This window comes from Rana temporaria, chromosome 2 (genome assembly GCF_905171775.1).
Source record: "Rana temporaria chromosome 2, aRanTem1.1, whole genome shotgun sequence".
NCBI lineage: Eukaryota > Metazoa > Chordata > Amphibia > Anura > Ranidae > Rana > Rana temporaria.
The window spans coordinates 220,486,335-220,630,513 of NC_053490.1; the positions used below are offsets into that span (position 1 = coordinate 220,486,335).

The 144,179-nt window shown below is 44.0% G+C and overlaps 2 protein-coding genes across 7 annotated transcripts in view; both read left to right on the forward strand.

Moving 5' to 3' along the window:
• Positions 1-2,777: 2,777 nt before the first annotated feature.
• On the forward strand, positions 2,778-115,023 carry LIMS1 (LIM zinc finger domain containing 1). Of its 6 annotated transcripts, none has more exons than XM_040336467.1 (11): positions 2,778-2,976; positions 93,679-93,838; positions 100,587-100,653; positions 102,122-102,242; positions 105,056-105,205; positions 105,754-105,904; positions 107,529-107,621; positions 107,845-107,893; positions 108,729-108,804; positions 112,421-112,584; positions 113,411-113,499. In XM_040336467.1, exons 1-10 carry the CDS (start codon positions 2,948-2,950, stop codon positions 112,554-112,556), a joined length of 1,032 nt encoding a protein of 343 aa, XP_040192401.1. In that variant the 5' UTR covers positions 2,778-2,947; the 3' UTR covers positions 112,557-112,584; positions 113,411-113,499. The 6 variants fall into 6 exon arrangements, with proteins under 6 accessions (XP_040192401.1, XP_040192402.1, XP_040192399.1 ...); XM_040336468.1 differs by lacking the exon at positions 2,778-2,976 and adding an exon at positions 47,997-48,182; XM_040336465.1 differs by lacking the exon at positions 2,778-2,976 and adding an exon at positions 74,128-74,427.
• A 22,169-nt stretch (positions 115,024-137,192) lies between these two features.
• Positions 137,193-144,179, forward strand: part of LOC120926499 (E3 SUMO-protein ligase RanBP2-like) — a 153,456-nt gene continuing 146,469 nt past the window's right edge. Inside the window, exons 1-2 of the mRNA XM_040336469.1 lie at positions 137,193-137,386; positions 143,846-143,913. Coding sequence (XP_040192403.1) covers positions 137,315-137,386; positions 143,846-143,913 — 140 coding nt within the window. The 5' untranslated portion in view covers positions 137,193-137,314. The remainder of the gene's footprint in view (positions 137,387-143,845; positions 143,914-144,179) is intronic.

A 144,179-nucleotide genomic window follows, 5' to 3' on the forward strand; every position in this document is an offset into this window, starting at 1 on the left:
CCGCCTTGCGCCGGAGGCCGCGGGCGTAGTTTTCATCGCAAGTGCTTTGTGAATGCACCCATCAGATTTAGCCCCCCAATAGTAGACGGTCTCTACCGCTGCAGACTGTACCATCATTACTATTACTATTACTATACTATTGTTGTTACTGTGTCATTTATGCACCTGGGATCACCAGTTACTATACCTGGACCTGCAATGTATTTTCTCTGTGTTGTCTTGTATTTCTGTTCTTTTTTTTTTTGAAGAAAAACTATAAAATTTATATATAAAAAAAAAAAAAGGTGTTTAGGTTTGACCCCATATTATATGGTTTTAGTCAGTGGCGGTGGCGGTGCGTCCATAAAGGCCGCCCCCTCTCTCCTGCACCTGTCTATCATCACTATAGATAGATCCATGCATTGCATGAATCTATCTATGGTTGCCGCTGCTGCCTCCTATTCAGTTGTCTGGCCCTTTGTCGGGCACTGGGCATCTGAATTACAGCAGCGTTTTTTTTTTTTAAGCTCTTGGTTAGAGCCGTGGGCAATTGATGGGGCACACTGGTGGCAATTGATGGGCACACTGGTGGCAATTGATGGAGTACACTGGTGGCAATTGATGGGGCACACTGGCAGCAATTGATGGGCTTACTGGCAACAATTGATGGTTACAGTAGCTGCGTTTGATGGCACAGTGGCGGCAATTGATGGGTACAGTGGCTGCATTTGATGGGCACAGTGGCTGCGCTTGATCGGCACAGTGGCTGCAATTGAAGTTTTTTTTTCAGTCTATTTGCACCCCCCCCCAAAATCTAAAGGAAAGTTGTACAAGAAAATTGTATAATGTATGACCAACCTTATCCACTAGTTCTAGCCCCTGTGTGGGCGATCTAGGTGCCTTTGACCAGAGCCGGTACAAGGGGGGGCGGAAGGGGCGGATGCCCTGGGTGGTATAATTTATTGGGGGTGGGGGGTGCAGTGAAGTATCCTTCTAAAACAGCAGTTAGTAAATGGCAGCCCGTGGTCCACGTGCAGACCGAGCGATGCTTTTGCCCGGACCGCCAGCCCACCAGTGTAGTAGCAGTCACTGGCTTACTGGGACTGCGGGTTTCCCAGCAACCAGTGACGTTGCGTTTGTGCGCCCCGCCTCCTGACTGTGGCTCTCACTCCAAGTCTTCTTTCACAAGAGCGCCTGGCCGGCTGAGACGTCACGTGCATGCTCCGCCCTGCCCCCTGCTACTCGCGGCTTCCAGTTTTCTGTCACAAGAGTGCCCGGCCCGGTGTGACATCATATGTGCGCTCCGTCCCATCCCCCTGCTACTCGCGGTTTACCGGCTCCCTGCTCCTGGTTTCTGTCCTGACTCTCACTTGCGAGATATATCTTGCAGCTTTCCACCCCACTGCAGTTTGTGCAGACTACTCCTGAGCTCAAGGTATGTGGGGTACATGTTTCCTAAGCTGCACACTGATGGGCATAATTTGTTAAGGGGCACTCTGATGGCCATATTTTGTTAAGGGGCACACTGATGGGCATAATTTGTTGTGCCCACCAGAGTGCCCCTTAACATAAAATGTGCCCATCAGAGTGTACCTTAACATAAAATGTGCCCATCAGCATGCTACTTATTTGCTCTGATGGGCATATTTTATTTTAAGAGCAACATTAATGAGCACATTTTATGCTAAGGGACACACAGGTGTAGATTCAGGTAGGGTCGCGCAATGATACGGCGGCGCAGCGTATCGTATTTACGCTACGCCGCCGTAACTTCGAGGAGCAAGTGCAGTATTCACAAAGCACTTGCTCCGTAAGTTGCGGCGGCGTAGCGTAAATGGGGCCGGCGTAAGCGCGCGTAATTCAAATGTGGAAGGGGGGCGTGTTTTATGTAAATATATGATGACCTGACGTGATTGACGTTTTGTACGGACGGCGCCTCCTTAACATTGGCTGCGCCTCCTAATAGCAGGAACAACCTTACGCCGAAAAAGCCTAACGTAAACGACGTAAATAAATTGCGCCGGGCGTACGTACGTTTGTGAATCGGCGTATCTAGGTAATTAGCATATTCTACGCCGACAACAACGGAAGCGCCCCTAGCGGCCAACGTTATATTGCACTCAATTCTACGCCGCCGCAATCAAGTTACGTCGGTGGAGGAAGCCTATTTTGTAAGCGTATCTGCCTTTGAGAATCGGCGTAACGATACGCGGGCGCGGATTTCAAATTACGCCGGCCTATCTGGAGATACGCCGCCGTAAAAGGTACGTGAATCTACCCCACGGATTGATTCTTTTATAAAAACGGGGAGGGGAGCAGTTGGCAATCTTCGCCCTGGGCACCAAATGGCCTTGTCCCAGCACTGCCTTTGACATTGTATGTGTAACACTATTTCTGCAATAAAAACGTATTGAACCAGAAAGGTTTAGCACTGGAAAACACTTTTTTAGAAAGATTTCTAAAACTGTGCAGAGCAGCCCAAAATGAGGGACAAATGAGAAAAGAGGGACTTTGTTCCAAATCATGGACAGTCCCTCGGAATCAGGGGCAACCTCTTCCCTTCCCTCCAGCTGGTCTCCTAGGGGGCCCCAGCATATAGCGGGTTACACATGAGCTCACAGCACGGAAATGTGCTAGTAATGACATCACTCCTGAAGGCAAGGAATAAGCTGAGTGACAGCCTAGTGGGCGTGGATCTCCAGATTCCCGGATGTAAGGGACTGGCTTAGAGCAACCTGGGGCGTTCTCTACATCCTTCCTCCTCCTGTCACTATGGCAACCCCTCCTCCGCCGGTGATTGGCAGACTATGGTGGGCGGAGATGAGTCAGTGGCGGGCGTGGGACAGTGTGGAGTAGGAGGAGTTTTGCGCGCTCCCGGGGTTCAGCCCATCCCGCTCTCCCAGGCTTTCTGTCTGTGAAGTGCCGCTGAGGAGATTCACCCCATCCCGGAGCCCCCCGAGCGGCCCTAATGTTGGGAGTCGTGGGAATGACGAACAGGTAAGAGTGGCCGGCCTTCTCCGGTCACACGGAGGGACTAGGGCGGCGGTGTGCTCCGTGTAGACTTTGTGCCGTGTACTGTATGAGTGGCTTCCCGGGGGTGGAGGGGGACTCGGTGTGAGTCACATGTGTACACCCAGCAAGGACTGTGAATGGGGTGATTCATGAGGGGCCATGCCATGGAATGTGTCTGTGTGGGGCTCTGGGAGCTAGGACATCTGTCACATAGCCTTGTACTGTGTGTGGGACTGGGAACTGCCCTTCTCCTCATAGATCTGCCAATACAGCCCTTCTATCTGGCCTATCAATGCAACTTTCTATTCCCCTCGGTGCATACCATTCACCCTGTTCTTCTTTTATGTATAAAGTTATGGGCTGCATACCATCTGTGTAAAGCGTAGTCGCCGGAGGAATAAGTAGCCCCTTCCTGCCCAGCCCTGGCGCCCCTTTACCAGGGTCTCTAGGAGCATTGCCCAATCACATGACCGTTATTAGGCCGGGGTCACACTGGTGTGCTGCGGTTTCTGTGCATTTTTTTTTTATCTGCGGTCCCATTTTTTTATGCCCCGTTTTCTGACAGCGCACCAAAGAATCGCATACAATTTGCACAGGAATGTGGTGCGATTCTTGTTAAAATCACATGTGATTCTTCAGCAGTGTGGTTTGAGCCATTATTCTGTATGTGACAAAATTCCTTTTTTTTTTTGCTGCACCATAATCAGATCACATGGGTGTATACACCCATGTGATCTGATTTTGCAAATCGCACTGCGCTTTGTAAACTGATTTTTGGGGCGTGGTTAACCTAACGTGCAGAATACGCAGCTCACCAGTGTGAACCGGTGTTCTGTCGAAATGGTGCATCTTGCCAGATATTCGGATAATGCCTCAGACGATCTGCACGGGATGTAATGTCACTCTAGTTGATGTGTTGATCAGCTGGCGTGATGTCAACACTGCGCATGCGCAGATCGTCAGAGGCTTTATCCAACAATCTGCAGAGGGAGAATCAAATTGTCTCCCCCCTCTTCTCTGCCCCCCCCTCTTCTCTGTCCCCCCCCTCTTCTCTGTCCCCCCCCCTCTTCTCTGTCCCCCCCCCTCTTCTCTGTCCCCCCATATTCTCTGTCCTCCCCATCTTCTCTGTCCTCCCCCCCCCCCCCCATCTTCTCTGTCCTCCCTCCCACCCCCTCTTCTCTGTCCTCCCCCCCCCCCCCTCTTCTCTGTCCTCCCCCCCCCCCCCTCTTCTCTGTCCTCCCCCCCCCTCTTCTCTGTCCTCCCCTCCCTCCTCTCTGTCCTCCCCTCCCTCCCTCCTCTCTGTCCTCCCCCCCCCCTCTTCTCTGTCCCCCCCCCCTCTTCTCTGTCCTCCCCCCTCTGTGAGACTTAAACAATGTCATAGGCGGAAGTCTAATGTTGCAGGGCGGGTTTGGGGGCAGATTTTGGCGTGTTGCAAGTCTTGCGCATGTGCAGAGATGGCAAGGCAGAATCTGACAATCGGATTCTCCCTCTGCGATTTTCCCGATCATCAGATAACGCCTCGACGATTTGCGAATGCGCAGTGTTGACGTCACACCAGCTGATTAACATATCCCCTGGAGTGATGTACGCAGATTGTCGTAGGCGTTATCCAATAAGCTGAACTATTCGAAAGAACACCAGCCATTTTGATTGTAAACAATCATCTTGTAAATATCGAAATTACAGGTAAAACATTTGTGTCTACATTTTAAAAAAAAAAAAAATTCTAATTACTTTTTTTTTTTTTTTTTATCACATTCTCTCTGGTCTCACTTGGGGGAGGAGAAGCAGCAGCACACGGAGCTTTCCAGAGAATGGCTGTGCAGGAGGGGCATGTCAGGACAAGTGTGATTATTGGAGGAGAGCAGGTTGCCTTCTCAGTACAGCTAGAAAATTGAACACAATGTACTCTCCTGCTTAGTGTGGTCAGTTTTTAAAGCAGTAGTAGACGCTGTCACCGCTGAAGGCGGGCGGGAGCTGCCGTTCACAGCATGGGAGTTTACTCTTACTTTAATAGTTAAGCAGAGGGACTGACAGGAACAGAAAGATTCACATAAAGGAAGCCATTAAAAAAGAACAGGATACTTTTCTCATACAAGGTACAACAGGCACATATCAGGAATATGAAGTGTTGGGGTAACAAACACTTTAAGGGCCATTCAGATTGGCTGAGAAATGAGTCCATGCACACAGCTGTGTGGTTAGATTTGTACCCTGTACAGGTCAATGTCAGGCTCTGTTGCTGTTCGCATGTAACCATTCAAACTAGTGCTAACATGCAAATGGGGCTTCTGATCCAGTTTGGATCCCAGTCCGGCTTTTCTGTTTGAGCACAGATAATCATCCAGTTTGTATGCGTCCATAGCACTCAGAATGCTGCTACATCCAGGTGCAGTGCTTAGCTGTATCTGAACACTACAGTCTAGCCCAGGGATCCTCAAACTACGGCCCTCCAGCTGTTGTAGAACTACACATCCCGTGAGGCATTGTAACACACTGACATTCACAGACATGAATAGGCATGAAGGGAATTGTAGTTCCTGAACAACTGGATGGCCGTAGTTTGAAGTCCCATGGTCCAGCCGATCGTCCAAATGGGCCCTTCGCTTTTCTTCATAGACTTTCATTGTTCTATGTTTGCTGTGGCCACCAGCTTCACTTTGTTCCATTTTTCTTAAAACCCATATAACAGTTTAACCACTTAAGGACCGCCTCCTGCACATATACGTCGGAAGAATGGCACGGCTGGGCACAAGCACGTACAGGTACGTCTTCTTTAAGTGCCCAGCCATGGGTCACACCTACAGCCACACCCCCTACAGTTAGAAACACAGATGAGGTCATACATAACCCCATTAGCGCCCCCTTCTGGTTAACTCCCAAACTGCAATTGTCATTTTCACAATAATCAAATGAATTTTAAATGCATTTTTTGCTGTGAAAATGACAATGGCCCCAAAAATGTGTCAAAATTGTCCAAAGTGTCCGCCATAATGTCGCAGTCACGAAAAAAATCGCTGATCGTCGCCATTAGTAGTAAAAAAAAAAAATTAATAAAAATGCAAAAAACTATCCCCTATTTTGTTTACAGCCATGTCAGAGCTAGTACAAAAAAAGTAAACTGCTTTGGCCGCTGCACAGAGCTGAGTACCTATGTGATTGAGCCTTAAATCTGCTAAATGTATTCCAGGTGCATCAAAATAAACAGGTCTGTAAAGTCTTATCCTGCGTACACACCATCATTTTTCGGGATGAAAAAAAAAACGTGGTTTTAAAAAAAAAATGTAATTTAAAATTATTGTGTGTGTGTGTGTGTGTGTGTGCTTCACATACTTTTTCGGCTTCTGAAAAACGACAATTTTTTTTTTTTGAACATGCTGCATTTTTTAACAATGTTTTAAACTATGTCGTTTTTTGGGTTGTAAAAAATGATCGTGTGTGGGCTAAAACAACGTTAAAAACCCGCGCATGCTCAGAAGCAAGTTATGAGACGGGAGCGCTCGTTTTGGTAAAACTACCGTTCATAATGGAGTAAGCACATTCATCACGCTGTAACAGACAGAAAAGCGTGAATCGTCTTTTACTAACACGGAATTGGCTAAAGCAGCCCCAAGGGTGGCGTCATCTGCATGGAACTTCCCCTTTTTAGTGCCGTCGTACGTGTTGTACGTCACCACACTTTGCTAGAGCATTTTAAAAAAAAATGATGAAGTTGGAAAAACTTTTTTTTTTTTTTTTCTACATGCCGAAAAATGATCGTGTGTTTGCAGCATTATCGTTTGTTTTGCAAACAGCTATAGACTAAGTAGAACAGCCTTTATCCTGCCACATGCTGCTATATATGAGGAGGCGCTGATCTCTTTGCAGAGGTCCAAATGCCTCCTGCTGTTTTGTAGCCATAGCTTTTCATTGAGGCTGGGTTCACACTATACTACAGAACTTTCATCCTACTTTGCTCTGCGACATTGATCCTACATTGGTCCTACATCCATCCAACTTTCATGAACAGGATACTACTTTGATTCGACTTTGTGATAGTCTGACTTGTTCTTTGACCAATCAAAACAATCCCAGAGTGAGATAAATTCCTTTTACTGCTGCTGTAATCACAATGTTGGATGTCAAAAGTCGGATGGTAAGAACAAGGCTTCTACTTTGATCCGACTTCAATGATATTCAATGGGCTGAAGTAGGATCAATGTAGGACCAAAGTAGTACAGGGAGCATTTTCAAAGTCAGACCGACTTGTGTCGGCTGTCATAGGGAAACATTGATTTTCATGCGACATGAGCTCCCAATGTCGGAGCGTATGTCGGACAAGTGTGAACCCAGCCTTAGTGGGATGTATGAACTTTGCTGATTGCAAGGCCTGACTCAGCAGGGAGCCTTTTGGATGTTTGTCCACTCCTCCACAGAGAGCAAAGGTCCAGCTTTGTAGCATACTTGCAATGGGGACATGCCTTGCTTCTCAGGATGTGGCTACTTTAAGGCCCCTTTCACATGTGTGGACCGTATGTCCGCATTTTCATCCATCCGTTGCGGATGAAAACGGGACATACATTGGTCCCTATGTGATTGCGGGTGTCAGCGGATGAGCATCCGCTGACACCCGTAATCGCCCGCCTCCGCAATGATCCGATTTTTCTTCCGTCAATCGGATCGGGTGAACACGGACACACGGTCAGTGTTCATCCGATTCCCCCCCATAGGGGAGAGCGGAGAAAAGACAGGGCAGTCCCTGCACAGTGTGCGGGGACCGCCCTGTCAGCCGACGGCTCAGTGGGGATTTTACGGAGGATCCCCGCTGAGCTGACGGACACACGGAGGCGGCTCATTACTGATCCGCCCCGTGTAAAAGGGCCCTAACACTGTCTTGACACACCTGGAATTTATTTAGTACAGCCCCCAATTAAAAAAACAAAAAAGGTGGAAACGCTGTGTAAAATCGACATAAAAACAGAAATAAATGATTTGCAAATCTCTTAAACCCATATGGTGTAGCATCCCCTCTTCTTTAAACACTGTAAACATCTGGGACCTAAGGAGACTAGTTTCTGGAGTTTTGGGGGAGGAATGTTGCCTGATGTAGGACTCTAAACTGCTTAACATTCCTGGGTCTTCTTTGCTGTATTTTTCTTTTCAAGATGCACCAAATATTTTCTGTTGGTGAAAGGTCTGGGCTGCAGGCAGGCACGTTAAGCACCTGGACACTTATACTTTGTTGTCTGGATGGGAGCATATGCTGATCCAAAACCTGGATATATCCGTCGGCACTGATGGTGAGTTTGCAGATGTGCAAGATGCCCAATGCATAGTCACTAATGCACCTCTATACTATCGGAAATGCAGGTTTTGAACTGAACACCGATAAGCCGAAAGGTCCTTCTCCTTTTAGTCCAGGGGGGAAGTGGTACCCATGGTTCTTAAAGAATGTAGCATTTAGATTTTTCTGACCACAGAACAGTTTTCCACTTTGCAACAGACCATTTTGGTCCAGAGAAGACAGCGATGTTTCTGGATCATGATCAGATATGGTTTCTTCTTTGCTTGATAGAACTTTACCTTGCATTTTTGGATGGCATGGCAAACTGCATTCACAGACATATTTTTGGAAGTATTCCTGAGCCCTGAGCCCATGCAGTGATGTCAATCACAAAATCATGTCTGTTTTTAACGCAGTGCCATCTGTGAGGTCAAAGATCACAGGCATCCAATATTGCGTTTTGACCTTGTTCCTTGCACAGGTTTCTCCATGTTCTCTGAATCATTTAATAATATTATGTACTGTATATGATGATATTTTTTTAAAATTTTACAATGAGGGGAAAAAAGTATTTGATCCCCTGCTGATTTTGTACATTTGTCCACTGACATAGAAATGATCAGTCTATAATTTTAATGGTAGGTTAATTTTAACAGTGAGAGACAAAATAATCCAGAAAACGCATTTCAAAAAAGTTTTATACATTTTGATTTGCATTTTAATGAGTGAAATAATTATTTGATCCCCTATCAATCAGAAAGATTTCTGGCTCCCAAGTGTCTTCTATACAGGTAACGAGCTGAGATTAGGAGCACTCCCTTTAGGCCCTCATTCACATTGGAGCGATTTGACAGGTCAAATCGCATGGCAAATCGCAGCCTATTGCCGGCAATGGAACCATTCTACTTGGTTCCACACTGTTTTGCAAAAGTAGTTTCTGCACTGCTTTTGCAGATTTCGGGTGCAACTTCAATATTCAATATCAAATTTTAAGTTGGGCTTTAAATCTGCCCAGATGTGCTTTTCTTTTTTTTTTTTATATTATTATAGATGAAGTCAGTTTTGATGTAAATTCCCTGTAATAAAAAAAAGTAATATTGTCTGATGGGCATAAGACTTTCCAGATGGAAAAATATATAAATCTACCCAGTTTAGTCTGACTGAATTTTGTCCATACAAGGTATAGGCAAATGTCCCAAACAGGAAGATTCAATGAATGTGTGGAATGTCTGATTCCTTTTCTTTGTTGTGCAATGTGTGTCCTATCACCCACAGGAATTGAGAAGAGTAATTGCAGTACCATATGGCTGATATGGCAAATGTCTTCAAACAGCAGGGTTGTGCTGTGTTATATACTAACCTCTTCAGTGACCTCTGAGTAGTCTGACCAACTGGTGTTCTTGGGAAGTGCAGTAGGATGCCTGCAAAAATGACTATTTAGTATACTTCCGGACTGTAAGGTCTCATTCACACGGTGCATACATAATCATACAGCCATGCACATTGTGTTTACCCGTGTGGGAATAATACAGAGGTGTTTATGCATCTCTGTGCTGGCAATCTCATTGCTGTCAGTTTCATAATTGTCAATTCTGTACGCCCCCTGTGAACGAGGCATAAAACCTTTTAATTAGTTTCTATAACTACTTGGTGTATTTTGTGTGCATTTTATTAAATTTCTAGTGTGGCTTTAGGCAGATTGTTCAAGCGGTTGCAAACTCTTGGAGAAGGGGGGGTCCTTTTTCATGGCAAGATCATAATGTGCTAGTATGCCACACTATGAAAGACTTGCATTGAAACAAAGCCCTCCAGTGGCACGCTGTCACCGCTGACGGGGCTTCCTCTACATCTTGTCTTCATTTCAGGTTTGCGGGCTGTGGCCACTTAAATGGCCGAGCCGCAATGACATCACTTCCATGGAAGTGTGTTGAAGTGTATGCAGTTTCCTCAGCGCACATGTGCCGGTGATATCACCGGATGCTGCTTGCTAGAATATCTCCTAATCGATACACATTTACGAGATATTTATTTTAGCTTACCTGTATTTGAAAGTTTACTACCACTTTAATTCTGTCTCTCTTTAAAGAGGAACTGCAGCCTGCTCACATAATTTGTAATAAAAACACGTTTGCCATTCTGAAGCTTCCCTCCAACTACTTTGCATATTTTATATATACTGTGATTCTGTAGTTGCCAAATATGCTGCAGAAATCTCCCTCCACTGAGTCTGGCTGCAGCCATTTTAACTGTGGGCGGCTGAAGCTGATGCCTGTTCACTTCCTGGATTTACACAGCAGCGTACTTTCAGCTCTGCAGCTCTCATTGGCCCTCATGACTCCCCCCCCATTCCTTCCTGGCAAACGCTAAATTGAAATTTGCATGATGAGACAATAAACAGGAAGTTAACTGTATAAGGTATTTACTGGCAGAAAAAAAAAAAAGTTTTACTATCCAAAGTTAAAACAACAAGATGGAAAAAATGACTGAAGTTTCCCTTTTAAACTATATGTGCAGCCAAAATATTTCTTAGTTTTTAATTTTTTTCTAGAAGGGGGGAAGTTAGAACCCCTGATTGGTTTTTACTGCTTTCTATGAGATTTTCAGGACAGGAAGTGAGGGACAATGTTTGCCCCGGATAGAAAGATGGGGGAAATTTCCAGCTGCAACATAGAGAGCAATAAGAATGTTAATGCAAGTGTGTTTAGTAGAGTAGGGGAAGGAACTGGGCCCCTGTCAGATGTCCCATATTTTCCCTCACCAAAGCAGGCAATACACTATACATTCTGCTAGTAAATCTAAAGGAGATTGTACAAACTATGTAGTGTAAGAGCCTATGCGATTGGATATAAGTTGTGTTGGTGTGTCCTCCTATTACATAAATTTGGTAAATGTTAATGAGATTGTTCATTCAAATTGTTGCCTGTATGGCATCCCCAATGATGAATCTTTCTAACACAGACTGTAGTAAGAATCCCAAGCCTTGTTTTGGTGCACCAGTCAATTCTAGTGATCTGAGAACCCCTGATTAAGATTTAGGTGAGCATTCACACCCATTGCAGACTCCTTGCTTTCTCTGACGTTGCAATCTTGATGTAAAAATAAAATCAGCAATATGAAGTTTGGATTTCCACCCTACCTCCAAATTTTGAGGCTGAATTGGCATTTTAGTGCATTCCTGAATGCATGATACGTAAAGTTGTGTTTTTAGAAAGCTCAGTTTACGTATTACTCTTTGTTTTGGATCCCGGAGTTCAGCTTTAGGCTCCATGCACACTGAAGCTATAAAAAAAACGCCAGTAGCTTTGCAGGGAGCCTTTCAGCGTTTTTTAGCGTTTTTGCAATAGCTTTAATCAGCGTTTTTCAGTGTAGCTTTTTATTCAGTTTTTTTTTCCAATTGATAAAAAAACCGCTAAACGCTGCCGCCGGCGTTTTTCAGCGTTTTGCTTTTTTAGCGGTTTTTTTCCACCGAAAAACAGCACTTTGAACGCAAATTTCGGACGTTCAGAAAAAAACAAACTCCAAAGAACGCCCAGGTGTGCATGGGTACATAGACTAACATAGAGTTCAGTTTATGGGCTTTAAAATAAAAAAAAAAAGCCAAAACGCCAATAAACTGCAGTTTATCAACTTCGCGACCAGGCACATAAAGAGGACGTACAGGTACGTGCTTGTGCCCAGCCGTGCCATTCTGCCGATGTATATGTGCAGGAGGAGGCCCTTAAGTGGTTAAATGAGAATTTTTTTTCCTTTAGTGACACTTTAATATGTGATTATTTCCAAGAGTACTATTAGTTGCCTAGAGACAAACGTTTGCTCTGATTGAAGCCAGGACCAACCTGTCTGATAAGGAAAGTGCCTGAGTCCTATTCGTTTCCTGGTGTGTCAATTTTCACTTGAGTCAATGAGCCAAGTCAAGAATTTTCAACACTGAGGCAAAGTGGCAAAGGAAAATGTGTAAAAGGAAAAACCTATATTTTTTGTGACCAAATTAAATATAGAAAATATGTTCTGTATCCCATAACATTCCTTTTTTAAGTGGGAGTAAACCAAAACGTTTTTTACCTATAGGTATGCCTTACTATAGGTACAGTAAATCTCTTCCAAACGTGCACCGTTTAGGAGATTTGTACTTGTGAAGTCACATACTGTGCCGTTCCTTCAGACCCCTGTGCCGAGAACAAAGTAAATTGCGTCTCATTCAATCAAAGCACCAGAGCTCGCCAATCCAGAAGAAATACCGGATGAAGATAGGAAGCCCTGTTGGCAGTGACAATACGCTGCTGGAGGAAATTGTTTTAAGCTAAGTTTGTGATGCATACTAGCACATTATAACTTTGCCCTCCAGGTTTGAAAAAAAATATGGTTTACTACCTTTTTAAAGCGTATTATAATTACAAGAACAACATTGGTAAATATTGTAGCTTACCTTTTAGACAGGTGGTGGCTGCATTAGGGTTCTTATTTCACCGGATGATCCTGCCTTTGGGTGACAGCACTCACTGACTGTACTGTATCTATGGAGGAGCAGCTAACGGGCAGTACAGACAAAACTCTTCAATTGTATATTTAAAAGACCAAGAGGGAGTACCGTATATACTCGAGTTTAAGCAGAGGCACCTAATTTTACAAAAAAAAAACAACCTGCGGAAACGTATTGACTCGGGTATAAGCCTAGGGTGGTAAATGCAGAAGCTACTGTAAGTGGAAACGAGGGTCAGCTGTGTCCGTCTGCAGCCTCACTGCACCTAGCTGTGTCCATCTGATCTCCCGTGTACCTCCATGCTGCTGCAGTCGTCGGCGGCCATCCACTGTAACAAAGCCCTTCCTCATCCGTGGTAGACGGAACACTAAACACTGATTCCAGCATTGTATAGGGGGCGGTGGCGATAGGGAGGGGACGAGCAGACAAGTCAGGACACTCTCTACTTTGCAGATAAAGGAGCTGTGTGTTAGTGGGCATCCTGACACTCCTGCTCGCCCCCTCCCCCCTCAAGAGGCTTTCTTCACAGGAAGAAAGCCTTGCATTACTGTGTGGAGATACAGACAGAAGAACAGGAAGTGAGCATTTCTCATAAGAAATTGGGACATTTAAAAGCAAAATGGAAGGATGAGGCAAGTGAAGGAGGACTGCACTAAGGTAAAGGAAGCTATTTAGGGGAAATTCTCTTTTTTTTTTTTTTCTTTACAACCCCTTTAATCTAGGCTTACCTGTTGTTCTAAGTGGTTTGTAAGGGTTTATAACCACTTTAAGACTGCATGAACAGCAGGATTCGCGTATAAGCCGATGAGGGGCTTTTTCAGCATCAAAAAAATGTGCTGAAAAACTCTGCTTATACTCGAGTATATACAGTAAATTGTCATATTCCTAAATCTGCTCAGGTTCTGAAAGTGGAACTACACTGTATCTGAGCATAACAAACCAAAAAACTATTTTAATTCATTTTTAATGTTTTGAAACAAAATGCCCCATCCATCTGTCTCCATGCTTTATTTTGCATAGAAACACTTTGAAAAATCTCTGCTAACCTTTCTGCCCATGGCCATCTTGAGTAAGAGCAAATGATTCATGTAGCATTTACTTTTTGGAATTCATCTGCCCTTGGTTCATGCATGCAGGCAGTAGGGTGTGCTTAGCTGAGAGCCTCTCCTAAAGGCACTTGGGATGTATGATGACATTTGCCTAGGCCTGGAATTCGGGAAGTAACTGAAGATAGAGATATATATATATATATATATATATATATATATATATATATATATATATATATATATATATATATATATATATATATATATATATATATATATATATATATATATATATATATATATATATATAAAAATAGTGTCTTTCTTCATTGGTCACTGCTTTTTCTTTTATGTTTTCTGACTCTGGTATTTTATTTTTCGGTCTGGAAAACTCTGATCATAAGATTATGATTCTTTATATTAAACTCGCATCTAGTGGCCAAGTAATTGTGCTAGAGCAAGCTGTTCTGAGATTGCTTTCCAGACAGCTCATTAAGTAACATATTATGGTATTTACAGCAGATGTGTTGTAGGGAGTGTTTTGCTGACTTTGTTCCAATGTTGTAATTAGTTGGCTTGTGTTTCTCTTAGTGCATTTATATTTTCAACAGTGTAGTAGCCTCGCTCAAATCAAGGGTCTACAAACTGTTCAGTACAAGGGCCACATTGTATATTTTACAAAAACTGGTGGGCTGAACAAAATTTTTTTTCTAAACGTATAATGTTTAAATAATTTCACTTAAGCATAATATAATTAAAGGTTTAACCACTTGAGCCCCGGACCATTTGGCTGGCCAAAGACCAGGCCACTTTTGTGCGATTTGGCACCCAAACAAAATTGACGGCCCCTTTTTTTTTTTTTTTTTTCCACAGAGAGCTTTCTTTTGGTGGTATTTGATCACCTCTGCATTTTTTGCGCTATAAACAAAAATAGAGCGTATATTTTGAAAAAATTCAATATTTTTTACTTTTTGCTATAATAACCCCCAAAATAATATAAAAAAAAGTTTTTCCCTCAGTTTAGGCCAATACGTATTCTACATATTTTTGGTAAAAAAAAAAACTGCAATAAGCGTTTATTGTTTGGTTTGTTATAGCGTCTACAAAATAGGGGATAGATTTATGGCATTTTTATTAGTAATGGTGGCCATCTGCATGGGTTTATTAATAATTTATTTTTTATAAAAAATATGTTTTATTTTTTATCATGACTGCGACATTATGACGGACACTTTTGACACTATTTTAAGACTATTGTCATTTATACAGCGATCAGTACTATAAAAATGCAGTGATTACTGTGTAAATTACACTGGCAGGGAAGGGTTTAAACACTAGGGGGACGATTAGGGGTTAAGTGCGTCCTAGGGAGTGATTCTAACTGTAGGGGGGGATTGTCTCACTAGAACATGAGAGATCACTGCTCAGTAGTAGGGCTGGGGAAAAAATTCATTTGAATCGCGTTGCAAGGGCAAATTGATTCAGATTTTGACCAAATCTATTTTTTTAGATAGGACGGGCGCTCCGCGGACTAGGCCGAAGCCGCGGCCTCACCTTAAATATCCTGCTCGCAACGATCCTGGGAAAAGGCAGCAAGGCCGGATGCCGCTCGTGGCCTTTTCCCAGGATCGCTGCGAGCAGGATATTTTAGGCGAGGCTTCGGCCTAGTCCGCGGCCTTTTCCCAGGATCGCCGCGGCCTCGTCTAGGACCAGCGTGGTGTCCATCCAAAAAAACTTGATTTAAATTGTGAATCGAGGTGTGTGTGTGTGTGTGTGTGTGTGTGTGTGTTTTTTTTTTTTAGGGGGGGGGGGGGGGCAAAATCACCCAGCTCTACTCAGTAGATCCCTGTCATGTTGCTAGGCAGAACAGGGGAATGCCTTTGTTTACATAGGCATCGCTCTGTGACACGATCGCGGGTCTCCTGCGGGAACGCTCACTGAGCACACGGCGGCGTGCGCACACTATGACGCGATTTAAAGGGGGCGTACAGATACGCCCATTTGCCCAGCCGTGCCATTGTGCCAACGTATATCTTCATTAATTAGTTGGTAAGGGATTAAAGGCAGACACCATGTACAGAATAAAAATCATTTATTACACATGAAATTTGATCACACAAACATGTAATGATCAGTTAAAAACATAGCAAGCGTTCTATCATAAATACTGTCCGATTATTGAAATATCTCCGATATCCGACACGTTTCTGGTTCAAGCCCTTCATTAGGGGTATTGGATAGAAGTATATGTAATCATAAATTTATCTAATAAAGTAGAAGCCAAAAAAGAAATATCATAGCAATATGATATGGCAGCCATAAAAGGGGGAAAAAAAGACAAAGTTGAAAATGGGAATCCAACCAAAAGGTAAGTTGGCGAGACACTGCCGAAGATGCATCGTCTATTGCTATGATATTTTTTTTTTTTTTTTTGTTTCTACTTTTCTTTCTTAGACAAATTTATGATTGCAGCCGATCGTGTACCTGTGTGTGTGAAACTGACATAGAAGGGAGAGAAGCTGTCAAAATTGAGCATTGATGTCAGGGTGGGCGGGACCTAGCAGCTATCAAACACCAGCCAATGATTGGGCTTCTTATGAAAGGGGGCGGGGCCACATACACATATCAGCCCGCCCAGATCCCATCCCATTGGCTGGTATTTGATTGCTGTGTCCCACCCAGCCGGGTCCCGCCCACCACCGACATCAATGCTCAATTTTGACAGCTCTTCTCTCTCCTCTCTGTTACATGTCAGTTTCACACACTCAGCGGCTCTGGCAAGCATCAAGCTCCACGCTGAGTGTGGAAAAGAGAGAAGGAACACTTGTGGGTGCGGTCGGTGTTAGATCATCGGCCTAATTTGGAGAATAAGTTTTGATTTATCAAAAATGGCCAAATATCGGTCGGTCTCTAGTTTTGTGAGACAGAATATCTGCATCTCCTCAGGTTCTCCTCATTCCATTCACAGAAGTGTGGGGCTCACAGGGGGGGGGGGGGCTGAGCAGAGTGAAATGCTAGTGCACGTGCCAGCCACTCCTATATAGCCACAAAGGCAATGATTTATGGAACTTGTAGTTTACTGAGCTATTAAGAAACTGCAATCCCAGAGGGCATTGCCAGTAGGAAGCATAAGAGAAGATTTCAGTGCATTTTTTTTAACCACTTAAGGACCGAGCCTCTTTCTGAGACTTGTTTCTTTTTTATTTCTTTGCTAGAAAATGACTTGGAACCCCCAAACCTAGAAAAAAAATTCAAACGCCTTAGAGAATAAAATGGCGGTCGTTACAATACTTTTTCACACTGTATTTGCGCAGCGGTCTTACAAGCACACTTTTGGGAAAATAAGACAGTAAAGTTACACCGAGTAAATTGATACCCAACATGTCATGTTTCAACATTGCGCCGCTCGTGTTATGGTGACAAACTTTTACCCTTAAAAATCTCCATAGGCGACGTATAAAAAAAAAAAAAATTCTACAGGTTGCATGTTTTGCATTACAGAGGAGGTCTAGGGCTAGAATTATTGCTCTCACTCTACCGATCGCGGTGATACCTCACCTGTGTGGTTTGAACACTGCTTTCATATGCATTCACTTCTGCACGCAAGCTTGGCGGGACGGGGCGCGTGTTTTTTTTTTCTTCTTATTTTACCATTTTATTTTTACACTGTTCTTTAAAAAAAAAAAGACGTTGTCACTGTTATTCCTATTACAAGAAATGTAAACATCCCTTGTAATAGAAAAAAAAAGCATGACAGGTCCTCTTAAATATGGGATCAAAAATCTCATATTTACACTAAAATGTCATTTTAAAAAAATTGCCCTTTTAAGAGCTATGGGCAGAAGTGACGTTTTGTTGTCGCTTCCGCCCTGCAATGGTATGGAAGCGGGTGGGGGCCATCTTCCCACTCAATCATCTCCATACCACACATGGAAGAGGACACAATTGCCGCTGCTGATGGCTCCGGTAAGTGGCGGAGGGCACAGAGTGGTGGGAGGGGAGCCCTCTCCCGATGCCAATAAAAGTGATCTCACTGCGAATCCGCCACGGAGACCACTATTATCGGAAACCGGACCACCCACTGAAGAAGAGGAAACTTGGGTTATGGTAGCTAGCTGCTGCCATAACAAAGCTATCCCTCTTCTAACAGCCGATGTATATCGGCGTGCTGCAGTCCGGAAGTGGTTAAAATGACTCACAAAAATGGGATATGCAGAACTCGGGGTGAGTAATTTTTACAAAAAAATATGCATACTAAGATTGTCATCAATGTTGGGCATGATTTATGTAGAAATTCAACTTCTTTTTTTTTTTTTGTGTGTGCTGAAGGTGAACTTGCGCTTTAAAACATTGCACTGCCCACCATCGTATTGATTTTTATTTCCTGACAAGATGACCATTAGTCAGCATCTTGAACCCTTTTTTTCCAACTTTTATTCCCATACAGAGTGAACAGAGTCTGCTGCACAATGCTGGCTGTAATCTGTATCTCTTTATTCTCTTCCTCCTGATGTTTGTTTTTACCATAGTTGTTTGCCCTACTCGGGGAAAATAATCTGGGAGAGGAGACGGGGTGTATAAGGGAGGCTGCATCTCTTTTTTTAGGGTGCCTGCATCAAGTGGCTCTGTTCTGTTCTCCTGCAGGGAGTCTGTGCTTTTCTGGTGCCCAATATTCTCTCTGCTATTAGAGAAGGGTGTGCAGGCATTGCTCCTGAAAGAGGCTAGGGCTGAACGCACCATTGTCAATCTATCATTTTGCTTGATACTCTAGGAAAGCCATGGAGGTAGGCTGTGACCCAGTGGTTAAGAACCCCAGAAGACCAGCTTTTTGCGTTGGAGCATCTGGTGATGGTTAATCTTTATCTGGTGTTGTATTTATACCTGCTGATGTGGCAGAGAGGAATTCAGATACACCAGCATTTATCATTGCATCATCTTAGACCAGAAATGGGTACTGCCATTTTCTCCTTGTTTCAGATGCAGAAATGCCTGACATACACAAAATGCTACATGTGGATGCAATGGTCTGGAAAGGATATATAGCAAATTCCTGTTCTGTCAGTCCTGTATATCAATATGAATGTTAGGACTTGTTCACACCATAGTGCATGTGCTAGCAAGCACATAACCACAATGTCGCAATTTTATTTTATTTATTTTTCATTCAATCAGTTTTATTTATAGAAAGCTTCTCACAAGGGACAAACACGGAATGACACAAACGGATCCATGATGACCAACATAGTGCAGGAGGCCCACAGCTGAGAATTGTTTTTGGGTACAAGTGCTGGGCATCTTGGGTAAGAGAAACTGTCAGTGAAGCCTTCTGGCTTCACAGCTGGTTTCCTACTGCGCTGTGCTTTGTGAATGGTCCCGCAGTCTTTCTGGGACCTGTGTCACCCAGAAGCCTAGTGGACATCCTGTAGTTTCTGGAATAAAAATCCATTCTTTTTCCTTAAGTGAATAAGGTGGTGAAGTACATTAATATGAATTATTAATACTTACCAGCCTCTGTTTTTTGGAACTGCAGGATATTTATTCTGCTGGTAGACATGGCACTTAGACTTGTGGTGCCACCCAGAATTGTTGTGTATAATGTATTCAAAATGCAATTGTGTTCAAAAGTTTAACATAAGGCTTTGACCTATGTTGCAGCTCTTGGCTTAATATAGGTCCAATTAATATATATAAAGATTCTATGTCAGACTGCAGCATTTACCCAAATTACGATGGACTGCTGACTACAGATGAAACTTGCCAACAAAAGCAAGGGTTACCAGCTGAATATCTTTGGCTGCCATGCTGGCATTGTGACTCATCCCCTCAGACAAGTTACACATGTCCACATCACATAACCAGAATAGATGAAATGTGAAAAGAAAGATTACAAGTTTTTTAGTTCTTGCTTTTGCCTAAATGCCACTAAAGTATTTTCCTCTTGGCAGGGTGTGATCCATTTCTAATGCCATGCAAGTGGGAGCCGAAAGAAGTGCATCCAGTGCTAATTACAAATATTATAATACGCCAATAAAAGTAACTTGGGGATGGTTTGATTAAATTGTGTATGGTTACATTGCTACTCTTTTTGCAAACGTTTATTGAAGATTTATTTTGTCACTGAACTTTTGGGTTTCAAGAGAGACTGGAAATTGGCAACAAGTTTTCCATGATTTTCTATGGGTCTAGTATTAAAGCTGAACTTCAGGTTGACAGGTAAATGCACAGTAGAACCGCACAATTAATCGTTTAACCACTTTAAAGTGGAGGTTCACCCAAAAACTTAATTTTTAACATTAGATTGAGGCTCATTTTGTCAACGGAATCGGGTTTTTTTTTTTTTTTAAATCGAAGCAGTACTTACCGTTTTAGATATAGATCTTCTCCGCCGCTTCCGGGTATGGGCTGCGGGACTGGGCGTTCCTATTTGATTGACAGGCTTCCGACGGTCGCATACATCGCGTCACGATTTTCCGAAAGTAGCTGAACGTCGGTGCGCAACGTATAGAGCCGCACTGACTTTCGGCTACTCGTGACGCAATGTATGCGACCGTCAGAAGCCTGTCAATCGAATAGGAACGCCCAGTCCCGAAGACCATACCCGGAAGCGGCGGAGAAGATCGCTCTCTAAAACGGTAAGTACAGCTTAGATTTTAAAAAAAACACCCGATTCCCCTTGACAAAATGAGCATCAATCTAATGTTAAAAATTGTTTTTCGGGTGAACTTCTGCTTTAAGGAGTAGGCCTATTTGTGTGTGTGTGTGTGTGTGTGTGTTTATCATTGCTTACAAAGAGTGCAGGATGATACCGGGGGTTGCAATCCATCTTTAAGAATACTTGATTGCTTTACTTTCCTATTGTGGGGGCGCTGTGTGGTGGTGGTGGGGTTTTTATTTTTTTTAATAATCTTTAGCTTTTTTCCTACTTGCACAGATCCAAGACTATTGAAATTGGCATCTTGGTGCATCTACTTTTCGAAGGCTTTAGATTTCTAAACCTGTCCAACACCACAGTGCTCGAAGCGTGGGTGTGTTTGTACAGCAGTGACAGCTTTACACTTCAACATTTTATGTATCGTCTTGGGATGAATGTATTTGAAGAATGTGTTTACTTTTTGTAATTCATGAGATATTGACATAAGATAGCTACTTTGTATTTTGCCACTCTAGAAGTAAACTAGAAGTGTTAAATTTGCTGTGACTAGGTCATCGCATACAAATTTTCAGGGCCAGCTTCCGGGATGTACCCTCTTCTTCAAGGTCCAAGCAGTACTTATTTATTACTGCTTGGACCTTGAAGAAGAGGGTACACCATGAAAGCTTGATCTAAGAATTTGGATGTCAGTACTAATAAAGTATCGCGAACCGTACTTGAAGAGGATGTCCGTCCGCCCCTTTAAAAAATTAAGTCCGCAGCTATACGTACTGTAGCTGCTGACTTTTAACATTAGGACACTTGCCTGTCCTGGAGTCCAACGATGTGGGCACCGCAGGCGATCTTCGGATCAGCCGGTTGGGTGCTGCTGCGGCAGTTGCTACTAAGGGAACCAGGCAGTGTAACCTTTCGGCTTCATGGCCAGGCCCCCACTGCCCATGCTTACTGTGCTCTTTCATTGGGCAGCAGAAGAAGAGGAGGAGGAGGGGGACCGAGCTGCTGATGGAGGTGGGGGCAGGATACCTCTCAGACAGGTATCCGCCCCCCCCAAATTTGGCAAATGTGGCACCGGAGGGGGGTAAGCGGAAGTTCCATTATTAATTGTTCTTGTTGCACTATTACGGCTACAGTCGGCTTAAGCTTTAAATAAGTGAAATGTTTTGCCATTAGTGTGTGTGTGTGTGTGTGTGTGTGTGTGTCATGCTGGCTGCAGCATTGCGCTCACAGATGCATCATTAGAAAACAATGCATCTCTACTGCTAACATTTTCCTTGGGCCACAACTTGCCTTTTTCAACCTGAAGAGGTCTGCACCTCAAGACCACTGACATTCAACACATAGAGCATTTCCTAAAGCATCGCACCGTGATTGTTTTTCACAATGCCTGAAGAGTGATGACCATAGTGGAAGGCTAGATCCTTCTTTGTCCAAAAATGCTTTTTCCTTTGATCTTTATCCCATGCTGCACCACTTGGCAGATTGTTGAACACCGCCCATGATGGTGGCACTTGGTCTATGCATGAACTTCTCAACTAGCTGGGGAGTATTGCCAACAAAATCATTTCAAACAGCAGGGCTCAGATGGGGACCGAGAGTCAGCACTAAGGGTTAATCGAGCTCTGCTTCGTGGACAGGAAACGTCCAGACAGAATGAAAGTTCAAAGTAATGACCTCATCAGTGTGTTGCTGCTTCTTGACTGTCAGCAGGCGGATGTATACTTTGACCAAGTTTGTGCTGCTAAATTCAGTTGCAAACTTACTTTAGAAGACGTAATTGATATACTTTCCCGCTGTTTACTAGAGTTTACTTCTATATCTTCTATATAGCTGTTTATGCAGATCATTTGTGTGTGCTTATATGCACATTCTGTAAGCTGCTTTTGTGATGTAGAGAATTGTCCTGTTTAAAAATGTTAGAGTATCCAGTTTTGGGTGCCATATTTTATAGATTATTTTCCAGAGTTTGCACACCGAAGCGAACGCATACGCAAGTCTTGCCAGCATATGTAAATGACGTCCAAACTACACATGTTGGGTATCGCCGCAAAAAAGTTTTTAAGAATCGTGATCTTTACTTTAAGAAAAAAAAAAGAATTGTGCAGCTCTTCACATCTATGCTTTTTTTTTTTTTTTTTTTTTTTTTTTTTTTTTTTCAGCTGCTGTATTTTTGGAAGGAGTCTGGGATTTTTTTGCATTTAAAAAAAAAAAAAGTTTTTTTGGTTCAGTAGAGTTTGAAGTCGTTGTAAACCCTTACAGACCACTTTTAACTACAGGTAAGCCTATAATAAGGCTTACCTGTAGGTACCATGAATATCTGCTAAACTTGCACCGTTTAGGAGATATTCACTGTATCTGCATTTGCATAAGCACACTGAAGAAATGGCTCGTTCATGCCGTTTCTTCAGGTGCTGTGCCATTACTGACGGGAGTGACATCATTGCAGCTCTGGCCAATCACAGCGTCAGAAGCCCAGGAACCCGGAAATAACTGGAGAGACATGTTGCGGGTCAAAGCGGTGTATGGGGACCGCTGCACCAGCTTCAATCTAAGGTAAGTATTTCATAATGAGCTAGTAGTGTTTTTATTTTATTTTTTTTTAAATGTGTTTACAACCACTTCATTGGAGATGCTGCAGAAAAGCATGTATTGTGTTTTGGACATGTTTTTGATGTGCTTTGCCTTTTTTTTTTATCTGTCCAACAACAAATTGGGCAAAAAAAAAGCGCAAAAAAACACAATGCATCAAAGTAGATGCGATTCCAGTGCAATTTTTGGCTCCATAAAATAAGCAGACCTTATGAAAAGTTGCATCCAAGTTGCACTACAAAATTGCACTGAAAATGGGATCACAGTCGGATTGCAGCAGTGTGAACCTAGCCTAAACCCTGTGTGATGCATAAAAACCTACACCGGTATGGCCGTACACATGATGACCACATAGGATGGAAAAAAACGGCATTCGGAGCCATTGTCCGATAATCTATTCGTTAGTAAACAGTTTTCGAGAGCCAATCAGGGCAGTTCATGCAAATATATGCAAAGGGTCGAGCACAATTTTTTTATTTTTTCTTGCAAGAGTGAACAATTTTTGTGTGATTAGTATGGTATTTGTATGATGAAAATCGTGTGACCAAGATCATTCATGCTCTGAAACAAAAGAATGCATTACAATACATAATGTCACTTCCAATTATTCTGTCTTACTAGAATTGTCATAATTTTTTATTTTTTCGATATATAAAGCTAGCATTCAAAAAGGAAAGGGGGGGGGGGGGCGACCATTATTTGTTTGAGATTCTCATGATGCAAAGCACATGCTGTGGGGGGAATTTTTTTTTTTTTAAACCCCTCCAGATTTTGAAAGTTTGCCCACTTTCAAAAAAAATAATTTTTATCGTGGATGTATTTTAAATGATGGAGACAGAACATCAACTGATAAGGCGACAACTGTTGGAGTGATTATTCGCAAATAGAAGAAATACAAAATATCAATTGATCCCAACACGCCACCATGGATTGAAATCCTGCAGTGCCCGCAAGGTCCCCCTTAAGAAGACACATGTACAGGCTGTCTGAAGTTTGCCAATAAACAGGATTGGGACAAAGTGCTGTGATCAGATGAGAGCAAAATTGAGCTCTTTTGGTATTAACTTGACTCGCTGTGTTTGGAGGAAGAGAAATGCTGACTATGACCCCAAGTACACCATCCCTACATTTAAGCAGGTGGAGGCAGAAACATTATGCTTTGGGGCCGTTTCTCTGCGAAAGGTACAGACCGATTTTGCTGCATTGAGGGGCCAATGGACGGGGCTATGTATTGTAAAATCTTGGATGAAAACCACCTTCCCTCTGCCAGAACACTAAAGATGGGTCTTCCAGCATGACAATGACCCAAAACATACCGCCAAGGCAACAAAGGAGTGGCTCATGGAGTTGCCTAGCTATAATCCTTTAGATTTTCTATAATCCTACAAAAAAAAAATTATGAAGGGAGCTAAAACTTCTAGTTGCCAAGACCGCCAACACACCTTAAAGTAGGGGTGCACCAAATGGAAAGTTTGAAAATGCAGGATGCACTTTTCCGAAAGCCGAAAATGACAGTTTAAAAAAAAAAAAAAATTATATTTTTTATATAGAATTTTATTACAATCCACTTTTAAAGGCGAAATCCAGCCTGAGCTTTTTAGACTAGGCTTCTCCTCTGGGTCACTGGATTGCAATTAGTTTTGCACTCCTGTCATACGTTTTTCAGTGGCGAGCAGTCTGAAGTCCGCTCTTCGCTGATGTCACTGCCATCAGTCAAGGCAGCGCATCATCCCGACTTCCCAAGTCTGGATCTGCCAGCAGCCTTGATTCATGGCAGTCTCGACGAGCTGCTAAGATGGCGGCTCCCTGCCCCTCCACGGCTCAGCACTCCAATGAGCATGGAGAAGTGGAGCAGAAGCGATGCTGACAGTCAGCATCGCTCTGCTCGGGGAGGAGTGAGAACCGAGCCATCAGCAATGTTCGGTGGCTCGGTTCTCAGTGCAAAGATGCTGGGGGACAGCTGCAGCATCGGTCTGATGCTGCATCCACCGAGGTAATTTAAAGGGGTTGTAAAGACAAAAATATTTTCCTCTTAAATTAAAGTCTGACAGTAACTGATAAAGTAAAAAGTAATGTTTTGCATTATAACTAGTTTGATACCTGTTGAAATTGAGCTGTTTTATTCACCTCCGTCACTCCTGAATCATTATTCTCACTGACTTCCTGGTTTGCGGTGCACATTCATTCTTGCTACATCACGGCCTAATGGGAACTACAGTTCCCATTAGGCTTAGCCTCTATGCCTGTGAGGGATAAGAGAGCATCTTCACGCAGGGCTGTAGTCATAGGGAGGGGGTGAGCACATTCTGCTTTCCACCATGCAAAACAGCTCAGATGCTGGTGGAAAGCAAGAAGAGGAGAGACAGGAAATGGCATTTTCAAACCTGGATTACTGTATTTTGGAGGTCAAAAGGAAAAACGAGGTAAGTGATATTTAAATGCTCTTGCTTACAGCAATCATTTGATCTAATAAAAAACAAACTTTTAGTGTTCCTTTAAGACTAGCAAAAAATAAATAAAAACCCATACTTCTCTTTTAATATCCTTAGATTAATATGCATTTATTGTAGGCCATTATTGGCACCTTTTTTAGTGCAAGAAAAGCTCAAGAAAAATGCAGTCTAACCATCTTGTGTCTCATGTCTGCAATCTCTTAAACACATTGCTAATGGTATTGGCAAAATCTCTATTTTGGTGCACCTCTCCAGACCTGGTACATGAGATGGTCAGAAACTGCAGACCTAGTACATGAGATGCAGCCTTGCCAGTGCCTGATATCACGCTGTCACAGAGCTGGATCTAAATCGCCGTACAGCCGATGTAGTATGTCCCGCCTCCTATGACACACTGCACAATGATTCCCAGCATTGGATTGGTGTGCCATCTATCACCAGAGGCGGTACATCGTTACAGTGGCTGCACAGCGATTCAGATCCAGCTCTGTGACACAGCGCAGGATCTTGCTACCAGGCACTGGCGAGGCTGCTTCTCATGACACTCGTGAGGAGAGGAGGGACTCTGACGGGCACACCAGGGTGACGCGTGTGCGGCACATGGCAGGGCAGCCCCACCTCTTTTTCAGCTCCATTATCGGTACTAAATAATTTTCCCCACTGCATTTGTACTAAGCAGCTTACTCCCATTTCGATGTATCTGGACATTGATGGTGCTCTTTTCCTTACTGCCCTTTTTTAGGAATTGAAGTATACCTGTAGCAAAATGTCATGCCTAAAAGCCTATATTGTGTCTGACTGATATGGCGTCTTTCCCAGAAAAGTTAATATCTACTCATTCCGATTAGAGAGTACAATTGTTTATAGTTTACATTTCCTGTGAGTTGTTTATAGCCTTTCCTAGCCTACTACTAACAAATAGATCTTTTGTGCAGTCTTCACTGAGCATATTAATTTACTTTGCAGTACATTCTTAGTTTGGGCATATTGTTTGGATCTATAGCAGCTTTTAATTACATAGTTTGGTTTGCCCTTAAGGAGCAATGTATGTTTATAGACAACGGATCGCAATAGTAAAGGAGGTATTGTTTTAACTGGCACAGTGGCAGCCAGTAATATATGTATCTAACTATACCGTAGGCAAGATGTGTAAGCAAGCACACAATATCACTGAAAACTTAATTAAATGATACTGTATTGGTGAATTTGCTCTGAAAAAAACATTAAAAAGTAAAACTGCAGGGATGGCACGTTGGTTTCAGAGGGATGTATTGCCATCTATTGGATCGTTTTGTACATTACACCTATCCCAAGCTTTGAACATCTCACGAAGCACTGTTCAATCCATCATCCACAACTGCAAACCTGCCACGACATGGCCGTCCACCCAAACTGACAGGCCGGGCAAGGAGAGCATTCATCAGATGCAGCCAAGAGGCCCATGGTAACTCTGGTCACGCACTCCACAAATCTGGCCTTTTATGAATGAGTGGCAAGAAGAAAGCCATAAGAAGTCCCATTTGCGAGAAGCCATGTGGGGGACACAGAAAACACGTGGTAGAAGGCGCTCTTGTCGGATGAGACTAAAATTGAACTTTTTGGCCTAAAAGCAAAACGCTATGTGTGGGGGGAAAACGAACATTACACATCAACCTGAACACACCATCCCCATTGTGAAACATGGCAGCATCATGTGGTGGGGATGCTTTTCTTCAGCAAGGACAGGGAAGCTGGTCAGAGTTGCTGGAAAGATGGATGGAGCCAAATATAGAGCAATCTTAATAGAAAACCTGTTTAGTCAGCAAAAGACTTGAGACTGGGGTGGAGGTTCAATTTCAGCAGGACAACAACCCTAAACATACAGCCAGAGCTACAATGGAATGGTATAGATCAAAGCATATTCATGTGTTAGAATGGCCCAGTCAAAGTCCAGACCTAAATCCAATTGAGAATCTGTAGCAAGACTTGAATTGCTGTTTTTTCGGAACCTCTCCATCCAATCTGACAGAGCTTGAGCTATTTTGCAAAGAAGAATGGGCAAAAATGTCACTAGATATGCAAAGCTGGTAGAGACATATCCATGATCAGTCTATAATTTTAATGGAAGGTTTATTTTAACAGTGAGAGACAGAATAACAAAAAATCCAGAAAAACGCATTAAAAGTTCTACATTGATTTGCATTTTAATAAGCGAAATAAGTATTTCTTTATCGTTACATCACGGGACACAGAGCGGCATTCATTACTATATGGGTTATATGGAGTACCTTCAGGTGTAGACACTGGCAATCTTCAAACAGGAAATGCCCCTCCCTATATAACCCCCTCCCATAGGAGGAGTACCTCAGTTTTTACGCCAGTGTCTTAGGTGTTAGTCATGGTTTAGCTTGCCTCCGCATCCTTGGGATTAGGTGAGCTACCGGTTCTGTCCAAAAAAGCCTGCGCGCTAAAGTGGTCAGTAACCGGACCCCAAACCCTTGGGGTATAGCCCATAATGCTTTCTTTTTAAGAGAGCTGGACCCTGGGCCCAGAACTTAGAAACCTTTGGGGCGCCTAATGTTTTCTGTTTGCCAGGGTGCTGTATGGGCCCAGGACAGTGGATCCTTCATGGAAGAAGAAGGTTCCCAGGGCCTGAAGGTCTAGACATCCCCACGGAGATGGGGGAAGATTGGACCTCTTGCTTGGCAAAGTCCTGCGGCATGGAGCAGGTAAGTAAGGGGAAAAACCTGCGGGGCTTGGCTCTTAGCAAGTTTTTTCTGGGAGGTCACAGGGGACATGCCTAAGGTTATGCATTGCATCTGGCAAACCAGTCACATATCATGAAGATAGGATGGCTCTATATGTTATATTTCCCCATAAAAAGTGACCTCCCTGGTAGTGTTGGAAAAGCTGTGAGTGGGGCCTTTTATGTACAAGTGTATGTGTGTGTCAGAGAGCTATGCTTACCTGCAAGCCTCCAGGCGATGCTCTATCCAGTCCTCTCCCTCATGCCTGCAAGGCAGGCAAAACGCTGACCTCCTCGTGTGTTCACAGGCCTGCGGCTGCAGGAACAGAGAGGCCCTTCCTCCCAACCCCCCCCCCCGTCGCGGGCGCGCGCGCGGTGCGCGTGCACGTGTTATAGACGCATTTGGCGCCGTTTTAGCTGGGGGGGAAGGGCGGGTCAGTGGTTTAAAGGAAGGGGCGGCCCTTCCTTAGATGCCACAGCTCATTCATTTCTCTGGCTTAAGGGAGGAAGGACTGGAGGGAAGCACGGGGCGCTGAGGACACACAGTGGCCAGAAAGAATACTACAGTCTTCAGAAGATTGTGGTTTAGCCTAGGAATAGGCTGGTTTTCTTTTCCATCTCATAGTCTTTTCTTTGGCAATACTACTCAGGGGGATAGAATGTTTTTTCTTGCCTAGATTGAAAAAAAAAAAAAAAAAAGTGTCATCTAGGGTAGAGGAAACATTTTTTATTCCCCAAACAGGTGTTTGGGCATTTAACTATTATAAGTCCCAGGTACCAATAAGTAGCAGGGGTACCTCGGTATTGTACCATGGCATCAAGATCAGAGGGTACAAAAGGTGGGGATTCCCCCGCAGAGTCTGAGGTCTCGGATAGAGCTATGCCGCTGCTTTCCCCACAGGGAGCCGTTGGGCCATCGGGGTCTGGGGCTAGAGCTGACGCGAGTCAACCCAACCCTAAGGTGGTCACGGAGGAGGTGTTACTCGCCTCTTTAAATGAGATGCGGAGAAGCATGGGAGAAATGATAGCCGCAGCCATGCGGGGTAGTAAGCGGAATAGATCTCCGTCACCCGTGCGCGGACCCTCGGAAGAGGAGGTCCTTTCCTCTGGGGAATTGGACGACCTCTTGGACAGAGACCAAGTAGGTTCAGGGATCGAAGATCCGGATACAGAGGAGTCTGGGGCAGTCTCCCTGAGGGAGAGCTGGTGGATTCAGGGCTTGACGGACTTGGTCCATAAGGCATTCAACCTGCCTGTACCAGATCTCCAGGTATCGACGGTTTCAGCTTTGGGCTCACTGAGGGCGCCTCAAAGCAGGGCTGTGTTTCCGATCCATCCTCTCTTAGAGGGAGTCTTGTTCCAAGAGTGGAACAAACCAGACAAGGTTTTCTTTCCACCTAAGAAATTTTCTGTCTTATATCCTATGGAAGAAAAGTTTTCCAAGAGATGGGCTTCTCCTGCAGTAGACGCAGCCATCTCATGTGTTAACAAATCGTTAACATGTCCTGTAGAAAACGTACAGGTTTTCAAAGATCCAGTTGATAGACGCTTGGAAGCCCTACTTAAGAACTCCTTCACTTCTGCAGGGGCAGTAGTACAGCCAGCCGTGGCTGCGATTGGAGTCGCTCAAGCTTTATCGGATCAATTTAAACAAATGCTTGAACTTATTCCTGCCGAGCAGGCAGAAGAATTTTCGGATGTCCCTAAAGCCATATGTTTTACGGTAGACGCAATCAAGGATTCTATCCAACAAGCGTCACGTTTATCATTATCCCTTATCCATATGAGAAGACTCTTATGGTTAAAAAGCTGGGAGGCTGAGCCCCCATGCAAGAAGCTCCTGGCAGGGTTTCCCTTCCATGGAGGACGGCTCTTCGGAGAGGACTTAGATAAATACATTCAGACCATTTCAAACGGCAAGAGTACTCTCTTGCCAACTAAGAAGAGGGTTCAGGGGCCTGCGTTTAAACGACAGTCCTCCCCTGGGCAGGGGCCCTCTAATGCCAAGCAGTATCGACGGCCTCCTGCAAGAACAAACTTCGGCTTCAACAGCAGATCAAGAGGACAGGCTGTTAGGGGCAAGAGGCAGTGGTTTCGCAAGCCGGCAAAACCAGCCCCCAAGTCTACCTCATGAAGGGGCGCCCCCACCCACGAAGGTGGGGGGAAGGCTGCGACTCTTTTCGGAGATTTGGGAAGCCAGCATTCCCGACGAGTGGGTACGGTCTTCCGTGGCCACAGGCTACAAGCTAGAATTCCTAAGGTTTCCTCCTCCTCATTTCCAGGAGTCGAGGATTCCAAACGATCTGGAGAAAGGAGCCGCATTAAAGTCGGCTCTAGATCATCTACTTTCCCAGGAAGTGATAGTAGAGGTACCAGTCCTGGAACAGGGGCTGGGTTTCTACTCCAACCTATTCATCATCCCAAAGCCCAATGGAGATGTCAGGCCAATTTTGGACCTAAAGATGGTAAATGCATACTTAAAAGTCCGCTCATTTCGGATGGAATCCGTGCGGTCAGCAGCTGCCACACTCCAAAAGGACGACTTCATGGCGTCCATAGACATAAAGGATGCCTACCTTCATGTTCCAATTTATCAGCCACATCAAAGATATCTACGCTTTATGGTGGCTTCGCGTCATTTCCAATTCGTGACGCTTCCCTTCGGGTTGGCTACGGCCCCCCGGGTGTTCACGAAGGTTCTAGCTCCAATCCTAGCCAAGCTAAGGATCCAAGGGGTCACGATCCTAGCATACCTGGACGACCTCCTAGTCATAGACCACTCGTCTCCCGGCTTGGAACGAGCAGTGGCCCTCACGGTCCAATACCTCGAGAGGTTCGGCTGGGTCCTAAATCGAGAGAAGTCAGCATTCCAGCCCACAAGGCAGTTGGAATATCTCGGCATGAGATTAGACACAGAACAACAAGGGGTGTTCCTACCTCTGAGGAAGGTCAAAGCCATCAAGGAATTAATCCTACTGGTTCTAAGCAAGAAAGAACCGACTATTCGCCTATGTATGAGATTACTAGGCAAGATGGTGGCTACTTTCGAGGCGGTGCCATACGCCCAGAGCCACACTCGCATCCTGCAGGCAGCCATCCTGTCAGCATGGAGCAGAAGGCCACAGGCCTTGGATATCCCGTTGCCTCTCTCATCAAGAGTCCGACAAAGTCTGTGTTGGTGGTTAGACCCTCAGAATCTACTGAAGGGGAGGTCTTTCAGCCCAGTGGCTTGGAAGATAGTGACCACAGACGCCAGCCTGACGGGCTGGGGAGCGATTGTGGATGGTTCCACTCGCCAAGGTATTTGGACAAAGCCAGAGAAGCTTTTACCCATCAACATCTTGGAGCTCAGAGCTGTTCGACTAGCCCTCAGGGCTTGGACGTCGAAATTGCAGGGGCTCCCGGTGAGAATTCAATCAGACAATGCCACGGCAGTGGCATACATAAATCACCAAGGGGGGACCAGGAGTCAGGCCACTCAGAGAGAAGTGAGCTTGATTCTCCTATGGGCAGAGGCTCATGTGCCCTGCATATCGGCAATATTCATTCCCGGAGTGGACAACTTTCAGGCGGACTTCTTAAGCCGCCAGACTCTATGGCCGGGGGAATGGTCTCTGCATCCACAAGTCTTTCAAGCACTCTGCCAAAGATGGGGAGTGCCGGACGTGGATATCATGGCATCGAGACTCAACAAGAAACTAGACAGGTTCATGTCCCGCTCAAGGGGTCCGATGGCCTGCGGAACCGATGCGTTGGTTTGCCCTTGGCATCAGTTCAAACTTCTTTATGCGTTTCCCCCGCTCCAGTTACTACCCCGCCTGCTGCGCAGGATCCGGGTGGAGCACATACCAGTCATCCTGGTAGCTCCAGCATGGCCCAGAAGGGCATGGTACTCACTAATCTTAAGGATGGTAGTGGGAGACCCTTGGACTCTTCCTCTACGGCCAGACCTGCTATCGCAAGGTCCGATCCTCCACCCTGCCTTACGGCATCTAAATTTGACGGCCTGGAAGCTGAATCCCTGATTCTCAGGGGTAGAGGTCTGTCTCAGAAAGTAATCTCTACCCTAATCAGAGCCAGGAAACCGGTCTCTAGGGTGATTTATTACAGGGTCTGGAAGGCCTATGTAGGCTGGTGTGAGTCCAAGCGATGGCTTTCTCGCAAATTTACCATCGATAGAGTATTAAGTTTTCTCCAGCTAGGAGTGGATAAAGGATTGGCATTAAGCACAATCAAAGGACAGATTTCTGCTCTGTCAGTGTGGTTTCAGCGGCCGCTGGCCACCCACTCGCTGGTTAAAACCTTCCTTCAAGGGGTCTTACGTATTAGACCTCCAGTTAAATCCCCGCTTTGTCCGTGGGATTTAAATCTTGTTCTGTCAAGTTTACAGAAACAACCGTTTGAGCCGTTGGCTGATATTCCTTTGGTTCTACTGACAAGGAAGTTAGTATTTTTGGTTGCCATAGTTTCCGCAAGAAGAGTTTCGGAGCTGGCAGCCTTATCCTGTAAGGAACCATATCTTGTTTTTCATAAGGACAGGGTCGTTCTCCGCCCTCATCCTTCCTTCCTTCCGAAGGTCATATCCAGTTTTCATTTGAACCAGGATTTGGTATTACCATCCTTCTTCCCTAAACCTACTTCCAGAAAGGAAGGGTTGCTGCATACCTTGGATATTGTCAGGGCCATGAAGGCCTATCTTAAAGCTACAGAGAAGATCCGGAAAACAGATGTGCTGTTTATTCTGCCGGATGGGCCCAAGAAGGGGCAGGCAGCTGCAAAGTCCACCATTTCTAGGTGGATTAAGCAATTGATCACTCAGGCCTACGGCTTGAAAGGGTTGCCTCCTCCAGTATCATTAAAGGCTCATTCTACTAGAGCCATGGGCGCCTCCTGGGCAGCACACCACCAGATCTCTATGGCTCAAGTTTGCAAGGCGGCAACCTGGTCTTCTGTCCACACATTTACAAAATTCTACAAGTTGGACGTAAGAAGGAATACTGATACTGCCTTCGGGCAGGCAGTGCTGCAGGCTGCAGTTTGAGACCCTCGGATTCCGGGGGCTCCTCTTTTTTTGAGTTAAATTTAAAATTTAAGATTATTTTTCTCAAATAAGTTGGATTTATTATGATTTGAGTATATCTCTAAATTAAATCCTTTTGTCTTGGAGATGTTCTCCCTCCCCTCATTGTAAGCATTGCTTTGGGACATCCCATATAGTAATGAATGCCGCTCTGTGTCCCGTGATGTAACGATAAAGAAAAAGAGATTTTTAATACAGCTTACCTGTAAAATCTTTTTCTTGGAGTACATCACGGGACACAGAGCTCCCACCCCTCTTTTGAGGACCATTTTGGGAGGCATACTGCTTGCTACAAAACTGAGGTACTCCTCCTATGGGAGGGGGTTATATAGGGAGGGGCATTTCCTGTTTGAAGATTGCCAGTGTCTACACCTGAAGGTACTCCATATAACCCATATAGTAATGAATGCCGCTCTGTGTCCCGTGATGTACTCCAAGAAAAAGATTTTACAGGTAAGCTGTATTAAAAATCTCTTTTTGACCCCCTTCACAACACATTCTTTAGTACTTGGTGGCAAAGCCCTTGTTGGCAATTGCAAAGGTCAGACGTTTCTTGTAGTTGGCCACCAGGTTTGCACACATCTCAGGAGGTATTTGGTTCCACTCCTCTTTGCAGATCCTCTCCAAGTCATTAAGGTTTCGAGGCTGACGTTTGGTAACTTAAAATTTCAGCTCCCTCCACATATTTTTTATGGGATTAAAGGGTCACTAAAGGAAAAACATTTTTTGCTGAAATGACTGTTTACAGGGTATAGAGACTTAAAAGTTAACTGATCCCTTTTAAAAATGATTAAAAATTGAATTTAATCTATCATATAATGTGCCTCTACTTTCACTTTTGGTTTTAAAGGTACATACATGAAGTTCCGGGTGAGAGGTGAGTCGGGAAGACTCACAGAACAAAAACCAATCCAGGGCAGTGTTTTGTTTTTAAAATGAATCTGATTGGTTCTGAGGAGTTTTAGACACACAGTAATGACAGCTTAGACCACCGTGAGAAAGCTCCTAGTACGATGGTTATAAGGAAACAGGCAACCAGGAAGTGTGGAGATCACAGCAGAATTACAGCTACTTCAAAGCAAAAACGAACAATGAGGACATGAAACCAGTACTGCAGTAAGGTAAAGGAAGCTATTTAGCTAAAAAAAAAAATTTCCTTTAGTGACCCTTTAAGGTTTGGAGACTGGCTAGGCCACTATAGGACCTTAATGTGATTCTTTTGGAGACACTCCTTTGTTGCCTTGGCCATGTGTTTTGGGTCATTGTCATGCTAGAATACAAGGTAAGGGAAAAAATGGAGTGCTAGAACAGCAACTAATGCAATCTGAAAACTGTTCCAAAAGTCCAGAGGTGCCCTAAAGCAAAGTTCACATGCTGTTGGGACCAGACCTGAGTTAAAGGTTCTGGTCAGTGTCGGTGTAGGCAGCCAGCTGTAAAGAGCAGAAGTGACTCTATATGCATGGGTAAAGAGAGCGGTGCCACTCTGAGTGCAGTCAATGCCTGACGAAGGAGCACGCATGCTCCGAACACGAGCTCGACCACGCATCTCGTCCATCATTGCTGACGCGCTTGCCGTGTGACTGTCTTCAGCCTCGGGAACCACCAGAACCTGCTGACCAACACCACTGCCCAGCTGGACCACAGGAGCCTAAGCCTTTTACCCATGCTATGCTTTGTCTTTCTCCACTCAAATGTGAGTTGAAATGACGCTTATAAAACTTGGATTTTAATTAACTTGCTCCACTCAGAGTGGTACCACTCGCACTCATGCTGGAATATCCATCCATGACCTATTATCCCTTTAAGAGAGTGATCCTAATCTCAGCTCATTACTTGGATAGAAGACCCCTGAGAGACAAATCTTGCTGATAGTGGATCAAATGCCTAATTCACTTTAAAATGCAAATCAATTGTAGAACTTCTTTTTTTTTTTTTTTTTTTTTTACCACTTAACGGCCGTTGCATGTACATTTACGTCCACAGAATGGCACGTACAGGCAGATGGGCGTACCCATACGTCCCTGCCTAGTACATGCGGTGGTCGGAAATCGTCTGGGAGCAATCCGGGACGAGGGTGCGGCTATTCGTTTCTAGCCACCCCCTCGCGATCGCTCCCCGGAGCTGAAGAACGGGGAGAGCCGTATGTAAACACGGCTTCCCCGTGCTTCACTTTGTGTCATCCCTTTTCTCTTATCACCTTCCAGGACGGCACCCGAGAGATGATGGCTCCTCCATGCAGGAAACACAATCACATGACAGTTTAAAAAGCCCCACCCTTCCCCTTGCTCCCCAGTATTGATTGTGTTTCTCCGAACACAGCGACACGTTTATATTTTTTTAAGAAAACCTAGAGACCGGGGAGGGTCGAAAGGTACCCCTGTGAGACAGGTTTTAGGGAGGCCGGGGAGGGCTGAACTAACCTGTAGACTTTGGTCCAAACTCACAGGTCGCCCCCTATACACACCAGTGCTCTGAGCTGCGGGGAGGTGAGCCATCACTGAGTGCTGTTGAAACCACCGCCATCCGAAAGTGCTGTTCCCGGGTCTTCAAAATTCAAATGCTGCGTTCCAGGCCTCATTCTGGGAACAGGAACCGCATCACAGGAAGTGGGCGGTTCCCGGCGGCGTAACCCGGAAGTTCCTGTCGGCAACGTGGGACAGCGCTGGGCAGGTCGGCTTGTGGACAACTCGTGCAGGAGTACCGACAGCCAGGACCGAGTCACCCTCCTCATGGAAGAGGACGGAAAGACAGATGCGACCGCTGGCAGATCCAGGTCGGGGGTCGGTAAGTACGAATCCCCCTGGAAAGGGAGGAGGGAAGCAGTGAAGATTTCCCAAACTTTTAGGGAACGACCAGTGCAGGATCTGGCCCTTCTTCTCGTCTGCTTTCTCTCCTCCCCAGTACAGCCAGCAGTCTTGGGGGGAAAAAAGACAGAGTAATGTGTGTGTATACCTCATGTCTTTCAGAATCCCCCAGCGGAGCCCAGGAGGCCTCAGCTCAGTCTCCTGCCACTACAGGGCATAGTTCCTCTAAGAAATGTGGGAATTGTAGAGAGAAGCTCCCCAAATCTTACTCTAAACCTTTCTGCTACAAGTGTATTAATACCTTAGCAGGGAAAGAGGCTGCTGCAATGATGAAGAACTTTCTTGCATCCATGCAAACAGAAATGTTAGCAACAGTAAAAGCTTTCCGGGAGGCAGCTGGTCAGACAGCTCAGACCACGACAGAGGATCTTACCCCCAGGGAAGGCACTTCCTCTCAAGAAAACCCCTTTTCTAGGGGCCCAAGTGCCTTCTTCACATCACCGCAAATTCCCCCTCTGGGTGAGATAGAGGGTGAAGAAAGTGAGGTAGCAAGCTTACCCAGGTCTCGGCACAGCTCAGGAGAGGTAGACAGGGACTCCATTAGTCAGTCTCAGGAAGACGTACGTCTTAGGAGACACCTCTTTGCCGTGGAAGATCTGGAGGGTCTCCTCCAGGCAATTTACGCCACAGAGGAGATCCCAGAGACCCCTAAACCAGCATCAGCACAGGATAAGGTCTATAGGGGTTTGGGCGACACCCAGTCTAAGGTGTTTCCCCTACACCAGTCCCTTAAGGAATTAGTCCTACAGGAGTGGAGAGATCCCGAAAGGAGGATAATCAAACAAAAAACCTGGAAAAGAAGGTTTCCCTTCTCCCAGGAGGACGAGGAGGTCTTTTTTAAACTCCCCAGACTTGATGCGGCTCTGTCGCAAGTCACTAAACTGTCTGATCTCTCCTTTGAGGATGCTGGTAACATCAAGGATTTGATGGACCGTAGAGCAGAATCTCTCCTTAGAAAAGCTTGGGAGGCCAACTCAGCAGCACGGAGTCCAGCTCTAGCAGCAGCATGCGTAGCTAGGAACACCGACATATGGGTGGAAACGCTCACCGAGCACCTGGCTCAGAACGCTGACACAGAAGAAGTGGTTGATTCACTTTCAGTGATAAGGAAAGCGATTGCTTACCTAGCAGATGCAGCAATAGAATCTGCACGAGCGTCAGCTAAAACGGCAGCCCTCATTAACTCAGCCAGGAGGGCAGTTTGGATTAAAGCCTGGGAGGGAGATGCAACATCCAAAGGTAAATTATGTGGCATCCCCTTTCAGGGTTCCCTGTTGTTTGGCAAAGACCTAGATGATGTCCTGGCCAGGTCATCAGAAAAAGGCAAAAAATTTCCGGTCAAACCCAAAAAAAGTTTTCAAAAAAACTTTTCGAGGCCCCCAGGGGCAGGGTAAACAAAAAGCCAAAAAGGAACCTTACAGGCGCTGGAACTTTGGTAAGGGGAATAAGAGGAACAACCTGCTTTTCCCTCCTCCAAAAGCCGGCAACAAACAATCCAAGTGACGCCGAGATCAAAGTGGGGGGTCGACTGTCCCAATTCCTTCCCCAATGGGAGAGAATTTCGAACAGTCCTTACATTCGCCTAATAATTCAAAAGGGCTATCGTCTAGAATTCCTGACGACACCCCCCTCTACGGTCACACTTACACATCTTCCCAGGGATGCCCTGAAGAGGTCTGCCCTCTTACAGGGCATAAGGGAGTTAGCAGAACAACTAGTGATAGTGCCGGTACCAAAGGATCAGCAATACCGGGGATTTTATTCCCATGTATTCGTAGTCCGCAAACCTTCTGGAAAATACCGTTTAATAGTGAATCTGAGAAACCTGAACAAGTTTCTGGAATACAAAAAATTCACTATGGAAAGTATCTATTCGGTAAGGAAGAACCTCATGAAGGAAGCCTTCATGGTGACCCTAGACCTCAAAGATGCCTACCTTCACGTGCCAATTCATGTGGATCACCAGGCATACCTGAGGTTTGCGGTCGTAGTGGAAGGAGAAATCCTCCACTGGCAGTTCAGGGCACTACCATTTGGGCTAACTTCCAGCCCAAGGATATTTACGAAGATCCTAGCGGAAGCAACAGCATTCCTACACCTACAGGGCATATCCCTTATACCCTATCTGGACGACTTACTGATATCAGGAAAGTCTGCCATTCAGGTCTCATTGGACGCCAACAGGGTAATAGCAGACCTGGAGAGTCTAGGGTGGATAGTCAACAAAGAAAAATCCTCCCTCAAACCAGAGCAGGTCAAGACCTTCCTGGGATATATAGTGGACACTCGGCAGCAGAAGCTCTTCTTACCCGAAGACAAGGTGTTTAAAGCTAGCCTCAGCGGCAGGGGCCCTAAAAAAGAACCCCAGACTCTCCAGAAGAAATGTTCTGAGAGTCTTAGGCCTTATGTCAGCCAGCATTCCAGCAGTGGTCTGGGCCCAGCTTCATGCCAGGACACTGCATTTCTTCTTCCTGTCCTCATGGGACAGAAAGAGGGAGTCCCTAGACCAGGACATTCTGCTCACCCCCCAGGTCCTGACCTCCCTGGAGTGGTGGACGTTTCACCAAAACCTGAAGGAAGGGCGACCATGGGCACAGTGGAATCCAGTGAAGGTTACCACCGATGCCAGTTCCTGGGGGTGGGGCGCCCACCTGGAAAAGAAAAAAGCTCAGGGGCAATAAGACAGCTCACTAGCTCACAGGTCATCCAACTACAGGGAACTCAGAGCAGTGGGGGAAGCCCTAATAGCCTTCCAGGAAGACATCAGGGGCAAAGAAGTCCAAGTAAGCTCCGACAATTCCACAGTGGTAGCGTACCTAGGTCACCAGGGAGGGACCAGATCCAGTCCCCTACTAGAACTATCCAAGGAGATCTTGGAATGGGCAGAAGGAAGAGTAGTCTCTATTTCAGCCATACACATAAAGGGGACGAACAATACAGAAGCAGACTTCCTCAGCCGTTACCAGTTGAGGCAGGAAGAATGGGAACTGAACCCAGAGGTCTTTCAAACTCTGGTCCAGATCTTCGGAAATCCAGAGATAGACCTATTTGCCAACCGACAAAACAGGAAGGTGGGAAGGTATTTCTCGATTTCCAGGGAACCACAGTCGGAGGGTCTGGACGCACTATCCCAAACCTGGGACTTCGGGCTGGCCTATGCTTTCCCGCCGGTGGTGCTGATTCCGCGAGTCCTCCAAAAACTCAGCAGGTCTCCAGGCCAGATTCTTCTGATAGCACCATGGTGGCCAAGAAGAACTTGGTTTGCAAACCTAAGATCCATGGCGATAGGGGAACCAATAAAACTCCCGTACAGGGCAGATCTCCTCAGGCAGGGCCCAGTACTTCACTCCAGCCCGGAATTTTTTCAGCTAGCGGCCTGGTTAGTGAGCGCCAGATCTTAGAACGCAAAGGCTACTCGGAGAAAGTCATTAGTACTCTCCTCATGAGCAGGAAATCAGTAACTCAAAAGATTTATCTTTAAGTGTGGAAGACCTTCTGTTCCTGGGGCAAGAAAAGACGGGTATCCTCAACCTCTATCCCGGTTATCCTGGACTTCCTCCAGGATGGGGTAGACATGGGATTAAAAGTTAGTACCCTTCGGGTCCAGATAGCGGCCCTCTCAGTCTATCTTGACAAAAGATTGGCCAAAGAGGACCTTATTAGACGTTTTTTGTTGGCTAGAGAAAGAATTTCTCCAGTCCAGAAACATAGTTGTCCGCCTTGGGACTTAACTAGGGTGTTAGAGGCGTTATCTATACACCCATTCGAACCTCTGGAAGAGGTTTCCCTTAAGTTTCTAACCTTAAAATTTACTTTTTTGTTAGCCATTACTTCGGCCAGGAGGGTAGGGGATTTGCAGGCGCTATCCATGAAAGAACCCTTCCTGAGAGTACAGGCAGATAGGATCACTCTTAGAGCAGACCCCCTGTATTTACCTAAAGTGGCATCCTTATTTAATAGGACGCAAGACATAATATTGCCGTCATTTTGTTCTGAACCAAAGAACGAGAAAGAAAAGAAATTTCATTTTTTAGACGTAAGAAGGTGTCTTCTCACCTACCTAGAGAGAACTAAGAGTTTTAGGAGATCCAATCACCTATTAGTTCTACATGCTGGGCCCAGGAAGGGACTGCAGGCTTCAAAGGTCTCAGTCTCAAGATGGATTAGAGAGGCTATATCCATAGCCTATGTATGCACAGGAGCGACTGCTCCCGGTAAAATCAAGGCTCACTCTACTAGATCCTTGGCAACTTCCTGGGCTGAGAAAGCAGGGGCCTCCTGGGAACAAATCCGCAGCGCGGCTACCTGGTCCAGCCATCACACATTCCTGAAGCACTACCGTGTGGAAATGTTATCACAGCAAGACTTAGCCTTTGGTCGAAAGGTTCTACAAGCTGTGGTCCCACCCTGAAGGTAGGCCTGTGTATACTTGATTATCCTCTCGGGTGCCGTCCTGGAAGGTAATAAGAGAAAACCTACGTTAGGCTTACCGGTAACGGTATTTCTATGAACCTTCCAGGACGGCAGGCCTACTTCCCGCCCTATGTGGAGGGAAAAGGTAAGTACCTATAAGGACTACGTCCCTTGTGAACCAGTTCAGAATTACTCTATTACATACTGGGGAGCAAGGGGAAGGGTGGGGCTTTTTAAACTGTCATGTGATTGTGTTTCCTGCAGGGAGGAGCCATCATCTCTCGGGTGCCGTCCTGGAAGGTTCATAGAAATACCGTTACCGGTAAGCCTAACGTAGGTTTTTTTTTTCAGGAGACACAATCGATGACGTCAGACCTACAGCCACACCCCCTACAGTTGTAAACACACACTAGGTGAAACATAACTCCTTCACTGCCTCCTGTGGTTAACTCCCAAACTGCAACTGTCATTTTCACAATAAACAATGCAATTTAAAATGCATTTTTTGCTGTGAAAATGACAATGGTCCCAAAAATGTGTCAAAATTGTCCGAAGTGTCCGCCATAATGTCGCAGTCACAAAAAAAAATCGCTGATCGCCACCATTAGTAGTAAAAAAAATTTTTTTTTATAAAAATGCAATAAAACTATCCCCTATTTTGTAAACGCTATACATTTTGCGCAAACCAACTGATAAACGCTTATTGCGTTTCCCCGCCCAAACCCCCCCCCCCCCGGAAAAAATCCGTCTTCATCGGATGAACCGATCGTGTGTACAGGGCATTAGGCCTTTTCACTGTTCTATATCCCCCCCCCCCCTCCATTCCCTAAGCCTACAATAGAGCCGACGGGGGCTGTTCACATACAAAGCATCACAGCAGTAGCAAATTTAACATGGCATGTCGAGTTCAAAAACCACATGTCAAACTCGTCCGTCAATCATTTGGGCCACACCGCAACCGTGATCTAAACTCTGAAAAATGATTCATCACGCATCTTATCCAATTTAGCCTAAAGTAACCACACACCCTGTGTGGCAAAAATACCCCCATCTGTTTTGACAACACATGCTGCTGTTAATGTGCAATGGTGTGTTGTGGTGGCATTTGTTTCACAGTAGTGCATTAAGTTACAAAAAAAAAAAAATCGGGTCCAATTTTGGACATGCTGGGGTGCATTAGCAACCCATTTCAAAATGAATAGACTGCCCTTGTTCAACGTTTTACACAATTTGCTGTAACACACTGCACAACCACAAATGAGCCCTAACTGTGGAGAAAAGTGTTATTCCTGGTAGAACCAAAAATGTATAGGTTTTCATGAAGAGGCAAAACCCAACCAGCATCCTCCAACCCCCGGTTCCCCCAACCCTCCTGGTATTCCTAATAAGAAAAAAACATTGTGATGAAATGTCGACATAGCTTTTTCTTATGCATAAGGTTCACGACCAGTGCATGGGGGTCACATGTGGTCTCGGCCCAGTTATGTATATCCCTCTTGTCAGGATGTAGGGTGTACCTCTGCTGTATATACCAGCTAATTATTTCTGGAAGCTCTTCTGCATGTACAAGAGTTGTATACATGTGTTAACCTACTGATATCTGAAATACTGGATTGAATTGTGTGTTATATATGCATAATGGTAAAAATAACTACCGGTACTTCTATTGTGTTGACATTGAGCTTTATAATTGGAGATGCACGGAAATTTCGTCAGATCTACTGAAAATTGTGTTTTCAGCATTTTGCCAATAGAGAAAAAGGTGCCGGCCGATTCCTGGCACTGAAAACGCTTTTCATAGGACCTGTGACTCAAACTGCATCAAAGACATAACACGGGTGCGTTGTTATTGCTTTCTCGCTGCGTGCTCAGTGCGTTTCAACAGGGAGGTGTGTTTGTTTGCTGCATTTTTTGTGTGAAGACATGCATCAAATTTAAAGGGATGCATTTTTTTTTTCTTCATTTGGGTGACAAATTCCTATTCATTTAAATTCACAATATTAAAATTAGAGTCGATTATAATACAATATATTTCTAAATAAAAATGTTATCGGTTCAGTTTCAGCCAAGTGCATCCTAAACTTTCAGTTTCAGCACAAATTTACATTCGGTGTACCTCTATTTATAATCTGGCAAAGTCGTGCTGGTTGATTAAGCACTTGCCAACCACCTGCCCCAGTTATACTGAGCAAGGTGGCTCGGCTGCGTGAATCACCATAGCGGTACAGTGATTTGTTCACTAGCTTCTGTGGTACAGCAAGTTGTGCAATAGCTTCTGTGGGTGCGCGCCGATTGGCCAGCAGGGGAGCCAATTAGTGGGTCTGGCTGCCGTTCTGACAGGGGATTACTGAGATCCTGTCTTTCTGCTATGGAGGAAGACTGATCTCTGTGTTATCCCCAGGCAGCCTATTCTCCATACAGTTGGTAAACACGCCCAGGGAACACGGTTAACCCCTTAATCGCCCCTGATGTTAACCCCGTCCCTGCCAGTGTCATTAGTACAATGTCTGTGCATATTTTTAGCACTGATTACTGTAAGGCCCAGTTCACACTAGTGCAATGCGTGAACCCTGCGAATCCAGTGCGCGTACCCGCATCGCACCTGGTTCACACTGAGATCTGCAAACCGCTGCGGCTGTCAATGTAAAGTTGACACCCCCAGATCATTTTGCAGATCGCAGTGCGAACTGTAAAATGGTGCAGGAATCTGATCGCATAGGTGTGAACATTCATGCGATCCGATTCCAGTACGGAGCAAAACAAGGGTCCTGCACCATGTTGGTCCGAATGCAATGCTATTTCAGCCATACAGTGTGTATGGCTAAAATCGCATCACACAGACATCACAATGTGCCCAGCAATGTCTGGCATCGTACTAGTGTGAACCGGACCTAATGATGTCACTGGCTACCAAAAAAATGTCAGGCGTCCGATCTGTCTGCTGATTACCGCCATTACTAGTAAAAAAAAAAAAAAAAAATGCCATAAATCTATCACCTGTTTTGTAGACGTGATAATTGTCAGCTAAAGTAACACAGTGCCATATCGCAGCAAAACGGCCTGGTCATTAAGGGGGTAAAACTTTACAGGGCTGAAGTGGTTAAAGCATTTTTTTTTTTTTTTTTTTTTTTTATCCCCCCCTCTCTCTCCTTTCTGGGGTCCTCACTGATGTTCACATGGAGCAAAAAACTTTGATCTGTATGAGCAAACTGCTTCAGCCCCCTCTTCCTCCAAGGCCCATTACAGTAGACACAAAGTGGTTCCAAGTGCACTTGGGAGCGCAGTCGCTGTAGATCTGAGGGGAAGCTCTGCTGATTTCTATCATGTACAAGCAAAAATGCTGTTTTTTATTTTCCTTGCATGTCCCCCTCAGATCTACACCGACTGCACTTCCAAGTGCACTTGTAGTGCAAAGTTGATTTGCCATTAGTAAATAAACCCCAAAGTGTCTCCAGTAATTGCCATTTAAATGTTTCAATTTTTCACACTTGTTCCTAGAATACTTATTATTATTATTATTATTACATAATTTATATAGCGCCAACAGTTTGCACAGCTCTTAACAAAAATGTTTTACTTTGCTATGCATTATGTATGTTCTGAAACAACATTTCTTTTCCCCAAAACTATTGTCATATCCATAAGTTTGCAAAACTTTAACAAATGTCTGAGCTGACTTGAGCAGTTAGTAAAATGTAACGTGTGTATTTTGGCTTGATGGGCTGAATTTCAGACTTCTTCTCTGACAGGGTGTAAGATTTCCTTTTATGGATATTGGTACATTTGATATGTTTCTGTGTGTCCTGTAGGGGGCAGATCTGCTTCATCAGACAGGCATTTTTATTCTGGTAGCTGGAAACGAGAACTAGTTGTTGGATAAAGTGTGTGTGTGTGTGTGTTTTTGTTTTTTTTGTGTTTTTCTCCTACACCTTTTTAGGTTACTTTGTAAGGCCGCATTCACACCTGAGCGTAGTGTTTTCGGCGTTTTGTCGTATTCGTGTGTTTGCATACACCGTTGTCCGATGTTTTTGAACTTAGTTTTTCCTATTGGCTAAAATTAAAAAACTATCATCTCTTTCATCATTTTGTTGCTATGTAGATTTTTTAAATTTTTTATATCTTCTTCCTGGGTGAATATTCTATTTCACAGAACAGATTAAAGCGAGTCGCGCTAGACGCTTGAATCGAGCATTTCCATTTGTTTCTATGGGAATAAAAACGTTCAAAAACGCCAAAATCGGCCCGATTTGCACGACAAAAAAGGGTCCAGAACTTGTTTGCGCTTCAGGCGTTCGGCTTCAGGCGTTTTGGAGTGGAGATGTGAATCATCTCCATTGAGAACAATGGATTTTTTCCCTCTAGCGTTTTTATAGCTTCAGGCTACAAAACGCTCAGGTGTGAATGGGCCTTAAATGTCTTTTATAGGGTCATAGTCACAGTGCCTTGCGAAGTATTCGGCCCCCTTGAACTTTGCGACCTTTTGCCACATTTCAGGCTTCAAACAAAGATATAAAACTGTAATTTTTTTTTTTTTTTTTTTTTTAAGAATCAACAAGTAGGACACAATCATGAAGTGGAACGAAATTTATTGGATATTTCAAACTTTTTTTAACAAATAAAAAACTGAAAAATTGGGCGTGCAAAATTATTCAGCCCCTTTACTTTCAGTGCAGCAAACTCTCTCCAGAAGTTCAGTGAGGATCTCTGAATGATCCCATGTTGACCTAAATGACTAATGATGATAAATAGAATCCACCTGTGTGTAATCAAGTCTCCGTATAAATGCACCTGCACTGTGATAGTCTCAGAGGTCCGTTTAAAGCGCAGAGAGCATCATAAAGAACAAGGAACACACCAGGCAGGTCCGAGATACTGTTGTGGAGATGTTTAAAGCCGGATTTGGATACAAAAAGATTTCCCAAGCTTTAAACATCCCAAGGAGCACTGTGCAAGCGATAATATTGAAATGGAAGGAGTATCAGACCACTGCAAATCTCCGAAGACCTGGCTGTCCCTCTAAACTTTCAGCTCATACAAGGAGAAGACTGATCAGAGATGCAGCCAAGAGGCCCATGATCACTCTGGATGAACTGCAGAGATCTACAGCTGAGGTGGGAGACTCTGTCCATAGGACAACAATCACTCGTATACTGCACAAATCTGGCCTTTATGGAAGAGTGGCAAGCAGAAAGCCATTTCTTAAAGATATCCATAAAAAGTGTTTAAAGTTTGCCACAAGCCACCTGGGAGACACACCAAACATGTGGAAGAAGGTGCTCTGGTCAGATGAAACTAAAATCAAACTTTTTGGCAACAATGCAAAACCTTATGTTTGGCGTAAAAGCAACACAGCTCATCACCCTGAACACACCATCCCCACTGTCAAACATGGTGGTGGCAGAATCATGGTTTGGGCCTGCTTTTCTTCATCAGGAACAGGGAAGATGGCTAAAATTGATGGGAAGATGGATGGAGCCAAATACAGGACCATTCTGGAAGAAAACCTGATGGAGTCTGCAAAAGACCTGAGACTGGGACGGAGATTTGTCTTCCAACAAGACAATGATCCAAAACATAAAGCAAAATCTACAATGGAATGGTTTACAAATAAACATATCCAGGTGTTAGAATGGCCAAGTCAAAGTCCAGACCTGAATCCAATCGAGAATCTGTGGAAAGAACTGAAAACTGCTGTTCACAAACGCTCTCCATCCAACCTCACTGAGCTCGAGCTGTTTTGCAAGGAGGAATGGGCAAAAATTTCAGTCTCTTGATGTGCAAAACTAATAGAGACATACCCCAAGCGACTTACAGCTGTAATCGCAGCAAAAGGTGGCGCTACAAAGTATTAACTTGAGGGGGCTGAATAATTTTGCACGGTAAATTTTTTCAGTTTTTTATTTGTTAAAGTTTGAAATATCCAATAAATTTTGTTCCACTTCATGATTGTGTCCCACTTGTTGTTGATTCTTCCTAAAAAAATTACAGTTTTATATCTTTATGTTTGAAGCCTGAAATGTGGCAAAAGGTCGCAAAGTTCAAGGGGGCCTAATATTTTCGCAAGGCACTGTTTATGCAGTTTTCTAGTATACTTATACTTATACCTGATACCTCTTGATTGACTGCAATGACGCTCCTATTAGCACATGTATAAAAAGCCTTCTGTGCTTTGTAAGGCCATGGGATACTGTTGGCTCCACGCCTATACACATCTGCCAACATTGACAGCTGTCAGTGGACCTTTGTTGAATATGCATATTTGTTGAATAGGGGCTCCTGCATAACACAATCTGTGTTGGCACAGACCTCCTCACAGGCAGATGCACAATTGCAGCAATACAAAAATATGTGAGACTACACTTGCCCCTTTTTTTTTTTTTATGTGGAGAAGGATCCAGATGGGTCCACTGGCAGCTGGATCTTTTTGTTGACATTTTTATACCTGTGGAAAAGGTACTGTGCTAAATTGCACAGAAATCAAGGGTCAGCAATGCAGATTGTATACAAATACAAAGCAGTATTTACCCATGCCACATTTGTTTTATTAGGTCTACATTCTTCATAGTGTTAAAGCATGTGTATATTTCTTCTGAAAAATGTTCTATCCCAATAATGTGACTATACAGTATAATCACAAGTCTTTATACAGTACATGATGGTACCAGAGCAGAATCAAATTAAGAAACCATTGCAATATATGTGTCCATTATGGGAATCTAGAATGGGTCACATAACATTGCTCAATGTTGTCTTTTAGGGTCGCAGTTGTGGTATTGCTCTCCATTCAATCCTGAGACTGTAAAGTAAACTAAAGGCAAAATTATTGCTGTCAGTGTCCCCATTTGGAGACATTTCCCTCTCTGTTAGCGTTGCCCCAATATCGGTATCAGTGCCGATACTAAGCATTTGCACGGGTACTTGTATAAGAGTAGATTAGAAGTAATCGCAAAAACCATATGGAAATTTTAAAGTGGTTGTAAAATCTCATGGTTTTTCACCTTTTAATGCATTTTATGCAATAAGGTGAAAAACCTTCTGTATTGGTGCAGGAATTGACAGCCCTCGTAGAAACTGGTGTTTTCAGAATGAAGCAGACCCAATCAGGCTGGCAACTTGGCACTGATGTATAGTACTTGCTATAGTTTGCTGCTCATGGATACCTGCTGCTTTAATGCAAAGTACCACCCTCTGAAAACGCCACAATATCCAAGGTATGGGGAGAGTGGGCACATCCTCTCTTTATCCCACTGTGTAATATTGTGTCGTTCGGTGGTTGGCAAGAATGTGCCTCTACTTTAGAAATAGAAAAGCTAGCTGTAATTTTTGGGAGCGCTGTATCTAGTTCCTGGGATTTGTTCATCCCTGGTGTGTGTGTGTGTGTGTGTGTGTGTGTGTGTGTGTATTTTCTTTTGTAGTCGTCCTACTGCTCTTTAAAGGACAAGCCTGCTTGTTTGACCTCATATGCTTTTGTGGTTAAAAAGAGGAAGTACTGCCCAGGAAGCTGGTTTGTGTGTGTGTCAATATTTAGAGCTTTGCTCTGTGTTAGTCATGTGTATGCTGCAGGAGGATATTTGATGCTCAGGACGTCAAGGAAGAATTCTGTCCTGTTTAACAAATGAAATAAAGGTAAGTGGTCACATGGCTTTCTTTTTTTCTCTTCTTCTTTTTTTTTTTTTTTAACAAAACCCTCCTTAAATAGCAGGCTTCTGGGAGACACACATGTCCCAGAAGACAGCAGGGACCAGTGGGATTGTGCAGTGCGACTTGCGCATGCGCAGTAGGGAACCAGGAAGTGAAGCCGCAAGACTTCACTTCCTGATTCCCTTACCAAAGATGGGGGCGGCAGCACCCGAGAGCCGAGGGAGAGTTCGGGTGCCGACATCGTGGGCTACCTGGACAGGTAAGTGTCCATATATGAAGTCAGCAGCTGCAGTATTTGTAGCTACTGACTTATAATAATAATTTTGCGGAACTCCGGTGTTGGTCACACTTCTACACTTTGTTGCCTGGTTTTGTGCTAAAATAATGCATGCAACCTTTTTGGTGCAACGGTATACAGTTCATCCCACTTCCTCACCATGCATCTGCATGGGATTGCACAGTACAAATTGTTATCAAAAGCATTTACTAATAAACATTTTTGGTAAAGTGTTTCTCTTTCCTAGTGTCCTCTTTCTGAGGCTGCGTGATGTAAAGTCTCGTATGCATCAGCGATTACAATAATGCTCTTTAAAGTGGTACTGAACCCAAAAGCAAACATTTAATACCAACTGCAGCTTACCAATTCTTCGATGTGATTTTCTCTTAATGCTTTCTTCTGTTGATCCAGCCAGTAAGTCTGTTTTCGAAAAGTACAAGCTCTCCAGCGGAATGTATCGGTTTACATGGATGAGATAAACCACTTGGCACAGGCAGGGGTGATTTAAAATGATCAGTTTTTTTATTTATGCAAAACCTTTTTCCCAAAAGGGAAAGAAATGGTTTGCTGTAACTGAAAATAAAGTGGGAGCTGGAGTTTGGCTTCATTTTGTTGTATTTGAATCTGCTAATACATTTAACACTACCCTCCCCACCAGCCTGACAATGCTGCTGTCTACTGTGCCTCCTATGCTTATTCCTCCAGAGTTGTTTCACTAATACAGGAGGTGTTACTGGCCAGATCACCGGGTGAAAACCGAGGGGGTGAAACTGATGCAGCCATCACAGCTAATAATTGGTAAGCTGCTGTGTGTTAAATGTTGGGGTTCAATGCTGCTTTCATACACCTCGGCACAGATGCTGTAATGCTTACACTGTTGTGTGAACTAATCCTCGATTTGTAGATTTTTATTCTTCTGTTCAGCAAAACATGGCCATATAGGCCACAAGCTTATCATCCTTTTTATTTTGCTGTCTTCTGGGAAACACACTGGTCCCAGGAGACAGCGGGCACCAGTGCAGATGCGCCGCGGATGGCCGTGGAGAGATGAGCAATTTATCCACTTCAGTATTTGTAGCTGCTGGCTTTTAATAAATATAAATAAATAAATGAGAGAGATAGATGGATACTGTAGATAGATAGATAGATAGATACTGTAGATAGATAGATAGATAGATACTGTAGATAGATAGATAGATACTGTAGATAGATATAGATGGACCCTCCGCTTTTAATGAGTTGGTACTGTTTTCTTATTTACTTTTTTATTTTTTTCTAACTCTTGAATATTCCCTTATTTTGTTTAACAATCTCTGGCAGTACATCATGTTGGTGTATAGGGTACACACTGCCATATAAGGACACATGTAAGCTTGTTTTATATAAATAGATAAGACGGCCAACATTGCTGGACACTCCCTTCTTATGCGGTAGATGAACATTTTGACCTGAAGCTTATGAAAAAGGCATCAGCTAAGGCACTCAAGAAAAATAATGGATTTCAAGTGTTCTATTTTTTTGGGCAATGCAGAATTGGTACTAGGTCTTGGCACTATGTGGAGTTATTAAGTTTCATCTGTAAATGTTTTCAAGAGCTATAAGTGTTTCATGTTTTTGTACTACCAGCTGAAAATATAAACTGAAGTCTGCTATAAAGGAATTTGAGAACCATATTTGTGACTACTGTATAAGACACCCCTCTCATATCTCCTTAAGGGCCCTTTCACACTTGTGCAACCTGAAAGCCGCGTGACCTCAAGTTGCATCAAAGTCGGACCAAAATAGTGCAGGGACTACTTTGAAGTCGCACAGATATGAAGAGTACCCATTAGAAATCATGGGGTACCACTTGTCATGCGACAAGTCGTGCAAGTGTGAAAGGGACCTAAAAGGGAAGTATAGGTTTTCCAAAAAAGATACTCACCTAGGTGGATGCAGCATCAATGTATATTACATTTTTGGTTTAGTGTGCTCTAGCCCAGTATAATGCAAGAGCAGGAAGGCAACCTTGCCTAGTTCAGTACACCCTTTATAGGACTCAACAGGAGTATGAACTTCAACACTTTAAGTTGGGCACAACTCGCCTTTTAGGGCAGCCAGCGTCACAAAACTGCAGTTTTATATAGCTTTAAAGTGGTTCTAAAGGTGTGTGGTTGTGTTATTTTTTTATAAAAAATAAAAAAAATTGTTATACTTGCCTGCTCTTAATGCATTCTAATTGGGTGAAAACTTCTGGCAGTGACGAACATCATTTTTACCTATTGGCAAGCTTTATAAGCTCGCCTGTATGTAAAAGTGGAAGTATAGGATTTCTTTTGCAATCCATGCTGGCCTAGGTGAATGCAGAATCTGTTTGATGCTGAATCTGTCCCTTGGCGCCTATGCACTGAGAACCAAGCGATCGAACACCGCCGATGGCTCGGTTCTCACGGTTCACTGAGCAGAGAGCTGCAGACTGTCCATCAGCAGCTCTCCTCTCTGCTCCTCCCCGCTCACTGGAGCGCTGAGCTGTGGAGGGGCGGGGAGCGTCCGTCTCAGGCTCTAGGCGGCTTGTTGAGAGGCTGAGCGGGGTATCAGTCCAGGCACCTGATGGACCCAGACTCCCGTTGTCACAGTGCCTGGACTGATTTCTGTGACGTCAGAGCGGACTTCAGTCCGCTCTGCTGAAAACAGGTCACAGGAGTGCAAAACTAATTGCAGTCCTGTGAGCCGTAGAAGTCCAGCCAAATGAGCTTTGGCTAGACTTCTTTTTTAAACTCGTAAGTATCCACTCCCATCTGGAGTTATATGTAGCTGAATTTAATTACTATATCTCTGTCATTCAAGGGCCAAGTCATACTGATGCATTGCGGTAATGCACAATTGGCAGTGTGTTGTGGTGCCATTTATTTTGAAAGGCACTTCTAAGCACTTTATCACAGGGACGCAAAACGCACAGATTTGAACAATCGGTGCACTGTGGTATGGAGTGTTTAGGAGGAAAAATGGGCTTGTAGTTTGTTGCGTGTTAGTTATTGTAAATGATCACCTTGCAAAACAAGCCATTTAGTGCCGGTTTACACAGGGGCAACCCGACTTACAGCGCGACTTTGCAAGACGATTTGGATGCAACTTCAACGCCACTCTGAGCAACTTACAACGCGACTTAACGTTGCCTCCAGGACAGGCGACTTTGGCCAATCACAGAATAATCGGCTCTGTGGGAGGGAGGGGTTTGCCTGAGTAAACTTTTTTTATTTTCCTGGAAAGTTGCTTCAGTTAAGATGGAGATCCGACTTGGAAGCAACTTCCATTAAAATTTATGACTAGAAGTAGTACAGGAACCTTTTCTGAAGTCGGAGCGACTTCAATAGTGTACATTAAGATGGCTCTCATTAACTATAATGGAATTTCTTATTGAGGTCTGACAAGTCGGATCCCAAGTCGCTGTAGTGTGAACCGGCACTTAGTTTAAAATGAAATGAAAGGCAAAACATTTTTGTATAGCTATAAAAACATTCATGAATAAAAAACATTTTCTTCTTTTCTTCTTCTTCTGTGATCACACTCCCTCTGTTCTCAGCTGCCCAAAGCGGCGTTCCACTCATTTTGTACGTTTATTTAAAGTCAGCAGCTTCAAAAAGTGTAGCTGCTGACTTAATAAACGCATTCGCCTGTCCCATGGTCCAGCGTTGTGGCCGCCCGAAGCCTGGCTCCTCTCCCCCCACCTCTCTGCGGTGCTGTTATTGCAAGTGCGGGCACCCAGCTGTGACAGCTCGTGGCTTCACAGCCGGGGGCACGCTGCTCATGCGCGAGTCTCTCTGTGCTCTTGGTGGCCAGGCAATCTTCTGGGATGTGTCACAGGTCCCAGAAGATTACAGGGAGAGAGGAGAAGTCTGCTTCCATCGCCTCGCCAAATAGAAGTGGGACAGGAAGTACCTGTCAAAACTAGGTACCCCCCCCAAAAAAATGGCATGCAAGGGGGCGAGGAGTGCTCGACGACTACCTCACGTAGATGTACGTCGGCAGAATGGCACGGGCAGGCAAAGCAACATATATACACGTTGCTTTAAACCTGCCCCCTAGCAGGCACGTGCCCACCACGCAGACTCTGTGTCCCGCGATCGGGTCACGGAACAGCAGAAAGGGGGGGATGCCTTTGTAAACAAGGCATCTTCCTGTTCTGCCTGGTGACACAACACTGATCGTCTGCTCCCTCTCATCAGAAGTAGCGATCAGTGACGTGTCACGGTAAGCCACGCCAACAGTTAGAATCACTCTCTAGGACACACTTGACCCCTTCCCGCCCGCCAGTCACATTTATACAGTAATCTGTGCATTTTTATTGCTGTATAAGGGTGTAAATGGTCCCAAAATAGTGTCAAATGTGTCCGCCATAATGTCGCAGTCATGAAAAAAAATCGCAGATCGCCGCCATAACAAGTAAAAAAAATAAAAAAGTTAACTATTTTGTAGACACTATAACTTTTGCGCAAACCAATCAATAAAAACTTATTGCGATATTTTTTTTTTTTTAACCAAAAATATGTAGAAGAATGCGTATCGGCCTAAACTGAGAGAAATTGGCTTTTTTTTTTTATTTTTTTTTTAAATGGGGATATTTATTATAGCAAAAAGTACAAAATATTTGCTTTTTTTTTTTTTTTTTTTTTTTTAAATTGTCGCTCTATTTTTGTTGATGGCACAAAAAATGAAAACCGCAGAGGTGATCAAATACCACCAAAAAGCTCCTATTTGTGGGAAAAAAATACATACATTTTGTTTGGGAGCCACGTCGCACGACCGCGCAATTGTCAGTTAAAGCGACGCAGTGCCGAATCGCAAAAAGTGCTCTGGTCTTTGGCCAGCCAAATGGTCTGGGGCTGAAGTGGTTAAAGCGGAAGTTCTACTTTTTAAGAGCTGTGGTGAGGAGAAATGGCATCGCACTGATTTTCCCAGTGACGGGCTGTGCAGTGGGTGTGTCAGGACAAGTCTGGTCATTGGAGGAGAGCAGCGCTAAGGCCCTTTTCACACTGGGGCAGTATGTGAGGTGGCGGTTTAGCGCTGCTATTTTTAGAGCCCATTCACATCTAGGCGGACAAAATCGCTGCGTTTTGTCCCGCGAATTGCGGCGACAAATAGCAGCGTTTTGTACCGCGATTTGCGGCGACAAATCGCCACGATTGTCCGCCTAGATGTGCCCCCCTATGGAGATGGTTCCCATCTCCTATGCCAAACGCCGCCTGAAAAAAAGGTCCGGGACCTTTTTTCAGGCGGCAGGCGTTCGGCGTGGAGATGTGAACCATCTCCATAGAGGGCAATGTGTTTTCATCCCTCTGGCGGCAGCGGCGTCACACTACAGGCGACAAAACGCCTAGGTGTGAATGGGGGCTTAGCAGCGATATACTGTCGAAATTGCTGCGGAATTGCGGCAGTATTCGGCCGCTAGTGGTACGGTATTGACCCCCGCTAGTGGCCGAAAAAGGGTTAATACCGTCTGCAATGCGCCTCTGCAGAGGCGCATTGCGGGTGGTATTACCGCGGTGTCCCATTGTTTTCAATGGGAAGGAGCGGTATATACACCGCTCCAAAGATGCCACTTGCAGAAGATTTTTTATTTATTTATTTTTCTCCCGCCAGCGCATCGCCTCGGTGTGAAAGCCCTTGGCGTTATTTATGCGCCAACGCCTAAAATATTCCTCAGTGTGAAACGGGCCTAAGTTTCCAGCATAGCTTAGAGGATGGATCACGATGTGCTTTCCTGCTTAGTGCGGTCCGTTTTTTTTTTTCTAATAGGAAAGCAGAAGGACTGGTAGAAATGCCAGGGATTTTACACAAAGGAAGCTATACAAATAGAACCGGATACTTTTCCATACAAGTACAGACAAATCAGGAATATGAAGTGTTGGGGTAACACATGCTTTAAGTTGCACTGCCATCCTAATGCAATTGAATGGGCTGCCTCAGAGTTATAAGACGTATTAGGGCTGCCATTGTAAGCCTCCTTAAATTCTAAAATGCCTGGCTGTTTCAGACTACAGTATGATTGGTCACAATCCAGGGACAAGCACACAAAGTGTCAGAAAAGTGTTCAAATGACTTTTCTCTATATTTGTTCTCGGCCAGCGACACAGACAGCTTTGAAGTAAAAGCATCAGAATGACGGCCAGAAAACAGTCTTTCTCAAAGGAGGGTTCATTATTGGCAGCCTTAATTATTCTCTCCTGACCGTGTCCCATTATTGCAGGGTGCTTTAATGCCCAATAACCTATAGTCTGAATGGGACTTAAAGTGGAACTTCACAGCATCTGAGCACCACAGAGCAAAAATGCTATTTTCTTTATCGTACATCACGGGACACAGAGCGGCATTCATTACTATATGGGTTATATGGAGTACCTTCAGGTGTAGACACTGGCAATCTCAAACAGGAAATGCCCCTCCCTATATAACCCCCTCCCACAGGAGGAGTACCTCAGTTTTTACGCCAGTGTCTTAGGTGTTAGTCATGGTTTAGCTTGCCTCCGCATCCTTGGGATTAGGTGAGCTACCGGTTCTGTCCAAAAAAGCCTCAGCGCTAAAGTGGTCAGTAACCGGACCCCAAACCCTTGGGGTATAGCCCATAATGCTTTTCTTTTTAGAGAGCTGGACCCTGGGCCCAGAACTTAGAAACCTTTGGGTACCTAAAGTTTTCTGTTGCCAGGGTGCTATATGGGCCCAGGACAGTGGATCCTTCATAGGAACCCAGGGCCTGAAGGTCTAGACATCCCCACCGAGATGGGGGAAGATTGGGCCTCTTGCTTGGCAAAGTCCTGCGGCATGGAGCAGGTAAGTGAGGGGAAAACTTGCGGAACTTGGTTCTTAGCAGGTTTTTTTCTGGGGGGTCACAGGGGACATGCCTAAAGTTATGCACTGCATCTGGCAAACTAGTCACATATCATAAAGATAGGATGGCTCTCTATGTATTATTCCCCATAAGATGTGACCTCCCTTGTAGTGTTGGAAAAGCATTGAGTGGGGCCTGTGTTATATAAAAATATATGTGTGTGTCAGAGAGCTTTGCTTACCTGCAGGCCTCCAGGCGATGCTCCATTCAGTCTTCCTCCTCAGAGCCTGCAAGCAGGCAAAACGCTGGCCTCCTCATGGTTCCAGGCTGCAGGCCGCAGTTTGCTGGAACAGAGAGGTCCCTTCCTCCCAAAATCCCCCCCCCTCCCCCTGTCGGGAGGGGCATTTCCTGTTTGAGGTTGCTGGGGGGGAAGGGCGGGTCAGTGGCTTAAAGGAAGGGGCGGCCCTTCCTTGTTTGTTCCATCAATACTTTGGAACTGAGGACATAGACCAGAGTGGCAGCACGGGGCGCCGAGGACACACAGTGGCCAGAAAGGATATTGCAGTCTTCAGAGGACTGTTTTGTCAAGCCTAGAAATAGGCTGTTTCTTTTCCATCTCATAGTTTTTCTTTGCAATACTACTCAGGGGGACAGAATGTTTTTTCTTTCCTGGATTTGAAACAAAAACGAAAAAAAAAAAAAAAAAAAAAATAAAGTCATCTAGGGGAGAGGAAGCATTTTTTTATCCCCCAAACAGGTGTTTGGACAATTAACTTTTATAGTTCCAAATACCAATAGGTAGCAGGTGTACCTCGGTATTGTACCATGGTATGCCGCTGTTTTCCCTACAGGGAGCCTTGGGGCCATCGGGATCTGGGGCTGGAGCTGACGCGGGTCAGTCCAGCCCTAAGATGGTCACGGAGGAGGTATTACTCACCTCTTTAAAAGAGATGAGAAAAGCATGGAAAAAAAAAAAAATGATATCCGCAGCTATGCGGGGCAGTAAGCGGAATAGATCTCCGTCGCCCGAGCGCGGACCCTCAGAAGAGGAGGTCCTTTCCTCAGGGGAATTGGACGACCTCTTGGACACGGACCAAGTAGGTTCAGGGATCGAAGACCCGGATACAGAGGAGTCTGGGGCAGTCTCCCTGAGGGAGAGCTGGTGGATTCAAGGATTGTCGGACTTGGTCCATAGGACATTCAACTTGCCAGTACCAGATCTCCAGGTATCGACGGTTTCAGCTTTGGGCTCACTGAGGGCGCCTCAAAGCAATGCTGTGTTTCCGATCCATCCTCTATTAGAGGGAATTTTGTTCCAAGATTGGAACAAGCCAGATAAGATCTTCTTACCACCTAAAAGGTTCTCTGTCCTATATCCTATGGAAGAAAAATTTTCCAAAAGATGGGCTACTCCTGCAGTGGACGCAGCCATCTCATGTGTTAACAGATCGTTAACATGCCCTGTAGAAAACATACAGGTGTTCAAGGATCCAGTTGATAAGCGCTTGGAAGCACTACTTAAGAACTCCTTCACTACTGCAGGGGCAGTAGTACAGCCAGCTGTGGCTGCGATTGGGGTCGCTCAAGCATTATCGGATCAATTTAAGCAGATGCTTAAACTTATTCCGGCCCAGCAGGCAGAAAAATTTTCGGATGTCCCTAAGGCCATATGTTTTACGGTAGACGCAATCAAGGATTCTATCCAGCAAGCGTCACGTTTATCGTTATCCCTTATCCATATGAGAAGACTCTTATGGTTAAAAAGCTGGGAGGCTGAGCCCCCATGCAAGAAGCTCCTGGTAGGGTTCCCCTTCCATGGAGGACGACTCTTCGGAGAAGACCTAGATAAATACATTCAGACCATTTCAAACGGCAAGAGTACTCTCTTGCCAACTAAGAAGAAGGTTCAGGGACCTGCGTTTAAACGACAGTATTTCCCTGGGCAGGGGCCCTCTAATGCCAAGCAGTATCGACGGCCTCCTGCAAAGCAAACTTCGGCTTCAACAGCAGATCACAAGGACAGGCTGTTAGAGGCAAAAGGCAGTGGTTTCGCAAACCAGCAAAACCAGCCCCCAAGCCAACCTTATGAAGGGGCGCCCCCACCCACGAAGGTGGGGGGAAGGCTGCGACTCTTTTCAGAGATTTGGGAAGCCAGCATTCCCGACGAGTGGGTACGGTCTTCCGTGGCCACAGGCTACAAATTAGATTTCCTAAGGTTTCCTCCTCCTCATTTCCAGAAGTCGAGGATTCCAAACGATCCGGAAAAGGGAGCCGCATTAAGATCGGCATTAGATCATCTACTTTCCCAGGAAGTAATAGTAGAGGTACCAGTCCTGGAACAGGGGCTGGGTTTCTACTCCAACCTATTCATCATCCCAAAATCCAATGGAGATGTCAGGCCAATTTTGGACCTAAAGATGGTAAATGCATATCTAAAGATCCGCTCATTTCGGATGGAATCCGTGCGGTCAGCAGCTGCCACACTCCAGAAGGACGACTTCATGGCGTCCATAGACATAAAGGATGCCTACCTTCATGTTCCAATTTATCAGCCACATCAAAGATATCTACGCTTCATGGTGGCTTCGCGTCACTTCCAATTCGTGGCGCTTCCCTTCGGGTTGGCTACGGCCCCCCGGGTGTTCACGAAGGTCCTAGCTCCAATCCTAGCCAAACTAAGGATCCAAGGGGTCACGATCCTAGCATACCTGGACGACCTCCTAGTCATAGATCACTCGTCTCCCGGCTTGGAGCGAGCAGTGGCCCTCACGGTCCAATACCTCGAGAGGTTCGGCTGGGTCCTAAATCGAGAAAAGTCAGCTTTCCAGCCCACAAAGCAGTTGGAATATCTCGGCATGAGATTAGACACAGAACAACAAGGAGTGTTCCTACCTCTGAGGAAGGTAAAAGCCATCAAGGAATTAATCCTACTGGTTCTAAGCAAGAAAGAACCGACTATTCGCCTATGTATGAGGTTACTAGGCAAGATGGTGGCCACATTCGAGGCGGTACCATACGCCCAGAGCCACACTCGCATCCTACAGGCAGCCATCCTGTCAGCATGGAGCAGAAGGCCACAGGCCTTGGATATCCCGTTGCCGCTCTCATCAAGAGTCCGACAAAGTCTGTGTTGGTGGTTAGACCCTCAGAATCTACTGAAGGGGAGGTCTTTCAGCCCAGTGGCTTGGAAGATAGTGACCACAGACGCCAGCCTGACGGGCTGGGGAGCAATTTTGGATGGTTGCACTCGCCAAGGTACTTGGGCAAAGCCAGAGAAGCAGTTGCCCATCAACATCTTGGAGCTCAGAGCTGCTCGACTAGCCCTCAGGGCTTGGACGTCAAAATTGCAGGGGTTCCCGGTGAGAATTCAATCAGACAATGCCACGGCCGTGGCACACATAAATCACCAAGGGGGAACCAGGAGTCAAACCGCTCAGAGAGAGGTGAGCTTGATTCTTCTATGGGCAGAGGCTCATGTGCCCTGCATATCGGCAATATTCATTCCAGGAGTGGACAACTTTCAGGCGGACTTCTTAAGCCGCCAGACTCTATGGCCGGGGGAATGGTCTCTGCATCCACTAGTCTTTCAAGCACTCTGCCAAAGATGGGGAGTGCCGGACGTGGATATCATGGCATCGAGACTCAACAAGAAACTAGACAGGTTCATGTCCCGCTCAAGGGATCCGATGGCCTGCGGAACCGATGCGTTGGTTTGCCCTTGGCATCAGTTCAAACTTCTTTATGCGTTTCCCCCGCTCCAGTTACTACCCCGCCTGCTGCGCAGGATCCGGGTGGAGCACATACCAGTCATCCTGGTAGCTCCAGCATGGCCCAGAAGGGCATGGTACTCACTAATCTTAAGGATGGTAGTGGGAGACCCTTGGACTCTTCCTCTACGGCCAGACCTGCTATCGCAAGGTCCGATCCTCCACCCTGCCTTACGGCATCTAAATTTGACGGCCTGGAAGCTGAATCCCTGATTCTCAGGGGTAGAGGTCTGTCTCAGAAAGTAATCTCTACCCTAATCAGAGCCAGGAAACCGGTCTCTAGGGTGATTTATTACAGGGTCTGGAAGGCCTATGTAGGCTGGTGTGAGTCCAAGCGATGGCTTTCTCGCAAATTTACCATCGATAGAGTATTAAGTTTTCTCCAGCTAGGAGTGGATAAAGGATTGGCATTAAGCACAATCAAAGGACAGATTTCTGCTCTGTCAGTGTGGTTTCAGCCGCCGCTGGCCACCCACTCGCTGGTTAAGACCTTCCTTCAAGGGGTCTTACGTATTAGACCTCCAGTTAAATCCCCGCTTTGTCCGTGGGATTTAAATCTTGTTCTGTCAAGTTTACAGAAACAACCGTTTGAGCCGTTGGCTGATATTCCTTTGGTTCTACTGACAAGGAAGTTAGTATTTTTGGTTGCCATAGTTTCCGCAAGAAGAGTTTCGGAGCTGGCAGCCTTATCCTGTAAGGAACCATATCTTGTTTTTCATAAGGACAGGGTCGTTCTCCGCCCTCATCCTTCCTTCCTTCCGAAGGTCATATCCAGTTTTCATTTGAACCAGGATTTGGTATTACCATCCTTCTTCCCTAAACCTACTTCCAGAAAGGAAGGGTTGCTGCATACCTTGGATATTGTCAGGGCCATGAAGGCCTATCTTAAAGCTACAAAGAAGATCCGGAAGACAGATGTGCTGTTCATTCTACCGGATGGGCCCAAGAAGGGGCAGGCAGCTGCAAAGTCCACCATTTCTAGGTGGATTAAGCAATTAATCACTCAGGCCTACGGCTTGAAAGGGTTGCCTCCTCCAGTATCATTAAAGGCTCATTCTACTAGAGCCATGGGCGCCTCCTGGGCAGCACACCACCAGATCTCTATGGCTCAAGTTTGCAAGGCGGCAACCTGGTCTTCTGTCCACACGTTTACAAAATTCTACAAGTTGGACGTAAGAAGGAATACTGATACTGCCTTCGGGCAGGCAGTGCTGCAGGCTGCAGTTTGAGACCCTCGGATTCCGGGGGCTCCTCTTGTTCGAGTTAAATTTAAAAAAAATTTATTTTTCTCAACTAAGTTGGATTTATTATGATTTGAGTATATCTCTAAATTAAATCCTTTTGTCTTGGAGATGTTCTCCCTCCCCTCATTGTAAGCATTGCTTTGGGACATCCCATATAGTAATGAATGCCGCTCTGTGTCCCGTGATGTACGATAAAGAAAAAGAGATTTTTAATACAGCTTACCTGTAAAATCTTTTTCTTGGAGTACATCACGGGACACAGAGCTCCCACCCCTCTTTTTTTGAGGACCATTTTGGGAGGCATACTGCTTGCTACAAAACTGAGGTACTCCTCCTGTGGGAGGGGGTTATATAGGGAGGGGCATTTCCTGTTTGAGATTGCCAGTGTCTACACCTGAAGGTACTCCATATAACCCATATAGTAATGAATGCCGCTCTGTGTCCCGTGATGTACTCCAAGAAAAAGATTTTACAGGTAAGCTGTATTAAAAATCTCTTTTTAATGCATTTTCTAATATTCAAAGCAACCCATCCATCTATTTCACAATGCTTTATTTTGATGAGAAATTACCCCCTATCATTTCTATCAGTGGCCATCTTGAGTAAGGGCAGATGGTTAATGTAGCATTTACTTCCTGCAATCCATCTGCCCTTAGCTCAGGCACATAGACAGGAGGATGTGCTTAGCTGAGAAAACCCCTCCTCCCCTCCCTAAGACTCCTGGGATGTATGACATCATTTGCCTCGGCCTGCAAACCAGGAAGTAACTAAAGAAATGTGTTTAAAAAAATAAAATAAAGTTTAAAGCAAGTAAATATATACTTTGCTTTCTATTTACTAATGCTATAAGCATAAGGCCCCTTTCACACTGGAGCAGGAGGTGCGGTGGCGGTATAGCGCCGCTGTAAATAGAGGAGCTATACTGTCGGAATTGCCGCAGGATTCGGCCTCTAGTGGTGCGGTATTAACCCCCGCTAGCGGCCGAAAAGGGGTTAATACCGCCCGCAATGCGCCTCTGCAGGGGCGCATTGCTGGCGGTATTACCGCAGTTTCCCATGGTTTTAAATGAGAAGAAGCGGAATACACACCGTTCCTCTCACCACTCCAAAGATGCTGCTGGCAGGAGATTTTTTTTTCTCTCCTGCCAGCGCCTCGCCTCAGTGTGAAAGTCCTCTGGCTTTCACATTGAGAATGCTGGGCAGGAGTTTTTCAGGCGCTATTTTTAGCAGTAAAATGCTTGAAAAACTCATCAGTGTGAAAGGGCCTAAGGATTAAAAGAATGTTGACAGAGTGAACTGTAAAACTCAAAGGTTGACCGGCCCCTTTTTCGAGGGTTAATAGAGCGAAGCCTCATCTGCAATCCAGAATGTGCTAGTAAAGCACCGCTAACACCCTAAAGTTTTAGTTTTTTTTTGCAGTGCCTCGGTGTGAAAGGGTAAGGCGTTTTTACAGCGCTTTTCAATTCATTTCAATGGAGAGGGGCGTTTTTGGAGCGTTTTTTTTTTTTTCTGCTCCAAAGATGCTGCTTGCAGGACTTTTCTCAATGCCCCGCCAGTTCAACGCCTCAGTGTGAAAGGGTAAGCTTTCTTTTGGTGGTATTTGATCACCTCTGCGGTTTTTATTTTTTGCGCTATAAACAAAAATAGAGCGACAATTTTGAAAAAAATGCAATATTTTTTACTTTTTGCTATAATAAATATCCCCCCCCAATTTTTTTTTCTCAGTTTAGGTCGATACATATTCTTCTACCTATTTTTGGTATCGGTTGGTTTGCGCAAAATTTATAGCGTTTACAAAATAGGGGATAGTTTTATTGCATTTTTATAAAATAAAAAAAAAATATTTTACTACTAATGGCGGCGTTCAGCGATTATTTTTTTTTTTTTTTTTCGTGACTGCGACATTATGGCGGACAATTTTGACAAATTTTTGGGACCATTGTAATTTTTACAGCAAAAAATGCATTTAAAATGCATTGTTTATTGTGAAAATGACAGTTGCAGTTTGGGAGTTAACCCCATCAGCGCCCCCTTGTGGTTATGTGTTCCCTGAAGTGTGTTTACAACTGTAGGAGGGTGTGGCTGTAGGTGTGACGTCATCTATTGTGTCCGCCTATAAAAGGATGACACGATCGATGCAGCCGCCACAGTGAAGCCGTTTTTACACACGGCTCTCCCCGTTCTTCAGCTCCAGGGACCGATCGCGGGTCTCCAGCGGCGATTGGGGCCACTGGTCCCGCGGTCCCGGAGCTTCGGACCGGGTCGCAGGCGCACGCCAGCGATCCACAGCTGGGTAATAGTACAGGACGTACCTTCTGCCGACGTATATGTGCAGAAGGTGGTCCTTAAGTGGTTACGAGCGCTATTTTTAACGCTAAAACGCTGTAAAAACGCTTCAGTGTGAAAGGGGTCTAACATAGCTTTGAAATGACTAAGGCTCCATTCACACCTAGGCAGACAAATTCGCGACGTTTTGTCGCCGCAAATCGCGGTACAAATAGCGGCGTTTTATACCGTGATTTGCGGCGACAAAACGCCGGTATTGTCCGCCTAGATGTGCCCCAGATTGACCCCCTCTATGGAGATGCTTCCCATCTCCTAGCCGAACGCCAAAAGCCGCTTGAAAAAAAGGTCCGGGACCTTTTTTCAGGCGGCAGGCGTCCGGCGTGGAGATGTGAACCATCTCCATAGAGGGACATGTGTTCTCATCCCTCTGGCGGCAGCGGCGTAGCACTACAGGCGTTAAAACGCCTAGATGTGAAATGGGGGCTTAGGCTCCATTCACATCTATGCGACAAAACGCCCGACGCTTCTGCCGCTAGAGGGGAGAATTCCCATTGCTGTCTATGGAGATGGTTCACATCTCATAAACGCCGAACGCCTGTCGCCTGAAAAAAAGTCCCGAACCCTTTTTTTCAGGCGACATTGGCGTTCGCCCATTGACAGCAATAGGAATGCTTTGTCAAAAAAAAAAAAAAAAGTTTCACACTCGCGGCAAAATACGCCGTTGTCGCATAGATGTGAATGGAGCCTAAGGTCCTGTGCGACTCTCCCTTCAGCCACTGGTGCCAGCAACCTCCCTGTCCCTTCACTTCCTAAAATTGTTTACGCACCAAAGTAGTGAAGCTGCACGCCACTGATCCCTTGCATACCAAAAATGTATTCTGTCAGCAGTGACAGATACTCCACCTCTCCTGCATTCCACACCTTCATACTGTGACCAATATGATTGGGCAAGTTTATCTTTTACAGGATTTGCATTTACTTTTAGCTAGCCATATGTTAAAATCTAAAAGTGTTCGAAAATGCAATTTTCACAAAATCTAACCACCTGCTTATTTTTTTTTATTTTTTTTTTTTATCACTTGCTCAGGTTTGTGGCGGCGATTTTTCACAGCAAAGTGAAACCAGGGTTAATTGCAGAGTAGAACGATGCCAAGGCATGAAAGGTTTACCAAACGTGTGTGTATGTGTGTTTTAGGTCAGGCTGCTACCTCAAAGACCAGGAAAGGGAAGTGTCTGGGTGCCGTATGAGTAGAATTTAGCACAACTGTGGTGTTTTCAAGGAATGTATAGCAATTTAACCGTCAGGTTCCACATTTCTACTGTATTACCGGCTTTGTGCCTATGCCTTGCTATGCCTGGTAAAGCTTGCATCCTAATATGTATTTTACAATTGTGATATGTTGCCAAAAAAAAGGACTTGTCTGGTTTAGGGGTACATTGAAAGCGCATTCAAAATGAACGGTCTGCCCTAACATAAGGCTGAAAAAAAATATTTAAAAGCCAGCAGCTACAAATACTGCAGCTGCTGACTTTTAAAATTGGGACATTAGGTCCTGGAGTCCAGCGACGTCGGCAGCAGAAGACGAGCAATCGAGCTTCACTGCCCGGTTCCCTACGGCGCATGCGCGAGTCACGCTGTGCCGTGCTCACTGTTCCCCGCTTTGTTCTGGGAGCCGTGTTTCCCAGAACACAACGGGGGGGGGGGCATCTGACGTTCTGCCCGCAGTCTACCCGCAGACTGTGTGGCCGGAAGTGGGTGCAAATACCTGTCTTAGACAGGTATCTGCACCCCCCTCCCCCTGAAAGGTGTCAAATGTGACACCGGAGGGGGGAGGGTTCCGATGAGCGGAAGTTCCACTTTAGGGTGGAGCTCCGCTTTTAAGGCAGTAACACACCAAAATAGTCGTAATTAAAGCATATCTAAACCAAAAATTGTTATACAGGAGTTATATAGCGCCAACAGTTTAGGCAGCGCTTTACAACATAAAGATACAATTGCAATACAGTTTAGGCAGCGCTTTACAACATAAAGGTGGACAGTACAATTGCAATACAGTTTAATACAGTAGGAATCAAAACTGCTCGAAAATGGAAAATATTGTAGCTTACTAGTTGTTCGTGTGGTAGCTACAATCATTTTCGTTTTTTAAGAAACTTATTACGCTTTATTTTCATCTGATGCTGCAAGTTCCTGTCCCTAGGAACCTAGGTTCCTGTCCCATCTCTCATCCACTGTATCTATTGAGGGAGCCATGATTGTCACCCGCTCTCCTGTTATGCACTACAAATGTATCTGTAGGTTTTCATCTTCATTACGTAGGGGACAAGGGAATGGGTATTTCGGCATTGGGGAGATTAAACTCAGGCGGGACTTGCACTGTTCAAATCGCATGCTATTCGTTGATGTGTGATTTGAGCCCATTTATTTAGTATGGGGTCAAATCTCACCGCACAAAAAAAAAAGTATCGTAATTGGTATCGGCAAGTACTTGAAGAAAAGTATCGGTACTCATACTCGCTCCGAAAAAACGAATGATGTATGCCTCTAAACGGAGAGTTCACATGCACATTATTTGTTCACGCAGGGGTTTCTTCCACGCAATATCTAAACATTGAAAATGCCGAACCACCTGGCTCTCCCGTTGGCAACATAGCTGCTCCTCTTACCAGTCTCTCTGACTGTGTTGTTCAGCTCTCCTGGATCACTTTGGCCTTTAGTTGCAGCGTCCTGCTGCACGACCCACTTCTGGCCTCTGGATTGGGCCTCTGACACCCGATAGGAGCGATCCTGACTCCTGGACATAGACCTGTCTCCCGGCTGCTAGCTGGGACAACTCTGACCCCTCAGTGAGACACTCTGTCTCTTGGCCTCTGGCTGGGGCTCCACTGACCCCTCAGTGAGACCCTCTGTCTCTTGGCTGGGGCCCTCCTACCTCAGTCTCCCACACTTAGAGCATTCTCCAGCTGGAATCTCTGAGCTATCCTGAGGCTGGGTTCACACTACTACACTACTTTCATCCTACTTTGCTCTGTGTTCAATGTTTCCCTATGAGAGACGTCTTAACTGGTCCTACACAAGTCGGTCCGACTTTGAAAATGCTCCCTGTACTACTTTTGGTCCTACATTGATCCTACTTCAGGCCCATTGAATATCATTGAAGTCGGGCCAAAGTAGTATCCTGTTCATGAAAGTAGGATGGATGTAGGACCAATGTAGGATAAATGTAGGACCAATGTAGCAGAGCAAAGTAGGATCAAAGTAGTGTAGTAGTGTGAACCCAGCCTCAGACCTGAGTATACAACAACCCTGCACACCTGTGTACTCATACAGGTTGAAGGCATCACAGGGCGGACACAGGATTGAAAGTTTAGATCCAGAACTGCAGAATCCAGAGAATCCGTCACATTTTTCTATATTCTCACAGGGCCTCGCACTGTCACAGTATATTACAGTATATAGCTAGTAAGGAAGATATTCTTCAGTGCAGCTTGCAGGAAGCTGAAAATGTTCTTGGCTTGAAATAAAGAAGACTAATACAGCTGCCAGATCAAAGCCGGACAGAAGCACCGCTCAAATGCTCATGTCAGATATACTGACCAGTTCAAACACTGCTGCTGGGTCACTGACAAGAGCACGTCAAGTCCATTCATATAGCCACAAACGTTCCCCAGCGCTGCACACCAATATAGTGAATCACAAAACAAATAATCACAAAATGACTTTAGCTGATTCTCCTCGAATTAGGAACGCCACTCTAACATGTTTCACCTGTGTAGGGGTTAATCATAAAGGCTTCCATGATTAAAGAGATTGTAAATATGTCCTACTTGCCTCCACTATGCAGTTCGTTTTGCAGAGTGGCCCTGAACATCCTCTTCTGGGGTCCCTTGGCGGCTCCTCCCCGCATCAGATAACCCCTTAGGAGAAGCGCTCATCCGGGGGGTTTCCTGGCGGGCGCGCTCCTGAGTCCATCATTCTGCATCCATAGCTGCTGAATTAATGACTCTGGGCCCCTGCGCCCACATCATTGGATTTGATTGATAGCAGCGCATTCATTGGCTCCCGCTGCTGTCAATCTATCCAATCAAGCCGAGAACCCCAGGCAGAGGGACAGCGCGTCCCCACCGTGGAAATTTCCAGGGCTCAGGTTAGTAAATAGGGGGGGGGGGGGGGGGGGCACTGCCAGATGTTTTTTCACCTTAAAGGGGTTGTAAAGGTAAAAAAAAAAAATCCCTTTAATATCTTCCTTTACCTTAGTGCAGTCCTCCTTCACTTACCTCATCCTTCGCTTTTGCTTTTTAAATGTCCTTATTTCTTCTGAGAAATGCTCACTTCCTGTTCTTCTGTCTGTAACTCCACACAGTAATGCAAGGCTTTCTCCCTGGTGTGGAGAAAGCCTCTTGAGGGGGCGAGCAGGAGTGTCAGGACGCCCACTAACGCACAGCTCCTTTCTCTATCTGCAAAGTAGAGAGCGTCCTGACCCTCCTGCTCGCCCCCTCCCCCCTCAAGAGGCTTTCTCCACACCATTGTCGCTATTTTTGTTTATATCGCAAAAAATAAAAACCGCAGAGGTGATCAAGTACCACCAAAAGAAAGCTCTATTTGTGGGGGGGGAAAAAAGGACCCCAATTTTGTTTGACCGCACAATTGTCAGTTAAAGCAACGCAGTGTCAAATCGCAAAAAGGTCCTTAACCTGCATAATGGTCCAGGGCTTAAGTGGTTAAGGATAGGCTAAACGGTGAACTAGTTATCAGAGTTATGTCACTACAGGGCATTTGTCTGTAACTAAGGGTAAGGAGAGTTCTAGCATTAACAATCTTATATCATTTTAGTGCCAAGATTTCAATGTTCCTCTAGTATGTGAATAAGCCTTCCCGAAAGATGAAGGTATTGCTATTTTTCTTTTTCTTTTTTTTATAAATTAAACATTTAAAAGTGCAGCCCATATTCATGCCAAGTGGGAATATTTTACAGTAGTTATTTAAAATCTCTCAGACTTTAAAGTTAAGTGTTTTTCCTTGTTAGTAGACTTGTAGGAATACTTGACATACCGAATGTGAAATGAGCGGTCAGCAGCGATGGATGTAGTAAGTACACTATTAAATACACTCCTGCTGTTTCCCATGAATTGCAGGTGGTTGAAAAGTCCTGTTTCCTGAATCAAGAATAATTAGCTGAAACATTCTGTCAGATGGCTTATACGTGATTAATAATTTAACTTTTTTTTTTTTTTTTTTTTTGTTTTAACAAGTTTTGAAGTGTTTAATTTTGACTTTGTTTCATGCCAGGTCTATCAGTTGCATTAAAAAGAGTTTCCATTTAAAAAAAAAAAATCTGATTACCTTGATCTTTGTTATTCAGCATTTGGCATCTGAAACTAGCTGCTCAGCACGTTGGAAAGCCTATTCTATACTGTACCCTCTGCTCTCTGGATTGATTGTACCAAATACCATACACAGCCTTTGTCCCTCAGGAGGAATAAAAACAAATATAAAGCAGCTCCAGCTGCAATACTCGCCTCCTCTCCATCTCTGTTCCCAGAAGTACTTCTTCCTTGCCACAGGTTGTCCTCTGTCTTCAGGTTGAATGATGCCCAGCCACACCTGCCAACGGCCTCTTTCCTACTTTCCACCCCTCTCTCCAATGTGACTCGGTGAAAAAAAATACTCTGTCTGGGACAGATATGGCAGACTGGAGCAAGGCCTGAATTTCTGTTGCTAAATGTTTGTTTAATGCTGCCACCTTGGAGGCGGCATATAAGGTACTCCTACGGTGGTAATGGGTTCTTGCCCATGCTAATATGCTTTTCCAGTGACCGCTACTTTTAGGTTTGTGGCCATCGCGGCAATGTTTTTGCATACCTGGTGGACATGCCCCAGACTACTCAGCTGCTGCTTCTGAGTATCTGGCCTCTTATACACTCTGTTCCACCTAAGGCTGGATTCACACCAATGCATTTTTAGTGATTTTTGAATTTTGCAGGTTTGCACTGTAGAACGTGTTCTATAGGATAACATGTTAAATGGGGTGTAGTGTAAATCTGCAAAATGCAAAAAGCACTAAAGATGCATAGGTGTGAATCCAGCCTAACTATCCATAGGGATGCCAAGTTTCCTTTAGTGCACTGCCCCATCCCAGACTTGTTTGCTCATCAACAAAAGTTGGCTTCTTTATTCAGAGTATGATTGCCCAAGCATGGAAAAAACCCTTGGTTCCTCTTCCAGGGAATGAGACCGTATGACGGCTTTGATGCTTGGTGAACAAATGTCTAGCATCCATAACGATTCCCATGTTAAGTTTTTCACAAGATTTGGAAACTGTCTTCCCTACCCTCCCTCTTACTGACACCCCTAATGTTCCTGAGACCGTTCCCTCCTCCCCCCTTTCTGCCCTTTACCTTCTTGTCCTTTTACTTTCTCCTCTCCTTCCTTTTTTTGCGGATTGTGGCTCCCCTCACGGAGTTGCCAACCTTCCTTCTCTTCTTGCATATACAAATATGATGCATAGTGCACTGTTATACAAGCATTTGTCCCCTCAAAATAACTTGCCACACAGCCATTAATGTCTAAACCGCTGGCAACAAAAGTGAGTACACCCCTAAGTGAAAATGTCCAAATTGAGCCCAAAGTGTCAATATTTATGTATGTTACAGTACATGTTGGCATTCATGGTTCCCTCAATTTACTGTAACTCCCCAGTGATGGGAGTTCTCATGCAGCCCCAGACCGTGACACTCCCACCACCATGCATGACTGTAGGCAAGACACACTTGTCTTTGTACTCCTCACCTGGTTGCCGCCACACATGCTTGACCCTAAGGATGAGCTCCGGCGTGTTTGCATAGTACACGTGCAGAGCCCACCAGGAAGTCGGCATGGCACGGCGCTAATCACAGGCAGGGAGACATTTTTCCGATGCTCGGCTGCAGAGATCGGGAAATGTATCCCTGGCTGTGATATCCCTGGCGGGCTCTGCACGTGTACTATGCAAACACGCCGGAGCTCATCCTTGTCACCATCTGAACCAAATAAGTTTTTTATCTTGGTCTCATCAGACCACAGGACATGGTTCCAGTAATCCATGTCCTTCGTCTGCTTGTCTTCAGCAAACTGTTTGCAGGCTTTCTTGTGCATCATCTTTAGAAGATGCTTCCTTCTGGGGTGGCAGACATGCAGACCAATCTGATGCAGTGTGTGGCGTATGGTCTGAGCACTGACAGGCTGAGCCCACCCCCCTCCTCAACCTCTGCAGAAATGCTGGCAGCACTCGTATGTCTACTTCCCAAAGACAACCTCTGGATATGTCGCTGAGCATGCACGCTTAACATCTTTGGTCGACCATGGTGAGGCCTGTTCTGAGTGGAACCTGTCCTGTTAAACCGCTGTATGGTCTTGGCCACCGTGCTGCAGCTCCATTTCAGGGTCTTGGCAATTTTGCCATGAGGTGCCATGTTGAACTTCCAGTGACCAGTATGAGAGAGAGTGAGAGCGATGACAACCAAATTTATCACACCCGCTCCCCATTCACACCTTTTGACACTGTAACACGAATGAGTCGCATGAAATCGGGGAGAGAAAAATGGCCAATTGGGCCCAATTTGGACATTTTCACTTGGGGGGGGGGGGGGTGTTACTTGCTTTTGTTGCCAGCGGTTTAGACATTAATAGCTGTGTGTTTAGTTATTTTGGGGGGAAAGCAAATCTACACTGTTATACAAGCTGTACACTCACTACTTTACATTGTAGCAAAGTGTCATTTCTTCAGTGTTGTCGCATAGAAAGATAGCATAAAATACTAACAAAAATATGAGCGGTGTATTCACTTTTGTGAAATACTGTATATACTTTGACCTTTTTAGAGAGGGAAAAAATGCTGTGGTCCACGTCCAAGGCACCATAGGTAAATGGCCTCCATCCCAAATTTTGAACAGAAAAAAGAGTTTGGTCAGCGGGACTTTAAATGAGGCCAATCGCCATGCGGAGTAAGCATATAAGGTATACAGTATTGTTTAATTAGGTTCCAACACAAAAGGGGGGAGTTGGTTGAGGACTTGCAATGAGAGGTGTATAACAAAGCGCAGTCTTAGCAAAGAGCATTTTATTATGCTTTGTGATATAATATAAAGCATACTGAATGACAATTTTTGGCATTCAGTATGCTTTATATTGTATCACAAGGCATAATAAAATGCTCTTTGCTAAGACTGCTCTTTGTTATACTTTGACCTTTTATACACAATTTGTGCTTTTGTGTTATTGGGATATCAGCACGGTTTACTTTATAAATTTACTAATTTGAAAAAGCCGCAACAACCCAGACCATACAACTTGACTCTGACCTAACTAACAAACAGTGGTTTTGCACATGGCAGCCTCAATCCTCCTCTTCTCTGGTCCCCCACTGGCACTCCTAGCTCCTCCCTTCTCATCGGCTCACTGGCTGTGATTGACAACAGCGAGAGCCAATGGTCCCTGCTGCCCTCTCAGGCAATGAGGGAGAGTCTCCAGAGAGCCGAGGCTTTTGTACACATCACTGGTATGATGGGGCTCAGGTATGTATTAGGGGGGGGGGGTGGGGTTTTCCCCCCTTTAAGCATAGAAAACGTCTTGAGCCTTTAGAACCACTTTAAACGAGTACAAAATGTTAGATGACGAGTGCACTTTCTGCTTGGTCCTGGTAAATTACATTCCATGCCTCCTCTAACAGCAAATTTCATGTGACTGTAGCTCATCCAGCAACACTAATGCATTTGTTCAGTTGGGACGTCATGAGCTCTGAGTAATGTCGCTAAACATGGAAGAGCGACGCACGGTCATTCAGCAACTTCTCTGTTTTTTTTTGGTGACTAAAAATAGTTTTGGGATTCAAACCATAACTAAGACAAGCCATACAGCAAGTGGCACTGAAATATCAACCTTTTTTAGAGGTGCTTGAGAGACTTTAGATAAATTGCTTAGTCTATCTGGGGATCCTTTTTCCCTCTGGCCTGCACCAGAATCCATAATTTCAGATTGGCAATGTAACACTTCTGTAGGAGATGGATAGATAAATAGAATTTTTATCGTAGGATCTATAAACACGATTTTCAATATGGGGAATTTTGTGGGTGCTTAATGGTGTCATGTGCTGAATTGAACATGGATGTTCTTCTAAATGCCTAGCCTCTTTCCCTCTGTGAGGGATTTCCTTTAGTGACCCTTGAAGTCTGAAATGAAGACCTTTTTTAAGTATTGTGGGGAGGCCAAAGATATTGCAACATGCATAGTTGTGGAGTTGTACATGTTACTGACAGTACTGTACTTTTCACACTTGGTGTGCTGTGGTGGAAAATCGGCTTCTGTGTTAATGGGCTGGTGAGTTTTAACATTACCACTGTACGGTATAGCAAACCTGTGCTTTGCCAATTTGGGGCTAGTCCATTCTGCTTCAGCAGGTAAAAATAGCCAGTACTTCCTGGTATGGAGGAGCAAGTGGCTCACACCCCTTCCTCCACGTGACAGCATTAATGCATGGTGATTGCCTATTACTCTCCCATGGATGCAGGGAAAGTGAGAGATAGAAGTGTGACTAGGGATTCCTGTACTTGCCTTAAAAAGGGAAATATGGCTGAAGCTCTTTTGGCTATACGTCTCCTGTGCGTCACAGAAGTGCATTTAGTTCTGTGACTCAGATTCAGCCAACAGTGGGTTAAAGTCTGCTATAGGCTGGTGTTGCAGTGCCGGTCTGAACAATATTGTTGGGATCTGCCCAAATGCCTGTCTGGCAGCTGGTTCAGCCTTTTAGTGTGCCACTGAGAGCCTGAGCCAGCCGCTCCTGTCTCCTCCACAGTTGAGTATTCCAGTAAGCACGTATGGTCACCGACACTGGATTAGAAAGGGCCTGTAACATTGTATGTTCACTACTACTTTTAAAGTGATTCTAAAGGAAAGGTGTGTTTTTTTTTAATGGTGCACTGCTTACTGTACATGCTCTTTGTAATGGTTTTGTGCAGAGCAGCCCTGATGCTCTTTTTGGGTCCCGAGGTCCTGGCTCCTCAATGCTGCGTGCCCCCAATAGCAAGCCTCTTACTATGGGTGCACTTCACACCCAGAGCATGGCTCAACCCCTCCCCTACGCTCTCACTGGCTGTGATTGACAGCGGGGGGCGATGGCTCCGGCTGCTGTGTGAGCCGATGATGAGAGAGAGGCTCGGGAGAGCCACTGCTTTTGTGCACATCACTGCATCGAGATGGGATCTGGACAGAGTAGAGATGGGGTTAGAACCCCTGTTTAGTTTTTATTGTGGATGGTACTATGCTGGGGAGATTCATCCTTTAGATTTGTCCTGTTTGCCATTATCATTGAAAGTAAAAATCTCACATCTTGGGATGTCCACAGAAATGGAGGGAAATCTTCCAATGGGGACACTAGTTCTGGTGACCCGAGGGTCCCTAGGGGATTCTCTTTATAGGGATTTCCTCTCGCTTCTTGTTTGGCTATAGGACAGGAAGTGAGGTGAAATCTCTGCAATGGCAACAAAAACTGACAGAGGTTATAACCCTCCCTTGTTCTACACAAAATAAAGTTTTGCCTATAGTTCTAGTTTCAGTAAAGTAGATGTAAACCCAATTACTAAAATATTTTATAATCTTTAATGTAATTTTTAGTTGAAATCGACATATTTTGTTTAATCAGTATTATATACTTGTTTGTGACCAGGTATTTTTTCTATAGCATACTTCTACACCAGTGCTTTAATTCTTGGTCATGACTTCAGGCATTTAGCAGTTCTATCCTAAAGTATTCGTGATCTATGAGATTCCTTTTGCATACAGCACTTCAGCTATACTTTATGCATAGTGGGGATGTCATTTATTACATTCCATGTATATACATACTCCCGACCGTTTATTGTGAGGGATGTCTATTGACCTGTGCAATAGCTGAGTACTCGATGGGACAATGGATAAGCTTGGCAAAGTGATATCTTGCGCAGAAAAATCATTCAGCATGCTGGAAAATTACTTTAGCTGTTCATACAATATAGAATTCTTGCTCAATTTCCTTTTAGATTTACCTTTAGATTTACCTTTAACTATGTAATGCAAGGACCTGCCTGATTGCATACAAATTGAAAGTGTTTATATGTTTTTGGTAAATTGCACAAGAAAATGTAAACAAAACCATAAACTGTTTTGTATGTAGTGAATGATTTTTAGTAAGGGCACTACTGTCTTTTTCCCTAGATTGGCTGAGTAATGTAGTATTCCAACTACCGTATATTGTCTGCTGAGAGCAATTGTAGTTTGTCCAGCAAAATAACACATTAGTGCAAGCAGGCATTCAGTGTGTAGTCCTGGCAGCTCTTTGTGTACTGTATTTTCTGATGCATAGACTTGCCATTATTTTGTGTGGGTGCCTGTCCACTTAGCACAACAATGAGATTGTGTGTGTGTGTGCAGTTTGAAAGGACAAAAGATGACCCAAACAAGCCCGCCTCCAGCCAGCTTTTCAAATCTCTTTCCTAGACCATCCCATAGGTGTGTAGGTCTGCGATAAGGAGAGCATACCGGAGTGGCCCTGTAGATGGGTGTGTGCAAGTGAGAAACAGGAAGAGGCTGCGAGTGCTTCTGGCAAGAGACTCTGTGTGTGTGCCTGTAACACTGCAGGTGTGCATACACACAACGCGCTTGTCTCTGGAGGCTATTTCAACTTTTTTTTTCTTTTGGCTTCTTTGGATAAATTACATTTTTGGGCTTTAAAGATGAATGCTTTGCAGCTAAAGGAGCTGTCCCAGTCAGACCTGTACAGGAGGAGAAAGGAGCGTCCGGACAGCTTAGGACTGAATGGAATCCATACAGATAAACTGAGGTGAGTGCTCACTTTTATCAGCAGCGAGTGTGCTGCAGATGCATTCCTCTCACTGGGGGGATCATATGAGTTAAACCTCTGCTGTAGTGGGTCCTTGCATCCTTGTAATGTTGTACCATTCATGTTGCCAGAAGTAAAATCCGTGCTTTATGACTTAATTTGACAGTTTTTGATCCATGCAGCTCTTTTAATAGTTTCTTACCATTTTAATTAAGAAAAAACGTGTCTTTCTGTTTGGAAGGTCCTGTGCTGGACACAAACACTCGTGTGCATTGTTCGGGGCCTGAAACCTGTAATTTGGCTCCTCACTACTGTGTCTTGGGCTGTCCTCTGTGTATATTGATATCCTGCTACATGTTAGATCCTGCTTGTACTGCCAGTGCTGATTGAAGGGGCTTTACAAAGAAGAATGTGGTAGAACTACTTCTGACCTCCAATGGGCAGGCAGGCAGGCGTCCGGGCTTTTCTTTCTAGCGATTGTTTGCAGAAACTTTCTTGTGGAGTCTAATGTATGGTAATGTACATTGCCTCCTATTGAGACCGATTTGTGAACCTGCTGGTTCCAGTTAAAAAATGGACCCCAAGCCATCCATGACAAAACTGTGACGCCAGTACTCCTAATTGGTCTGATTTACTGGGTTTGAACCCCTGACCTCCGCTATCTTTTTACTTGCCTAAAGACAGAGCTGCTCATGCTCCGCCAGAAATATGCAAGCTTCCATAGCTGATCTCATGATAATAATGCTAGTTCCCTGGCTGCTATGCTGATCTCTTGTCTTGAAGAATTTAGCTGCTGATTTAGAACATGTATGCAGGTGAGAAGTTGTGATTTATTTGGCTGCAAGCATGTTCAAGTCAGACTCTAAAAATATTGATTCCAGAAGCAGCCAGGGAACTAGTATTTTCAGAAAGTCGTCTGCAGTGGTGGTTAACATGTTTCACTCTGTACAAGTTTCCCATACACATTACTCTGGTATCATTTAGAGTCAACTATTAGAAGAAACAAGAGTTTTATTCTTTCTTCAGAGCAGAACTCATCCTTTTGTAGGCCACCTCCTATAATTATTTACACTAGTAATTTCCATTGCTCTGTTTATTGTTCCACTGTGCCTAATTACAGGCTTTTAGTCCTACTCATTTATGGTATGGCTTTAACACGTACACTTAACAGCAGCACCCCCAGAACAGGGACCTTAAGATTGTATGCGCTTTGAGGGCAGGGACTGAAGAAAATGTAAAAATATATGTAAAGCAATGTATAAATCGCCGCGCTATATAAGAAGAAATAATGGCTACTGGACGTTGTGATGTGTAAGTAAGGGCCCCCAGACTGATATTATGAACGTCCAAGCAATAATGGTGGAAATGTTTGTTTATAGAAACCTATTGGCTTCCTTGCTTCATTTTCCTTGTACAGATTACAGTAAAGCTGGCTATATATGGCTCAGTTTTGTGGATAGTGAAATGCCCACTGCTGACTATCATTCTGGATGGAAAATATCAGCAGAACGGGGGCTACATCTGATGAAGTCAACTCTTCCACTGTTCATTTTCCAACTGGCTCCTTCATTTTTTTTTTAACTTATTGAGCTGTGTGGTGCTTAACCACTTGACAACCAGGCCTATTTTGGTACTTCCTTTGGCACTTCTCTCCTTCATGTAAAAATCAAATTTTTTTGCTAGAAAATTAATCGGAACCCCCAAACATATATATATATATATATATATATATATATATATATATATATATATATATATATATATATATTTTTTAGCAGATACCATAGGGAATAAAATGGCGGTCATTACAACTTTTTTTTTCCTCGCACGGTATTTGCGCAATCATTTTTCAAACGCCTTTCATGAATTAAAAAATAACAAAACCGTAAAGTTAGCCCAATCTTTTTGTACTTGGCGTAACATCTTTTACACTATAGATGACTAACATGTCACACTTTAAAATTGCGCACTATCATGGAATGGCGCCAAACTTTGCTACTTAAAAATCTCCATAGGCGACGCTTAAATTTTTTTTACAGGTTACTATTTTGGAGTTACATAGGAGGTCTAGTGCTAGAATTGTTGCACACGCTCTAACGCATGCGACGATACCTCACATGTGGGGTTTGAACAGCGTTTACATATGTGGGCGGGACTTGCATGCGTGTTCGCTTCTGCGCGAGAGCTACCGGGGACAGGGGCATTATAAAAAAAATAAAATCTCTTCTTTTTTTTTTTTTATCACTTTTATTCCTATTACAAGGAATGTAAACATCCTTTGTAATAGGAATCACTGTGACAGGTCCTCTTTATTAAGAGATGTGGGGTCAATAAGACCCCACATCTCTCTTCCAGGCTTAAAAGCATGAAATCTGTGAAAAAAATTCACCGATCACATGCCGACAGCCGCAATTGCGGCTTTGTTTACTTGCGGCTACCGGGCGTGACGTCATAACGTCGCGCCTGGGCCTCCAGTGGTCATAGAGATGACTGTTGACCATCTGGTCACGAGTCATCTCTATGCTTCCCAGACAGCGCCGGCCGATTCGCTCTCCGGGCCCCTGATGTCACGGGAGAGCCCGGATGGCGGCGGGAGGGGGGGACGTCCCCTCCCGCCGCCTATAAGAACGATCAAGCGGCGGAACTGCTGCTTTGATCGTTCTTATAGTGCACAGAATCGGCGACTGAAGACGGTGATATCTAAATGATGCCTGTAGCTGCGGGCATCATTCAGATATCACCGCACAAAGCCAAGGCCGTTAAAAGGCGGCCTCCGGTTGTAAAGTGGTTAAAGGGCCACCCACATTTGAATTTCAGATAATTTCTAGGCTTGTGTTTTGAAAAGACCAAGGAGTACAGCAAGCTTTTTGACAGTGTTTATACAGCTTTTGGCCAGCTTCATTCAAGTCCTTCTCACCCTTTACTCTTTGGCTCCAGGTAGGGAATGTTGAACCCAACTCTTAATGGAGGTCACCTCTAACAAGCTGCTAGCAGGCTTCACCAACTTTTAACTTGACCAACAAAGGGTCATATATTACAAAATGTCTAGGTTGTAAAAGAATATATTTTACCTCTTTCTGGTAGCTTGTTGATTGAAAAGCCTCCACAGATAAATTGAATACTTGCCCCCACCCCAGCACCGTGGTTTGTACTGACATTTGAGCTGGTGGGGAAAACCACGGTGCCTGAAGAGGGAAATGTAAAATACTTGCAGTGGCTGGGAGCATGTAATCGTGGCTTTTCAATACACGTGACTGGAAAGGTAAATATATAAACACTGCTTCAAGGGTGAGCTTGTTTGTAAAATTGACCTTGTGGTAAGCCACTTTAAGCAATTAGTTAAGTAAGTAATTAGTATTACTGAAGCCTGTAAACCTTTTAGGCCTCATGCAGACTGAGCGTTAAAAATGCTACTTTTGGGGTAGTGTGGGTTTTTGTTATTTGCCCCCCTCCATGTTGGCCTATGTGTCCATGCACACACAGGTATTTAGAGGCAGGAAAAAAATCACTGCCAGCACATCCATGAGCAGTAGTGTTTTGGCAGAAAAAACACACTTGGTGTGTCAAGCACTTAGCGTTAATTCATTTCAAAGATCTGAATGAATTCTTCTGACCAATGAAATGAATTGATGCCCAAGAGCTTGATGTGCCTAAACGCCTCAAGCTTTTTTTTTTTTTGCCAAATCACCAATGCCCAGAGAACCTGTGTGCATGGGGCCTTAAAGCTGGTTTGAAATAGGTATGGGGGAAAAAAAAACAATAGTACTCGATTACAAACAACCTAGGTGGATGCAGCATCGGACTGATGTCCCCCACCACCTGTAAGACACTGAGCTGAGAGGTACCTGTCAGGCATAATATTGGGATCCCTCCATAGTCTGGGCCGGCTGAGTGATGTCAGCCAACGGTGGACTTTAGCCCTCTGTCTGCTAAATATGGGTCACAGGAGTGGAGAACTAAGTACATTTCTGAGATACACATGAGAAGTAGCACCAAAAGAGCTTTGGTCGTACTTCTCCAATAAAGGATAAGTAACATTTTTCTAATTGAACACCGTGAATGGATGATGCTCACGGGGGCGTTCTTTTTTTATAGATTATGACAGCTAGGGAAAGGGAGAAGATCCACTGTTATCTGTCAGACCCGGGGTTCGGTGGGAGCAGGGCCCGTGCATCTGTAATACTGTAGGTTACACCCGGAATATGGGTATAACATGTTACAATAGGTGAGCTTCTTCTTTTCAAGCAAGGGTCACCATACAATCTTTGTACAATAAACTTTGATTTACCAAACTATGTAATATTGTATGAGGCCTACCTAATCTGTCCAATCAGGTAGTTCTTGTACTACATAGTTGGTATATCTAAAACAAATTGTACAATCGGAACATAACATGTGTGCTGAGCTTAAGGAACACATGGTTGGTTACTTTATGCATGCACACACCACCTCTATTTTTAGTTTTAAGTGGCCGCCTTCTTTTTTTTTTTTTAAATACAGCAGATAAGAACCTACCATTGCATTCCTTTTGGTGTTTTCTCTGTAGTGATTTGCCTGAATATTGCGTTTTTATCATATTTTCCTTTTACAACAAAAGAGCAAAGAATGACTAAGGAGTAATAAAAAGTAAAAATCTTTCCTCTAAAAACATAACTGATTTGTCATGGGCTGTACTTTTTACGCTCCATACTGTGTTTTTAAAATCTCCCCATTGTGTCTTAGCTGTGTCTGACTCTTAATATAGTGGGTAGAGCTCAGTAATCTGTTCACCCTCAGGGCAGTGAACTACAGTTCTGTGCACCCAAGAACTGGCTTTCCTAATAACATGTTCAGGTAGTTCGCATTATCATGTGTTGTCCAGCATACTTTTCCATCAGAACTGAGACTGTAAAAGTGAATCCCCCTTCACATCCACCTAAGTCTTTTTTTATATGTGGGCTAGGACCTAAAAATGAATCAATGAATATGTGTGTGTGTGTGTGTGTGTGTGTGTGTGTGTGTGTGTGTGTGTGTGTGTGTGTACCCTTGAGTGTTTGTCGTTTTCTTTTCTTCAACCTGTACAGGAAATGTGATTGAGGAGTCAGGTTTGTCTTTGCATGTGAGCAATAAATACACAGCACCTAAAGGGTATATCACTTGTCAGTGCTTTCATCACAACCATGTACCAGCATGCCTGGCGGATTTTAGGGAAAATAACATTTTAGAGTTTGTACTATGGTTTTTGAGGGCTGTTGCAAGCAGCCTTGGTTATCAGATGAGACTGTGATAACACAAAACGGCTAGAGGGACCTGGTAGGTATGCGGGGAAACAGGATATTGAGTAGGTTGTATGTAGGTGAGTCTGTGCTTAATCACTGTTGACATATTGTGAAGTTTTATACCAGTGTCTGCTTTCCTTCAGTCAAATGCAATCGTCATTTACATAGTGAGATGCTGGCAGTTCAGATAAAATGTTAGTCATTTACATACTGAGTAGAGGCGTTCTCTATCTTGGTAACAATGACACACGTAGTAGTTTCCAGTCGGTTTGTGCACCTTTCAAAGAGGCCACAGCAGCTCTTACCTATATAATATGTTGCCTCAACCTTTCATATTCCTGATATGTGCATGCTATACCATGTACTTGTATGAAAAAGTATCTTGCTCTCTTTGTATTGCTTCCTGTGTGCAAAGGCCTTGGTAACACCATGTGCAGAGACGTGGGTTTTTCTGCAAGGGCACAGAAAACATTTGTTTTCTATGTGCCTTGTTGACACCATAAAACTAGTATGTGCTGTTTGTTTTTCTGCGCATGAATCTGTCATGTATTCAGTTTTCTGCATGGGAAAAAACTGATGTAACATCAACATTGTGGTGTGAACATGGCACATAGAGCATTTGTTGCATATCTCTGTGCATGATACCAGTGTATCATGATGTATCATAATGTGAACAGGACACTTGGAAAACAAATGTTTTGTGTCCTTGCAGAGGACGCTTTAGGAGCAGTATGTACAGCGTTGCAAAGATGCGGCTAGCTGGACTTTTTTTACCATCCTGCCAGTGCACTGCTTCAGTGTGAAAGGAGAGGCTCTTTCAGGGCGCTTTGCAGGCGCTATAGCGCCTGCAAAGCGCCTCAGTGTGAAAGCAGCCTAAGGAATTGGGAATTCCCAGAGCAGTGCTGTCACTCCACCACTTCAATGTTCTGGGTGTTGGAATCCGCCTCAGCCTGGTACTTGGTACCTAGCCTATCCTTCTACTTTTTGAAGTGATTTGTAAACATATATTTTTTTTAATAACCATCATATTTGCCTGCTCTGTGTAGTGGTTTTGCACAGAGCAGCCCTGATCCTCCTCTTCTGGGATCTCCATCTGCGCTCCTGGCTCTCTTCACGTCCTGTCCTGGAGACCTCAACAAGAAGTGATGTGAGAATTTGAATGTGCTATTAAATGCAAGACTAATGCATCAAAGAAGCTATATATATATATATATATATATATATATATATATATATATATATATATATATATATATATATATATATATATATATATATATATATATATATATATATATATAATTTTATTTTAGCTTGTGATGCATTGCACGCATCTTGTACCCATGGTGTGTTGCCAGTTTCTCTGCCAGTAGAATTAATACCAGTTTACAAGGACTGCAGAGTCGACATAGATATTTTCATCTGCCATAATTGCAATGCAGCTTTTAAAGTAAAGCTAACTCTAGCCATTTATTGAGCCATTCGGCTCAATACAGTTGTTATGCTATGAGAGCACTGGTGCAGTATCTTCTGGTGATATTGATAATAAAAGACTAAACTATAGTTTTCAATATAGTTGCATATTAACCACTTGCTTACTGGGAACATATACCCCCTTGCTGCCCAGGCGAAATTTCAGCTTTCGGCACTGTGACGCTTTGAATGACAATTGCGCGGTCGTGCGACGTGGCTCCCAAACAAAATTGACGTTTTTTTTTTTTTTTTTTTTTTTTTTTTTTTTCACAAATAGAGCTTTCTTTTGGTGGTATTTGATCACCTCTGCGGTTCTTATTTAAAAAAAAATAGAGTGACAATTTTTTTTTAAAAATACAATATTTTTTACTTTTTGCTATTCTAAATATCCCATTTAAAAAGTTTAGTCCGATTATGTATTCTTCTACATATTTTCGGTTAAAAAAAAAAAAAAAAATTTACAATAAGCGTATAGTGATTGGTTTGCGCAAACGTTATAACGCCTACAAAATGGGGGATAGAATTATAAAAATTTTTACTAGTAATGGCGGCAATCTGCGATTTTTGTCACGACTGCGATTATTACAGTGGACACATCGGACACTTTTGACACATTTTTGGGACCATTCACATTTTATACAGCGAACAGTGCTATAAAAATGCACTGCTTACTGTATAAATGTGACTGGCAGGGAAGGGGTTAAATATGTTCCCTGCTAGGTCTTACTGTGGGAGGAGAGGACTGACTGGGGGAGGTGACCGATGGTTGTCCCTATGTACAAGGGACACACCATTGGTCTCCTCTCCCTAACAGGACGTGGATCGGTGTGTTTACACACAGAGATCCATGTCCCTGGCTCTGTGACTGCCGATCGCGGGCGACCGGTGGACATCGCGGCCGCCAGGCACGTGCATCGGCACGTGTGTGATGCGGCGCGCGGCCAGAGGCCATATATTGATGGCCTTCCAGCAGATTAGAGCCACCTTGTGGCCATAAATAGAGGGTGGCCAGATGGCAGGTGGTTAAATAAAAAGCCATGTTTATGTAAATGTTGCATTGCTTCACTGCTAACGGTTTAAACAGGTTAATGTATCTTTATTGTGGGCTCACCATTTACCACAATTTGTCCAAGTAATTTGTGAAAGGTTCCGCTGTGTGTGTGTGTGTGTGTGTGTGTGTGTGTGTGTAATAAATAAATACATTTAATATCTCTATCATATCTCTATCGAAACAACTAATCGATTATGAAATTAATAGATTATGAAAATTGTAATCGATTAATCGGCCAGTAACATAATGGGGTTAAAACAACAAAAATTAGCCCTTTAGGCTCCATGCACACTGAAGCTGATAAAAGCTATAAAAAAACGCCAGTAGCCTTTCAACGTTTTTTAGCGTTTTTGCAATAGCTTTAATCAGCGTTTTTCAGTGTAGCTTTTTTTCCCCCAATGGATTAAAAAACGCTGGCACCGGAGTTTTTGAGAGTTTTTTGGCGTTTTTCAGCATTTTGCGTTTGAGCGTTTTTCCCCGCCAAAAACCGGCACTTTGAACGCAAATTTCGGGCGTTTAGAAAAAAGCCAATAAACTCCAAAGCTCATTAACACTAAAAAACGCCCAGGTGTGCATGGGCACATAGGCTAACATAAAGTTCAGTTTATGGGCTTTAAAAAAAAAAAAAAAAAGCCAAAACGCCAGTAAAGCTCCATGTACACTGTACATGGAGCTTTACTGCGCACCCACCAGCCCCTACTGCCATGCATTCCTGACCGGAAGTTTGTGGTGGAAGATGGAGTGACCTAGGAAGAAGAAGAAAGAGGCATCAACAACGTTGGTGTTTAGGGCTTCAGAAATGCTGATGATACAATTAGGGAGGGGCTTAACTCAAAAATGAGTTTTACTACTAGAATTTAGTGCTACTTTAAAGCTTTTACTATTGTAAAATCATGGACACATTTCTAAATTGCTGTAACTCTGTATAATGTCATTGCCTAATTTCCTTGTGAAAGTTGAGTAAGCAAGCTGTTGCTAGGTTGTCTATGGATTATGCTGACAGATAATCGTGTGACAATGCAAGGCAAACTTATCCCCTCTTCATGCATCCTGTCACATGACGTTCTGCTGCCTGTGGTTAGGTCCTGCTATATCAGACTGAAGACGCTCAGTATGTGTCCTACGATGCATGTTTGAGTTTTTCTGGAGCCTCAGGGTATCAGTATTTGAGGCATGTTGTCTCCTCCCCTGCATGCCATGCTTTAATACACAGCAGCTATTTTTTCTCAAGACCTACAGTCGTTTTGATGACATGAGAGAGAAAAAAAGTTAAACTTTACTTTTTTTTAAAAGGCAGTGGAGTATGGTTTGAGCGATTTATTATTGTAGGAGAAAAGCACTTTGTAAAGTTTAGAACCCCCAATTTTTTATTTTCTGTTTCAACACTGGGAACACTAAAACTTCATGTCCTGGTAGACCACACAAAGTGAGAGAATCTACCCAACAAGGGACTTGTTATAAATTTAAAGCCGGACAGGTTATAACCTTTGTTTTCAGTAAAAATCAACCACTTTGATCTGTTTTAATTTCAAATGCTGTCTGTCACTCATTACAGACTTGTATTGCCAGCAGTCTGTGTTTGTATCTATCCAAGGCCCTGCCAACCTGCAGCCCTCTGGAAATTTTTGTGTGGTCCTCTGCAGACAGTAATCGGTTTCTGTATTGCCCTGTTATAGAAGTGGTCTCTATCAGTCTTATGTAATGTGTCTCTAGTCTATGACTCCCACCGCACTATTGTATTCTGACAGCGGGAGGTTGTCCAGCCGTCAGAATACAATGATCACTGATGGCACACTATAGCCACCGGCAGTGATCACACAAGAAAAACCAGACAGGCTGGTTGTACTAAAGTTGATTGATCAACTTCAGTACAACCAGCCTGCCCATAGATGGATTGAAATTCAAAGCGTTCCTAAAGAACCGGCTGAATTTAGACCTATCTATGGCTGGCCATAGTGTTAAAGAGGATGTAAACCCCGCTTTGTGATTTATTTAATTTGTTTTCCCTACAGGTAAGCCTATAATAAGGCTTGCCTGTAGGTAAAATTTAATATCTTCTAAACCTGCACTGTTTAGGAGATTTTAACCCTGAATGCAGCCGCTTCAGAGCTTCTTGTCGGAACCAAAGGCTCCCGCACACGTGCGCGGGAGTGAAATAATCGCAGCCCTGGAAGAAAGGATGGGAGAAGATGTCGGCCCCCTCAGAGGTAACTGGGCGCCGCTGAGTGGGCTTCGTTCTAAAGTGACCATTTCATAATGTGCTAGTATGCAATGCTAGCACATTATGTCTTTTTTGTCTTGCAGTTTTTTTTCCCCCCTTTTGGTTTACTACCTCTTAAAGCAAAACTCTGTAACGTAAAACTCTGAGCCCTCCAAGCGAACATGAAATCTTGTGTTTTTTTTTGTTTACTTTCATTCCTTTTATATTGTTTTTTCAAAAGATCTATTAAACACGGACACATCTCCTCCAAATGTATTGGGCCACATGCACACTGGACATTCTAATAATGTTCCAAGAATGGCAGTAGCTTTGCAGTGAGTTTTTTTCAGCGTTTTTGCAATAGCATTTTTTAGCCTTTTTTTTTTAATGGGATAAAAACCATTAAACGCTGGTGAGCCGCGTTTTTTTTTCTGCATGTTTTTACAGCTGAAAAACTCCTCTCAGAATCCACTAGTTTTGTTTTGTTTTTGTTTTTTTACAGCCAAAAAAAAATGCCCCAGCCAAAACCAATGATAACAGCCTATGTGTGCATGGACACATAGACCAACATGCTGGAGAGTTTGACGGGGGAAAAAAGGTCTGAAGCCAAAAACAGCAGTTGTAAAAAAAAAAAAGGTCCAAAACGTCCAGTGTGCATGAGGCCTTAGGCCGGGTTCACACTGGTATTACACGACAGATGTACCACTGTGGCTCTGACTGTGCCCTGCGACTTTAAGTCCGACATCCATCTGACTTCAATGAATAGGGATCCGACTTTGATCCCTGACAATACCAGACACTCTGTCTGTTAGGGGGAACTAAACATAAACGGCGTTGAGCTCCCTTTGGTCTGGTATGGATTTTAAGGGGAACCTGCACGCAACAAAAAAATGTGTGGGATCCCCCCCCCCCCCCAAATCCATACCAGACCCTTATCGGAGCACGCAGCCTGGCAGGTCAGGAAAGGGGTTGGGGACAAGCGAGTCCCCGCCCCCCCCCCGAAACATACCGGGCCGCATGCCCACTACATGGGGGGGAGGGTGCGCCCCCGACCGAGAGAACCTTGTCCCCATGTTGAGGACAAGGGCCTTTTCCCGATAGCCCTTGCCGGTTGTTTTCCGGGGGTCTGCGGGGGCTTATCTGAAACTAAAGGCCCCCTTTAGCAAGGGACCCCCCAGCATCCTTTTTCTTTCACACAAATAGAGCTTTCTTGTGGTGGTATTTGATCACCTTTGTGTTTTGTTTTTATTTATTTTTTTGCGCTATAAACAAAAATAGAGCGACAATTATGAAAAAAGCAATATTTTTAACTTTTTTTTACCTTTTTGCTATAATATCCCCCAAAATATATATATATATTCATATTTTTGTATCCCTCAGTTTAGGCCAATACGTATTCTACATATTTTTGGTAAAAAAAAAAAAAAATCGTAATAAGTGTCTATCGATTGGTTTGCACAAGAGTTATAGCGTCTACAAACTAGGGGATCGTTTTATGTCATTTTTATTAATGTTTTTTCTTTTTTTTTTTTTTTACTAGTGATGGGGGCGATCAGCGATTTTTATTTATTTTATCATGACTGCGACATTATGGCTGACACATCGAACACTTTTGACAATATTTTGGGGCCATTGACATTTTTACAGCGATCAGTGCTATAAAAATGCACATATTTTTGTGAAAATGACACTGGCAGTGAAGGGGTTAACCTGTAGAGGGCGCTGAAGGGGTTAAGTGTGACCCAATGAGTGATTCAAACTGTGTGGGGGGCGTGGCTTGGTGTGTCGCGTCACTGATTGTCGTTCCCTATGACAGGGAACAGACACTCAGTGACAGTCTGACTAGAAGCACGGGGAGAGGTTTGTTTACACTTACCTCTCCCCGTTCTTCAGCCCTGTGACCCGATCGCGGGATACCGGCGACAATCGCAAAGCAGTTACTGTCTGTATACAGTTCCACTATTGCATCTTTCAAATGCAATAAATACACATTTGTATTCAGCATTGACGCCAATTTACTTGATTTTTGTTAGATTTTTTTGTGTGCTTTATGTGATTTATTAGCATTGTTGCTTATTTTCAGTTCTTTAGCGACATTAGTTATAGAATTGTTACAACGATAAACTACCCAAAAATAACCACCAGCATCCTCTCTGGTTTCTCTGTTTCTGTAAAGGTCAGACATAGAGGTGAAAAGTATACAGGCATTGCTATAATAAGTATGCTGGTTAATGCTAGAGTGTCTGGTGTTGACAGAGGATACAGCCCTAAAAGGATTTTCACACATGTGAGAGGATTTCCAGCGCTGTCTGTCAGTTTCTCACTAAACCGCCCATAATAGCGTCGACTTTTCTTCCTCATGGCAAATAATAACTAAGTTAAAGCGGACCTTCTGTAATTTTTTTTTTCACCTTTCCATCTATTCTGCCCTTGTTTCTTTTTATGCCAGTTAACCACTTCCTTTCTGGGCACATAAACCCCCTTCGTGCTCAGATGAAATTTCAGCTTCCGGCACTGCGTCGCTTTAACTGACATTTGCGCGGTCGTGTGACGTGGCTCCCAAACAAAATTGACCTTTTTTTCCCCACAAGTAGAGCTTTCTTTTGGTGGTATTTGATCACCTCTGCGGTTTAGTTTTTGCGCTATAAACAAAAAAAGAGCGACAATTTAAAAAAAAAACACTATCTTACTTTTTGCTATAATGGCTGAATTAAAAAAAAAAAAAATCATTTTTTTTCTCAGTTTAGGTTTATACGTATTCTTCTACGTATTTTTATAAAAAAAAAAAAAAAAATCGCAATAAGCGACTGTTTTGCGCAAAATTATAGCGCCTACAAAATAGGGGACAGAATTATGATTATTTTTTTTTTTACTAGTAATGGTGGCGATCTGTGATTTTTATTGGGACTGCGACATTACGGCGGACATATCTGACACTTTTGACACATTTTTGGGACCATTCGCATTTATACAGCGAACACTGCTATAAAAATGCATTGATTATTGTATAAATGTGACTGGCAGTGAAGGGGTTAACACTAGGGGGCGAGGAAGGAGTTAAATGTGTAAACTGGGAGTGTTTCTAACTGTGTGTGTGTGTGTGTGTGTGTGTGTGTGGGTGGGGAGGCGACTGACTGGGGGAGGTGACCGATGCTGTGTCCCTATGTACAAGGGACACAGATCGGTCTCCTCTCTCCCTGACAGGATGTGAATCTGTGTGTTTACACACACAGATCCACGTCCTTGTCTGTGTATCCGCCGATCGCGGGTGCCTGGCGGACATCACGGCTGCCAGGCACGCGTATCGGCACTTCAGTGATGCCGCGGGAGTGCGTGTGGCGGCGCTCGCGGGTACCCCAGTGGCCGGAGGAGCAGAGGACGTCCATAGACAGCAATTGAGAGCCACCTTGTGGCCGTCTTTTGTCAATTGCCTGGACGTAAAGTGGTTAAATACCTTATACAGCCCACTTCCTCTTTCTTGTCTGGTCATTAGCCTAGGCTGATGACATAATGCACCTCACTCTCACTCTCAGAGTTGGAGGTATGCTTCTGTGTAAATCCAGGAAGAGAACAGGCAGTAGCTTCAGCTGCCCACAGTTTAAAATGGTTGCAGCCAAACTTGGTGGAAGGGGATTTCTGCAGCATATTTGGCAAGTACAGAATCACAGTATATATAAAATATGCAAAGTGGATGGAGAGAAGCTTCAGAATGGCAAAGATGTTTTTATTACAAATTATGCGACTGCAGTTCATCTTTAGAGCGGCTCCTGGGTTAACTGTTGATCAGGATACTTGTGTATAGTCCAGTATTCACCTTTTTTCCTATTTCTGCATTTGATTTCTGGAATGTAAAGGTCCAAAATTACTTTTCAGGTTTAGTAGAAACCAGGTTTAAAAGCCCTTAGGCTTGTTTTACCAGTCCATGGAGCTGTTTTTGGTTGGTACAAACACAGGCCAAAATATCGTCCGATTCAACAGAATCTGGCCAACATTTGGCCCATGTGTACAGCAGCCTGTCCAACAGAAGGTGGCCAAATGGGCATGCTGGAAAACCTGCATCCGATCAGCGCTCACAGAGGGTGCTGGTCGGTGTGTTCTAGTGGAACAGGGGGGGGGGGGGGCAGTCCCCTTGTCAGAACACAATAGCTCAGCGGTAGGGATGAGCTCCGGTGTGTCCGCACACTCCACATGCAGAGCCCACCAGAAAGTCTGCACGGCACTGCGCTAATCCCAGGCAGGGAGACATTGTCCCGATGCTCGGCTGCAAAGATCGGGAAATGTCTCCCTGTCTGTGGTTTGCCCATCGCCGTTTGCCATTCAGAGAACCTGTTTGGATTTCAAGTCCACATAATTTCACCTTATTGGCATACTTTGTGAAGTCAGAGTGGTGATCCTTTTGGTTTTCTATTTGTTTTGGGGTTGGGGAGCTGTAGTTTATTTGGTTTATGAATGCAAACTTCCTAGTGTAGAGGTCAATGATCATGTATACACATTATGATGGGTTGGAATTTGGTACTCCAACTCCCAGCAGTGAGAGACGTGCTTTATAAATTTAAAACTGGTACGGATGCCACCCCCTTTGGGCACCACTAGTTGCCAGTCTTTCCATAAATATGTATGTTTGGGTGTGCCAAGCACTTAGTCTGTGTATAGGTGAGGAGTGGACATGCACTCTATGCATTAAGATGAAAAAAATCTTGCAATGTCTAACTCTCTATTTAGGGGGGAAAAACAATTCCTTTACAGCCCCTTTAAGGTTTCTGTGTTTAGTTGTCTTAGATGGGTTTGGCAAGATTTTGTGCGTGCTTGTATTAAAATTCAGAAGAAGAATGCATAGAATCAGGGTTATCTCCTGGAAGAGCTAGAAACCATTTTGAGCTCCTTTTTTACTGCCCGGCTTCCACCCTTTGGAGGGAATGGAATTTTTAACATCAACAGCAAGCATCTGAGTCCCACCTATCATTAGTGACATATGTTCTACTCCACAGCCTTAGTTGGAATCTGTGCTGAGGAATGTGGGCAGCGCTGTAATGTATCCTTGTATGAGTCACTGTGTCAGTCTGACACTGGAGTAGCCTGGAGTACAGCATAGAACACTTGTTCTTGCCTGGATGAGCCCTGTATTACATCCAACGGTGGATTTGTAAAAATGATGGAAGTTCAGTCCAGGTTACACCCTGATATTCCAGAGAATGGGGAGCTACCTCCTATGGAAGTCAATGGCAATTGTGTCCCTCAGGAGAGTGGGGGAGAGGATGAAAAACCAGTCTCCAATCTGCAGAGGAGACGCAGTGATGTCAAAGTATACAAAGAAATTTGTGACTTCTATGCCCGATTGTAAGTGGAGGTTTTTCTTCCCTGGATTGCTAAATGGAATAATTGTTGTATTTATCGAATCTGATGGGTTCTGTTGGACAATGGAGCATGTGCAGTGGGAAGCATTTGGGTCAAGGGGGTTTCAGTATGAGAAGAGCTTTCTATGTAGGCTAATTTTATTTGCCAATAAAAAAATGTGTATGTAAAGAATTGCTCTGCAAAAGCAAAGTCCATCTCGTTGTAGCATTTGAAACAGTTTGCTAGAAATGTACAAAGTACTCTTTATGGAAGTCATTGAGGAAGAATGCTTTGCATGCCATGGAGGTTTAGTTAAATGGCTTGTGGTTTTAGGTCTTTGTACTTGATTAAGTATAGTTTTAGACCTAAAGAAGAGAAACAAAGGTTTGCTGGTTTTCACTCTTCTTCCATCCCAGCACATTATACATTTCGGCCTTTACAGGCATATTTGTGGAGGAGCGTTTGTTTACAAGAGCATTTTTGAGAGGATCTTTGGGCAGAAAAAAGCATTTCATGCACCTAAACACGGTGTTTAGGTGCATCAAGCATTTTAAATTAACTTTTTTTACTTGGTGTTTTGGGGGGGAAAGGCCTATTAACACAAATGCACAGTATTTTCCATAGGAAGGCATTGTATGCTGCTTTTTATAAAAATAAAATTCTGCTGCTTAGTTTGCATGGACCCTTAGCCCTGGTTCACACTGATGCGATGCAGAGAACGCAACAAATCCTGTACGTTTTCCGCACAGCATTGCAGTCGCATGGCGTTCATGTGATCTGCTGCGGCTGTTAGATTAACGACACCCCTAAACTGCTAGCAAATGCAGTGCTATTGCCAGAATCGGATTGCTTGGGTGTGAACACCCATGCAATGCCATTCAGGTGTGGGGGGAAAAAAGGGGGTCCTGCACCCTTTTGGTGTGGTTGCGATTTAAGCCATACAAAATGTATGGTTCAAATCGCATTCCTGTGTGAATCACATACGGTGTCCCGCAACACTAAAGTGTGAACCAAGGCTTAGAGAGGATTTCACAAAGTTTTGAGAGGTTTCCTCTTGTGTATACAGGACACAAGCAGAAATCTCTCAATAGTGAGAAAAATACAATCCAAGATCGTTGTCACTGGAACAGGAGTCCACATTGGAGAATTTCCCTTCTATTCCTGTCCTGGATGTAACTATATTGGAATGTCCCTTGCTTTCAGTCCTGGTGAGAATAGTCACCATAGTAAAAAGAGGGTGTATCTCACCAGCGGGGACACAAACAGAAAAATCTACCCAATTGGGAAACTTGTTCTTTGCATGGGTGAACAGTGGTTTTTTTTATTTTATTTTTTTAGGATCAGCTGTCGGGTGCTGCCGCTGCAGTTTGTAGTAAGGGAACCTTTCTGGCTTCTTGGACTGTTCCCTACTGTGCATGTGCAAAGCTCGCTGTGCTTTATTACTGGCCTTAACTTCCGTGGGGCAGTGGAGTCTCCCAGAAGTTGGGAAGGGTACCTGTCAAAAATGGGTACCCCCCTGAAAGGTGCCAAATGTGGCACCGGAGGGGGGGGGGGGCAGAAAAGTGGAGGCTCCACTTTTGGGTGAAAAATTAATTTAATTTGCAGGGGAACCATTTACTACTACTTCTTCTTTCTTTTTTTTTTATATAAAGTTTAAAATATCCATTATCGATGGATGTAGAATGTTTACATTCTCAAATGGCCGGTGCCCAAACTTTGGCGTATGAAAATTCTCCCTGGGTACTAGCCACTTCTGTGTTCAGAGAGAGGCACTTCATTGATCTGAGGCTTTAAATGTGCCATTACTTTACAGTGTACCAATCAGTGGCGGCTGGTGCTCAAAATTTTTCAGGGGGCGCAAACGAAAAAAAAAACTGCAGCCACTGTGCCATGCAGCCACTGTGCCATCAATTGCCACCACTGTGCCATGCCATCAAACACAGCAACTGTGCCACCAATTGTCACCACTGTGCCATGCCATCAAATGCAGTCACTGTGCCATCAATTGTCACCACTGTGCCATGCCATCAAACAGCAACTGGTGCCATCAATTGTCACCACTGTGCCATGCAACATAGCAACTGTGCCATCAATTGTCACCACTGCCATGCCATCAAATGCAGTCACTGTGCCATCAATTGTCACCACTGTGCCATGCCATCAAACAGCAACTGTGCCATCAATTGTCACCACTGTGCCATGCCATCAAACGCAGCCACTGTGCCATCAATTGTCACCACTGTGCCATGCAACACAGCAACTGTGCCATCACTTGTCACCACTGTGCCATGCCATCAAACGCAGCTACTGTGCCATCAAACGCAGCCACTGTGCCATCAATTGTCACCACTGTGCCATGCCATCAAATGCAGTCACTGTGCCATGCCATCAAACGCAGCCACTGTTCCATCAATTGTCACCACTGTGCCATGCCATCAAACGCAGCCACTGTGCCCCTCAATTGTTGCCACTGTGCCAATTGTCACCACTGTGCCCCATGATGCCACTGTGCCCCATGATGCCACTGTGCCAATTGTCACCTCTGTGCCCTTTGTCACCACTGTGCCCCATGATGCCACTGTGCCCGTTGTCGCCCCTTTCCCTGTAAAAAGCACTTACCTGAAGCTTCCATGTCCTCCCTCGATGTCTTCTGCCGCTGTGGTGAAGCTTCAGCCAATCAGGTTCATGATAACAAGAATCCGGGAACCTGATTGGCTGAAACGTCCGTTTGTCTTATGCAAGGACTGCAGATTGCCTGCGCTCCGAGTATAGACATCCGAGAGCCAGAGGGCGGTACTGGAAAAGCCTATCAGAGCCGCTGGCTTTGATAGGCAGTTCCCCTCAGCCAACCAGCTGCCGCTATTCAGGTAACCGGCGACCCACGTCCGGTCATATCAATAGACCAGGCAGCTGGCAACCAACAATAACATGTGTGTGATTGTGGGAGGGGGGGCGGCGCCCGTGCGTCCCTATGGACGGGCCGCCACTGGTACCAATTACTATTCGGGTAAAGAAAGTTGACAAGTTTTGTTACGTTGCATGTTCATTCTCCCTGCCTGCCTGCTTTTCCACTTTCCTCACTAACATTTGCCATATTGTAACTCTCTAGTTCAGACTTGAGGGGGCAGGGGTGACAGTAATGCCACCTGTCTGTTTTAGAACACTGTCTATCATGTAAAAGAAGTAGCATTTGATTTATTTTTATTTTCTCTCTGCACTGTATAATAAATTTCCACACGTTGTGAAACTAGTGAAGTGTGCTATTGTCTGTAAAAGATGTTTGCTTGGGTTCTGACACTAGGAAATGACAGCTGCAACCAGACTACGTTTTGGATACCGTTTACTCCTATTTATAAGCTAACTATATGCCATTGATACGTTTACTAGTTTGTATGTTGAACTGTGACTTTCACATAGTATTCACTTTTATATTACTTGTGTAAGTACAGTGAGAACACTTTGTATTTGTAACTTTTGTTGTACGTTTCCCATATTAGGAGGCATTTTACTGCAGTCTTCAGTTTGCTGATGTAAACACAATGGATTTTACAAGTAATCTACATAGAGTTGATAATCACATGTGTTAATGTGCAGGAAGATGCATGCACATAGACCAATTTTGCATGGATTCACAACCGGCCTCAATGTGAACATTTTGAATTCCATGTTTTGCAGCTGTTGTGGTTTTGTTGTGTTGTGACAGTGAACATTGCATTTACCACATTTCCTCTTTTTTTCAGGCTACACATGTATATGTGAACATTGTTTTATGTGTGGGGCTCAGTGTAGTAGGCAATATCACCTACACATTTTGAGGTGGGAGTCATATTTGCAGTACACTTTCAGATGGTATAGTGTAAATAATTATTTTTTTAAAGTACAAGGCTTGCAAGTGTATTTTCTAACCTGCCCACCTTTTTGTGTTTTTCTTGTAGCAACATGGCAAACGCTCTGGCAAATGCGATGTGTGAGCGCTGCCGATCTGGCTTTGCTCCAGCAGAGAAGATTGTGAACAGTAATGGAGAGCTGTACCATGAGCAGTGCTTTGTGTGTGCCCAGTGCTTTCAGCAGTTTCCAGAGGGACTCTTTTATGAGGTAAGGTGTCTGCACTGATGTTCCTGGCCTAAGTTCACATTTTTGGACTGGCTGTCCTACTTTGTTGTTGGGGATGGCACAACACATTGTCAATGTGAGACAGCATTGTGCGACAGCATTGTGCACCTGCTGCAACCCATCAGTAAAATTGTGTTGACAACGTATCAGAAGGGGCCAATATTCACATTGGAATAGGATCGGTATAGCGCCTGAACATTTCGCTGTGCTTGGGAATATGGTTCCACTGCAGCAGCCATAATGGACCAGTAGTAAAACCTTGCGTAATACTTCAAGCACAATGATTTTTTTATTTTAAGGTTAAATTGTCTATATTAGTTTTTATTACAGCCTATTGATTATTAGGGAAATTTTTATCGCATATCCTTGTGGTCATGAGAATGGGGGGGGGGGGGGGGACTAGTGTCATTGGGCCAGGAAGATAATGACAGGTGAAAAACGGATAGGAAGTAAGGGAAAGCTTCCTCTAAAGAAAAGCAGAATTAAAGGAGATCCAAAGCCATAGCATGTGTGTTAATTTTATAACATCAACATTGTATTAGCAATACAAATAGTTATTTCTCACAAACCAATAAAAGAAGTAACCACAACGGTAAACGAACGGGCCAAAATGGCATCCATGGGATTTTCTTTTTACATGTTGGTGTACTTGCAGCTTTGCACATCTGCTGGCAGTAAAGCGGGCGCATGCAGATTTGAGTCTTGGCATACTTGGTATCTGTTTACTTGACTCTGTGCCATCTTTTAACTACTTGACCTACGGAAGATGTACCCCCCTCCATGACCAGGCCATTTTTTGAGTTACTTTAACTGACAATTGCATGGTCATGCAATGCTCTACCCAAAAAAAGTTTGTAATTTTTTCCCTCAAATAGAGCTTTCTTTTGGTGGTATATGATCACCACTGTGAATTTATTTTTTACTTCTTTTCCTATTTTTTGCACTATAAACAAAGAAAGACCAACTCATTTTGAAATTTCTTTTTTTTTATTTTCTTTTACTTTCTGCTATAAAACCTAGCCAATAATAAAAAGAAATTTATTTTTACCTGGGGTGCCCAAACTTTCGATCCCCACTGTATGGGATGACCATCTGAGCCTGGTGTCCAGTGTTAATTTCGTTGACTTTCAAAATTAACACTGGTCTATAGTAGGGCTGTTACTGATCAAAATTTTTCTTTTCGATTAATCGTTTTTTTTTGTTTTTTTTTAATCGATTAATTATAACGCACATACAGATCCACCTTCTTTTAGCTGATCTCCTTGCAGGCTGATTCCCAGTGCAGCTACCAACCACTGGAAAAATGGATAGCAGGATACAAAAAACACACAAAGGCGCGCTCCATGGGAATAGAATTAAAACTTTTAGAGTCTTCAAGTAGGTAACCAAATAAATATTGCACTGGAGATAAAATCGATGTAGCTACATAATCTGTAAAAATTGTGCGAGTAATACCAAACGGTACCAAAAGCAATCATAAAAACATGTAGCTAAGTATGATACTGGTATAAAAATGTGTACGATACCACTGCTGAATCCAGATAAGGAGAGGTTAACATCAGTCTGTCGGCATGTAGATGTCCCATGAAGGGAACTATCACAACTCCCAGTGAATGGTTGTAGAATCCCAGGTTGATAGAGGGAAGTGTAACAGCCCTTGCGTGTGGCACATAGTAAGGTCCCGCCGGCATGCAGATATGAAGGCACAGCAAAGGAGCCCTTCAGATGGACACAGCAAGCCCCGCTGGTGTCCGTGACGTTACTGGATCTCCAACGGAACTCCCAGAAGCCGGCGGAGGGGTGAGTACCAATCAAAAGAATTTTAATCGATCAAAAAAATTAAAGATTAATCGATTAATTAAAAGTTAATTTGCACAGCCCTAGTCTATAGTGCATGTTCATACCTCAATACCTTAAATAATAACATATGAGATTTTGACTCCAGCAGTATATAATGAGTTTGGAAATTGTAGAGAAATGTTAACTAATGCATTAACATGTAATTATACCCATTAGATTTTAGAAGACTAAAATTAATTTCATACCAGACCCTTATCCATGCAGCCTGGCAGGTCAGGAAAGGGAGGGGACGAAGCAAGCCCCCCCCCCTCCTGAACTGTACCAGGCCACATGCCCTCAACATGGGGGCGTGGGTGCTTTGGGGCAGGGGGGCTCTGCCCCCCCACCCCAAAGCGTCTTACCCCCAAGTTGATGGGGACAAGGGCCTCTTCCTGACAACCCTTCCCCGGTGGTTGTCGGGGTCTGCGGGCGGGAGGCTTATCGGAATCTGGAAGCCCCCTTTAACAAGGGGGGGCCCCCAGATCCCGCCCCCCATGTGAATGAGTATGGGGTACATTGTACCCCTACCCATTCACTAGAAAAAAAAGTTAGTGTAGTGTTTGACAAATCCTTTTTATAAAAAATCTCCTCCGCATCTACCTCCGGTCTTCCTCGATCTTCTCCCGCATCTTCATCCTCCGGTCTTCTCCTTCTCCCCCTGCTGCTTCTTCCGCTCTTCTTCGGCCGTCTTTGTCCGGTGTTGTTCTTCCTCTGCCGCCATTCCCACCAACGACCCTCCTTCGATGCTGCGTGCCGCTGATCTGTCTGCGAAGATTTCCTGCATTTCTTCCGGACAAAGAAGACAGAAGAAGCAAAGGGAGAAGGAGAAGACCGGAGGATGAAAATGCGGGAGAAGATCAGGCAAGGGTTGTCGGGAAAGAGGCCCTTGTCCCCATCAACATGGGGCAAGGTGCTTGGGGGTGGGGGGCGCAGAGCCCCCTGCCCCAAAGCACCAATCCCCCCATGTTGAGAGCATGCGGCCTGGTACGGTTCAGGAGGGGGGGGGCGCTCGCTCGTCCCCTCTCTTTCCTGACCTGCTGGGCTGCATGCTCGGATAAGGGTCTGGTATGGATTTTGGGTGGACCCCCACGCTTTTTTTTTTTTTTTTTTTTTTTTACATTGAGCGGGAAGCTAGCTAACAGCTGATGACTCATCGGTTGTTAAGGACGCGTGGCCGACTTCCCCGCCCCCTCCTTGGCAACTAGCTATATACAGTGTAAAGAAAGAAAGGAAAAAAAACGCAAATCGCGGCAAAATCACAGTAAAAACTCTGACTCTGACCCTTTCCAAAAACGCAGAGGCACAAAAAAGCATTGATGTGAACATGTTCCATAGGAACCCATGTTAAAAAAATTTCCCTGCATTTCTGCAAAATGCATCAAAAAACGCATAAGTGTGAATGGAGCCTAACTTTAAACTGGTAACCTGTAAAAAAAAAAAAATGAAGGTGTTGTCTATGGAGATCTTTTAAGTATCGAAGTTTTGGCGCCATTCCACGAGTGTCGCGTCCCATTCACTGCAATGGAACCGTTCTAATAGGAGCGACGCAAGTCGCTCCGACTTAGAAAAAAGGTTCCTGTAGTATTTCGGGGGCGGCTCGGGGCGATCTGCATTGACTTCTATACAGAAGTCGTTCTGCAAATCGCCTCTGAAGTCGTCCTCAGGACGACTTGCACAGTCGCCCCCGAAGTTGTGCCGCCTATGTGTGAACCGACTCTGATGTGTTTCGTAGCTATTTACTCAGCGTAACATATTTTACATTATACAAAAACGATACTGTGTTTTTGTTTGTTGTTTTTATTTTTAACCACTTAACAACCAGGCCAATTCTGACATTTCTCTCCTACATGTAAAAATCTTATTTTTTTTGCTAAAAAATTACATGGAAACCCCCAAACATTATATATGTTTTTTTTAGCAGAGACCCTAGAGAATACAATGGCGGTCATTGCAACAGTTTCATGCTTTAAAAAAAAAACGTTACGTTTAGCCCAATTTTTTTGCATAATGTGAAAGATGAAGTTATGCCGAGGAAATGGATACCCAACATGTTACGCTTAAAAATTTCACACACTCGTGGAATGATGCCAAACTTCGGTACTTAAAAATCCCCCATAGGCAACGCTTATTTTTTTTTTTTACTGGTTACATGTTTTGAGTTACCGAGGAGGTCTAAGGCTAGAATTATTGCTCTCGCTCTAACGTTTACGGCAACACCTCACGTGTGGTTTGGACACAGTTTCATATGTGGGCGGGACTTGCGTATGCGTTCGCTTCTGCATGAGAGCACACAGGGACAGGGGCACTTTGAAAAAAAAAAATAATAATTGTTAATTTCACTTAAAAATGTATTTTGACACTTTTTTAAAAAATAATAATAATTTTGATCACTTTTATTCCTATTACAAGGAATGTAAACATCCCTTGTAATAGGAATATGGCATGACAGGACCTCTCTACAGTTAAATATGGGGTCAATTAGACCCCACATCTCACCTCTAGGCTGGGAAGCCTAAGATAAAAAAAAAATGATCACGATTCACAGCCGAAGCAGCGCCGTTTTTTTTTTTTTTAATGCAGAGGCAGGGCGTGATGTTGTAACATCATGTCCGACGATCATACCATCTGGTCCGCCGGAAATCTCTATGATCAACATCCGGGGGCCAGCGGATCCTGTCACTGACTCACTGATTGCACAGGTGAGTCGGTAGAAGCACTGGAGGGCATCGGGAGGGGGGGGAAGTCCCCTCTCGTCACCCGTAAGAACGATCAAGCGGCGGAACAGCAGCTATGACTGTTCTTATGGTGTAGGGATTTGCCAGCTGAAAATGCCGATATCTGAATGATGCCTGTAGCTGCAAGTGATATTCAGATATACCCCCACAAAGCCAAGGACGTTGTATAGCGGCCAGCGGTCGGTAAGTGGTTAAACACGTGTGAAAAATTGCTGCGTAAATACTGTGTGACATAAAAAGTTGCAATGACCATCATTTTATTCCCTAGAGTCTCTGCTAAAAAACATAATGTTTGGGGGGTTTAATTTTCTAGCAAAAAATTATGATTTTTACATGTAGGAGAGGAGTGCCAGAATAATAGGCCAGTATGGAAGTGGTTAAAAAAGGGCGTGATTCTGCATGGGCTCAGGAATACTTTTAAAGATTAAGGTCTGTGAACACCATTCGCTTTATATCCAAAAATGCAAGGTAAAGCTCTATCGTGCAAAGAAGCCATATCTGAATATGATTCATAAACACTGCCATCGTCTCTGGGCCAAAGCTCATTTTAAATGGTCTGTTGCAAAGTGGAAAACTGTTCTTCAGTTGAACAAATCAAAATTTGACTTTCTTTTTTGGCAACCGTGTCCTTTAGACCAAAAAGGAGAGGGACCTTGTTCTTAGCGCTCAATTTAAAAGCCTGCATCTCAGATGATATAGGAGTGCATAATGAATAACAACGGAAATTCTGTGCCACAGGCAAAACCACAACAAAAAGAACACAGATAAAACTGATTATATAGCTGCTGCAGTCTTCAAAATGTATTTAAATTCCACATTTGTGAACCCTAAAAATTTAATAGTCACTGCTTTCAAAAATGTGAATCAAGATGGCTAAACTATTTACCACATATAAGTATATATAAAAATAGAGAGCCAATTTTGAAAAAAATTAATATTTTTTACATTTTGCTATAATAAATATCCCCCAAAAATATATATATATAAAAAAAAAAAAAATTTTCCTCAGTTTAGGCCGATACGTTTTCTTCTACATATATTTCGTAAAAAAAAATCGCAATAAGCGTTTATTGATTGGTTTGCGCAAAAGTTATAGCGTTTACTAAATAGGGGGTATTTTTATGTCATTTTTATTATATTTTTTTTACTAGTAATGGCGGCGATCAGCGTTTTTTTTTTTTTTTCGGTATTGCGACATTATGGCGGACACTTCGGACACTTTTGACACATTTTTGGGACCATTGGCATTTTTATAGCAATCAGTGCTATAAAAATGCATTGGATTACTATAAAAATGCCACTGGCAGTGAAGGGGTTAACACTAGGGGGCGGGGAAGGGGTTAAGTATGCCTGGGTGTTTTCTTACTGTGGGGGGGGGGGGGGGGGCCTCACTAGGGGAAACACTGATCCTCGGTTCATACATTGTATGAACCGAAGATCAGCATTTCCCCTGCTGACAGGACCGGGAGCTGTGTGTTTACACACACAGCTCCCGGTCCCCGCTCTGTAACGAGCGATCGCGTGTGCCCGGCGGCGATCGCGCCCGCCGGACACACGCACGGGAGTTGGGGGCGAGCGGGGGGCGCGCGCCCCTAGTGGCGGCTGGGACAGAGGACGTCATACTACGTGCTCTCGCCCAGCCGAGCCAACTTGCCGACGTATAACGGCGGTGGGCGGTCGGCTAGTGGTTAAAAAACAAAAAGAAGGATAACAGGTGCTGGTGCCATTAGTAACTTCCAGGTGACCCTACATGAATGTACACTTGCCACAATGAATGGACATTCTATTACTAGATAGGTCTCACTGCACTTTTTTCGGTTGGGCCCACTGTGTATCTTCTCACCAACTTGACCACAAGTACCAGGATGCGATTCCTGCCATACAGGTCCACTCAAAAAAACGTACCAGGAAAAAGCTCCATTGCGCCCGACATCGGGTACATATAGAGATGGCTGCCACCGTCCTGAAACCAGAAGCTGGCTTGCTCTCCAGGGATGTAATGTATCGGTTGGGGAACACTGCCTCAAGTGCTGGTCCTCCTTCTTTTTTTTTTTTTTCACTTTTATATGTGGTAAACTGGTATGTTTTTTTTATTTTTGGAATTGGAGTTGTACCTAATGGTATCATTGTTGTGTTGATCAATTATGTTTCCACAGTTTGAGGGGAGAAAGTACTGTGAACATGATTTCCAAATGCTGTTTGCACCCTGCTGCCATCAGTGTGGTAAGTTGAAATTCTTATGACTTTACAGTTTTCTTAAGTAAAATGGAAATTGACTCTCTTAATTTAGTAGTAAATGTTACCCTTCTTTTAGTGTTTTTGCTTTATAACAATGCTAGCATGATATGGGTGCTTACATCTAACTTGGGACACTATCTGCATGGAGTTTGCATGGTTTCCCCAGGTTTGCATGGATTTTATTGGTTCTCACACATAATCCAAAAACATACTGGTAGGTTACTTGTACAGATGCACCGATCCCATTTTTTTTTTTTACCAGCAACTGTTTTTGTTTACACTTCGGCTGTCAGCAATGGTACAAAGCATCAGTTACCTGGAACTTTGGACAGTTTTGCTGTCACTGCAGCTTTGGACCATGCTGCTTGGCGGTCATTCAATCCAGATTGGGGGGAGTTTCTTTACTTTGTGTTTTGCATGTCTCCCATGTGGTTCCCCTCTGTACTCCCCTTTTGATTCTGTGGCATCTAAATGTAGCTCTCTTGGAACTACAAGAACTGCTGTTTGAATCAATCAGGGATATTCCCCTTTCTACTCTCACTCACAAGGTTGCATTTCTGATTGCAGTCACCTCTGTGAAGCTAGTGTATGAACTTAACGACTCTATACTTGGCAGCTTTCTGGTCTTATACAGGGCCAGGGATTTTCTTCCCAAGTTGTTTCAGCCCCTCACCTAAACCAGGATGTTTTTTGTTTTTTTTGTTTTTTTTCCTGGCTCCAGTTTATCAGGAGATGTCCCTGCATTGCCTCTGGTGGTTTGGGTTTCTCACAGCTACTGCGTCCATTAGAATGTCTGACTCTTTATCATTCACAATAGTCCCCATAAAGGGGAACCTGCTTCTTGTTTAACTATTTGTCAGTGACTCAGAAGGACCCTAATCCAAGCTTATGGTCTCAAGAATCAGGTTCCACCCTGTTTCTGTTAAGGCGCACACTACTAAATTGGTGAGCGCTTCTTGGGCTTTTCAGCATGAAACAACTGTTTCTCAGATTTTTAATGCTGCAATCAAGTTTTCTGTTTATACATTCTCTATGGTTTTATCCAGGTAGAAGTTCAGGCCTCCACTGATGTCAGTGTTGGTCGTAGAGTCCTTCAGGCAGCTCTTTAAGCTACAGGCAGTCTCCAGTCCTGTTGCATTTGTTAGGGTTTTTGTTTGCTATTGCCTACCCCTCAGTTGGACTATTTATGGATTTCTTGACAGTCTCATAATTCCTGTATCCCTCAATGGAGTAGAACAAAAAATAGGATTTTGTACTTCTGTAAAATCCATTTCTTGGAGTCTATTCTGGTGTGTTCAATCATTGTGCTCTTGGTACTGCTTTGCCAGCTGAGGAATGCTAGTGTCCAATCCTCCAACTGTCAGCCTCAAAGTATGCAAAGTATCATTGTTTGCAAAGTATAGACGAATGGATCTTTGTGTTGGCTTATTTAAAATGTATAATCTATTTCCAGGTGAATTCATCATTGGTCGTGTTATCAAAGCAATGAATAACAGCTGGCACCCTGAATGCTTCCGTTGTGACCTCTGTCAGCAAGTCCTAGCAGACATTGGATTTGTGAAAAATGCAGGCAGGTGAGTGATGGTAGTCCATGGATAGTTAGGGAAAGTCCAAGGCTGTGCTTTACCCATCCCTGTCTTGTGTGATTTTTTTTGTGTGTGAACTGTATAGGAAGGAGTACAGGGGATGGGGATGACAGGACTGTATAGGAGTACAAAGATTTAATAAAAGCAAAGCGTTCAAAATCTGCTTCACCTCTGCTTTAAAAACCAATCGGCTTCCAAGTTTTATTGTCAAAGCTTGATTGAACAAAGCTGATTGGCTACCATGCCCAGCTGCACCAGAGTGCTCCTCCAGTTTTTTTTAGTACATTTTCCCCATAGTGTACTCTCCTGTACTGCACACTGTATTTCCTACCTCCCCCTTAAAAGGCAGGAGATCAATTTTCTCTTCTTGAAACTAGATTTAAACAGGGACGAGAAACTGAACCAACCTGGATTTCTGAAAATGTTAGTTGCTTGTCTGTGCAGCATCATTGCAGTACTTTTGGTCACTGATTTTGAATAGAGTTAATTGTTCTCACTTTACAGATTTTGAACTAAAGGCAACATTTTTGTTTTTTGTTCTGGATAGAGTGGAGAGGGATTAGAACACCTGTCAGTTTTTTATTGCTGTATGTGGCCCCCAATAAGGAGAATTCACTCTCTATTTGTCCTGTTTACCATTATCATTGAAAGTAAATGTAAAAAAAGTTGTCCCCCAAAAGTAATAGTTGGGAAATCTTCCTGGTGACCTGGGGGTCCCCAAGGAATTCTCTTAATTTTCAGTGATTTTTCTCTTGCTTCCTGATTGGCTGTGGGACATGAAGTGAAGGAAAATGACGGTGGACAAAAAAAAAAATCTGACAGATTATAACCCTCCCTTGCTCTATGCAAAATGGGGGGTGGGAGTTTTGCCTATAGTTCCTTTAATGCTTGTTCTCAGTCAGTGACTTAAGGCTGAACTTTGAATGCTCTGAAAATGTACCCTAACCAGAAGTCACCTGAGGCAAACAAGGATGGGTGGGACAGACCAGGAGTCATTAGCAGCAATGTAATTACACCACTGCTGAAGTAGAAGAACCTATATAGGGGCAGTTATAAGACTGGCCTCAGGGAAGAAGAGGGTATAGTGGCCACTGTGCTGGGAGTGCGCAGTGAGCATGCTCTTGGCACCATTACCTCGGCCATCATGGACACCTGCACCATTTGGTAGCTTGTCTCACCTTCCTTGCCACCAACAATATATGGTATGTGACAGCAAGAGGTTATGAAGAGTGAGCCATGGAAAACAGAGAATAATTTTCAGTGGCTGTAGCACTATCTAAAACAAAAAAAAAAAACACTTAATTTTCAATCCTGGTAAGACCTGTGCTTTTTAGATTTCTGACTGCACTTCAGCTTTAAAGTATTGAAGTTGATGACTGTTCTGGTACATACTGAGAATGTCCCATAACAATCTAGACAGTAAACAATATTACAATGACAATCGAGCAACTAGGATTTTCAAATGGTGGCCAGCAACAGCATTAAAGTCTGCCATAATTTATTAACTGGGCCTTTAAGAAAAAAAATCTGTCTGCCATGGCTAAGCAGTTGTGTATAGGGGTGTAACGGATCGTCACCGATCCGTGATCCGAACGGGCCACCCCGTTCGGATCGGCACACCCCGCGATCCGCGGAGCGCTCCGGAGCCTAGGCCTAGGAAAGTCCCCGGCTTCGGCCTAGCTCCGGAGCGGCGGCCAGTCTGCTTGCCAGAGCCCAGCGTGACACGCCTCCCCGGGGAGGCGTGTCACGCTGTGCACTGGGCTCTAGCAAGCTCAATGGGAATGTTAGCAGTGAAGCACTGGTGTGAGAGGAGGGGGGGAAAGGGGGAAAAAAGAGCACAATAGCAATTCACAGGGGGGTGGATTAAAGAGGAAGCAGGTGAGGCTGTTTGGGACTTAAAGTACAATCTTGATGTTTTTACAGCAATATATATATATATATATATATATATATATATATATATTGCTGTAAAAACATCAAGATTGTACTTTAAGTCCCAAACAGCCTCACCTGCTTCCTCTTTAATCCACCCCCCTGTGAATTGCTATTGTGCTCTTTTTTCGGATCAGCAAAAAAAAAAAAAAAAGAAGGTTCCTTTTTTTAATTGGTCCAAAAAAAATATATTTTATTTTATTATATATATATATATATATATATATATATATATATATATATATATATATATATATATATATATATATATATATATATATATATATATATATAATATATATATAATTTTTTTTTTTTTTTTTTTTGGACCAATGAAAAAACGGACCCTTTTTTTTTTTTTTTTTTTGCTGATCCGAAAATGATCCGATCCGTGACTCCTGATCCGAGGATCGATCCGATCCGTGAGTTTTTTGATCCGTTGCACCCCTAGTTGTGTAGCACTGTGTTAAAGAAGTACAGCCAAAGCTTGTTTGGCTGTGGATCACAGGACTGCAGTTCATTCTGCACTCCTGTGACTCGTTCTGACATTAGCGCCGGTCCAGGCTGGGGCTAGATCATAATGGAGTCGGGATCCACCCACATGCCTGGACTGGTACCTGGTGGTGGTCGATCATTTGGTTCTCAGTGTTGGAGGTGCCGAGGGACAGATGCAGCATCGGACCGATGCTGCATTCACCTAGGAAAGTATGATTCTTTAAAAACAAAAAACCTACATCTCTTTTCAAGCCATTGAAGCACATATTAGTCTTTTGTAAAGGGAAGTTTTTGTAAATAAATTATGAAAGCAGTGTAACAAAATGTTGAAACGTGTGATTTATCACTTGTATAACCTGAAATTCTTCTTCTAGACACCTTTGTCGTCCATGTCACAATCGAGAGAAGGCCAGGGGACTGGGGAAGTACATTTGCCAAAAGTGTCATGCAATTATTGAGGAGCAGCCTCTAATATTCAAGAATGATCCGTATCACCCTGACCACTTTAACTGTGCCAACTGTGGGTATGTAATGCAATAAGCAAAGGCCATTAAAGAGTCAATTTTTTTTGCATGACAATCATTAGGGTATATTTATCATCTAGAAATGAAATGTTTAGTAATGTTTATATAGACTAAAATATCTGTGGTTTAACTTTTGTTACTAAGGGTTCCACTTCCCTGCCTTGGGGCCAAGTCCCACTAAACCACCTTTCCCCTTGATGGCCACTGGGGTGTTCTCATCGCACAGCTGATGGAGCGGATCCCTGAAGTTGCAGATGTTAACTCTTTAGTAATGACATAAAATCTGAGCTGTATACAACAGAGGATTTTCTGGTCTGGATTACACATTTTTTTTGCTGTAAAAAAAAAAATTTGGCAAGATCAGACTAGTGGGAATTAACATAGTTGCTATATGTATTTCAATATGGGACATAATTCACTTTTGTTTAGTTTTGTGAATAAACCCCATTATGTTATCTATGTTTGTGGGACTGAGGCCTACAGTATTTAGCAGAACTGTAAATTCAGCTTTAACATGTTCTAAACTTGCTATATGTTTGTGTCTGCAGTAAGGAGCTCACAGCTGATGCCCGTGAGCTGAAAGGAGAGCTCTACTGCCTACCCTGCCATGACAAAATGGGTGTGCCCATCTGTGGAGCATGCAGGAGACCAATTGAAGGGCGAGTGGTTAATGCCATGGGAAAGCAATGGCATGTGGAGGTATGAAAATAGAAATGCTAGCAGAGCTCATCTTGCACTTTTTTGCTTCTTCATAAATTGATTCATGAACAATCATTTGTACTTTACTGCCTTCATGACTTGTTTAAGTATTACATGAAAAACTTCCATAAGGAAGTTGTAATAAAATCTACTACCTTTTTGATGCTCTACAGACCCTTGAGGGTTTGCCTGAACAATGTACACTCACCGGCCACTATATTAGGTACACCTGTTCAATTGCTTGGTAACACAAATTGCTAATCAACCAATCACATGGCAGCAACTCAATGCATTTAGGCATCTAGACGTGGTCAAGACGACTCGCTGAAGTTCAAACTGAGCATCAGAATGGGGAAGAAAGGGGGTTTAAAAGTGACTTTAAATGTGGCATGATTGTTGGTGCCAGAAAGGCTGGGCTGAGTATTTTAAAAACTGCTGATCTACTAGGATTTTCAAGCACAACCATCTCTCTGGAAAATATCCAGTGAGCGGCAGTTGTGTGGACGAAAATGCCTTGCTGATGTCAGAGGAGAATGGGCAGACTGGTTTGAGATGATCGATGGACAACAGTAACTCAAATAACCACTAACTACAATGAAAGTATGCTGAATACATCTCTAAGCGCAGAACACATCGAACCTTTAAGCAGATAAACTACAGCAGCAGAAAACCATTCTGGGTGCCACTCCTGTCGACTAAGAACAGGAAACTGAGGCTACAAATCGCACAGGCTCGCCAAAAATGGACAACAGAAGATTGTAAAAATGTTGCCTGGTCTAATGGGTCTCGATTATAGATGGTAGGGTCAGAATTTGGCGTAAACAACATGAAAGCATGGATCCATCCTGCCTTGTTTCAATAGTTCAGGCTGGTAGTGATGTAATGGTGTCAGGGATATTTTATTGGCACACTTTGTGCACCTTAGTACCAACTGAGCGTCATTTAAATGCCACAGGCCTACCAGAGTATTGTTGCTGACCATGTCCATCCCTTTATGACTACAGTGTACCCATCTTATGATGGCTCCTTCCAGCAGGATAATACACCATGTCACAAAAATTTATCTCTGGTTTCTTGGACGTGGCAATGAGTTCCCTGCACTCCAATGACCTCCAGAGGCACCAGATCTCAATCCAATAGCGCACATTTGGGATGTGGTGGAATGGGTGATTCACATCATATATGTGCAGCCAACAAATCTGCAGCAACTTTGCGATACTATCATGTCAATATGGACCAAAATCTGTGAGCAATGTTTCCAACACCTTGTGCAATCTATGCACAAAGAATTAAGGCAGTTCTAAACCGGGTACTAGCAAGATGTACCTAATAAAGTGATTGGTGAGTGTAAATGCCAGCAGTTGCATATCTGCCACGTGAACCTTGCAGAACCAGGTTATCTTCATATCTGTGATGGCTTATTGTTTTCATATTATTTGCAGAGAAAATCTTGGTGCTGGGAGTATAAAGACAAGCTTGCTTATGGCTAAGATTTTGCAATGTCTGACCTTTTCTCAGGGCTTCACTCTGGCTGACTTTGTGCTATATTAGGTTATGTGCCTTTTTCTAGCTTGATAAAGAATGTAGACTTTGTATTAAGGCTGCTGCCTTTTTTGTATTTCAGCATTTTGTTTGTGCAAAGTGTGAAAAGCCTTTCCTTGGCCATCGCCATTATGAGAGAAAGGGGCTGGCTTACTGCGAGACTCACTACAATCAGGTCAGTGATGATGAAAACTTTACTGGATGAATGAGGATGCATTTATCTGTTTTTTCACCTTACAAAAGTGATTCTGTATATCCTATTATATGTAAAAAATTATCACTATTTGCAGGAGAAACCTTGAACTCATTATAATATTGTCAGGCTCCTTCCAGAGTCAAATATTTGTGCCTCCTCCTCCTGTATTTTTTTATTCATTGTAGCCCTTGTCTTTCTATAGCTTTTTGGAGATGTCTGTTTCCATTGCAACCGTGTAATTGAAGGAGATGGTAAGTTTTGTTTTTTTTTGCCCCTTTTTCTTGGGTGATATTGATTATCATAGTCTAGATTTATCTAATCGTAAACTATGACTTCATTTCTTTAGACCCCTTTCACACTGGAGGCGTTTTCCAGGCTCTTAAGGCCTAAAAATAGCGCATGTAAAGCACCTGAAAAATGCCTCCCCTGCAGCCCCAGTGTGAAAGCCAGAGTGCTTTCCCACTGGATCCGTGCACTGGCAGGACATTAGAAAAAGTCCTGCAGGCAGCATCTTTGGAGTGGTGTATACACCCGCTCCTCCACCGCCCCTGCCCATTGAAATGAATGGGCACCACATCTGCAAAGCGCTTTTGGCTACAGCGCTTTTCGGGCGCATTTAACCTTTTCTTCGGCCACTAGTGGGGGTTAAAAGTGCCCCACTATTAATAAATATATATAGTATATTAAAGTGGCAAAAACTGTAATTTCATTAGAAGACCTGTCAGTTTTTGTTGCTGTCTGTGTCCGCATTAGGGAGAATCGGCCTCTCGATTTTTTTTTTCCTTGTGATCAGTAGTTCTTGTGACTGCCATAGATTCACTTGGAGGGATTTCCTCCCAGTCTCAGTAATGACAATGGGACGCAGATTTGGGGGGGGGGGGGGGGATGAGATGCTGACAGGGGATGATTTAACCCTCTCTTTATCCAAAATAGAAAAAATGTTTTGTATTCGGTTCCATTTTAAAAACACAACGGTAAAATGTTATTACAATGTTGTTTTTGGATATATGTATTTTTGTTGTACGAAAATGTTACTAAGCAAAAAAGCATTAAGGTGATGATATGCGCCTCTTTTTTTGGTTGTAGTTGTCTCTGCTTTGAACAAGGCATGGTGTGTGAACTGTTTTGCATGTTCTACTTGCAACACCAAGTTAACACTCAAGTAAGTATTTTATTTTATCTATTAAATCATAACCGTGGTTTTGTCCCCCAAATGTGACAGTCGTTGTTCTTCTTCTTTTTTTTTTTTTTTTTTTTTTTAAAAAAGCTTGTATACAAGACCTATGAATGCATATTTTTACAAAACTGTTTGTCTCTTGCATTACTAGACAAAACTGAAAACTTTTATAAATTCAGAGATACATAGTTCTAAGGGAGAAACCAATCACAATCAGAAGGAGAAAGTATCCGCAAAACCCCACAACTGAAAAGGGGGTAAAGGGAGGAGCAAAGAGAAAAAGGGGGCAATACCTTGACTCCCAAAATTAGTATACCAATATGTGTACAGTGCTTTAGGTGTCCCCTCGGGGATATACTAAATAAATCCTAAGTTGTGTGTGTGTGTGTGTATAAAAAATTGCCTTTAAATGACTGTGCCCCAAATCCCTAACCCACACTTAAAAACAATTGCCATATACCACATCCCCTGATTGTAACCAATGTGTAGAATTTTAAGCTCCTAATTGTGATCAAAGGAAACCTCAAATTATTTTAAACTGTATTTAAATATGTGTATCATAATGTACACAAACACCCAACATAGACACTTATGCTGAGCAAGCAATTATCAGAAAATAAAAATTGGTTTCTCTCAAAATAAAGCGCACAAAGCATCGGTATACAGATTACAAACAAGAATAATATTTTAAATTAAACTAAAATATGCACCAACAAAATCAATCTCGATGGAAGTATCAAAACTGAATGGATACCGATGCTCATTGGTATATACAGTTGTGCTCATAAGTTTACATACCCTGGCAGAATTTATGATTTTTTTGTCATTTTTCAGAGAATATGAATGATAACACAAACTTTTCTTTCACTCATGGTTAGTGTTTGGCTGAAGCCATTTATTATCAAGCAACTGTGTTTACTCAGATGTAAAGCTACCCATTCCTATTGGCAAAAAGCCTCCAGTTCCTGTAAATTCTTGGGCTGTGTTGCATGAACTGCAAATTTGAGATCTCCCCAGAGTGGCTCAATGATAATGAGGTCAGGAGACTGAGATGGCCACTCCAGAACCTTCGGGTTATTCTGCTGCAGCCAATGACAGGTCGCCTTGGCCTTGTGTTTTGGATCATTGTCATGTTGGAATGTCCAAGTACGTTCCATGTGCAGCTTCCTGGCTGATGAATGCAAATGTTCCTCCAGTATTTTTTAATAACATACTGCATTCATCTTGCCATCAATTTTGACCAAATTTCCTGTGCCTTTTGTAGCTCACGCATACCCAAAACATAAGCTAAACCCCTCCGTGTTTCACAGTAGGAATGGTGTACTTTTCATCATAGGCCTTGTTGACTCCTCTCCAAATGAAGCATTTATTGTTGTGGCCAAAAAGCTCAGTTTTGGTCTCATCACTCTAAATAACTTTATGCCAGAAGGTTTAAGGCCTGTCTCTGTGCTGATATTGATAATGTTTTAGTTGGTTAGTGATGTTTTATGTGCTTTGTTTGGATATAAACCATTGAGTAGCTATTCTTTATAATTGGTTTATCAGCATAATTGGGTATGTTGAGTGTGTTTGTACAATGTTATGATATTCATATCTAGATACAGTCTGATATAGCTTGAGGCTTTCTTTGATCACAATGTATTATGATTTTTTACACTTACACATGGTTCCTCTCAGGGGATGTTAGGGATATGGGGTACAGTCATTTTGAATAAAGGCAATTTTTGATATATTCAATTATTTTTTTAATTTAATTTGTATGTCTTGGGTGGAGGGAGTGCCTAAAGCGCCTTACATATGCTACTCTAAGCTGAAAACCTTGTCTGCAGACACCAAGCCTTTGTTTGATGGCATCAAAGTATTGATTAATCATCAATACTGTTGCTGCTTATACATTGGCCGTTTTATTTGCCATACAGAGACTAAGTAGCAACCAGTAACGGCTAGCCAGAACACTGATCTTACTACAGTGTACTGAAGACTGGTTTCTATTGATTACTATTTTACCATGCCCGAATAAAAAGATTTGTCTGAACAATCTATTATATGAAAGATACAACTGTATTATCCGCTCATATTGATATTTTACATCAAATTCACTTTCACTTTCACAATGCTGTATGTCAAACTTTCTGCTGCTGTTAGTATTTTAAACTGATCGTGAAACATTGCTGACCCAGTTCATGCGTGCTGCCTGTGGAAACCAGCTTCAGACCTGTATATCTGCACCGGGCCAGTGACTTGCTAAGTAGTTAAGCTGAAAAATCAGCATGACCGACAGAGCTAGCAACTTCTGTCGTAAGTCAACAGTGGCTGGTCATATGGTCTCATGACTATTTCCTCTCTAAGCCTTTCCTAGTAATCCATCTTTTCTGTCCTTCACTTTTCTTTCTTTTCGTAGTTTGGGACCCTTTTATAAGTCAAACGCATTAAAGCCACAAAATGTTGTCAGCATTTAGAGTAAACCTGTGCCTTGCCCATGTAGGGAAAAGTAATATGTTCACTTAAATGCGTGCCCTTACCACTCCACATACACTCCTTCCCTTTGCTCCCCTGTTATTCCATTCCCCTGCCAAACCATGTGATGTACCCAGTTTTTCTAGGTATAGGGACATCTCTGACTTCTTCAGCTTTTTTGTATAAGAGTTGCAGCTCCCATAGGCTTTAGCTGAAGCCAATTTTAGCCACAAAATTTTGCAGACCGTAGTTTCAACTCTTGGGTCCTTATTAGGCTTTGGGTTTTTCTTCAGGGTCTGTTGGCTATATATTTGTTGCCCTCCCCTCAGCTACCGATTTGGGACATCCCATCCACTATGATTGAACATTCATATCCTGTACTGTGCGATAAAGAAAATTTGGATTTTTTTACTTAACTGTAAAAATTATTTTCTTAGAATACAGTCCAAGACCCTCCTGTCTGTGTCTTTGATCCTTTGTTTCCTGCAAAACTGAGGATCAAATGAGGGAGTGTCTCTCCAAGCTTTAAATTACTTCGCTAGTGTCCAATCAACTGAAGGTGCAACATGTATTCCACCCATTATGATGACCTGTACTGTACTCCAAGAAATTAATTTTTACAGGTATATAAAAAATCCAATTTCAAAGCCTAGCTACAGCTAAAGAAGGAAACCTTTAGAATCTTAAGCCGGCCATAGCTGTTGTGATTTCCTTTGGTTGCAGGAAAAAAAAGATTCCCCCACAGTAAGTGTTTGATAGGGGAATCTCTCCCGCTGAGCTATTGTGTTCTCGTGGCATGGGGGGGAGCTGTCCCGGCTCGTAGACCACATAGTGATTATTCTCCAATGGCTATAGCTGCTGGCAACAACCGCATGAAAAATCTGACAGGCTAGAATCAAATAGTCTATGGCTGGCTTTCCCCCATGTTTGTTATATTTAAAAAAAAAAAAAAAAACTTTTAAGCTTTTTCTTCTTCTGTGAGTGGAAGTGTTTTATTTCCAGTTTCTGTGTTTTATATTCTTTGTCAAATGCAGAACAGAAAATGTCAAGTTTATTATCTATTGTAGACAAAATATTTTCTGATCTTTCTCTTGCTTTGTCTATCACACTTGCTCCTCTTCTTTTCTTTCCTGAAATTACAAAGACATAAATTTGTAGAGATAGATTTAAAGCCCACTTGCAAGCACTGCTATGAGAAAATGCCAGAAGAGCTTAAACGCCGCCTGTCCAAGTTATCAAAAGATGCAAAAGACAAAAAGAAAAAAGGATCCTGTCTCTAAACAGTCTTCTCCTCCCCTTCTCACATGGGTTAGTGGCCTGCCTGCGTGTGCAAGGTGTTGCGTCACTTACTAATCAATACATGGGCTGGAAATTAGAGTTTTTATGGAGCGTGATGGCTCACAAGGGTTTACATGGAATGTCATAATTCAAATTAAAGTAGTATAAAATGAATATTTCCAGCCAGCCACTGTGCTACTAACTGATTTGGCATGTTACGGTTTTAATAGTTTTTATTGGTATTTGTGGGAAGGTTTTGGAGTACAACATTGGTCATAAAACAAAGTAGTCAAAATGTATAAAAGTAAGATCAAGCGTAAATGTATCTCAACCATAATGTCAAAAACAAGCAATTTGACAAGACTTTGGTATGGATAATAACAGTACGAAATCTGGAATATCAAAATATATTCAAGCCAATATGAGGGAATAACAGAAGAGAAGCTAGGGCAGGCATGTTTGGGTGGAGGGGGAGAAAGAAGGTAGATGGGCAAGGAAGATGGAGGAGAAAAGAGAAGAAAGTTGAGATGGGATAATCTGGCATGGTTCATTCTGTCAATCTGTCTTCTGGTTTCAGTATAGTAAATTGGATTGCTTTAAAATACATAAGTTTGTGTATATGCTTTCTTGAATAAACTTGTTATTGTAAATTTGTGACAGCATTTCAATCAATAACTGTGAAATCATGCTTGTGCAAATATTTCAGGGATAATTTTTTTTTTTAGATTAGAAAATTTCTTTAGATGTTATGAAATTAGGAACTTTAAAACTACACTGCTTCCTATGAAGATGGAGAAGCTGATTGCTGTAGTATGCCTTGTAGGTGTTTGCCTAACTCGCTGTTGTATTTTCCCAGGAACAAGTTTGTGGAGTTTGACATGAAACCTGTCTGTAAGAAATGCTACGAGAAGTTTCCTCTGGAGTTAAAGAAAAGGCTTAAGAAGCTCTCGGACACCTTGGCAAGAAAATAAGTACATCGTTCCTGTATTCATCCGAAGAGGGGGAGCAGCATATGATGTGCTAGTCCGAGGCGTATTGGTCATAAATCCTACTTGACATTGTTCTATTCACTGAGGCTGTTACATGCACTAACCTTCACTGCAAGCATTTATCTGCATGAAAGCTGCATTATTGTTGCCTTGCATAGGCTGTTTATTACCTCACCCTATTGTCTAAATAACAAGCTACATTGTTTATTTTGTGGTACTTTACTTGCTTTGTTCTGCAGGCCAACACATCGCAGCAACTGAAAACAAAATGATTTGCCATTCAGTAAGATCCACGTTCTGTCTTCAGCTGCAGAGGAATACGGCATATCTCTGCTTTCTCAGAGTTGTCCAGGAACAGAGTAATGGCAAACTGTAGACTGCTTCATGTTCTTTAAAAGCCCCTAGAAACAGTATTTGAATGAAGCACTTGCACATCCTTTGCCTCTATACTGTGGGGGTTGAAGGATTATTCCTTATAGTATTAGCAGGACAAATGCATCAGTTCTTTCCAAACTCTTAAGGTTACCTGCCTCTCAGAGCAAATAAATACATGTTTATTGAGTGAAGGGAGGGGGTCTATGCCGACATTGCAGAAAAGGGTTCATCCCCCTCTTTATACAGTTTTTTTTGAGTATACAGCTCAAGAAATCTAATGTTGTTGGACATGTAGTAAATAATTATTTAATACAATTTTGTTGCCATCTAAAGTGGTCACTTAAAGATGAACTCCAGTGATTCAGTTACTTTGTAAAATGTGGTGGATTAGTAGGGGTTAAGCCTAGGAGTATGTCACCTTGTGAACTTATCTATTTAATTTACAGTTTGTTTTTTCTGAGTGCCAGGAGAATAACTATCACTATGGTTCCAGAGCTCCAATGCTGGACCCTCTGGTCTAAGCTCCTGGGGCTGCTTTGCGCACCCCTCTCCTCCTGCCCAATCACAGAGCACTTTGTATTAAGTGAACGCATTCACAGAATATATAGGCTTCGATGAATGAACAGCGGAGGGGAGGGACAGGCAGAGCTGTTACTGTACGAGAGAGCAACGTCTCTCCTGTCTGAGCCCAGGAAATATCGTGATGGCTGCAATCCCCAAGCGCTGTGAAACTGTCAGATGTAACTAATAGTGACGGTAAATTACCTTCTTTTTTTTAAAAAAAATTACCTGTTCTACTTACCTGCTCTGTGCAATAGTTTTGCACAGAGCAGCCCCGATCCTCCTCTTCCTTATGGGGTCCCCTGCTGGCTCTTCTCCCTTTCTCATGTGGGCTCGGTCTTGAGCAAGGCTTTGTCTCACCATAGAAACATTCTGCCTTTTTAGAAACAATTTAAAGAGGTGTGGCATGCACCTCATTGGACTTAACTCATAGTATGTCAACACATTTTACAAAGCGGCTGCATTCCTCAAGTTCAGCTTTAGGCAAATATATGACAACCTTTAATCATGTTATATATTCAATAAAAGCCTGAAAATTGAATTGGAAAAAAATACTGGCACCTGAAAGCTCTTTTTATTGTTTACCCATAATACACTGCACTCCAGGACTCTTATGAGAGGGAAGGCCACAACATTAATGAACAATGTTGTGCTCACTTGTCCAGTTAGGAGACAGAAAGGTGAGCAAGTTGTACTGCTAAACTGTATTTGGCGAATCAGGGGAAGTGAGACCACACACTTTGGTTTTGCAGTGTTCTTCAGCTGTCTGCTTTGCAGACATGGTATAGCTGAATCGAATTGCATCTTTTGTCAGGTGACACGATCCTCATTTACTTTTGTCTGGAGTTGAGCTTTTGAATCCTATTATAATTCGAGAAATCCCTTAACCAGAGATGTTGCATATAGCTTTTAAACCCAGATGCTGGGTTTGCTGTTGGCTCTTGCCAACCCTTCCTGGACATCTCTCCCTCATATCTCACTCATTTACCAGACAGATGCACAGAGCATGCGCTGGTAAGTATAGGTGGCGAGGTGATAGAGGCAAGAGTCTGTGGTAGAAGTCAGTCGTAAGCCCTCTGCCCCATTTGGAACTGGTCACAGATCTGACCATTGCAATCCCTTCTTCTATTCCATTGTCTATAACCTTTTTTCTATTGGGGTAAAAAGCTTTAAGTTGTCCACATGCCTCTAACTGCCAGCTACATGTGCAGTTTGAAATACGTTGTCCTGTGTGTGGTTGTAAAGCCCTTGTCAGCATGTCATAACTAAATAGGTCTGAGCTGAAGAGCGGATAAACAAAACCAGTGTAATGGCTGGAAACCTACTCATCTCTGTTTCAGCCAGCGACTGGTGAAGTAGGTAGCTGGAAAGGAAAACTGTCAAGTTGCCTAGCATTGGACAGCTTCTATTTGATACATTTTTCTGTCCCATTGAAAGGAAATTCAATACCATTTCTAATGGTCATATTCAGTTTTATTTTATTTTTAACTAAATCAGCGTTCTTTAAATGATTTTGCAAAGTGTGCTCATATAAAAGATGCATGCCGTCTGCATTCTGGACTTAAAGCGGAGCTCCACCCGATTTTTAAGTAATTTGTAATATTTCTAATACTAAAAAACAATACCGAAATGGATATTTAAGTTTAATAAATATGTACATTACCTGAGTTCTTCGTTTGCCTTCCGGTCTGGAGCCTTCGGGTTTTCCTCGGGTTATTCTTATTTCCTGTCCCACGCTGCGTCTTCTGGGAGCTTGTTTCATAGCTCCCTCGTTGTCCTATTCTGGCCTAGACGAAACATCGCGTGATTTCGGGGGCCATTGCTATGGCAACACAGACGCTGACGCCCATGGTCCGTGCTGCGTGTGCGCATGCGCGAGATCGAGCGGTGGATGCTGGGAACACAGCATCACCGCAACCAGGAAGTCCCTGCCCGTATCGAATGCCCACACTACAAATGGCAACGGAAGGAATATAAGTCTTTCTTCAGCACACAAAGGGAGCGGACGTTAGAGCGGAGAGAAGTAAGTTAATTTAACCCCTGCAATTAGCTATGTAACTAGACAAAAAAAAAAAAAAACGTAATTGCATGGGAGATCCGCTTTAACTTGCACAACCAATGCAGAATTAGTGCCTTTGTCCAAGTGAGTAGACAGTAGAACCATCTCTGCTCACAGTAATATCTTAAAAGGGAACCATGGAATGTAACTGATGCAGAGCAGCATCTAGAACTACTTGAATTTCTCTCTACAGAACATGTCTCATTTACTTTCATTGCTTAATGTTTGTTTTTGTGCCTTAAATCTAATTTCAGCCTTAAATCTAATTTCAGCCTAACGTGACATATAATCGCATATGTATTTAAAAATATATATATATGAACTTGAGCTTTTCATAATGGATCCTACTATGCAGTAAACACAACGCTGTTCATTCCCAAGGCAGTGTGCTTTTACTTTAAATATATGAAGTATTTTTATTGCAAATTATACTACTTATCATTTAGTCATGAATCGCAAAATATTACTTAATCTATACTTTAATGTATATGCTGATTAATTGATGTAAAAAAAAGTATGCAAGATACTAGGTTGCCCATAGAAAAGAATCAACCTAATAAATCCTTTACTAGAAAGCCAGTCTAACCAGTTTTGAGCTGCCATGTCATGCTAAGAGCTTAGCAACAGTTTAATTTTTTTTAGACTTGCTACTAGACAATTAAGTGTTCATGAGTAAAGGTACCCATGGCCTGAAATTACCGTTATCTGTGAGATGTATGGTCTTTCCTTGCTAGTTGGTTATCTCCTGAGGCTTCTCACGAGAGTAAACACATAGGTTGGAAGGTGCTTAGTCAATATTATTTGAGATAAGCCATAGCTGGGGTGTCTACCACATAGGCACTTATAGGCCAATAACAAACAATTGTCTTGTCCTGGTTAGGCAGCCCATACATTAGTGTTATTTTTGTTTTTGTTTTTTCAACCAGTGGGTTGAATGAAAAAAAAAATTACCCAATTTTCCCTATCCACACATTCGAGGTGAATGGGGGAATTGCTCTGGCTGAGCCTTTGTATCTTGACAGCTGAGAAACTTCCCCACCATCAGAATACACCATGACCCACGGTTTGTTTAGTGGGCCGCTCAGGCTCGATCACTATGAGGAGTAGTGTGGGAGATGCTGCAACTACTTCAAGAGTGCCAGCAAGAGACGGAGCTCATCCCAGCTCCTGTAGTCACTGGAAGGAAGAGAGGAAAGATCCCTCGTGACACACATCCACAGACTCCTATGGTGGTATGAGAGAGACAACCTCAGCCTGGGCTCCCACCAGGCCACGTCCCCCACTCGGTTTAATCCGCTACCCAGAGCTTGGTCATGGCTAAGCCCCGGGGGCGGGGTTAACTGAGTTGGGGGCGTGGCCTGGTGGGAGCCCAGGATGAGGTTGTCTCTCTCATTCCACCATAGGACTCCATGGATGTGCAGCACCAAGGATCTTTCCTCTCTTCCTTCCAATCAGAATACACTAGTCTGCGCTTCTGGGTATACCTGGCGGCGCTAATCGTGTGGAAATTTTCCGACTGTCTAGTTGTACAGAAGTTGATCTACCAGCCTACTCCATACATTTTCGATCAATATATGGCTGGCCTTAGACACTCTAGCAGACAAAAGTACCTGTTAAGAGACTGGGTCAGGTCGTGTAAATACGACTGCTCAGATATGTCTATGGACATCATAAATGCTAGATGTAATACAAGTGTCTTTTTTTTGCTAAGCAACAAGTATCCTAATTTGGCATTCAATACACGCTGTTGCCCCATTGTTTGATCATGTACAGTCAGTTGTGGTATGTGGCACCTGCGAGTTTTCGACAATAACACATCCAAAAATACTGTTTCAGGCTTTCTTCAATTACAATTAAATTACTTTTTCTGCAACTGCATTATGTTAAGGTAATTTTGTAAAGGGCTGCCTTAAAGACAGATCTATTTTTATCATCTTGCCCTTTAAGATGCCCTCAGGTTCTAGTATTACATCTGTAATGTTGGACTTTTTTTTTTTTTTTCTTTCACAAATCAATTAATAAAGTCTATACTATTAAAGTAAACGTGTGTAATTTTTGTTCATTTTATTTTATTACTGCTTCTTTTGACTTTCTTGAAATGCATGCTTGCTTTAGGAGTTTAAGAAACTTTTGAAGCCAGTAGGGTCAATAAAACAGCCAAGGTGGCTCACGTGTTTGGAAGGAGGTCAGGCATTTAAATCCTCATATTCTTTTCTTGACAGGTTTGCTGTAAAGAAAACCAGTGGCTGCAGAGTTGCCAGATCGCTTCCATCTGACAGTCGAGAGTTGGTTGCAGCTTTTGAGAGTGTGTAAAACCCCTCAAAGCCACTGCCATAGCTTCTAGTGGCAATAACAGGGTTAATCCATCACTGAAAAGCACTCTCGAAAAACGTCAGGAGTCAACTTTAAGCTCTGGAAAGGAAGCTGTCAACTCACCAAGGAGGGTGTACATGGTAGTGTCTTAAATGCACAAATCCCTGTAAGTAATACATTTACTTTTTAGGGTTCAGAAACAAGTTTCATTAAAGAGGAAGTAAACCACCCCCCACAAGACAAAGGCATAATCAGCTAGTATGCGTAACAAACTAGCTGATTGTGTATTGCTTACCTCAGAACGAAGCCCCCGCAACGGTCCACGTCACCCCCTCCGGCCACCGACGCTGTGATTGGCTGGAGCGGTGATGACGTCACTCCGCGCATGCACACAAAAACGGCATTTGCTGGGGAAGAGCCGGCACAGAGTTTAGTTTCTTCCCGGCGCATGCGCCGTTTGCATTTCCGGCGGACTACAAGTGAAATATCTCTTAAACGGCGCACGTTTAGGAGATATTTCCACTCCCTATAGGTAAGCCTTATTCTAGGCTTGCCTATAGGTAGAAGTCCAAAAAGTGGGTTTACAACCACTTTAAAGATTCTGCATCATATATGCAATTGTCCTTGAAGTAACAATTTATTTTATCATCCATTCAGTGACAAGGAACTTTGATTAGTTTTACTGCCACCTATATGGCACGCGATCGGACATTCCGACAACAAAACCGTGGATTTTCTTCCGGCTCTTCTGCTTGATTCCGAGCATGTGTGGAATTTTGTGCTTCGGAATTGTGTACAGATGCTCGGAATTTCCGACAACAAGTTTTGCTGTCTTAAATTCCGACAGCAAATGTCCGATGGAGCCTACACATGGATGAAATTTTCGACAACACGCTCCCATCGAACATTTTGTTGTCGGAAATTCCGAGCGTGTGTGCGCAGCATTAGGAGATTGGGACACTGGCAAACAGAAAAGCTTGTATACCACTACTGGTGTTTTTTACCCTGGTGACTTCAGTCAAGATCCATTTTTCTATGCATAAGATTGAGCTGGTCTCTACATAGCAGTTATCCAGCAGCTTTGGAGGCCCCACCTTGACATCGCTCGACTGGGTGTAGTGCTAGCCTGGATTGTGACCTTTTGGGCACTGGGCTCTGCATTGGGGCACTCTTCCAAACCTCGGTGTACTGTGTTGGCTGTGGAGTGCTATCAGGGTCCAAAACTGGGGAACAACTCAAGGTATGAACCCTGTCTCTGAAGACTTGGTAAGGTTGGTCGAACTGAAGCACTGGGAGCTACTTTACTGTTGCACCATTGGGAGCTGTTTTTAATTTCCCACCTGTGCTGGTTTACCTTGATAAGTGTTGAGACTGGGGGATTGAGAACCTAGCTTCATTTGTTGGGTGTTTTCAGAACTCTTTCCTGCCATTCAGGATCATCCTCCTGCTGCTGCTCCTAAGGCACTACATGAATTTTGGGTCTTCAGTCAATTTAAAGCGGGGGTTCACCCTATAAACCCCAAAAAAAATATTTTTTTTTCTTCTACCATAAAATCAGGCATTTTCGCGCGAGCTACAGTATGCCTGTCCCGATTTTTTTTTTTTTTTTTTTTTTTTTTTTTTTTTTAATCCCCGTACTCACCGTGTACTCGTACATCGAAGATACCGACTCCCCTCGGGGAATGGGCGTGCCTATGGAGACGGAGGATGATTGACGGCCGGCTCTGGCGCGTCACGCTTCTCCGGAAATAGCCGAAATAGGCTTGGCTCTTCACGGCGCCTGCGCATAGCCTGTGCGCAGGCGCCGTGCCGAGACCTACTCCGGCTGTCTTCAGGGAGAGTGACGTGCCAGGGCCGGCCGTCAATCATCCTCCCTCTCCATAGGCACGCCCATTCCCCGCGGGAGCCGAAATCTATAATGTACGAGTACACAGTGAGTACGGGGGTAAAAAAATCGGGACAGGCAATACTGTAGCTCGCGCTACAATGCCTGTCTCGATGGTAAAATCGTGTCACTGAGGGTGAACCACCGCTTTAAACTGCCCACATACAGTGATCTGGTTACATCAGGCCACCTTAAGAGCCCTTTCACACTGAGGCGCTGCAAAAACGCCCTAAAACCCCTTTAGCACTATTGCCGTGTTATTACCATGTTTTTAGGGCGCTAGTGGTAAAATTAACGCAACGCTGCAGGCGTTTTAAGAGTGTTTTTCCAGCGTTATTGAAGCATAGGCAATTTCAGTCTTGCTGTTGTAGATGCTGTGTTTTTTTGTTTTTTTTGCTTGCATGTTTACATTTTTAGGAGATCATGTGACTTTTCTACAGCTCAGCGCGGATTATGCGCTATTCAGGCGTTTTTACAGCACTTTCAATTCATTTCAATGAAGAGGGGCGTTTTTGGAGTGTTTTTTTTTCAGCGCCCAAAAGCTGTTTCAAAGATGCTGCTTGCTTGACTTTTCTCAACGCCCCACCAGCGCAACGCCTCAGTGTAAAAAGGGTCCATTGAGATGCATGGAGCGTTTTAAGAGCGCTATTTTTAACGCTAAAACGCTGTAAAAATGCTCCAGTGTGAAAGGGGTCTAAACTGTCATCAGCACTTACTGCCCAGGTTTGTGATTTTATGCAGGTGCAACATGTCTTCACTAAGACATACAGTGGATATTCCCGCTGCCAGGGGTGACCTCACATATGCTCCCCTAATGGTTCTGTAGGCATTTTATCTATTAGACTTCCATGTCTACTGTGGACTTTCTTTTGAGGACAGCTTGTGGCCAGTTACTAGGACAATCTGTCCACAGAAGCTCCAAGCACTCCAGTGTCATCTTTGTCAGTCTACCTCCTAAACTTTCTAAACTCCAAGATCAAACACAGCCTGGGGGCCCAATCGCATGCTCTGATTCTGAACCCCAACAATCCTCCTTGGAAGAGGCTGATATTGAGATAACCTCTTGCTCAGCTGTCCCTCTGTAGTCATCTGATAAGGCAGTTTCCAAGGTATATCCCTCTGCACTTATCCTTAAGGGGGCGTTTTCTATATTTGGGTACTGTTACCTTTGTGGTATTTGCTACTCATGAGTCCTATCCTCTCCCATGGGTTTTCCTTACCTACAAGGTAATTAAAAAAATTTGGTTCAGACTGGTTCATTCCCGATGAGGTTCTGTCCATTCGGCATTCCCCAGAAGTACAGTTGTGCTCATAAGTTTACATACCCTGGCAGAATTTTATGATTTCTTGGCCATTTTTCAGAGAATTTGAATGATCACAAACTTTTTTCTTTCACTCGTGGTTAATGTTTGGCTGAAGCCATTTATTGTCGATCAACTGTGTTTACTCTTTTTTTAAATCATATTGTCAACAGAAACTACCCAAATGAACCTGATCAAAAGTTTACATTTGGCCGGCTAACATGCACACAAGTTGACACAAAGGGGTTTCAATGGATATTAAAGCTAACCATCCTCACATGTGATCTGTTTGCTTGTAATTAGTGTGTGTGTGTGTGTGTGTGTGTAAAAGGTCAATGAGTTTCTGGACTTCTGACAGACCCTTGCATATTTTATCCAGTGCTGTACTGATGTTTCTGGATTCTTAGTCATGGGGAAACCAAAAGAATTGTCAAAGGATCTGCAGGAAAAGGTAGTTGAACTGTATAAAACAGGAAAGAGATATAAAAAGATATCCAAGGAATTGAGAATGCCAATCGGCAGTGTTCAAACTCTAATCAAGAAGTGGAAAATTAGGGGTTCTGTTGAAACCAAACCACGGTCAGGTAGACCAACTAAAATTTCAGCCACAACTGCCAGGGAAATTTGTTCAGGATACAAAGAACTCGCAACTAACTTTAGACCCCTTTCACACTGAGGAGTTTTTCAGGCGGTACAGCGCTAAAAATAGCGCTGCTATACCGCCTGAAAAACTCCTGCACTGCATACTCAATGTGAAAGCCCGAGGGCTTTCACACTGAGGCGATGCGCTGGCGGGAGAGAAAAAAATCTCCTGCCAGCAGCATCTTTGGAGCGGCGTGTATACCGCTTCGTCATACCGTCATACCGCTTCGTCTTTTAAAACAATGGGAAACCGCGGCAATACCGCCCGCAATGCGCCTCTGCCTCTGGAAATTTGGTCAAAATTGATGGCAAGATGAAGGCAGTATGTCATCAAAAAATACTGGAGGAAAATTTGAAATTTATTATGCAAGAAGCTATGCATGGGATGTATTTGGACATTCCAACATAACAATGATCCAAAACACAGGCTGGGGTGATTTGGGGCAGGCTGGGGGGGTGGCACAGGGCATCTTAGAACTCTATGCAGTGACACTGTACAGTGTTTAGAATAACTTGCATAGCATGCCTCATGCCTGCAGATGAAGACCCGTGCAGGGCTGCTGTGTCCTCGCCTCTATCTGCTTCAGCAGCGGCATCATCCATAGTGAAGGAGTCTGTGGGTGGAGAGGAGGATGCAGCCACACCCCCAGCCCCGCCCAAAAAAAACTCTGGCTAACTCTGGGATATTAGCTTGACTGAGGAATGTTACAGGCAGCCTTCCCGCACGGCTGGATGCCCTGCTCGCACCGCTCCAATCAATACAGTACATTGTTTAGCGGCACGACGGCCCCAGTGACCCCATAGCAACGCCACTGCCTGAAAGTCCTCCGATTCCCTGGGTTCAAACATTTTTTCCCTTTAGAAAATAATGACAATAATGAAATACACCAAAATGAGTTAAATCAATAAAAGTTTACTCAATAGGATAAACGGAAAAATAACCAAAGGATAAACTTGAGCTCAACTCCAACAAAGAGAGTTCTTGGTGAAATGCAGCTTTGATGATTTCAGCATACAATTCCCTAAAGCGTGTTCTAATGTGGGGTTTTGTCTCAAGTGTTCTTTTTTGTTTTTGTATAGTTTTTATGTATAATAAATATTTTTTTTTTTAATTTTGCGTTTTGTCATCAGTACCGAGAAATTCCAATCACTATGTCCTTTCTAGGTTACTATTTATGGGTATAGGCGGTACTAGCAGCTGCCACCCTATGCTTGCCTAGGCTAATTCTTTACAATTCTCATGGATGATGGTACTAATTTATCTAATTATTAATTAGTTTTAAATGAGGCTATACTCACATTTTAGTAGTCCAGTTTTGTGTGAAAAATCTGTGTTATCTTCAGCTAGCTTTTGAGTACTTAAAGTGATTGTGAGGCCGGGTTCACACCTATGTGAATTGAATGCGCGTTTCACCGCATTCAATTCGCATAGCAGGAGAATGTGACTGGCTCTCTATGGAGTCGTTTTATATATCTCCGCAGCGGGTCCGGTGCGGTGTGCCGGAAAAACATGTGCCTTTTTTGGTGCGTTTCAGGTTTGATTTCAGCCCAAAATTCGCGCTGAGATCGGACCTGAACTGGTAAACCAGCACGCACCGGACCCCTGCTGTGCGCCGCATGCGGAGAACCCGGCCTAAAGGCTTGTTTTTTGTTATATAACAAACATGTAATACTTGCCTCCTCTGTGCAGTTGGTCTTGCACAGAGCAGCCTGGATCCTCCTTTTCTTGGGTCCCTCTTTGCTGCTTCTAGCTTCTACCTCCTTTAAGTGCCCCTCAACCAGCAGCTTGCTACAGGGGGCACCCAAACCCGAGTCAGAGCTTTGTGTATCCATTCAGACACGGAGCCCTGACCTGGCCTCCTCTCTCCCCTGATTGGCTGACTGACTTTGATTGACAGTTACCATGGGAGCCAGTGGCGCTGCTGCTCTGTCTTAGCCAATGAGGAGGAGTGTACTGGATGGCTGAGGGGATCGTGGACATCACTGGAGAGAGAAGGGGTGCAGGTAGGTAATTAGGGGGGTGCTGCTACACACAAAGTTTTTTTATCCTAATACATAAACTGCATTAAGATAAAAAACCTTTTGCCTTTAAAACTCCTGTAATTGCATGCAAACAATACTCCTTGCTAAGATAGAGTAGCTGTTCCAATAGATTATGTGTAGCAATAAACAATATTCTTGTGCAACCAGAATTGTAATTGAATTCACAGTGATCACTGACTTAAAGAGATTAAGGTTTGTGGAACTACAAGCAACAGAAGATCGATGAATGGCATGGATGTCTGTGTAAAATGTCCATGATATACTGGACCAAATCTTGGCATTAAAGATGACAAAGAGTGTAGGAAACAAATATGTCTATACACAGTGTTTGTTGAATTGGGCAATCGCCCGCTCACCACAATGGAACAGGAGATGCTAATGACTCTGATGAGGATGATGATGATCTCTCAAGTGTATGGCTCAAGGGATGACCTCCGGCCTCACACCAATCTAATAACTCTGCAGGGTGGATTGGACAGAGACGACCTCCAGGCTGCCACCGAACGGTGGAGAGGGGACTGTCTTCAGATGTCCTTCCAGATATCTGCTGGGTAAATCTGTTAAAGTAGGCTGCAACAGCAGCAGCTATTCTGTAGCAGATTTCCTGCATACAGATCAACGCTGGTCCCGAGAGAGCGTGCCAGGCCCCAGCCTTGCTTTTTATAGTTTCTCCGAGCGATCTGCTCTTCTCCACTAGCCTGCTGGTAGTTGCAGTCTCACATAATGCAGCCAAAGGGTGAATCCTTTCCAAATGGACTACATGTCCCTAGATGCCTTGCTCTACCTCTAATCAAAGAGTCCCAGAACAGCAAAACTAGAACACTAGAGGGAAACCGCTCCTCGGTAACAGCGTTACACAGATTCTTCTGATTGCAGGGAAATGTAGGTATCCAGCTACTGGCTACTGTAGTGACAGATACCCAGGTGGCAGACAAACACTTGATTAGAAAAAGGTGGAATTATAGGATAACCGTGTTCCAATGTCCTGGGGACAAAATTGCAAACAATATAAACTTTAATGCAAATAATAAATTAAAGGGACTTAAACAGGAAATATCCATAAAAACAATGTTTTTTTTTATTATACAGTGATATTTAAAGGTTAAGTACACTTTTACAAAACAAAATGCATATTCTTTTATTTGCTGGTTTTCAGTTTTTGATTTGTGACAGCGGGTGTAGGGAAAAGATCCCCAACACACTGCACAAGGGTGGGAAGCAAGCATATACTGAATGTGTTATTTGTTACACCTTAGATATGGGTGTAACATGTTCAGAAAGGTGAACTTATCCTTTAAAGGTGCTGGATTGAACCAGCTCATAATACATACCGGTAGTTAAAATCTGAAAGATTGTGTGCATGTGACAACAATATCACAAATTCTCCAAAAATATGGATTGTATGGGAGGGTTGCAAGAAAAAAGCCACCCCTCAAGAAAGGCCACATGTAGTCACGACTGAGCTTGACCAAAACACACCTTGAAGATTCTGAAGCCACGTGGCAAAAGGTGTTAGGGTCAGATGAGACTAATATTTAATTATTTGGTCTCAACACCAAACTGGCAGAAATTCAATACAATTCACCATCCAAATAACACCATTCCTACAGAAAAGCATGGAGGGGGTAATATCCTGTTATGCTCTACAGCTGGGACTGGAACACTTGTCAGGACAGAAGGAAGAATGGATGGGGCAAAATACTGTCAAATTCTTAAAGAAAATCTGCTGCCCTCTGCCAAAAAGTTGTCAATGGGAAGGTTTACCTTCCAACATGACAATGACCCCAAGCACACAGCAAAAATGACCACACAGTGGTTGAAGGAGAAAAAGGTGAATATCTTTGCATGGCCTAGTCAGAACCCCTAAAAAAAATCTGTGGAATGACTTGAAGACTACAGCCCACAAATGGTCACCATCAAATTGAACTGAACTTGAGCAGTTCTGCAAAGAAGTGTGGGCAAATACTGCAAAGTCTTTAAATTAGTAGAGACATCCCAACAGAAGAAAGGCCCTTTCACAGTGCCAGTGCCCCAAAAATGCTGATAAAACGCTGCTAAAACTAGCGGCGCTTTACCAGCGTTTCTTGGGCACTAGTGGGACGCTTTTAACCCCTGCTAGCGGCCGAATAAAGAGTTAAAAGCTCTTACAAAGCACCACTGCCGAGACGATTTGCAGGCGCTGCCCATTGATTTTAATGGGACGTGGCGCTTTAGGAGCGGTGTATACAGGGCCGTTTGAAGGAATTTGGGGGCCCCAAGCACCCCCCCCCCGCACGCAAAGCCTACGTTAGTGCTACAATAATTTTTTACACCCATGTTCTTACTCCTCCCCCCCTCCCTAGTCCCTATGTTTTTCTATTCTCACCTCCCCTTCTTCCCTGTAGGCAGCCGCTGTAGCGTGGCCGAGCTCCTCTTCCTCCTGTCAGTCCGGTGTTCTATCATTATGGGTCCCCAGTCCCCTATCAGATAGTACCCGGGCCGGGTACCGCGCGGTACAGGAGATTTAGTTTCCTGTGTTCCTGGCCGGACTGAAGGAAAGTGAGCACTCAGTGTGCATTTCCTGTCAGTCCGGCCGGGAACAGGAAATTGAATCTCCTGTACCACGCACGGTACCCGGCCGAACTGACAGGACTCCAGGAGGAAGGAAGAGGAGCTCGGCCACACTACAGCCTGGGAAGGCGAAGTTGGGGGCCCCAGGCCAGCTCGGGGCCCCAAGCAATTGTTTGTTTTGCCTGTCCTGTAGCGACGGGCCTGGGTGTATGTATACACCGCTCTTAAAGCGCCTCAAAGAAGCTGCTTGCAGGACTTTTTTGTACGTCCTGCCAGCGCAGCGCCCCACTGTGAAAGCACTTGGGCTATCGCACTGGGATTGCAGAAGAGGCTTTTTACAGGCGCTATTTTTAGTGCCAAAGCACCTGAAAAACGCCTCCAGTGTGAAAGGGGTCTAAAGGCTGTAATTAAAGCAAAAGGTGGTTCAACAAAATTCTGCCACAAGGTGTGATCCTTTTTCCAACTCATGATTCTGTTTTTGAATTTTTAGCTGACATGTTGGTGTTAGATCTTTCAATTGGATGTTATGTGTTGTACTGTGTAAATACAGCTGCATAAAACAAAAATAGTGTCTGTCTTCGCTTCAGTCGGCTAAGCAGCAAAACGTGATTATTTTAACCACTTAAAGACCGCCCACCACATATATACTGCGGCAAGGCGGCTCTTTTGCACGAAACAACGTACCTGTACGTCGTTTCATGCAATAGATCGTGTGGACGTGCATGCCGGCTGGAGGAGCCGATGTGCATGCCCGTGACCACGGTACAGAGAGGCAGAACGGAGATCTGCCTATGTAATCAAGGCAGATCCCCTTTCTGACAGGGGACAACATGGAGATCTGCTGTTCCTAGTGATAAAGAACAGTGATCTCTGTGTTGTTCCTGTCAGCACTTCCCCCACACAGTAAGAAAACATACTGAGGGAACACATTTAACCCTTTGATCGCCCCTGGTGTTAACCCCTTCCCTGCCGGTGTCGTACTGTAATCAGTGTACTTTTTTTAGCACAGATCACTGTATTGGTGTCACTGGTCTCCAACAAGTGTCACTTAGGGTCAGATTTGTCCGCCACAATGTCGCAGTCCTGCTACAAATCGCTGATCGCTGCCATTACTAGTTACAAAAAAAGTTCATAATCTATCCCGCACAAACCAATCAATTAAACCATTTTGTATACGGCACAGTCCACCCTTGGCGTCTTTATCCGGGGGACACATCTCCCTTTTGTTCTTCCCCCGGGGGGTTCTCTTTTTTGTATGACTCTATTTACTAATTAGGTGACTTCTGAAGGCAATTGGTTCCACTAGATTTTAGTTAGAGGTATCAGAGTAAAGGAGGCTAAATGCACATGATTGCCACACTTTTCACATATTTATTTATCATTTTTTTCCACTTCACAATTATGTGCCCCTTTGTGCTGGTCTATCACATAATATTCCAATAAAATACATTTACATTTTTGGTTGTAACAGAACAAATTGTGGAAAATTTCAAGGGGTATGAATACTTTTTCAAGGCACTGTATGTGCAGTAAATAGAATTCATTTATGGATAAAAAGCAATCCACTCACATGTAGTAGAATAAAAATCGCATGTCAGAAGCTCTGTTGCTCTCATTCAGAAACCCTGGCTGTGCAAAGAAGAGCAGAAGCACCAAATAACCGAGGATATACTGGCTCTTGAGCCGATCTGACAGCGTGGGAACTTTGCCGATGATGTCACAGGCTGGGAGGCCTGAAGGTGGGGTGGTTACTTGTTTTAAGGTGGTAACACTTTTTTTTTTCAAGCCTCTGGAGGGACAGTTGGCACTCAAGTAGACGTCAAATGGCAATTGCCCTTTACTGAGATAACGTGAAACAGTTAAAAAAACAGCCAATGCATTTCGGCTGTCAGGTCTTAACCTTTTTGCGTCGAGCACATGCAAATATGTGGCCTCTCAGCGACAGGGCCTTGGCGCTGAGCGGCCACATATTTGCACAGAATGCAAGAGCTGTAAATAGAGCACGTGCCCTGCGCGCTCCCGGCAAATTACTGGCGGCTAACGGAAGCCTCCCATTCGTTGTTTGCGATCAGAAGCTTTCTGATCATGTGACTGCCATAACAGCCAATCACAGCGGTCACATAACCATAAGCCCCACCATTCTAAACCCCTAACCACTTCCTGCCGGGATGGATGTCCTCCGGTTTCAGTGGTTATACCAGGATGATGCCTGCACCTACAGGCATCAACCCATTATCGCTCTCTTCAGCCGGCGAATCGCTTCACCGTAAGAACAATCATAGCGGAGGTTCAGCCACTTGATTGTTCTTATAGGCAGTGGGAGGGGACGTCCCCCCCCTTCCCGCTGCCTACCGGCTCGCCCATGTGATCAGAAAGCTGGAGAAGGAATCCACCAGTGTCGAAAGTTGACCATAGAGATTTCCGGGAACACGTGATCCCCGGTCATCTCTATGCCTCTCTTATGACACCACGCACGACCTGGCTATTTTAAATGGAAAGTATAAAAATCAAAAGATTTTAATAAAAAAAAAAATGAAAAAATTTTTTTTTTTCCGTCCCTGTCCCCCAAGCTTGTGCGCAGAAGTGAATGCACATGTGAGGTATCGCCTCAACCGTTAGAGTGAAAGCAATGATTCTGTACCAAGACCTCCTCTGTAACTCTAAACAGGTAACCTGTAAAAAAAAATATGTTGCCTATGAAGATTTTTGAGTACCGAAGTTTTGCGCCATTCCACTGTGTGTGCAATTTTTAAACATGACATTTTAGGCAAACATTGAGCAGGCGAACCCTAGACCCCAACGAATGGTCATTGAACCAGTCAGTGTTTTACTGGATATGCAGACAGTGGGGATATCCAGATCTGGATCTGATGACGTTTCTTAGCAAGGGCAAGGTTCCAGGAAGCAGAAGCAATAGATGCTCTCAACGTCAGATGGATCTACAAACTAGCGTATGTATTTCCTCGGATCCCCATAATCTTCAGGCTACTCAACAGAATAAGAACACACTTAGGGGTGGTGATAGCGATAATCCCAATGTGGTCACGCAGGCCGTGGTTCCCATTGCTGCAGTCATTGGCAGTGGATCCACCCATACCCCTCCCAAATACAGCAGTGGTGAAAACACTGTTGAAGGCAAGGGCATTCACCACTAACCAGACCTATTCAAGAATATGGGAAGTATTCATGTCCTTTGCGGAGGCACAATAGTTTGACCCTAGAACACCATCAGAACCACAAGTTCTAAGTTTCCTTCAAACAGGTTTAGACAAAGGTTTCAGTGTCAGCACACTGAGGGTACAGGTCTCAGCCCTATTGGTACTGTCAGGAGTGAAATGGGCATCACGGTGTTTGATCCGCCAATTTCTAAAAGCATGCACTATGGAAACAAAAAACAGAAACATTTTGCGCTGTCTACAAAAGGTGCGCAGCTACAAAACCAATAGACAAATGGAAAAACAGTATATAAAATATATAAATGTAGTGAAACTATTAAAGAGTACACCAAACTAAATACAATGTACATATATAGGTGATTGAATATTGAAAAGTGCACCAAACTAAATACTATGGGCCAGATTCAGAAAGACTTACGCTCTCGTATCTAATGATACGCCGTGTAAGTCCACGGATGCGCCGTCGTATCTATGCGCTGTATTCACAGTACAAGATACGCCTGAATTTTGGCTTCCTACGACCGACGTAAGTCTCCTACGCCGTCGTATCTTGGGTGCATATTTACGCTGGCCGCTAGGGGCGCTTCCATTGATTTACGCGTCGAATATGTAAATGACCTAGATACGCCGATTCACGAACGTACTTGCGCCCATCGCAGTAAGCTACGCCATTTACGTAAGGAGTACGTCCGACGTAAAGATAAACCACCAAATAGCTGGTCTAAGTCGTGTAGGGTATGGACGTCGGAACTGCCGTCGGATTTTACGTAGTTTGCGTAAGTCGTACGTGAATGGGGCTGGGTGTAGGTTATGTTCACGTCGTTGCCATTGAGCCGTCGTATCTTAGGGCGTAAATTCGACGTGATTCTGAGCATGCGCGCGCATGCGCCGTTCGTACGGCCATGCATTTACATGGGGTCACGGCTAATTTAAATACAACACGCCCACTACCTGCCTACTTTGAATTAGGCGGGCTTACGCCGGCCTATTTACATTACGCTGGCGTAAATATGGGAGCAAGTGATTTGTGAATACTCAGCTTGCCTCTCAATGTTACGTCGGCGTATCGCATATGAGATGCGCTACGCCCGCTCAACGATACGCCAAGCTACCTGAATCTGGCCCAATGTAGTACATAAATAGGTGAATATATGTCCAAAAAAATCTGCATAGATACAGGGGCAGATTCACATAGATTTAGAAAGGCGCAGCGTATCAGAGATACGCTACGCCGCCGTATCTTACCTGGCTTTAAGTCGAATCCAGGAAGATTTTGCACCGTAAGTTACGGCGGCGTAGTGTATCTCTCGGCGGGTAATTCAAATCGGCGGGTAGGGGGCGTGAATCATTTAAATGAAGTGCGTCCCCGCGCCGATTGAACTGCGCATGCTCCGTTTAGAAATTTCCCGCCGTGCTTTGAGCGAAATGACGCCGCAACGATGTCATTTTTTGAACTTCGACGTGACTTACGTCCATCCCTATTCACGGACAACTTACGCAAAAAAAAATTTCAAATTTCGACGCGGGGAACGACGGCCATACTTTAACATGGCAAGTCTATCTATACACCGCAAAATAGCAGCTTTAACTATGCGCCGGAAAAAGCCGACTAGAGACGACGTAAGAGAATGCGACGACCGCACGTACGTTCATGGATCGTCGGAAAAAGCTAATTTGCATACCCGACGCTGAAAACGACGCGAACTTCACCCAGCGGGTGCCAAAGTATTGCATCTAAGATCCGAAGGCGTACGAAGCCGTACGCCTGTCGGATCTTACCTAAATGCCGTTGTATCTTGGTTTGAGGATTCAAACTAAAGATACGACGTGGGAAATTTGAAAGTATGCCGGCGTATCAGTAGATACGCCGGCGTACTTGCTCTGTGAATCTGCCCCACAGTCTTTGTGACAAGTGATATTCCAAATAGCGAGTGAAAAGTGCTCCCTTGATCCAATCGTGAAAAACACCAGGGTAGGAAAAAGCCATCACCAAATGAAGAGAGGCTTACCGGACAGATTGAACCCTAAGGAACATATGTTCACAGGGTCAATCAAGCATATGTGAATCTGATAGACCAATCGAATGCTGCAGCTTACAAGCGGTTTCCAAGGACTCCAAATGGCAGTAACCAAGAGTGAATGATATGCGCATATATGTGATGACTCAGCAGAAGGTAAAAAAAAACAAGGCCAATCGAAGGATAACCAGAATAGAAAAAATAAAAAAACACATAGCGTAATACTGTATAGCAAATGTATTTAATGTAGGTTGGAAACACTTACATTATAAGTAGAAATATGCGCTGATCAGATAAAAAGTGGCAGCAGTAGGGTACCCATAATAGTTTGACCCTAGAACACCATCAGAACCACAAGTTCTAAGTTTCCTTCAAACAGGTTTAGACAAAGGTTTCAGTGTCAGCACACTGAGGGTACAGGTCTCAGCCCTCTCGGCACTGTCAGGAGGGAAATGGGCATCACTGTGTTTGATCCGCCAATTTCTAAAAGCATGCACTAGAATTTGTCCTGTGGAAAGATCGTATGTCCCACCATGGGACCTTCAAGTAGTGTTAGACCTTGTATCACAAGAGGCCTTTAATAAAGGACAGTCTACGTCGTTAGGACACTGGCGTCATGGCTAGTTAAGGTCATAAGGAGAGCTTATGTGACAAAAGATCTAGAACCTCCAGCAGGGCTTAGGGCTCATTCCACGTGTGCTATGGCAGCATCATGGGCGAACTTCAGGGGAGTCACCCTCAAACTCATCTGTAGGGCCGCAACTTGGGCGACCTTCAACACATTTCTAAACCACTATAAAGTGGATCCGGCGGCTTTAACAACAGTACATTTTGGTCGCGCGATATTACAGGGAGTGACATGAAGTAATGTCACAGATAAGTAAAGATACATAGTACGGTAGTATATGTATATAAAATAAATAGTACAGCATTACCCACCCGTCTGGTCTGGTGATTTGGTACATCCCATACGTATATGCTGTCATGCTGTGTCAGGATAAGGGAAAATGTTATACTTGCCTAACGGTAATTTTCCTTTCCTGATGCAAGCATGACAGCATATAGGTCCCCTCCCCCCCAAAAAAAGAAAAAAAAAAAACACGAAAATATAATAAAGGCCTTCGCAGTGATACTAAATTATGAGAATACTGCAGGAAGGGAGGAGACCTACTTTTATAGTATAACTGGTCCTGATTGGGCAGGGAGGTGGAGCCTTCCTATACGTATATGCTGTCATGCTTGCATCAGGAAAGGAAAATTACCATTATGCAAGTAGAAACATTTTCCCTTTTTCTTGCAAGCACTAATGAGAGGGCACTGATGGGCAGCACAAGGGTTGCCACCTCATCCCTTTAAAACCGAACACATTTTCTTTACAAGGGTTCTGTGGCTAATTGAGGTGGCAATTAAATTCGCTAAGCCAAGGGGCACGCTGACAGCAGGAATAAAATTGTGCAAGTTCAGCTAAACTCGCACAATTTCATACCCGCATCGCAGCTTCTGTAAACATCATATACAGCTTCTGTGCCCACCATATACAGGTTCTGTGAACATTATATACAGCCTGTGCCCATCATATGCAGCTTCTGTGAACATCATGTACAGCCTCTGTGGCAGGCAGGGCGGTGAGGTTGGCACACAGGACACATGGCAGGCAAGGCGGTGAGGTTGGCACACACAGGACACATGGCAGGCAAGGTGGAAACATTCAATTTTTTAATTGTCATGTCATGTCATGTTCTCTATTCAATTTTTTAATTGTCATGACAGTCATGTCATGTTCTCTATTGCAATTGTTCATAAACCTCTTTAAAGAGTTCAACCCATTTAAAAGTCAGCAGCTACAAAAAGTTTTGAGAAAAGCACTGGCCATCATGCGGCCTCTTCTGTATGCATCCGCCCCTTGTTGTATTCAATGAATAACCTGCCCCGAGCATCGGGAGCGTGCAGCAGCATTTGCGTGTTAATTGTGCAGGTGCCGTGTTCAGCTGAAGAACAGCTGTTCATCCTCGGAGATTCCTGTGCAATCCAGCCCGGGCATTATCCGACAGGGGGCCCATCTCGTCAGAACACCGGCGCCAGGAGAGGAAGTGGGAGCTGGGTACCTGTGGAAACTAGGTACTTGCTCCTCCCCCTCCCCCAAAAAATGACATGCCAAATGTGCCATGTCAGGGGGTCATGAGTACTTTACCACTTGCCGACCGCTGCACGCAGATGTACGTCCACACAATGGCACGGGCAGGCAAATTAGGCGTACCTGTAAGTCCCTCGCGGGTCCCTGGAACTCGATGTTCCCGTGCGGCCCGCAATTGCGGTTGGCAAAGGCAGAACAGGGGGATGCCTTTGTAAACAAGGCATTCCCCTATTCTGCCTAGTGACATGTCATTGACGGCTTTTCCCCCATTATTGCTGTCTGGGAACTTTTAGGCACCCCCAGGTCGCTAGGTGGCAGCAGTAGAGTCAGGGTCGTGTGGATACTTCTCCTCGGCAGCCAATCAGATGGGTTGATCGCCTCGCTGTGCATGCTGGGGAGGGGTATTTAGGGGGCAGACGCCTTTGGTTTTGCGTTGTCGCCTTGCCGTCATCCACCTGGGCAGTCGTCCCACCACCCCCCCCGTGTGTAGCCCTCCTGGCCGGGGTGTGTGTGTTGCAGTGTTCCTGGCTCCGGGACCACGTTGGTCCGGAGCATCAATCTACCTTGTAGACTCAGTAGGTAGACTGAGTCTGCAATTTACAAGTGGTCCTGGGCTGTCCGTCCCATGGGAGGAAGCCGATCGATGGAGAGCCTATCTGGGGGATACCGAGCACGAGGCTGGTGTCTCAGGAGAGGCCTACTTGCTCATCGAAGGACACTTTGTTTCTGAGAGGCTGGACGATGGTCGCCTATCAGTTCCTGACATAACTAAAGCTGTTTGAAGGAGATCCGGGTGCTGAATCCAGTTGAGAAGGATTTTGGACCAAAATTATCTCCACCTTTAGGAGGGTCTGTGGCAGAGACTTCACCCTAAAGTTTCAGAGTGACACTCTGGCTGCTAGGTTGGTGAGCGAGGCCTATCCAGATGCACTATACCCACTCTGGCTAGAGTGGCAAAGAAAGTTGTTGTTGGAAGCAGGACTGTTTCCAGGAACCAGTTACACCTGAATCTGTCACCTTCCATTTCTTCTATCCCTTCACCTTTTCTACTATTTACCATTTTTACCCGTTGGGACATTGACTTTATTGCAGCTCTCATCCAGTACCCTAGACGGCGGGACGATAGAGGTAACGTGCCACCCAAATCAAACCAGCAGCTCCTTGGGAGGGGGGGGGGGTAGTGCTACATATATTTTTGGGGGATATTTATTATAGCAAAAGGTAAAAAATATTATTTCTTTTTTTTCAAAATTGTCGCTTTTTTTGTTTATAGCGCAAAAAATAAAAACCGAAGAGGTGATCAAATACCACCAAAACGAAAGCTCTATTTGTCTGGAAAAAAAGGATGTCAATTTTGTTTGGGAGACACGTCGCACAATTGTCAGTTAAAGCATACCTCCCAACTGTCCCTGATTTCGAAAGACTGTCCCTGATTTGGAGCAATGTTCCTCTGTCCCTCTTTCCTCTTCATTTGTCCCTCATTTAGGTCTTCACTTTTTATCTTTCAAAAAGTGTGTCCCAGTGCCAAACCTTTCGTCCAATTTCTGAATTGCTGCATTTGTAAATTTCAAGAGCCAATAAAAAGGAATAGTAGTGGTAAAAAAAAAAGCACTTATGGTTTAAAGCGGAGTTCCACCCAAAATTGGAACTTCCGCTTATCCCACTCCTCACCCCCTTACATGCCACATTTGGCATGTAATTTTTTTGGGGGGGCTTCAGGAGGAGTGGGACTTCCTGTCCCACTTCCTCCTTCCGCCGAGAGGCTGGTTAGGCGATTAAGCTTAATCGCCTACAGCAGCCCCTCCCTGTAGGCGATCGCCTAGGACACGTCACAGGTCCTAGGCGATCTCCTGTCCAATCAGACGGTGCAGCGCCGGGACGGGCTGCGCGTGCATGCGCAGTGGGTGCCCGGCCGTAAAGCCGAAAGCTGTCATGACCGGGTGCCCACAGTTGAAATGAAGACGCCGGCCGGGGAGGGGGGGAGAGGAGCGGAGCCCCGGCCGGCCCGTCGCTGGAACAGGTAAGTGTATGTTTAATAAAAGCCAGCAGCTACACTTTTTGTAGCTGCTGACTTTTAATAAACATAAATATTGGCTGGAACTCCCCTTTAACTAACCATTTGATTGTATAATTCTCCTTTAAGGGGGCGTGGCAGGGGGTGTGTCGAATGCCTACATACTTTTGCTAATAGGTGTCCCTTGTTCCCATCTCAAAACGTTGGGAGGTGTGGTTAAAGCGATGCAGTGCCAAATCGCAAAAAGTGGCCTGGGCTTTGGCCAGCCAAATGGTCCGGCGTTAAAGCGGAAGTTCCATTTTTAGGTGGAACTTTGCTTTAAATGTCACCTGCTGTGCACAGTGTTTTCAAAATCTGAAGCATATGTTCTATCAGGAAGCCGCTACCCATCACACACAACATGTGGAATGCCTCGCGGCCATGGAACGCATTGTGGAACGCATTGTGAGACGCATCACACATGCGCAGTAGGCCGCAACGTCACTTGACTTGCACTTTGTGATAGAACACCCCCTCCCCTCCTCTCTGTGCTAGATACCGCCCATAACCTCCCCGGGCCCCGGTTTCTTCAAACTGGAAGAAGTGACGTAGCGGAAGTCAGAGCCGTGTAGCCGCCTGAAGTACGTGAGCGCCTTCCGGATAGTGTTGTGTGCGGAGTGCGGCTTACACGGGGCCGTGGTGTGTACACGGAGCGAGCAGAATGAGGCGCAATAAAGCGGAGCTGCAGAAATACATCGAAAATGCCCAGAGCACCGTCTCCTCTCCTCGGGAGGTGAGCCATACACACCCCCCGGCCTTCACTACACCGGCCGGCTCAGAGCCCTCACCCCTATCCTTGTACGCGGGAAGTGCCTTCTTTACCCCCGGGGGGAGCTCTGACCACAAGGATCCCAGCTCTGTGTCTCCAATGAAATGTGTCCTTCCAAAGCAGAAAATAGACCCTTGGTTTCCTTGCTACAGTGCCCTATGGTAGGGGTTGGTATGCCCAAGGGAGAGGGGCTGATTGCTTTCCCCAGAGTTTAGGGAATGAGGTTTACCTCTAGCCAATCATGTATTTGTTTCCCCTTGCATGATTGGGTGTTCTCTGAAAAGAGAAATGTAACCCTTTCATGACTAAGCCCATTTCTGACATTTGGTGTTTAAAAGTTAAAATCCGTATTTGTGCAGTGGTGTTTTAAACGCAACTTTTTGGGGAAAATTAACTTGGGGGGGGGGGGGGGGGGGGGAATGAAAAGGTAAAGTTAGCCCGAATTTCTTTATATAATGTGAGTAAATAGCCGAGTAAATAGATACCAAACATGTCACACTTTTATAATTGCACGCACTCGTGGAATGGCAACAAACTACGGTACCTAAAAATCTCCATAGGTGACGCTTTAAACGCTCGCAGTGATACCTCACATGTGTGATTTAAACACCGTTTTCATATGTGGGCACGACTTCCGGATGCGTTCTCTTTGTTGCGCAGGGAGGGGAGGGCACTTTAAAAAAATGTTTTTTATTTATTTCATTTTATAATACATTTGTTTGTTTTTTTTTTTTTTTTTTTACATTTTGATCACTTTTATTGCTGTCACAACGAATGTAAACATCCCTTGTGACAGTAATAGGTGGTGACAGGTGTTCTTTATGGAGGGATTGGGATCGACCCCCCCCCCCCCCCCCCCCCCCCCAATCCCTCATTTGCACTTCAAAGTATTCAGATCGCTGAAACCGACTATTCTGAATACTGTGTACTTTTTAAATCCGGCGCCATTGGCAGCCGAGTAACCCGAAAGTGACGTCATGACGCCGCTTCCGTGTTTACATTGCGGAGACTGAATCAAAGCAGTTTACGGCTTCATTTTTAGTCTGGGCCTAGACACTTGAGGCGCCGGATCACGGATCGGGTCTCTCAGTGGGACGGGAGGCCTGGTCAGAGCTGCGAGAGGTGGCGGGAGTGGGATGTCCCCTCCCGCTTCTCTGGCATAACAATCGAGCAGCTTTTGGCCGCATTGGTTGTTATGCCTGGGTAGCCAATCGCCGGCTCTAAACAACAGTGCTGCGCTCTGTGAATGGACCGCAGTCTTCTGAGGCCTGTGTAGTGTCCCAGAAGGTGGTGGTGGGGAGACTTCCGACTCGCTTTGCCATGGCGAACTGAGCCAGAAGTGAGATTGGGTACTTGTCAAAACTAGGTACCCGCTCCCCCTCCCCTAAAAGGTGCCAAATGTGGCGGCAGACCAGCTGAGCTTCCCCTTTTGGGTGGAGCTCTGCTTTAAGCTCTGTGAGAATTCCCTTGAAAAATTTCAACTTCAAGGGGCTGTTAAAGATAAAATAAAAAGGAAGTTCTTGCTAAAATTCAAATCCCTGCAGCTATAGACACCCACGATCTATCTGGCCCTGTATAGAAAAGATCAGTGTATTTACCTTTATTTGAAGGTGATACGGCGGAAGCTCTGCAGAGGACACGGCCAACAACAGCTGATATGTCACCCATAGACTTACTATGGGGCCTCCGTTGTCGGGACGTGTCCTCTGCACCCCCCTCCACAGCGAAGATGTGGCCGACAGCTCAGCAGGTGATTGGATCGGATCCCCTGCAGAAAAGGTATGTATACTGATTTTATCTTTACAGGGCTAGATAGGGTAGTGTTAGAATTAGATTGTGGGTGTCCTATAGATGCAGGGATTTTAGTTTTAGCATAGACTTTAGGATCAAAAGTCTTCTGTGTGCAGCAGCCCCCCTAAAACTTGCCTGAGGTTCATCTGTCCAGCCGTCCGATATTCTCCTTTCTGATTGGCTGAAACACAGCAGCAGCGCCATTTGCTCCTGCTGCTGTCAGTCAGCTAGCCAATCAGGGTCGGGTTGGGGCATACAGTCCTGAACGCATATGATCATAAATGCGGGCTTGGTAGAATGTCCATTCACCGCACTTTCCAGTCTGTCGTATATTTTGTCAGGGTACTGGCAGTGGGGCGAGATGCTGCACCTGTGCCTCCCGAGCATGTGAAAATGGCTTGGTTTGCCACACATGGGTGAAAGTGCCGGTGTGTGCCATCATGTGGGAACAGAGACTTGTTACAATATAAAGAGCTGTTGGTTTATTTTTTGTGCTAACTGCATACAGGCAGCCTATATAAGTGAATAACTTAAAGCGGAGGTTCACCCATAGAGAACACATTTTCCCCTTAGATTCCTGCTCGTTTTGTCTAGGGGAATCGGCTAGTTGTTTTAAAATATGACCTGTACTTACCGTTTACGAGATGCATCTTCTCCGCCGCTTCCGGGTATGGGCTGCGGGACTGGGCGTTCCTTCTTGATTGACAGTCTTCCGAGAGGCTTCCGACGGTCGCATCCATCGCGTCACGATTTTCCGAAAGAAGCCGAACGTCGGTGCGCAGTATAGAGCCGCACCGACGTTCGGCTTCTTTCGGCTACGAGTGACGCGATGGATGCGACCGTCGGAAGTCTCTCGGAAGACTGTCAATCAAGAAGGAACGCCCGCTCCTGAAGACCCATACCCGGAAGCCGACGGAGAAGATGCATCTCGAAAACGGTAAGTACGGCTCATATTTTAAAACAAATAGCCGATTCCCCTAGACAAAACGAGCAGGAAGCTAAGGGGAAAAGAAAAAAAAAAAACGAATTGGGTGAACTCTCGCTTTAAAGCGGGGGTTCCACAGCAGATAATTTTTTTTTTTTTGCATTCAATGTGTTTGTAGATCACCAATTAGTACTCGCTTGTTTGGTGAATTCAAACCTCCCCTGTCTGTTTTCGTGCAAAAGATGAACTTTTAAAATCAGCTCTATAAAGTTTCCATTTAGCTTGTGGGCATTGTGAAGCCCACAAGCATTGACTTCCTGGAAGCCGTGGACAGTGTTCTGTTGAAAAAGGCACCCCCGGCGAATAAGGACCCCCCCCCCTGTACTGTGCAGGCGCGTCACGAACATCAACAGAGTTTCCGAAAGTAGTCGAACATGTAAAGCTGCGAGTTAGCTCTACACGGCGCCTGTGCGGTCAGCTCTACGCGGCTCCTAGTCGGCTTTCTGCCAAGGCCATTTGTCAGCTTTCAGCGCTGTCACTCTTTGACAGTTGCGCAGTCGTGCTACACTGTACCTATATGAAATGTTTATCATTTTCACAGAAATAGAGCATTCTTTTGGTAATATTTAATCACCACTGGGGTTTTTATTTTTTGCTAAACAAAGACTGAAAATTTGGAAAAATATTAATATTTTTCATAGTTTGTTATACCAACTTTTTGCAAACAGATAATTTTCTCCTGCGCTGATAGGTGGCACAAATGGGCTCTGATGGCACTGATTTGCAGCACATTCGGCCGCTAATGGGACCTATGTCCCTCTAACGAAAGACGCTGCTTTTCTTTTCCTTCATACTGACAGTGTGAAGGAAGAAAACTATAACCAGCATCTGTTTACCATTATCATCTTTCATTGGCTGACAGCTGATTACATGGTAAAGGGCCTGCTGTGCTTGGCCCTTTACCCGATCTATGATCAGCCAAGTTTCTCAGAGCCCCGGGGAAGTGCGAGAACGGGAGGGCATCTATGGACGCCCTCACAGCAATTTAAGCCTGCGCTGTAACATTCATTCAGGTATAGTGCAGACGGCAAATTGTTGAAAACCACCAAAAGAAAGCTTTATTTGTGTGAAAAAAATATAAAAATTTCATATGGATACTGTGTTGCAATATTGCACAATTGTCATTAAAAGTGTGATGAACAGCATTGAAAGCTGAAAATTGGCTTTGGCAGGGAGAGGGTGAAATTGGTTTATTGGGAATTTTTATTTTTTTATACATCAAGGGATATAGAGTGTCTTTATTTTCATTACAGATTTGGAACACTTTTTTTTACATGCTCTCTACTCAATTTTTCTGGCATTCCATCTTGGCCATTAAAATCCCTGGGGCATCACTTCTGTTTTCTTTCCACATTTTGGGATGTGGCCTGGATTTCCAGTCTATTATCTAGTGGTAGTCACCAACATAATCTTTCTCTTATTTTCATTACAAATGGGGTCATGCTACCATCTTCAGGCGATTGGTCACTGGTAAAAAAAACAAGACAAAGTCCTCTACCATTACACAAGGCTCCAGTTTTTTTTGTTGCTATTGTCCTGAAGGTGGTGGTCACGTCTGCGCAAAATGTAATAGCTAGCTTCTCAACAGTTCCATCGTGGATTAGGAGACCGTTTGTTTCCAGATGTATTGCATATGGCTTTTTGATGCTCAGAGGAATGTTACCTGGATGATATAGGGAGGGCCTAGAAGGTTTCTGTTCTGCCGTTGCTTCAGTGAGTGTGCCATTACTGGCGGCTCCCCTGCGCGGGAGTGATGTCATCGTGGCTCTGGCCAATCACAGCGCCGGAGCCACGATACCTGGAAGTAACTCCCGTGAGAGATGTTGCCGGCCGGAGGGGGGGTGCAAGGACCATTGCGGGGCTTTGAGGTAAGTAATTCATAATGAGCTAGTATGCTATGTCTTGCAGGTTTTATTTTTTTTCTACTAGGGTTTACAACCACTTTAAGCCCACGTTCACACTAAGACCCCTTTCACACTGAGGAGTTTTTCAGGCGGTACAGCGCTAAAAATAGCGCTGCTATACCGCCTGAAAAACTCCTGCACTGCATACTCAATGTGAAAGCCGGAGAGCTTTCACACTGTGGCGATGCAACGGCGGGAGAGGGAAAAAAAACTCCTGCCAGCAGCATCTTTGGAGTGGTGAGAGGAGCGGTGTGTATACCGCTCCTTCACCGCTCCTTCCCATTTAAAACAATGGGAAACCGCGGCAATACCACCCGCAATGCGCCTCTGCTATAACCCTTTATCGGCCGCTAGCGGGGGTTAATACCGCACCGCTAGCGGCCGAATCCCGCGGCAAATCCGACGGTATAGCGCCGCGGCTCCCGCCCCAGTGTGAAAGGAGCCTTGGGGCTGGTTTGAGAAATGTGGAAAATGGCGCCAATAATAATGAAAATTAAAAATTATCAATAAAAAAAATTACAAGTGCAGCTCCAAAAATTAGTGACTAATACAACTGTGAAAGAAAGATACAAAAGGGCGCAGCAAGTGTAAATAATGTCCATATAAACACCAATAAATTATTAGAAAAAAGAAGAAATATGCACGTTGCACTTTCTGAGAGCACGGTGTTTGGAGCTTAAATCTGGAACACGGCAATCTCGCTACCAGTTCTACATTTGCAATTATTTGAACTTTTTTTTGAATCTGCGTGTGTTTTTTTTTATTTTTTTTTTTTATAATTATTGGTGATTATATGGACATTATTTACACTTGTTGCACCCTTTTGTATCTTTCTTTTACAAGGGCCGATTTGAAATCGTGCGGGTTCAGCTGAACTTGAACAATTTCAAACTGACATTTTACTTCGGGGGTGATTTGAAAGATTTCTGTGGATTCATGCACAGTTGTCTATTCAAATTACCCCCGAAGTCGCCAAAAGTAGTACAGGAACTACTTTTGGGAATCTGTGCGGTGACGCAAAGTTGGCTGGTTATAGTGCAGTAGGTGGCAATTTGACATGTCAAAATGGGCCGATGTGAGCTTAGATGAAAAATCCTGTGTGCGGCAACTGCCCCAGCTCCTCCTAATACTTGCCTCTATCCAGCGTTGTCAATAAGTGCCTCTGCCGTCCGGGACTCACCCTCCTAATTGACTGAGACAGCAGCGGCGCCATTGGCTCCTGCTGCTTTCGAAGTCGGGCAATCAGAACAAGGGGAAGGGGACAAATGGATCTGCAGCTTGGGTGCCCCCATAGCAAGATGCTTGCTGTGGGGGCACTCGACAGGAGGGAGGGGCAAGTAGAGCTGAAGAGGGACCTGAGAAGGAGTATCTGGGCTGCTCTGTGAAAAAAACATTTCACGGGGCAGGTAAGTATAACATGCTTGTAGTTCGTTTACAGGAAACTGAATGAGTAACGCCACCATGTGGGCATAGCCCCGCGTGGCTGTGCTGGTTTTGAATTGTGGATGCAGGTGTGAAGAGATGGTAAACATCTAGGTATCTTTTGCGACAGAATCTTGCAACTATCAAGATACATGGATATCCCTGCATTTAATAGTAGATATACTACTCTAAAATAGTTTGTAATCTTCATAATTTTATTTATTGTACATTAGCATAAAATATACAGGTAGCCACAGTTCTTATGTGGAAAATAAGCTTTTCTTTAAAATCTCCCATGATATTTTTTTATTTTTTTTCCAGAAAGCCATGAAAGGATTCCTTTTTGCCAAGTTGTACTATGAAGCGAAGGAATATGATCTCGCCAAGAGGTAAAAAAAAAGAAAGTAATGTTTCAAACGTCAATCATGTTATGCCTATGTTTGTTTGCCTTTAAATGATTTGTCCCTTCCTGACTCCGTAGCTAGGCTGTTAGTTTTTTTGTCTTTATGCTTATGTGGTAGGGGGTCAATCAATGTAATTGCATAATATTTAACTTAAGTACTGCTATAATTGCTCCACAAACTGTATTTTATCTCCTATGCGAATACAGCAATATATACAAGTCATTGTGTATTCTTTAAAAAAAGTTTCAGAT

Bases quoted from the DNA above. Each gene is read 5' to 3' on its own strand.
- LIMS1 (XM_040336463.1), top strand. From the start codon at position 89,559: ATGATGGAAGTTCAGTCCAGGTTACACCCTGATATTCCAGAGAATGGG. The intron at 102,243-105,055 runs GTGAGTGATGGT...TTCTTCTTCTAG, and splicing joins TTTGTGAAAAATGCAGGCAG to ACACCTTTGTCGTCCATGTC. The intron at 107,622-107,844 runs GTCAGTGATGAT...GTCTTTCTATAG, and splicing joins GCGAGACTCACTACAATCAG to CTTTTTGGAGATGTCTGTTT.